Source organism: Vidua macroura, chromosome 10 (assembly GCF_024509145.1).
Source record: "Vidua macroura isolate BioBank_ID:100142 chromosome 10, ASM2450914v1, whole genome shotgun sequence".
NCBI lineage: Eukaryota > Metazoa > Chordata > Aves > Passeriformes > Viduidae > Vidua > Vidua macroura.
The window spans coordinates 8967868-9084425 of record NC_071580.1 but is presented as its reverse complement, the minus strand read 5'-3'; the positions used below and the strand labels follow the sequence as shown (position 1 = coordinate 9084425).

Below are 116558 nucleotides of genomic sequence, written 5' to 3'. Positions count from 1 at the left end.
ACCTTCATAGAAATGCCTCTCAAATGCACCATAAGAGTATATGTCAAAAAAAAAAAGAAATTCCAGGCCAGCCCACTGGTCCTTATCTGTTTCCACCCACTGCATTTCACCAGCAGTGAGGCTTCCCTCTGCAATTTCCAGCAGGCAATAGGAGAGGTTTGCCTTTGTTCTTGGCCTGAGTCACAAGCCTCACAGCCAAATGAAGAGTTGCACTGCTGTCTCTCTTTTACTTCCAGTGTCAAGCACTCATCTGCCCATGGCTCTTGGCTAAATAGACAAAGCTGCTCCCAGCAAGCTGAGATGCCTCTCCACAGCTTTGTGCTCCCAAGCAACCATACCTGGGAGTTCTGGTAATGCCCAGAGCCACCACCTCTGGGAACAGCATTCCCAACACACCATTCTGGATTTGAGAATGTAGGGGAAGACTATTCAGAATCTTCCTCTTATGTTACTCCTCCCTCCAGTAAGATTCTGACAAGTTTCCAGTAAGACTAGACAGAGCAATAATTGTCTAAATTTATTTCATTTGTAACACAGCAGAAAAAAAAAAAGAAATACAGACACTTTCCAGACACAGGAAAACCAGAGTATTTTTCAGGGCTGGCTTCTAAGACATATAACACAACAAGGAGAGATTTGCACTGAATTTGAGCTAAAAATGAGAATGATAAACCTGCACAAATCCTAGCACTCTACCAAACCTGTGTCTGTGCCTCTTAAATCTCCAATGCTGAGCAACCTAGCGCAGAACTGCACAGAGCTTGTATGGATGGGGTTTCATGGTGCTCCCAAAGATAATGTCTGTGTTGATTTCCTTAACTCCTTCTGGTACAGTGAACTTGAATTTCTGCAACAGGCTGCAGAACATGATGAAAAGCTCCATCTTGGCTATTGTCTCTCCCAGACAAACACGGTGACCTGCAAGGAGTGAATGGAAAGAGAAGTCAGTTCCCACCAAGGTCTGTGGCCAGCACCTGTTTCCCAGCTTTTCACAGGAGCATTGCTCATCAAGGAACAAAGAGCTTTGCTGAATTTGAAAATTTCCTCTCCAATTGAATTGGATGTACAATTGGCATGTCTGCAATTCAACTTTGCAGAATCTGCCCAGATTATAGAAAAGATACCAGAGATGCTTCTCAGAAGTTTCATTCTTGCTTCCTAATCTATAGACTCCCTAGTTTTACGATAAGGATTTCAGTCTTTTGATTCCAAATAAAAACAAGAAAGCATCTTTAGGTTCCCTCACAGCTTCTGCTTAGTACAGGCTGACTTTTCTTCCCTAATAACAGCAAAAAATCAGAAGACAGAGGACATTCTACACCTGAAGAAACATTTTCCTACATAATGGTTTCAGTGAAAACAACTTGCTAAAGAAAAATCTCTTCCCAATTTATCAATTAACTCTCTCCAGGATATAATTCCCAGAGACAGACAGTGACAAACTCTGAAATGCAGTGGTCAAGTCATTCAATTTGGATGTGAGAATCCAATTCCTCTTCTGCCCAATTTAGACCAGAAACCTGAGGCTGACATTTTCACAGCTTAGCTTACAGGTCTGACAACCAGGCTATTCCCTCCTGGTATGATCTCCAAGAGCTTTTGTTTGTTTAAGCTTCTATAAACTCACACACTGATGAAAGAGTGATTCCACAAGCTCCACAGGAAAGACACAGACTTCTGGACATATTCAATCCAGCTTCTGGATCTCCCATTCATCTCTCTGCACTGATGAATATTGAATTATTTATACAAAATAAATCAGCTCCAGCACAGCAGCCTGCCATAGAATATCCACTGTAATGGCATAAGCCAGCATATACAGAGGAGGACCAAGGGCAACAGTGTAAGGACTCAAGTTCCTAAGTGATTGGGAATTCTGGGACCTTACTAATTTTATCTTCTCTGCATTTTCACAAAAATCTAAGATCAAGTGTTTATACAATTGCCAAACAACTTATTTTTGCAGTCAAACATTTTTCTGGGCTAGGAAAACCATGTGCTCCTGCAGTTTGGGGTTACACTCCCCTTTGGCATTCACCACAATGAAAATAACACAGCTTCCTCTAACCCACACACCTGAGCTCAGTTCTCAGTGCACTCACCTGCTGAGAAGGCTAAGAAGGCCTCTCGGGTCACAAAATTTCCACCCTTGTCCAAGAAATGGCCAGGGTTGAACTGGTGAGGCGTCTCCCAATAGCCAGGGTCAAAAAGAGCTGAGTCTACATTTGCCATGATTAGAGTGCCCTGAAAGGAAGAGGCAGTTGGCACAGTTCTGTCTCTCACACATCCAGCAGAAAAGGACACAAACAAATCCCAGCTATAATTCTGCACACAGGCAGCAGAAATGAAAGATTACATAATTAGGGGGGAAACAATAATCTCAAGGGTTCTGGGGACTTTTTTTGTCAAAAAATAAATAAGCAAAGAAACTTCAGTATTTTGTGTTCAGGGATTTCCCTGCTGTATTCCTTCATGTCTTTTTTTCCAGTCTGTTAGCAAATGCCATAGAATGTGTGGTCTGCAGTTCTTAAGCACCATATCCTAAATCTAGCAAAATTATCTTCCTGTCCTGAGCTGGAGGGGAAAGGGTTTAATGGTAAATCTTTACTTATGGCCAAAGATCACACTGGAATAGAAAGGATATTTGTACCTTTGGAACATGATACCCCAAAACAGTGGTATCCTTCACAGCTTCTCTGGGAAGTGTGATTAACACAATGCTGCTGAAGCGGAGAATCTCATGAATCACAGCATTTGTGTAGGGCAGCTTCTTCCGATCCTCATAGCAGATGAGATGGGAGGGACTCAGAACAGCATCCAGCTCCTTCTGGACTTTGTCTAAAAAAAATTAAAATATCCATTATAGATGTAAGAACACTGTTTTGGATGAAACAGAGCTTTTATTTCTTTTTTGAAGTATAGTAATGATAGAAAAAATTACAATACAGTAATAATTTATGCTTACCATATCCTAAAGTGTAAATGAATTTGTATAAATGTATATATGTACAAATGCATTTGTATAAATGTATGATTTGTATAAATCATAACCAGCTAGTTATGATTTTACTACATGCTGTTTCCTAGTTAATAGGTTTTTATGTTCAGACCCTCTTTCCACAAACCCAACAGATTTATGGAGCATTATATTTAAAGAAGGAGGAGAAAACTGTAAGTACAATAAGACCTTCTTATTAAAACATCAATTCAGTTAAGCTGTTGATTTTACTTCAGGTAAATACAGACTCACAGCACACTAACGAGGGTGTTGCAAGCAAGCCATCACATCAAGCTGACACGTGTAATGCTGAGAACTGAAACAGGATCATATTACTAAACCATCACCAAGTGTTAATCTCTTTGGGCTGCTGTCTAAGCTTTACTAACTTACACACCTTATACAGTCTCAGATGGTTTGGGGTCAGATTTCATACTGAAAACTTAGGCTAGTAAGCTAAGTGGCATGTTTTTTTCTTTATAATTTATCAGAATTTGAAGTGCATATGTGTGCACAGGGCTCTGTTCTTCAAGCATTCTAGCACCACAAGCTAGCCCTCAGCCTGAGAGTCAAGAACATGTACTTGGCTTAGTAATTCATCACCTCTGAAAACCCTCTACCAAATCACCCAAAAATTTTGAAACTAGTGTGCAACAATGCTCTTGTCCAGAATTTCTGGATCATCTTTTTGTCTTCCCATTATTGTCTTCCTTCTCTGTTTAACATTCCCATACATTCAAATAAATATATGTATTTTACAGAAATTTGACTGATGTCTTAGTTAACTAACTCAAATAATATAACCTTATTACACATTCTAGATACCACAAAAGCATCACTTTGCCCTAACCCAAACTCTTATTTCACCTTCTGTGTTTTCAGCCTGTATCTTCCATTATATACTTACAGTCCTGAAAGAGCCTGACAAAAATCAACAGGACCCAATACAGTACCAGAACCTGAATATCCCTGAAATTATTTTAAAATCTCTGTCTGAAAATTTTTTACTACATTGGCTTATCAAAAGCAAATCTCAAAAATTATCTTTAAAAAAAAAAAGTGAGCTTGATCTTAGCAAACCCTTGATCTTAACCAAAACAAAAAAAAAATAAACAAAAAAAAAAAAAAAAAAGTATAACAGAAAATTGCTCTATTTGAATCAAATCCGTGCTTGTGTGTACTACTCACCTTGGATGTCAGGGTAAACCAACATATAGAGCAGAGCCCAGCGCAGAGTGGTGGCTGTGGTCTCTGAGCCACCCAGGAAAAGGTCAAAAACAGACTGCACCATGTTGTCTTCATCAAACGTAGAATTGGGAACATTTTTAGTCTACAAGTGTCAGTGAGAAAGGTAAAATGGAGTATAGCTGTGTAGCAGCACTGAGACAGACAGTGATCACTGTATCTAAAGGAACAAGATTTCTAGAGGATAAAGAAAATACAGATACTTGAGCAGAACACAGATATAGGCAAAAACTTTGCTCAAATGAGTAAACTGATATTGTTAAATTACAGGTGCTGTTGAATGTGTCAGGTGTATAAATCCTGTTATGCTACCTTCTAAGGTGGCATGTTGATTTCTGTTAACTTCCACTGCAGAAAAACACATTTCTAGGTAGTTTTTTCCCACCTGTGCCACTTTCAGCACATTTGCTGATTTCAGCAATCTATCTAATATATAATGCTATCCTTTTAAAGATTTATGTTTTTTTTCAGAGCACAGACTGACAACATTTTAAGATTCTCATGATACTCATACAGCACTACTAAGCACAAAAATAATACAAGGCAAGAATCAGAATTTAGCAGTCATCTAAATACCTGCACCTTTTCAAGGTCCTCCCTACTGCTCAGCCCTCACTAAGGATTCCAAAATATGGTAACAAACCAATGTAAACAATTTGTACTTCTAGAACAAGTTATTGAACTAACTATTCAAAGTTCATGTTTTGAGTTTGGCAGCAGAGTTTTTAAGTTGTGCTTGCAGAGCTCTGCAGTAATGTTGTTGTGGACAGACAACAGCAGGGAAGGGGCAGGGAGCCTGTTATGGTTGGATCTGTGTCATGTACAGCATTAATCACTCACTTTCTCTATCTGCTTCAGGTAAAAGTCAATGAAATCTTCTGGTTCATCTATTCTGCCTTTTTCCCTGTGGCTTTTGATTTCCTGCCTTACAAAGGAACGAACAAAATCCCGAGAAAATCTTGCTTTACGTACAGGTCCTGGGAGGTGCTCTACAAACCACGGGAACACTTCACATATCTGGGGAGCAAGAATTCAGCACAGAGGCAGTTAGTGACACTGTAGAGAAGCCTTGTGATAGAGATATAACATGGGCATTTTTGGTGCTAAACTGCTGGATTAATTTCTCTGGGAAAAATCCTGTGGCATCGAAAGAAATGTTTTGTGAATGTTGAGTACATAAACACACATTAAAATCACAAATTAGGGACAGCACAGTTTCCACCCTAGATTTTTTTCCCATCCTTACTGTATGACTCCATTTGCATTTGCCCTGTTAATTCACCAATAAAATAATCTACTTTTGCAGATAGATGTATCAATATTAATAAATCTAATGTTAATAAACATTTATGTCTATAACCTTAGCACCAAAAAAAAAAAAAAAAACAAAACCCAAAAAAACCTTCTCTTTCATTCTCACACAGAATATCATCTTTTCACCTTAACAATACTGGTATTTCCATTACAGAAAAGGTCATTATCCCAAGCATATTACCTTTGCTAAGACATCATAATAAAGATTATCAATACAATATTCATAACTGAATCATGTCAAACCCAAAGCATTGCAGGTCCAGTTCATATTCACAGTCAGAATATTTATCAGCATCTAATAATGCAATATTTTAATAATATACATACTGATATAATTATATTGCCATAAATAATGAGCCCAATAATAAAATAAATTGCATATTAGTAATATTCTAATAAGGAATATATAATCTCTTAAGTAATATTCTCACATAATAAAAGTAGCTGTTCCCAAAAGCCACTATATGATTGAAGGCTTCAATCAGCTGTCGGAAAGTTTTATCCTCTAGGGAGAAACGATGTCCAAAAACCACAGCACAAATCACATTGGAGACAGCGTGGACAATGGGGAAGGAAGGGTCCACAGCTTCTCCTGCAGACAGAGAAAAACATTCATCTCCAAAGCACCTCCTTCTCCTCCTTTGTTATTTGGGAGAACAAGATTACAGTGACACTTTGTAATAGATGTCCTCTATAATATTTATACTGTTACTTAGAAACACCCAAACTTCACTAGAAAATGTAATAAAAGATATATCTCACTCAAAAATGAGGACAGGAAAGCCTCAAATCTTTAACTCCTGGCCTTGGTTTTTTTTTTTTTTAATTTGCTTTCCTTTTTGCTACCTTTTTTTTTTTAATCTCAATCTTGGTGTTGATCCCAAAATACAAACTGCTGAGGTCCAACTGTACAATAATCTCAAGAGTTCTAAGGGATTTTTTTGTCAAAAAATAAATAAGCAAAGAAACTTCATTATTTTGTGTTCAAGGATTTCCCTGCTGTATTCCTTCATGTTTCTTTTTCCAGTCTGTTAGCAAACACCACAGAATGTGTGGTCTGCAGTTCTTTAGCAACTTATCCTAAATCTGCAAATCTAAGGCGTGCTCTAAATCCATTCTATTCTGTAACAAAAGTAGTCTTTACCCTTAGAATCAAGCAGTCTGTATTGTGTCTGCCCCCAAGCACTGTGACAATGCCATACCCTTCTTGTCTCTGAAGAACTCCACCAGGTAACGGGCCTCAGTTTGTATCCCACGCTCCATTCCTTTATTCCCCATTCCCAGTTTTCGGAGAGTTCCAATTCCAAAATGTCTCTGTTGTTTCCAGATGAGACCATTTGAGACCAAGATACCTTTAGCCATCAAGAATGAAGTTTATGTCATAATAAAGTTCATACAATTGTAGATGATAAACACAGTAAGAATCATCTTCTCATCATGCTGTCACTCAAAGAGGAGAGACACATCAGGGCAGTGTTCTTTGAATTGAATGTTGTTTGAGGCAGAGAAAACACCTTGGTTAAGACATTACCATCCCTGCAAAAAACCCACTTGGACCTCTGGACTCACACACCTGCCTTCCAAAACTACACCTGCCTTCCAAACCTAGTCCTATTTTTTCTGAAGCATCAGTCTCTGGTCTTTGAGGGATCCTGTTCTACCAGGTTCTTTACACCAAATATCGAGTTCTCATCCTGGAAAGGTCCCTTCTTGTAAGACAATGAAGCCAGGGCAAGAAGCACCCAGCCGAAATGAGAAGGAAAAATAGGCTTTAGCCAATCTGCAAACAGCTTCTTAAGACCAAGAGTTCCCGTGGGACAGAATCCCAGGCTGTTCTGCTGTGGGTCTGTGTTCTAGCAGAGACCACCCAGCATGAACCATTTAATCTGCTTGGTAGGGAAATTCCCTCCACAAGTCTAGCCTGCACTTCTCCCTAGTGAAGCTTGCTCCTGCTTCACTAGAGCCTGCGATAACTCTCCTCTATTCCTTTTGCTGTCCTGGGAACCAGGGACAGCCAGGTGGTATTTGTGCTGCAGTCACAAACTTGCAACTGGGCTAAAGCCATCCCTGCTACACATATTGCTAGCTTTAGGGCACTTGTCACGACCCAGCTACTTTTGTCCACAACACCCCGATAAAAAGTGGCAAACAGATCCTTCCAAATGGACTGCAATGGCCCCAGACTTGATCATCTCTATACCTTAAAGTGGTTTTTCTCTACTTACATTAGCTGGTATTACAAATTAAAGCTTTCTGGACTGTAGTTCACATTAAACAAATCCTGACTGAGGGTAGAGGCATCTGCTGTACATTCTCTGGATAAGAGGCTGATAGAAACAAGTTCAATTATTTCTGTTTTAAACACATCACTCTCTTTATTCTCCCTCCACTGTGATTCAGCAGTGTTTATGATAACACAACACAACACTTTGAACACTCTGGCTAATAAATTTAAAGCTCCACTGACCTTCCTGTGACTTTGTATTTCGGAACAAGACTAGATCAAAGTTCTGTACATGCTTTCCTTACATCAGCCTTTGCTGTAAACAAACAACTGGGAGCATAAAGATTTACTTTTGTCTCAGCATGCAAAGGAGGCTGCAGGCTCAGGATTATTTCAAATCAGGACACGCAGACAGCACTAAGAATGTTGACCATGCTGCTCTGATAAGGTTCTGAAATATGTGACAGTAGGATTTGGAGACCGCTTAGGATGATGCTTCAGAATTCTATGATTCACCTTCAGCAGACAGAAAAAGTCAGTTGAGAACTAAGGGTTTTTCAGTAAGAAAAATATGAGAGGAAACAAAGAAAGTCAAGGGTGAAGTCCTTCCACAGACATGAACATCTTACCCTTTCCATCTGCCATTTTATTGAAAATGAAGGTCTGCAGTCGTCCCGAAACATCCTCCGAGTTGTTGGTGAGACCGTTCTTCACGGCTTGGAAGCCATAGAGCACCACCACAGGTCTGTGACCCATCCACAGGGTGCAGATGTTGCCATAGGTTTTTGCCAGCTGCAGGTAAGATCAGTGCCCAAAAAAACCCCATGGGAGAAACATCAACAAACATGCACACACAGTGGGCTGCTGCCTTCAGCACAACATTGCTCAGGGGTTCAGGAGGTGAAAAGGGACAGTGGCTGTGGTGGGGGCACTTTCCATAGGAAGGGTCTGGGCTCTCTCTGGGAACACACCACCCAAGGAAATGTGAGCTATGAAAGAATAAATGGTCCTTTTCTAGAACTTGGCCTGGGTTACTTTTGCACTATCAACCATAGGATAAATGCCCTTGAGTGTTTATGGATCTGTACAAGGTTTCCTGTGATATTTCACCTGCCCATTCTTGGTTACATTTTTCAACTCCATATTTCATTGACTCAAACAACAACCAGAATTTCTTGAAATTATGAATTCCAGGTGTAACTCCCCTTCTAGTGTTCTAAGTACTGCAGATTTCATGTTTCAATGGCAAGAAGTCTTCCCATCTTATACTGAAATACTATAAACTGAGGTATCTAAGCATAGATCCCATCTCTAGGTACTGATGGGGACCGCTCTCAGGCAATGCCGTGGGTATTCTGCAAGGACAAAGTCCTTGACCAAGAACCAGTACAGGTCTATCCTCTCACAGTGATTAACATGTACCCATCAGAAAATTTTAGTATCATGGTCTTTTAAGATCCCTTCAGCTGCAGTTAGGTACCCTCTGACCTGCAAGTTGCACTTAGCACATAAGGAAAGGCAGCAATTTGAAAAATATATTAACACATTGGGTTCTCTTGTGACATTTTGGCTCAGTGGAGGATGTTGAAAACTAAAAGAATCTGTATTAACAGGCTTAACATGGACCTAATTCTTCCCATCAATTATTTCCTTTCACCCTCATTTACATCTTTAGTTTATCTGCAAAGAGCACATCCTAGACTGGACTTCAGAGAAAAAAAATGGATGAAAGGATTTGGCTACGTATGGGATACAATCTTGTTTCCATCCCATGACAGCAGAAGATATTCTGGTGCCCTTTTCACATCCTCTGAATTCAAAATTCAGAGTTTAAAATTATTTTCAATATATGCCTATGATGGGAAATCTGAGAATCACTTATTTCTTTCAAGGCCAAAGATTCCCTTAAAAATATAAGTATTTTCTGAGACAAAATTACTATGTTCAGTTCTGTTTAAGTTGCACACATATTTGAATGAGACTTTCATATGAAATTATTAGGCTTTCATATGAATTAGACTGTCTGCAGATTTTTTACCTTAACTTGTTTAGGCACTTCACTTCCACAAATCACTTTTTCTCAGGGTTCTCACTGTTATCACATCAGCCTATCAACAACCATCACCATTTTTACAGGTTTTGCCTCAATAGCTCTTTAGTTCACATTCACAAATACATACCTTTTTCAAACTCCCATGATCAGCTCTAAAGTTTATCCACCAGATGCTTCCAATGATGGGAAATGGGGTTGGTCCAGGAGGAAATCCACGACTCTTCCATTGCAAATTCAGGAACTGTGCACTCAGAAGAAACAAAACCAGAGATATGAGAATTATGCTTATCATCATTTCACACTTTCAAACTCGTGTTATAAAATTGCTACAAATCTGTCTGTTGAAATTGTTCTTCTTAACTCTTCCCTGTCACATTGAAGATTTCTGAATTTTCACCTCCCTTTTTTCCTACCACTCTTCCTGATCCAAGAAAATGAGGATTATTTCCATTCTTGAGTGTTATTTAATACATCACTATGTTGCAATATGCTAATTAATACTATTATTTTAAGATCCAGCAGAGGCTGGGTCAGAGAAGGTGGGAACCTCAGCCAGAAACATCCCTTTGAGCAATCAGTTTGACAGAATGTGTCACTCAAAATACTGACTACATGCATGACAAGAACTCAGGTACAAAGCTGCAGCTGTCAGATGAGGGCAGGAATATTCATCAGGCAGCATTCTTGGGGCAGAGGTAAAAGGAAGCAGCCAGCAGCCTTGTAGAACAGTGGGTGGACAGGCAGACTTGGGAACCAAGAGCAATGAAGTGTTGTAATTTGAGTTTTCACAGTAAACAGTACAGATGAACTGCAAATAGCATAGTGAAGAATCAAACATAACTAGTGTATTGGCAAAAAGTGTAACAGACCTCACATTAAACTCCATTTTGGGGCTGAATTCTTGTCCCCTAAGAGGCTTTATGAATTCGTTCCTGCCTTATGTCAGTAGCAGGAGCCCTGCTCAGCAGAATTATTCCAGAGCCTGTAATTCTTTGCTTTATCTTTAATTTACAGCACCTGAAGCAGCACATGCAAAGACCTCCTCAAGACAAAAGCAATCCCTACAAACAGGAGCAGTTCTTAGAAGATTTCTGGAGTACAGCTAGTGGAATAGGCTGTTTGGGATGTTGGTACCAAGCTGCCTTATGAACAGCAGACCTTATAGGGATGGGGCTGTGCAGCGCTCCCCAAAGGAGTGTCTTTAATTCCATCAGGCAGGATGAATATAAACACCTGCAAAAGGCTGCAGAAGACAAAGAACTCCATGTGTGCTGACTGCTTGCCCAAAAATATACATAGCCCTGCAGAAAGAACACAAGAAAGCAATTACTGATCTTAATTGCTGTTTCCACCACACCCCTGCTGTCTTGCCTGTGCTTTCTCTGAGGCTGTTGCTCCTCTCACAGCAGAAATGTCCCTGCAGGCTATCATTCTGTCTCAAGATTTGCTGTCTAAAAAACTTCAACTCATCCTCGCAACTCCACTTGCATAATCCACTGTTGTCACTTACCAGCTGGCAAAAAGAACATCAGGCATGTTTTGAAAGCTCTTTTCATGTTTTATTCAACTCATCCAAGTTCTTCAGTAGCATTCAAGCCACCTATCTGAACCACGTTAACAAGAGCAAGAACACTTCCCTGGAGAAAAAAATCCTTCCTTACACAGTAACTAATCTGGGTTGGATTCCAGAAATTTCTTCCAGTGCTCAGGAATGAGTTGCAGTATTTATAAAATATATTTGCAAAAACCATACTGTCCTCCAGGAAAGAAAGAGTTGGTCCTAGGCTGTCTCTAAACCTCTGCCCCTGGCAAATTCATCTGAACAAATCTTAGCTCAAATTTTCTGTTCTGTCCACAACTTCTGACATTCCAAGTGCAGCGTCTGGGCTAATAGATACTGCTCTGGAAAATAGTCAAAAAGAATGCTGAGGCTGCAAATACTCAAACAGTAGGAAATGCCAGAAGCAAAACTGTCTGTACAATATTAATTACTTCTTTCTGACACTTCAGTGAGAAAATGGTATGTGCTATGGTTAATTTATTAAATTCGTGTCTCTGTTCAGCTCTTCTGCAGCTGACTGCAGAACACTGCCAAGATTACACAGCACTTCACAAACCAGGGAGACTGAAAGGGCACCAGGCCTTGGTAGCTCCCACACCATCAGGACAGAACAGCACCACAGCACTGGTGCAAGGTCTGCACTGTTTTCACCTAAACAGCCTTGCACGACAACACCAAAACAGGCAAAACTGAGCAACCAAACAGCCCAAGCAGAACAAACAACAATGAAAACAATGGGATAACAAAAAGAGGAATGTTTGCAGCAGTCACTTTCCTTCCTAATAGCTAGAGCTCATGCTTTTTCTAGTTTTTTTCTCACTGCATGCCAGTGATGCCAAAAAGTTGGTAAATCTCTATAATATTAGATATACCAACTGGTTTTATTTTGAGATGAGTGGGATGACTGTGTATTACTAGCAGGAAGAGAAAGTGGTGGATGCTACAATACATTGTAATGCAGAAAGAGAGAATTTAAATTAACTCCATCAATGTGTGTGACTTGCAAGACTTAAGTGCACAGATTAAGGACTAAAATACAAATAAATTGTGAGATCACGCAGGTAGAGGCAGGTGTTTACAGAGAAGCTTTCTGCAAGTTGTTTTAGGGAAAATCAGTTTCCCTGGTTCCAATATCTTCATTATATGTGAACAGCACCTCTCCATGCAAGCCTTACTCATTAGTACCTGACAAATACTGTCACACAAGAGCTCCTTGGCAGAGATGGAAGATGTTTAGACAGCTGAGAAAACCCTCTTTTCTAATGAAGGTTTTAGAGCAGAGGAGTAGGAATAAAATACAGGGAAAGAACAGAACAGAAACAGTCACACCTGCCATCTACAACTTGACTTTCATTAGTCAACCTCCAAGCTTTTTCAAAAAGGGTTGATTAGGCCCAGAAAGATAAAGCAAGTTCATGAGAGCCACAGACAAGCTATGAACAAATCTAGGAACAGAATCTGAAGTTCAAGTCCCATTCCAGTACTTTGTCTATGCAACCTAAAAAGTTCATCAATCTTCAAGTCCCAACAAAACAGATGACAGCAGGAGGCAAAAACCTACACACTTTATTTATAATGCATGTCAGCAAAGTTCTTTTTTCCTGAACTGAACAGAAACACAGAATGGGAATTTATTTTGCTCATATTTCCCAATCTTGTGTTCACTCCAGCTGTGCTGTAAGCCACATTCTCCCTCTCTCAGTGCTTGTCTGGACAGAGAGTCTCAGTGTAACTCTCCTCCCTCAGAGAAATTCTGATGCCTCCAACCAGTTAACAGCTCCTGTTATGAAGCTCTTGAAAGATCAGGGAGCGCAGGAGAGGATGGGACAGCTGAGAAATCCAAATTAGTGTCTCCACTGGGAGGCAGGGGCGGGGAAAGAGCAACAACAAGAGCAAACCCACAAAAAAAATCCCAAAACCAGCTTAGTAATACCTGTGCTGTTTAGCTTGAGGCCAGGCCAGGCAGCAAGAACACCAGGCTGTGTTTTCTAATACATCTGTCCCTGCAACAGACAAAAAACGAGCCCTGTTTTTTTGTCAGAGCAGATGACACACTCTGGGCAGAGGTGTGCCAGGAACCCTTTCCACCCCCAGTATGCACATTCATCATTTGCTTCACACCTTCCTAAAGATGTTGTTCTTTGCTTCCCACTCCCGTGGCCTGAAGCCTTCATTACAAAAACAGATTTCCTCATCTGCTCAAAACAATCAAACTTAATACCTGTCATCTTAAGTGGAGATGCAGCTCTTGCAATAGTATTTGTGTCAGAGGAGATCGAGCAAGATTTATGTGAACAGCTACTGCTCACATGTACTGAAAATATAAAAATACATATGCTTTTCTCTCCTTGTGAACTTCAGCCCAAGCTTTTGTGAAATTACTTTGCCTCAGTAGAGTTCAGTTTGCCCACAGCTCTCACCTAGCAGCAGGAAAACACACTGCCCACAGCGTTCAAAGCGTCAGGCTCAGTCTAATGCTCTTGGTGGGTCCAGACTTATTCAGCTGGACCCAGATTTCTCTCATATGAAGCTTTTGTCTTTCTTTTTGTTTTCTTTTCTTAAGTTGCATCATAATCACTGTTATTAATAGGCCACTTCATGGCTTAACTCATCTTAATTCTGGTAATTTTAAGTGTATAAATCATACCCTCACTGATGGGCATGAGAGCATCAAGAGCTTTCAGGGGTCTTTAACTGCTGCAAAACTTGCAAGCTTAACAAGTGATTCTGTGCACAAATAAGAAATAGAACAGCACTCACTTCCTTTTAACCAGACAGGACCAGGTGGATGAATTGGGAAGAAATAAAACAAATGAAGAAATGAAGTTCTGATGCACACAAGCAGCAAGTGAAGTTAGTTAGATAGTTTCATCAAGTAACTCATTTTAAAGTCTCAAATAGCAGCAACATCTGAAAAAATGGGTGGATAAATAACTTCTCAATAGCATAACTCAGTAACACTGCAATTTTTTATATACATATGGAACTGTCAGAATTGGCTGAAAAAACCATAAAAGTTATTAGAAGTTTTGCCTGTTTCTTCCATTTATTTGATCTTTTCCACAGATCTAATAGAACTTGTGCATAGTTTCATCTCCAAAATTTGAACCAGAAGATTTTAAAACTTAGCATAAAATTTAAAAAAATTAAAAAGAAAAGTTGGAAAACATCATATAATCTGATGGATAGAAAAATAATCTCTTTCTAGTGTTCACATAATATCATAACCTAGGATGTGATAAAAGGGGAAAGAAGATAGTCTTCAAATTATTAAATTACCTTTTGTTTTTCTTACTAAAGACAATAATTAAGCTTTATGCTGCATGAACTCATTCTTTTACAACTCAGAGACCTGAGATATTGTGTAGATTTTTCTTCTTGTGTAAAGTAACCACACAATAATGGTAGTATTTCAGAATGACAATAACTAATGCATTTCAATGTTTAACTACGTGAAACTGCCTGAGGTGTTACCATTATGCAAAACTCTTGAAAATCTTGGATAACTATTCAATAATTGGCACTTTGACCCACTACCAAGACTAAGAAGGAAACAAAATTCTAAGTGAAAAAAGAGACAGATCACAATTGCAGATCATAAAAAAAGGAGTGGGTGTGGCTTGGCTAACCACAAAGGATCACATGGTTTGGTTTTCTAGGGACTTCAGCTTGGGAAAACTGTAGATTGCCAGAGAGAGATGGCTACAGAAGGCATATCCTTAGAAAGAGTCTGAATTCAGTAGAAGAAACATCTTCACAAATCCAAATTTTCAGAAGAAGTCATAGACAGAAAAAAAAAAAAAAAAAAAAAAAAAAAAAAAAAAAGACCAAAAAAGCCAAAACCCAGTGAGAAGTTAAAATTTTGATAAAATGTTGGGGATTACTGAGATTTTTATAGCTCTAGTAGTGTCTCTCCTGATTTTGCAGTTCCTCAAGCTGCAATGGATCCGTACCCAGCTTCCTCCAGGACCAGTTCCCCTCCCCATCATCGGAAATTTGTGGCTGCTGGACTTCAAACTACGCCGAGAAACTCTCAGCAAGGTATTTATTTATCTCTGTGGTTGCAAATCAGTCTGAATCTATTTTAACTTAAATTATGCATTGCATAGGAATGGCCTAAAATGCCATTTTTTTAAACCTCAAGCTTGATTACCAGCCAGTTTCAACGACCCTGAGGACCCTTCAGTATTAAAAATATTTCTGAGTAATAAACATCACCATAGTTTTAGTCCTTGCTGTTTTCTCTCTCTTTTGGTTACATTCTCACAAGCAGTGTCATAGAATGGTATTTCATTGGCAGTTTCATTCTGTTTCTGTGTTGATATCCAGCCCTGTAAGTCACCTCTAGCAGAGCTCTCCTTTCCTGACACCAATGCCACTGGAACGTCTCCATCAGAAGACCAAACACGTACCCTAAACAGACATTTTTTCCCTTGTTTTTACAGCAAAAAGATTTCTTATCTGCCGTAAACAGGTTACTGCTAAAACAAAGCAGGAAAATCTGATTGCTCTTATGTTTAAAACACAACCAATCACACCAACCAAAACTATTTTTAAAAAGTAAGGAACTTGCTTCCCACTGTTACAGGGAAAAATATAAGCATGATGTGAGGAACAACAACAGAGGAAAATAAGAAAAATCCTGTGGAAGCTGTAGAAAAGAAAGCAAGAACAGTTCTTTGCTTTCTTTTTAAGTTAGATACAAGAAAATACCATCATTTTAGTTCATTAATAAATATTAAAAACTCTGGGAATTTGCCTGTAATGACTTGTTCTTTGATTCAGAGCTAACAAAGTAACCTGCTGGTTTTCTTTCTGTGAAGTTTACAGAGGTGTTCTTCTGACAGATGTCTTTAGCATCTATTCCATAAAGAGCAATTATCTTCTGTTCCCAAAGCAGATTAATAAAAGAAAGATAATTTTTTTTTTTCTAAAACCTGCAATTCAATTTGATGCCAACAAATGAGTTTAGTGACAACTACAGAAAACTATTAAATAAATTGAGATTTTAGTGCATGCTTTCCCTGGTTTATAGTGACAAATTTCCTGTTATCAACTCTTCAGTTAACCAACATGTACGGGAACATCTACACGCTGTGGATGGGACAGACACCTCTGGTTGTGCTGAATGGATACAAAGCAGTAAAAGATGGCATCATCACCCACTCAGAAGAAGTTTCTGGAAGACCCCTCACCCCTTTTTACAGGGATATGATGGGCGAGAAAGGTACAAAGTGTTAGACAAGAATGAGATAGAACAAGGTGTAAAGGAAGATGTTTTCATGTGCACACACATCAGCTACTGCTTGTACCAGGGGATAACTGGGCTTTCACTGCAAAAATGTTACATGCAGTGCTAAGCATGTTAAGGAAAAATCAAAAATGTATTGTCTTATAAAGCACATCAGTCAGTCTTTTTCCTTCCCAATAGATCCAAAGGAATACGTGCCTGGAGAAGCTGCCCTTCAATTTTATTATTTCTAAACCAGGAGACTGCTCATGTGGAAGGTATCTATAGACAAAGCTGTTCAGTCCTCACCAAAACCCCCTCAGCTTCCAAGGACACATTTAGGAGCAGCTGGGTATCATAAAATCCTAGGGACCAAAACTCAGCTTCTAAAATCTAAAATCATTGTATCTTGTTAGTGAAATACAACCTCATCTAAATCAAAATTTGCCTCCTGCAGTGAAAAGATTTCCCCTCCCAGCAATGAACTAAATGTTTGTGTGTTTTTCAGGTATTTTCCTGACAAATGGCCACACCTGGAAGCAGCAGAGACGCTTTGGCATGACAATTATAAGAAGTCTGGCACTTGGTAAGAACAATTTGGAGCATCAAATTCAAACAGAGGCCTGTCACCTTGTGGATATCTTCGCAAATACAAAAGGTAAATTCACTAGAAGAACAACACTTAGAGCTCTTCCTGAAATATTAGGGCTGGTAAAAGTTTCACAGTACATTTTTACAAGTAATACAGATATTGTCTACATTAGTAGGACTTCCACTGGCTTCTTAACTGCATTCTTTGCAAAAAATGTTTTGTCTGCACAGTGGGCAATATAAAATTGTTTATTTTTAAATAAGGAGAGTTTAAAATATGTTTATTATCAACACAGCTGGTAATGATTCTTACACTCAAGGAGTATAGAAAAACCCTCCTTAAAATACACAATGTATGACCTGCTGGAAGTCATTCTAGGACAGCAGGCTTTTAGGATTTGGCAGAGAAAGAACCCCAAAACAAGGAATGTATCATTCAGTTATCCAAAAAAATCTTCTGTTCAATGTTTGGATGAAATAGAAACCAATAGAATTTTAGCAAGCTGCCAAAATAAAGCAATTAAATATAGATATTCTGAGCAGCCAAATCCCTCACCCACACCGTGTTCTATGTGAAAACACAGAGAGGTTGCCTGAGGTCTCTCTCCAACTCTCCTTGGACCAGGCCATCTCTTTTCCAAGAGCAACATTCACACATCTTTAAAATGTAGGAGATGAAAAAAATAATCTACTGTGAGTCCCCGTACAGCCCAAAGCTTTACCTGTCATGCAATCCCTGCTCAATTTTAAACTCAATAAATGTATTTTCTCTTTCCAAGAATAACCAAGAGCACTGGACTGAAGTCAGAGATGTATTTTCCATAGAAGTATACTTCAAAGGTTGTCCTTGCCATTGAAATGTGTACTTAATTTATTTTTTTCTGGATTTAATCCTTTTCAATGGGAGATGTATTCCACTCTATTATATGAGCTTTGCCTTTTCAGTCTGTGGGAAAAAAATATATCTATGGTTGGATTGTTAAGCTGATACTTGAAAACCAAAAAGATATAAGTCATTTCAACAGAACTAAGAAATGAAAATTCTAATTCTTTTTTTCTGGGTTTTTTTTTTTTTGTGGGTTGTTTGTTGGGTTGGTTTTTTTTTTTGGTTTTTTTTGTTTTTGGTTTTGGTTTTTTGTTTGTTTGTTTGTTTGGGTTCTTGTTTTGCGGGGGGGGGGATGAGGATTGTTTGGTTTGGTTTTTAACTGCAAAACTTAAATATCTACCTCCATATTTGAAGGCATATCCTCTAATTAATTGTTTGTGTTTCCACACAACCCAGACCACAAGTCAAAGAAGGGGAAGAGATTTTATGTTTGTCTACTCAAAACTGATTATCACTGTATTTTACAAGAGTAAAGAGCAGATTGAAAATTAAGATTCCATGCACTTACAATTCATGCAGTTAATATATACTAAACTAGGCTTCACTTACATGAAATTTTTCTAAAAATAGTTTGATCCCTTGTTGTTTTTACCATTAAAAAGTCTTCGGCGTTTTTCTTGTTGCTGTCTATTCAGAAGTTCTCACAGCACCTCCCATATTCACAGGCAAACCTTTTGACCCCCACACTTCCATCGTCCATGCAATCGCAAATATCATTTGTGCTGTTGTTTTTGGTCATTGCTTCTCCAGTGAGGATGAATCTTTCAGCAAACTCATCAAAGCTATTTATTCTGTGATCTACTTTCAAGGTACTATCTGGGGCAGGGTAAGAATCTCTTTTCTTGTTCCTTAAGGTGCATTTGCACTTGACAAGTCAAAAGAAATTAAATGTCAGAGACAATTATTCACAAACATTTCCATTTCCAAACATACCATTCTTCTACAAGCCACAGTGAAGTAATAAAGTAATACTTTGTATATATAATTATTGGCTTCTAATCCTTCTTTATGTCTGTAAATCGCATCCTAAAATTAAAATTCTAGATCATCACTGCTTTTCACAGATTTCCAATGAGCAATCATTTGCAGAATCCTGTGTATTTAAGATTCTTAGTTCTTAAAATGAAAACAGCTTTCATTTTTATTTAGTCTTGCAAATCCAGAAAGGCAGTTAATAAAAACTAAGTCTTCAAATGGATGCTCTTTTAAAAAGATATCTTGCTTCAATTCATAATTCATATTACCATCAAAATCTGAGTTATTCTGAGCTTCCTACAAGATACAGGTTATAACAAAGGTTCATCACACCAAGAAGAATATATTTTAAGTTCTCAAAACCCTAGCTATTGCTTAACTTGTGCAGATTTTGGCACACTGGCATTGTAAAAGACTATCAGGTTCTTCATAAAGGGATGCCTAAAAAAATTACAGTAAAAAATTCAAGAGTGAGAAAAATCTGTTTGTGAGTCAGATTCAATTACTCACCCATTTTCAGAACATTATTAGGTATTGATTCAAAAAGTAAAATATAATCACATTCCCAGTATTTAATCTCTCGTGTCTACTGCCTCTCATTCCAATTTGGTTGCCCACGTGTTGTGGTGACTTCACAATTATCAGGAAATCGTAACTGGGATCTGACACTTTGCTTTCTGTTTAACACCACAGCTGTATGATGCTTTCCCATGGCTCATGCACCATCTCCCAGGGCCTCATCAGGAGGTGTTTGCATACAATGACTTCATGCACAGATTAGTCATGAAAGAGGTGCAGGCCCATGAAAGACAGAACACAGGTGATCCAAAGGATCTCATTGACTTCTACCTGGCTCAAATAACAAAAGTAAGTATCTGTTTCTCACACTCTCCCTTCCTTGGCTTCAATGCCTACTACAAACACTTGCTGTTTCAATAACTGCCAAAGAATTTTTACATGCACACTGTATTTGTGTAGCAGCAAAAGTGTTTGATTTGGCGGGCTGCCCACTGTTATCATTAAACAATGACGGTTTTTATGTGACTGGTGAAATACCTGAAATTATCTATTTCATAGTCTTCTTGTGAATATACTCTACAGACCAAGGATGACCCTACTTCTACATTCAATAAAGAAAATATGGTTCAGACTGTGGTTGATCTTTTGCTGGGAGGGACAGAAACAACAAGCACCACCCTTCTCTGGGCACTGCTCTACATGGTACAATACCCAGAAATACAAGGTGAGCAAAAGCACTATCAGAGTGCATTCAACATCACAATGAACATCATTAGTGTAAGTATTAGCTCAATCACTTGCAAGACACCAAAAAAACCTTAGCTATGTACACAAATGCCGGTACATCAGCAATTGAGATCCAGAAAATGGAAGGTCAATAAATGAAACAAACAGGTGCTTCCCCATCTGGTTCACCAGCAATGCTAGCAGAAATTAGTAGTAGCCCCAGTTTTACCTCACTAGAAGGGACTGGCAAGACAGAATAACAAGTTAAAGACATTTCATATGCAACCTAGTCTCCTCCTAACCTTCAAAGTAGAAAAGTTTTTAACAGACATCTGATCTGATACATATTTATAAACAATATAAATTATACCAGTAATTTCAAATTTTAATCCATTTTTTGAAACACACAATTGTACTATCCTCATCAATATGTCTTAAATGAGACATCATCCTGTGATTCAGGTTGATCAACTGAAATCTACACAGTAGTCAAACCACATGCCAATGCATTTCAAAGCAACATAATTTCTTTTCTTTCCCTCGGACAGGACATTCTCATACAAAAATCTGCTGGAAATAAAGGGGGGGAAGAGGGGGGGTTTGCGGAGTGGGAAATTAAAGTATTTTCTGCAGAAAAGGTTCAAAGAGAGATAGAGGCTGTTCTGGAACCCTCCCATGTCATCAGCTATGAAGACCGTAAGAAGCTGCCCTACACAAACGCTGTGATTCACGAGGCTTTGCGCTACAGCAACGTCACCTCTGTTGGGGTCCCTCGACAGTGCCTGAGGAGCACAACTCTGCTGGGTTTTCACATTAAAAAGGTACAGAGGATATCCCAGTTTCTTACACCTTTGAACTGTTAAATATTTAGCATTTATATGGCATAGAGAGAAGGAAAATCTATAGAAAATAAGATCTCTGCTGCTTCTTGCAGGGCACGCTTGTGTTGCCAAATCTGCACTCTGTGGTCTATGACACTGAGCACTGGGCAACCCCTTGGAAGTTCAACCCAGATCATTTCCTAGATTTGGATGGCAACTTTGTGAACAAAGAGGCATTCTTACCTTTCTCAGCAGGTAACACACTGACCTTGAATATTCCTGCTTGCTCTGTTTCGCAACAAGATTAAAAATAATAGTTCTAAAGTTCTAAATTATTAAAAAGATACATTTATAAAAATGTATTTGACTAGATTGACTATTTGACTGATTTGAAAGATTTAAAGTCAGGTCTTTTGCTGTAAAAGCCACAAATATTGTGCATTTTGTATATTTCATATATTCAAACAGAATAGAAGTATGGCTGGGAGACACAATGCTCTTTCCTTGGCATATGCAGGGTTCCTATCATAAGGATATCTGAGCTTCTTATTTCTTAATGTGTTGAATCAAGGTAATTCCCTATAAATCAAGGTAATTCCCCTAAGTCAGGAAATTTATTTATTTTCACCTTACAAAAAGGAAGGCAAATAACAAAAGAAATGTGATTTTTCAAAACATACAGAGAAAATCTGTGAAGAAGTAGGAAACCAAACCTCAGTCTCCCAAATCCTATGTTAACAGTCTAGCATCATGTTTTCTTGTATCTGTAGAAAACTAGCAAAATCCAGTAGATTTTGTAGGTTTTCAGTAAAATATTATTAGGCAATCAAAAAAAAATTTTACTTTTCAAAAGCATATTATAATGTATAATTTAACTAACTTACAGTGCAAAATGCAGGGATTCAAAAATGTGGAGGGGGAAAAAAGTGGGGGGGAAAGAGTGAAAAGCAGTATAAAACAACTCTAGCAAGTTTCTCTAGTCTACCAGTTTCTCCAACAAACTGATTATGAAAAAAAGCAGCACAAAAGAGGAAAGTGGTATCATTACTAAAAATTCATAATTAAACCACTGGGAAACAGCTGAAGGTTTTTTGTGTTACTGTGACATTATACTACTACACACTTCTTGTAGAGAAATAGCCAAGAGCATACTGAGTAACACGTGAACAGATTAAATGTAGTAAATCTAGATATTTTTTTTAATTCTCTAAATTGTCAGTAAATTCTAAAATCATCTTTGCAAAACAGGTATTTACCATCTTACCTCCTTCACTCACCAAATGGCTATGAATCAAGACAACTAATTTGGGCTCCAATTTCAACTGTGGCATAGGACTATAACTTGTTCTGGTTTTTTTCAGTTTATTTAATCTGAGTATTTAGATATTCTGAATATCTTTGGTTTTATTAGTCTGGAATATATAGATATCCTGAAATATCCTGTGTAAACAATATGCCAAAATGAGTCACTGAGTCTATATATCACTGCACATTTCAGTCCCTTAGCTCACACATCTGCCTCTGACAGGGCTACAAGGGCCCAATATACCCCTCTGAATTTCTGTTAAAGAAATCCTGATTACATCCTTCTCCTTGGCTTCAGAACTGCATCCCACAATGCTCCAGCCCTCCCTTCTCAACAACCAAAATAAGACTCTGAAGTATATGAAGCTTTTTAAAATCTGGCTTAGCTAAGAAGCAATTCATGGCTCTCACAAAAAGAATCAACAATAGAAAGGGAGAATTGCATGCATGCTCCAGGGGTGAAAAAAGACTAAACAAACCCAATCAAAACACCAAATCAAACACTTGACAGAGGTGCACAGTTTCTCAGTTAAATGTTTCCCCACCCTCCTCCTAAAGCATCTTCTGTTCTTACAGAAGGAAATAGGAAATAACTATCTTACATTAACAGAATTTATGGAACTCAGTAGAATTTTGTGCAAAGTTCTTTTACAGAATTTAACTTTACTCAACCAACTCTTCTGATTTTCCTTTGCAGGGCACCGTGTATGTTTGGGGGAACAGATGGCACGAGTCGAACTGTTCATCTTCTTTACCAATCTCCTTCGGGCATTTACATTCCAGCTCCCTGAGGGGGTGGAGAAAATCAATCTGGAATATATTTTGGGTGCAATACTGCAGCCACATCCATATAAACTCTGTGCTATTCCACGCTAGTCTGCAACACACTACAATGCTGAGAGACTTCAACCTGTTAGTAAGTGCAGATCCTTTAAAAACATGCTTCACTATCTCAATTCTATTCAGATGGAGGTAGCTCAACACAGCAAATTAATAGTTTTTATTTAGGAGGTCTGACCTCATCTACTGAACTTTCTGAAATAAAAATAAGTCTACTCGCATCATTGAGTCTTCAACATACACAAGCACACATTATTTCCCAAAAAATATATTTTCACACTCACAGTAGCAGTGAATTAGCTGTAGGATGTTAGAGAAGTGGCCTGTATCAAGTAGTTTCCTGCATGTGTGCTCTGTAGGTATCACACTCTTAAAATGGGACAACTTCTCAGTAAAGATGCTTGAATAAAATTTTCTTCAGTAAGCTGTTACTCTTCCGAGTTCACAGGTCTTTTCTTAGATCTTCTTGCAGGAGGTAACAGACTATACACACATTTAGTGTTGATTCTTTTGCCTTTCACTCTCCTACAAAGTATTATATAGTGTAGCATAAACTTCACACATACAAAAATGATTGTAGTATGGACGCTCTCATAACCACAACACATTTAGAAATCCTTATATCTTTTTCTACTTCCTCAGTATCCAATTTCTATTTCATCACAGCTTGGGTCCATGCACTTTCACAAACTTTTCCTTCTGTTTAGAAACATTGTTTTATTATCCAATAATTTCCTATTTGACAAGAAAGGAACAGCTTTTCAAGAAATTAAGAAAATAAAGATGTCAACAGTTGTTTTTGTAGGTACAGTAGAGATTTATTACTCACAGCGTTTTCTTTTCTTCTTTTTCGACATTAACAGAAGTGGAAGGTTTTGACCATTTAAAATTCAGCCGAAAGCATCCTAAATCCTTTCAATTTTCAAAGTTCAACAGGAGCTAGCAGAAATTATGGCAGGATGTAGTTAAAAGCAAAAGTAGAATACTACATGTTTCTGGGACATAAAACTAATGGAAGACTTGATTGTCTTTGCAAGTATTTCCAATTATTCCCTTCCACTAAGTGAAACCCCAGGTTTCTAACACATGGTAATGTTTGCTACCACAGAACAAATGCATACTTGACATCATTGAAATATTTCACTTTTTAAATAAAAGCCATTTTAAAACTTTCAATGTCACTTTATTTTCATTGAGGAAAATATAACATTTAAAAAATCCTGCTTGAATAAGAAACACTTTCAAACATAAATTAAGAACAAACTTTTAAACTGCACATTTCTTGCAGCAAGGGTATAAGGGCATGTTTCCATAAAACACATTCTTACAGATTTATAAAAGCAGTCTGACAGGATAGTTCAAAAGCTTTCAAGTCTTGACTTTTTTATTTCTGGCATTCATTAAGAAAACTCACCAAAAAAATCTTTCTTTTGAACCCATCATCTGCTTGGTTCCATAAAGGGCCCAAGGTAAAGTGCTCAGCAGCAGGACTGGCAGTGTCAGATACAAACTTGGACTTTTTCTACTCCAGTGTATTTTGATGGTTCTTGAGGTATATCCTACCTGAAAAAAATACTCCAGTTTTTCCTCTATGTCCACCACCCCTTTGGTCACATGAAGTTATTCTGTCGGTTGATTTTTCTTTTTTCCCAATAAAATATTATTTCACAATCACAGAATGGTTATAGTTGGACGGGACCTTAAAGATCATCTTGTTCCAATCCCCCTGCCATGGGCAGAGAAATGTTCCACAAGACCAGGGTGATCAGGGCTCCATCCAAACTCGCCTTACATGTAAGCTTTATGGTTTTCTTCCAAAACCGTAGCTTGGGTTAAAACATGCACATAATTCTTCATATGTATTTTTGAAGAACTGAGGTACATGATAATTTGCTGTACAATGCTCCTTTTAAAAATGTGGGAAGACCAAATATTCAGAGTGTTCATGATTAGAAGAGGTATTTTTCACAAAGAAGTCGTTACAGGCCTGACAGTGGGTACCAGTGAAAAACAGCTGGGCTAAGAGCATCTTCTTGTTATTCCATTTAAAACTGAGAAGAGCAAGAGATGAGGCATTCCTTGGCTTACCACTGTTTCTTGAAATGACAGTGTGAGAATTCCACGCTACCTTTTCATCACAGTTGTAAAGGAAACCTATAAGAAAATGTGCAATAGAGAGAAAAAAAATCTATTTCATCAGGTTTCTTTGTCAAGAACAAATTAAAGTGAATCAGAGAAAAGAAAGATTTAGAAATGAAGGTTAAAATGCAAGCTTTTCATCTGAAACATCCTTTAAAAAAAAAAAACAAACTTTAAAACTCACAAATCTCATCACATTAGTAACTAGAGAACACAGTCAAACTTTTAGAAAAATACACTGATATCCAGCTCTGCTGTTACACATCTTTTAGACATCACTAGCCCAAAGTGAGGCAGACTGCCTGGAACCTTCAGGAGCTAAACCCCTGAAAGTATGAAGTCCAGTCTTTAGAAACGCCCATATTGTTGAAGATTAGATTCAGACATTAATTTCTCCCACTGATAAGAAAAATATAACTGCAATTTCCAGATTCTTGAAGCTGTCCTGAAGAATCTAAATTGTTTATTTCTTTGATTCTGTTTCAATAAATAATATAAAGAAACATAAGTTTGAATAGATTCCTTTTTGTATAATGGCCTTGCAACATTTTGTTCTCAAAACAATGGTAACAAAGGACCTTCATTGCATAGTTCAGCTCCTAAATATTAAAGTAACAGGAACCATATGGAAAGTACACACAGGTCTGTGCCCACTTTGTGAAGCACACAAAATCCATACTGTTTGTGTGGTTTTAAGAAAAAAATGTTATCACTGGTCAACATGACCCACATTCAGAAAATGAGTAAGCCAATTCTACACTTGGGTGAAGAGTTTTTCCTACAACTTTTGCTTTGTTCAAATCTCAGAGGGAAAGACCCAAGTATCTAGATGGTCTTGTTCCACCTAATAAGAAGAGTGTTATCAAGGACGTGTTTTGATCCACCAACAAAATAATGTATCTTCAAAGCACTGTTAAAATAATACTTTATTTTTTTAATTAAAAACATTTTAACCAAAGTTCTCCTCCATACCCAATAAAAACACTATAAGTATTAGTTACTCAGTATTCACATTCAAGCCTTTTATATTACATGCCTATCTAATCAAGCAAAACAACCCCGAAATCTGAAATAGCTGTCATTAACTTGATCAAAACAACTTGCACTCCAGGAGGGATTATAATGGTGGGATGCTGTATGGGCTGACTGTAGGGAAATAAATAAAAACCTAATCTTCTCATTTTGCTGTGATTTCTTAGGCCTTTACAACACTATAACATCATTAGAATTTTAAAATTGCAATACAGAGGATACCAAATATCAAAACCAATCAGATGGAGGAAGGATACAACACATAGTTAAAACAAGCAGATCTGTGGTGACACCACGAATGAATACATAAAATATATCCATCAAAATATATCACTTACCTCTTGTAATACTTGTCCAAGTGTCTCCTGGCTGTGAATGCGCTTCCTGTTGAAAACCCAAACCACACTTATTTCTGCACAATGCATTGGGAATCTTGCAAATATCAAGTATTTATCCCACTTCAAAAAGAGAAGTTATATCGGGCTTTGTTCCACATCCTTTCCCTTAGCAAATCTTTCTGCAAAAGATTTCTGCAGTCTTACTGCAGTCTTATGGAATTCACAATTCTGATTCAGAGCTGTTGTTATTCACATCATAGTTGGAACTACCTGGAATAAGGCCGGCTACTCATCGCATTTTCTCAAAAACAACCCTGAATTTTAAAAAGCATTGGTAACTTTCAGCATAAATCCTAACATTGATGATCCAGCTGGTAATTAATTACTTAAGTGTCATCTCCTCCAGCAACAGACATCTGATATTCACCAAGTAATCCAAGATTTAACAAATACTACCTTTTTTAGTCATTCTTCCAACATAATCAGTGGTAAGCAGTGCATGCAAGCAACAAATACAAAGACTTCACAAAAGGTTTCCATCAAGACAACATGTTACTGCCCATTGAAAATACACAGTCATTTCCATGCATCCTGTAATACATGCACTAAAAAGACTAGAAAAGCAAATAAAAGTACCTGTCTATTTTGGTTGCTATGACCACTGTAAAATTGCCTTCTGTATTGGGCAAGTATGTAGAAGGAATAATGACATAATTTCCTGCAGGAAGCCTGCAAAGTCGGCTGACTTCCTGGGAATAGCAGTGAGGAACACAGCTCACCAGTGGCTCCAAGTGTACAAAAGAAGTAGTTTGTGGTTTCCAGCTGCTGTTAGGCACCTGCAAAAAAGAATGCAAACATGCCTACCATTTAATCTGTTTCAGTCTCACAGTGTTTCACTCCTATGACACTACAGTGTGATATGGTCCATCTCTATTCCAAATACTCTGCTGTACAGAGCTAGAGAGAAGAGGAATGGAAAAGCTTCCAGAAAACCCAGACGGCAGTACTAAGAACAGATGAATCATTCCTACCCTGTTTGTATACAATGTACAGAACCTACTACTCACAGCTGTAGAGCTTTCTGTTTTCTAACCTCACTCTTCTCTGCTGCAGCCTAAAGCACTTGTTTACTGCCTCAGGGATCTGCTGAACAGACTGTGTCCTTCCTATATCTAGTAGTCTTTCCTGTACTAAAGTCATATTAGACTTCATCTCAGTCTCTTATAGGAATAAAAGAAATGCCAATCTTTCTTCACATATTGTATACTTGAAGTTTTATGATTACTTCTGGTGCCCAACTCCAGACTTTTCACTTAAGCAACACCTTTTCTTGAAGCATGTTTTCTAAAAATAAACCTTTTGCTGCAAAATAGTTACTTAAGCAGCAGCTTCTCAGATTTACATTTATGCAGCTTACATTTATTACATTTGAACACTGGCACACACATGTTGAATCTGTATCTATCCATATCAAATCAAATCTTGTTTTGTTTCTGATCACCTGCTCAAGATATCACCGTCCTTTTGATCCAATATCATTTGCCTATGGATATTTTATTATTAGACACAAAGAAAGTAAGTTTTCATGACAAATTACCAAAAGGTCTGGTCCTCAATTACTAGGGCACCAAGATTCTTTGCAAATTCTCAAAGGAGTTCATCATTGCTAAAACTAATTAAGAACCTTGTAAGAATTCAGTGGAACCAATTATCTGGTTACTATGCTATCTAACTACCTAAGTTATTCCATATCTTTCATGGGCATTACAGAGTCAGTCTGTGTTTCTCCCAGAAGCAGCAAGACCCTTGCAAACTGCAAGGAGCCCTGTGCTGTCAGACTAACCTTCACTCTTGGCAAACAAGCAATCAAACTGACCAGAAGGCTTACCTGGAAAATATGGAAACCTATTGGACAACACTTGCTATCCAGGCAGTGCTGACGGAGGGTGACTTTCACACTGCTTTTCCCTGGTCCTGCGGGAATGGAGAGGGGAAAGCAAGGATTGATATGGAAGGAGGGGAAGTTCCTGCTACCTCCAGCATTTAGTCCATTCTTCCAGCATCCATGCAGCTGCACTGTCTCCCATTCACCAGCTGGGAGTTCTTCACAGAGGGTAGCATCCATGGGTGGTGGCTTTAGTTCACTATCAAATATAAGCAAGAAAAGAAACTAAAATGTATAAAACACATACTACCAGAATATAAACAAACTTGGCCAGCTTTTAAACAGCTGCCAATGCTACATTTTGCCTCTGCATATAGCACTAAGCTGCAGTTTAGGGTCAAGATGCTACTTCTTGTTAGTATTTTAAGAAGAGGTAGTAGCAGCTTCATGACAAAAGCAAGGCACTGGGAAACTTGCATGAATTCAAAGACAATATAATGCTGTCACACAGCACTCTGCACAACTCTTCAAAATATTTTGAATGTTCCCACTTACTGCTACACTTGTATTTATATCAACAAATTTAAGAAACATTCTGTTTAGCTTTAAACCTACCTGAGAGAGATCCTTCCCGTTGAAAATACACGAAGCAAGAAATTCCCTACTGCATCTTTCAGAAAAGTGCTGGGAACAACAAGATAAAAGCCAGGTGAAAGGTCACAGCACACATGGACTTCTCTATCGTAGGAATGGCAGATGGTACCTACAACTGGAGGAGCAGAGAGGGTCTTTGGAAGGTTAAATCGTTTCTTCTCCACCTAGAATAGATGCATAATGATGTGTGGTGGTTTAGGAAAAATGACTAGCTTGTAATAAAACTAAAAATTATCAAATATTGTTTAAAACATTTTTAAACATGCGTACATTTACAAATGAAACAAAGACAAGAGTATCAGCAGATGACCTGAACATCAAAGAGAAGGAGGAAGAGTTAATACTCAGGAGTAAATTTAGGAATGGCTTCAAGCAATCAGCCCAAAATGTCATGCACTAATTTGGAACAATCCCAAGTGCTCAGTGATAAGAAGAAAGTACTAGTCCAGGAGTAGTTTGTACAGACAGTAACTGTGAAATAAACAGAACCATTCCATAAATGGAAAACCAGAGATAGAAAATTTGTGACTAGTTGAATTGTATCACTGGCATGGGAAATGAATGATTTTACTCAAATGTTTCAGTTATGCTTTTAAACTTCTATTTGCAAAGAGAAAAATGTCACTTTTGTATTACCTTCCAGACATGCAATCCCACAGCCTGGTAATTCTTTCCCTGTATGCCTTCAGTCAAAGATGGATTTTCCTCTGCTAAGCGAGTTGGATTTTGAATCCTTCCAGCCCAGTCAGTGCTGTATTCCCTGTGTTTCTGCAGCAGAGCAATGCACACCTCACTCGATTCACAGACCCTCAGCCAGAACTTGGGGTTGGTAGGGAAGCTGCTGTTGTTGCGGCAGCCACCTGCAGACTGGCCTCTCACCCAGGATCCAAAGAGATTCTGAGAGTGATACAGCACTTTCTCTAACAAAATAAGAAAACCATGGTGTGGATTTCAGACATGGGAAGCTGCTTAATTTTACACAACAGGTATATGGCAGAGATTCCCCAGCCCAAGAAAACATGCTGTCATAGCCTGACACTACCCCAAAGCAGAAACTCATAACCAAGATTTTGAGAGGCATGAGAATTAATGCCACAGTTAGTAATTACAGACTGATGACATAATTTTTACAAGAAACTGTTACTTGAAATCTCAAGTGTATATACCACTCAAAGCAAAACATCACAGGGCTGTCCAGAATAAAAGCCTTCTGGACAGATGACACTAATCTCTCAACCAACCTAGCAAGTAACTAGATTTCCTAGAAATATCAATGGTTTCTCTGAAGATCTTTAATTCCTCTTGTCCTTCTGTTTTTCAGTAGAGACAGAAAAGGCCTATGGATCTACAGGAGAGGGGAAAACTGAGAAATTATGGTCTAGTTGTACCCATTTGCAATTCAAATCAATTCTTCCCCTGGACATAATGTTATTTGCATGAGAAAGATGTCTTCTCATATCTACCTGTATAGAGGCTCTGAAGTTGTCCTTCCTCATTGACTGGAAAGCCCACAGTAATCTCATCAAACTCCCTGAAAAATTCCTCTTCATCAACCCAGAATTCTCCTTCTTGGATCTGTGAGAGGAGTTCCGAAGCAACTACTGGATCCAGCTGGTTCCATCCTTGACCACTGCACATAAGACAGAAGTTAACATTCAGCTCTTTGCCCAGTAGAGTTCAAGAACAATGTTCTACCAAATACCTTACAGAGCAGGACAGCAAGAAGAGATTTCTTCATTTTATTGTGAAATAATTGCATTGAAAAATTCTCTGCACATTGCTAGTCAGTGAGAGGGATCATAGGAAACACAAGTCATAATTTATCAAAGAAAACTTAAAAACAGCCTAATACCAGACTGGCTGCAGAACAGACTTTTGGGTGAAATAGGTGCTTTGTTTACAACAGTCACTACAGTAAGAAGTCTGAGAGCAAAATAAAGATTTTTAACTGTTGTTAAAGAAAGAGGTAAAAAAGTAAAACAATCTGTGCTGTCATTGTTCTGAAAGAATTTTAATGCTTTACAACAAAAACTGCCATTTGTATTAAGCAACTGACTACCCCCATGAATCCGTTTGCCAAATCTTGCTAAACCAAGAATTTAAACACCTTATTATTTAGAGCTCATGAAAAGCTAGTAGTTTCAACATTTTCCATTGTTTCACTAGCAAAAAAGAACAGTTCTGCACTCGAATAAAACAGGGCTCTAAGGCCATCAAATGAAACCCTATCCTTTTGCAACTACATGGCAACTTACTCTTTGACAAAGAAACAAGAGACCAAGTACATAACCAAAACACTCTCAAAATAAAAAAATCAGCTGAGGTCTCAATAAATGCAATTAAATTATCTTTCTAATTCAGGGAAGAAAAATATTTCTACAAAAATATTCATTAACATCACCATATTGTTAATATATTTTAATGCTGAACGCTTGTTGCTTGGGTCAAGAATTGCATGTTCTTTTGTATAGTCAAAACATGCTAACATTTTCCAAAATAAGCAAGTAGGGTCTGCCCTTTCATTCTTGTTACTTTTCTATTTGAGCTGCTACACATATTTCTGCAAGTCCTTTAAAACAGTTCTCTTCTTTATTTCTACTTTATCTGGACTCAGTTCCAGCTTCTCCTACTTATATCATTCTACAGAAATGAGATAACACAAGCAACAAGCATAAGCATCCTTCCTTCTGCTATAGTTTTATAATTATTCCTTTGCTTGTTTGCTGCAGCTGAGCCATGAACAAATGAGAAGAGGCAAGTAAAGCTGGGTGACTACAAGAAACAAACACAATCAAAGATACTTAGATCAATGGCAGAACAACAAAAAGGCACAAAAATCAGAAACAGAAAGTTAGCCAACGCTTAAGTTTGTCTCTATAAAAAGATATGATGACTTGATAAACAAAAAAGTTATTAAAAATTTAGATTGTGAGAACTAGGAGTTCAAATTTACTAGCCTCACAACCAATGAGGTGTGTGATCTCCCAGCTCTCTAAAGAACTGCACACATACTGAAGCCTCCCTCCTCTGCTAGAGATTATTAGCAGTGTTTGCCTATGCAATACATAGATAAGCTTTGCACTTCAGAACTTACACAAATGGTTTTCCAAATGAATATAGAACTGCTCACCCCTCACACCAAGGCCCTTTCCAGCACCGCCTCCCCCACGGATTTCGTATTCGTAGCAGGAAGATTTCCTTGCCTGACACTTCAGAGAGATTCAATGTGTCTATCACAATAAAGGCATGAAATTCTCCTAGTTCACTTGCACCTGAATAGAAAAAAAAAAAAATTGAAAATAAACAGAAGACTCTGTTCCATATTTTACAATAACATTAGTGAAAGAAGGCAATTTTGCAATAAAACTAAATTGGTTTTATATCTGTATTAGAACAGCACAAAGAAACCCCAAACAGTTCATTTTAGTGACTATAAAGAAAGAAAGTAACATTGCAAAGTATATTAACTTGCTCCTTAATCTCAAATCCCTACAAATTCACTGTGCTAAAATTAATTGAGGTTTTCAAGGTTTTTGTTTTTGAGATGCTTTTTCAAGGGAGTACATTTTGGGGGGGAATGCATTTGTTTTTGAGAATTGACTATATTAGCTTCTAATATAAAAAGCACTCCTCCAAAAGCAGCCCCCATCCTGAACTCAGTAACATCCTTAAATCTTCATTTATCCAAACATTTCAAATTGTACCATGAAACTGGCAAGGTACTAGAATCAGCACTTGTATTTGCTGGCTGCCTTGTGCTTTGAAGCCTGTTAATAGACACATTTACTATCACCTCGTCTGGAGTTGAGGACTGAACAGCTTATTACACACTGCTCCTTCAGATTCATTAATCTTCTAAACACTGCTTTCTCCAAAACCATGCCAGTCTTCTCTTTCTCCACATTTTTTCCAGGGCCTTTCAGGGTCCATCTTTCAGCAATTCCTCCAGTCAGATCAACCAAAGCATCTGCCACCTGTCCTGCCCACAACTGCTCATAAGATCCATGCACTCTAAAAAAATTAAACAAAAAAATTAGAAAACACAAAGAAACACAAAGAAAAAGTTTGTATACACAGCAGAACAAAAGAAACACAGTTGCTACACGCTTGCAACCCCACTCTATATCACAATCATGACTGTGCCCTACCTCATAACCCAAAGTAGGCAAGAGAAAGCACATACTATCTTATACAGAACACAACATCTAAAGAATATGTAAGCCATTGGTTATTCCACTGCTAGATGGGATTCCACTGCTTCTTACATTCTCTCTATTCTATTTAAAAAAATACTGTTGTCTAGTACTAGTCATTTGTACCTTATTAGCCATGCTCTACATTATCTTTTGTGATATACTAACTGCATTCTGTATAAATAAAAATATTTCTTCCTCTTCAATTATTCTTTATTCACTCTGCAGAGCAGCACTTTCCTCAACAACCTAAGCAAACCAAGAGACTGCCCCACGTGATGTAGCAGATGCAAAAATATAGAAAAAGAAGTCAAGAATAGAATAGAATTATAATATTGGACAATAAGAGCTCTGGAGACAACAAATATTACATTTCACACCTACAGAGAAGCTTTAACATGACATTGGTGCTTCACAGCTTCTGCTCAATCTACAGCTGAGTAAGCTGCTTCACAATTGAAGTCTGCCTCTGCCCTCTACTGGCAGCCACAAAAATCTTCTGCTCAGATTCTTTGGGACATTAGACGTCTATCCTACCAGTGCATTTTGTCTCCAAATTGCTTTATCTATCTATTTCTGTTGATGTGCCATAAACCACTAAATAGCTGCATTTTCTTTCTAAAACAGTAAACTAACAAATTATACAAAAGAGCAGCGAAACTCACACAACAAGACCCTCAACTAGCACAAACTCACTCAATGGTGTTGCTTTCCATGAAAATATCCCCCTGCTTTCTGCTTTTCATTGAGCTCTCATTTTCCCTAGTAAAACATCTTCCTTTAAAAAATTAGATAACTAATGGACAGAGACTTAACAAACATCATTTGAATCCTGAAAATTCATTGTAGCTTACTTTTCACCAGAATTGCCTCTCTAAGACTATCATATTTCATATGCAACTGGAAGCACACCTTACAGACCTACAGTTTAAAGAGTAACTTCTGCACAAGCCAGGATAGGACCACCAGCAGTCACAATGCTCAGATCTATGCCCAAAGCAGCTGGGTAAAATAAGCAAGCAGAAGAAACACACAAGTATTGTAGTTCTATTTCCATCAATAGCCTCGTTCACATACTTTGCATAAGCTTTTTCCAGTAGTGGAAGCCAAAACAAATCCTCTGTCTGACACTGGGAAAAGCAGAGTTTGCCCCCAAGGCATGGCAGGCGATCATCAATGGTCACTTCCACCCAGTGGCCAAACTGCCAGACCCGGCAGGTGAAACAGCCTTGGTAGGACTCATCTGTCCAGCTGGGCTGACCTGGAGGGATTACCTGCAGGGCAAAAGCCAAAATCAAGGCAAACAATGAATTAATGAATTTTATTTTTTGCAAACAAAACTAGTTTAAAATATACTGAATATGAACCATTTGTAACAAACACAGAAAAAAATATGATAACAAAACAGTGAAACTGAGCATAACGAAGGCAATACTCATATGGCAGCTTGGGACTGCAGAACAATACACAAATGTCAATTAGGTGAAGAAAACTTCTCCATACCTTGTTCAGTAAGTATTTGCTCTTCTGCAAAGCTACACAGGCACACAGGAACCAACAGTCTCCCAAAATTCCTTGTTTTACTTGCACATCCTGCAGATTGTTTGAAAATAACCGAGGAGAGGAACAAATGTCCTAAAATTAAAGAAGAGGAGTTAAAGCCAAATCTTGCATGACATTCGAAGTAAGTCTGTGTTTCAGGGACTGGGAGGGCTTCAGAGATCTCTCATAAAATAAGGGAATTTTTACTTCTAGAAAATGTCCTTTTCATACACAGCCTAAGTAAGAAGTAACAAATAAATTACTTGTGGGGGGATTTTGCACGCACTTCATGAATGTAAACCTAGTTCCCACACGAATTATAGTACACAACTGTCACCATCAGCTGCAACCTTAGCAAAAGCAGTCAGAAGTGAAAGACAACATAATTCATCAGCTCCTTGCTAGACTGATCAACTGTGACAGGGCTGATGCTATCCACATTAAACCGCACATCCCAAGTTACAAAATTTTCAAAATTAGAACAAGGGAGAAATCTTTCCTAGTGCACAGAAAAAAATAGACTAGTTGGTAGCACAAGAGGAAATTTCAGATGCAAAGTCCTGAACACTTAATCTGATCTGAAAGTGAGTTTGTGAAATGGTTCTCCTTATATATAAATACTGTAAGAGATGGAAATTAACTCATGAGTCCTCAGCAGCAATCAAGGTGTAAAGTACAAAAGCAGGAAGCTGCACACTCAACTCCATGAAATCATGTTTGCCAATAACACCTGATAACCAACAGCTCTGTCACTTTTCTACAGACAACCCCAGTCACAGGGGAAAAAATACAACTCAATACAACATGCTTTTTTTCCTCCATTACATTTTTATAGCCTTTTTTTCCCTCTACACAAAGGTAGTATCATAAATACTTCACCTTAAATGGGTGTAGTGCAGAAATGCATTCTAAAGCTTTCAGCTCTAATACAGCTTGCTCTGCAACCCAGCTATAAGTTTAAAAGCAATACGTGTCATATGACAAGTTATAATCTTTAAAAGTTTTCTTTCTTGGTATCAAAGAAAGCAATCACAAAGAAATAGCAACAGGCTTCTAAAAAATTCTAAAATCCCATTACTTATTTTCAAGACCATTATGCAATATATCAAAAAATTTGGGTATGACATAACACTGCATTCTAACTTGGTAATTTGCATAATGAAACATATTTATAATAAAGTATCTGAATTTCTCCTACTGCCACGAAATTTAAAAGCTCTACAAGAGGATTTAAATCAAGCCTACAAACAAGCACCTAGACTAAAAACTGTAACTCCTGTATTGTTAATGCTGACATACATTGGTTTTATCACTTCGGTATTTCCAAACAAAACAAAAACAAACAAAAACAAAAAACCAACCAAACAAAAAATCCACCCAGAAGCAGTCATTCAATGCTAACTTGCATTTACTACCTAAAAGCCCAATTCTGCTAAAATCGGCCTTTTATACCTTAAAACTCACCTTAGGTCTCAACCAAGAGATCTCGCCTCTGAATTGGGCAAGCGGGGTACAATAATTAAAAAATATAGAGGTATCACTGGCCGGAAACGTGGGGTCTGTGTAAAGGCTTCTTGCCACCATTAACTGCTTTTTCTCTCCCAGCATTTTCAACACAGTCCTAAGCAGCTTTGCCAGCTATTCCTACGACTTTAAATCGCCAGGCACCAACCTGCAACAGAAGCGAGTGTTACCGGGGAATTGTGACAGGGAAACAAACAGGCATGGCGGATTTACTTAGGGATGGACAGCCTCTCGCTGTAACGGAGCACCTGGAAGCACCACAGTGGTTCTTCCAGCACCTGATGCCACCCTACACCGCTCAGCTGGAAGAGAAGGGGTCTCTGAGGAGACCTACACCCTCTCAGGTCCCTTACCCCGCTCTGCGCACACCCTCCACACAAAGCTCCCCCCCACCACTCCTTTCCTCACACCCAGCTCGAACAGGGCCCCTCCGCACACGCCTCCTCCTGCCCACCACCCCCCGTCCCCACAGGAGGTGCCGGCCCGGCCGCCCCCGCTCCCGTTCCCCCCTCACCGCGGGGCGGCCCCGCCGCCATTGCCCGGGGCGGCCGTTACCCGGCAACGCCGGCACGCGCGGCCCCGCCCAGCCCGCGCATGACGGACGGCGCCGCCGACCAATCAGCAGACGCTGCTTGCGCGCGCACCACGCGTTGGCCCCGCCTCCCGGCTGAGGGGCTCAGAGGGGTCCCTGGGGTGCGCGACGTTCCCCGGCCGGGAATACACGGGGGAAATGGGAAACTGTTCGTGTGGGGCACGGTCTCCTACGGGCGGAGGAAAATTAATCCAAAGTGTTTTCATTAAGATTGTGACAGAGAAACCCAGAGAAATTGCTGGCCCTCATCGAGTGCTTTCCTGACATAATGACACAGATCACATTTTCGGATAGTTTGTCACGATATAGTCGTCCACGAGCTGAACCGTCAAAGGCGATATGTTACTTTCCATATTCTGATAGATACCACTGACCAGTGAAATAGGAAAAGTTCCTTAAAAATACTTCCTAGCTTAGGAACAAAGGCCATCCTTCAGCACACCGAGGTTTTGGGTTTCAGAGCACACTGAAGGAGGCTGGTTGTTTTTTTTTTTTCATGTTTGGGCCTTTCACATCAGTGTTTCTCAAGGAGCTCAGGTGTGGTCAACAAAGAAGCTGCTGAGCCACTGTGGAAGGATGAGGTGTTTGCCAAAAATTCTGCCATCACACTGGCCTGTGATGATGTGTTTGAGTCTAAGGTCACCTGGTCCTTGGGTAGAGAGGACATCTGAACGAGAGAGCCACAAGAAAACACAGGCCTGACTGGTTTTTATCAGACATTAATGCAGAAATCCTCCTCTCAAGCCAACCTTAGCAGATGGAAATGCTCTCAGGTAACTGCAGCTGCTGTCTACCCCCCTGACATTCAGAAATAGGTTCTCTGCCCCTTGGTCATGCCCGTTGTACAGACACAAGGCTTGTCCCCTGCATACTGCAAATTTAATCAACAAACAAGACTTTTCACATTGGAGTTTTGACCCTTTCGGGAGCAGAGGAAACATTGCTGGCAGTAAGAATAACCCTCTTGTCCACGGCTCATGCGAGGGAGCTGCAGCTGCGTGGCTGCGAGTGAGCAACACAGGAGAGCTCTGTTGGGGGAGGGAAAGGGGAAAAAAAGGCCTCTGTGTCAGGAACAGTGAGGCTCTGATCTGTGTGATTTCACCCCTGCATTCTTTAGGAAAAGCGATCACACAACTGCATAAATTCCATTAGAGGACCAATTCTAGAAAGCAGGATAGATGTTGAGCTCTAACTGTAAATACAGGAGGTCCAGCCTGCAACAATAATTAGTTAAATACCTAACTATTTATTTATGAAGCTATTACAAAAAGGAAAGCGATAAATATTATCCTGGTCTCTCAGATACCTGACATGCTTTCCTTGCCCCACTGCAAAGCTGGAAATGGGTAAATTAATACAGTATGCAATTGATGATTTTTCTTCTGTTAACCTGAAACTCTTGGGAATGAGAACAGCAGAGAACTTTCCCTGTTGCCTCTTGGCAACCCTGCTGGATTAAACTGTTCCTGAAGATAAAACACAGGTCTATTTAGACAGAATGTCGAAGATAATATTTTAAGACAAAATTATACTTGCCTTGTCAACCTGTTTCTCAGTGCACTTTAATGTAGGTGCTTCATTTCTCATTGAAAAGGAAGAAAGAAGACTAAGAGGGGTTGAATCCGATTGCTATAGAAATTTAAAAGGTATTTGTGTCCAGCTTAATAACCAGCTCATTTCCATGTGAATGAAGATGATCCTTTAGAATAGTGTTTGATATTTTCATGGTTGTTTGCCAGTTTTGGGGTTTCATCAATTCCATGTTTGCTTTTGTCTCCAACTCCCAGTGGTTCAAGGACAGGGAGAAGAGTAAAAGTAATCGAGCAGCACTGGCTGGGCTCAATGTGTGTGTTTGTTTCTGCAAATGCTGACACATGGAAGCTGTTCACAAGGCAGCTCTTCCAATTCTCTGAATCCTGATACTAGGATTAGGAAGGCACAAGCAATACTCAGCTGATACTGATCAGAGCTGTATCAAAGGAACAGCACAGAGTGTCCTTTAGCTTAAGAGAGATTTTGGAGTGGGTATTTGGGGTTATAGACCTGTCTTATTGCTTAAGGCACACAGAGGTAAAGCACAGCTCCAAATTTCCAGCCTGGGTACCACAGCACACAAGATGCACCTCAGTAAATATGATTTTGGAAAAGGGTCTAGTGCTCTGCAAACCCCACTAATGCCATTCCATTTTTAGAGAAAGACTTGTCTCTAGCATATTAGAACACCTTCCTTGTTGGACACAGAGCATATTATGTTCAACACAATCATAATTCTCTGGACAAGAAATCAAAGGTCTAAGACCTGAGTTTTCCAGTGTAGAAGGTACATGCAGGAAGAGGACTAAAGGGAAGTGTTCACACAGACTTAATCATTTATTGCAACTAGCTGGTATCCCTCTGTATAGAGTGAAAAGTCCCCTCCAGAATATGGAATAGCTTTTCTCTACCCTCCTTTATCTTTAAAAAGGTTCTCATGTCCAGTTAAGACATATGCTAACAGGTGCCCAAATTACTACTATTATTAATGGAAAAAAACAGGATTAATGGACAATATTAGTAAAAAAATCTTTTAAAGTTGATGTGGAATATACAGCAGCAATTGAGGTAATTTTTGAGAAACAATGTGCAATTTCCACTTTAAAAGGATATTGAAACATCATGCTCCACCCAAGCAAAATCAATACACGAGGTTGTGGAAGACAACTTGCAGCAACAGACCAATCAATCAGTTTTCTTTAAGAATTAAAAGTACTTACATGAGAAAGAGGTAAGTGGTTTATGTGTAAGTAGTTTAACTTTCACAAACAAAGCAATAGTTCCCAGAGCTGGAAGGTAAAAGTAGACAAATCCAAACTAGACATTAGGTATGCATTCCAGGAATGCATGTAATAAACAGCTAAACCAATTTACTTGGGGCTTCAACAAAACTGTGTCCTCACAACTGACAATAATTCTGTGTCTCAGAGGAGAGTGGCTTGATAAATCTCACACAGTGATTTCTAGTATGGTTTCTCTTATACACCAAATCTGCTATTGTGGTCAAAGTGGCTTTCAGCTTTTATCAATCTATAGTAAAAACTGTGAAAAGAATGTGATGTTGTTTTAGTGTGTTGACTGTACTGTGTTGTTCTATCTTTGGACAAACAGGGAGAGCAGACTGAAGAAGTGTATTTGACCTAAGTGAATTGTGCAGCACATGAGCTTAGATGTACAGAAGGTCCTGTGTTACCTGAAAAAGGTAATGGCCAAGGTCACTGCAGTGCAAGAACATCAAAGAGTTCTGGTTGAAGCAGAATGTTTGGGATACTTGATAGAATTCTTTTTGGTTGATAGACTTTGTGGTTAAAATGTTGCCATGTAACATGATGCAAAAATTACTGATACAAGCTTAACAGAGTATATTGTAGCTAGCAAGAATTATACTGAATGTATCAACCAATGTGGTTATGAAATGCTAAAAAATTAAGTCAGAAATATTCCATTCTATTAAACAGTTTGGCTCTTCAGAGCTTTCCCACAAGTGATATTTCTACATCCTCTGTTGCCCTGCTCAAAGCTGCAATGAAATAAAGTAATAGTTTTCATTTTCAAAATAAAAAGAGATAACCAGATCTCTTGGCATCAGTTTGAATAAAACTGATTTGATGTCTAATCTGACTTAAATAGATCAGAAATGAATGTACCAAAGATAAGGCAAATAGTTGTTATTTAATCACAGTCTATTTTGCCTGTCAATGTGAAGTCTACTACAAATCAAGACAGCAAGTAGCCTGAAGCACCAATTTATTTTCTGTCAACGAAAGGAAGGCTTATCTCCACAAACTTGCTGCCAGTTTTTTTGTCTCTACAAAATAAAAAATGCACTCCTCACTCACAGGAGAAATGGAAGTACCTGGAGGTGGATGCATGGAATATTTTCAAAAAATCTTGCTCTGCTTCAGTGTTTCAGAAAACAAGTCCTAGGTCAAAAGCCATTTGATGGGATCTCAGAGAGATGAGAGCAGAAACTCTAACTTACATCTTGTGTTCTTTAACCAGGAAACAGTCTGTTCAGTTCAGCCAGCATTTCCTTGCTCTGATGAGTGTCTATGCAAACACAGAGCTGATCTGATGTATTTCAGTCAGTTCTAGTAACAATAGATAATATTTACATTTGATTGTTTGCTTTTGCCACCTCTCCAGCTCCTTCCTGTGCGGCTTTGAAAGGGCTTCCAAACTCCCCTCTATGCTGCACCCCAGAAAAGGTCAAAACAAAGACAATGTACCAAGTTAGCTCTTCCACACAGCTAGAGCAGGGTCGCCAAAAAACTGCCCGAAAGGCTGAACTTGTCACAAAGCTTAGTTTAATTTGACAATCATCATAAGGCATCCATGTAAATGAAAAATTCCCACCAGGGTCACAAACATTCTCCCACTAAATAAAATATGTTAGAACAGAGGCCCGTGATTCCAAAAAATGCTAGTGGTTCCTGGTCTCGACCAGGCTGTCGCTGCTGGCAGTGGGGTCCAGGAGACGCAGCACCAACAGCGGCAACTCCGGAAGTGTAAAGTCAGCTTGTACAAATCTCTTTCAATAGAACAACAAATGAAAAGGAAAGAGATTTGTGTAGAAAACATCATTCTCCATCCTTTCTGGGAAAACAAAACAGAATTTAAAAGATAATCCCATTCAAGGAGCAAAGAGCAGAGCTTGGAGTTCTGAAGCCCAAAAATGCTGATGGCCCATTTTTAAAACTAATGAAGCACTACAGAGGCCTGAGTTAATTATTGCTTTATCCCAGTTCAGCCCAGGCTAAGGCTATGGTGAAGTCCAAATTAATTTAAAGCCAGAAAATGCAGATCCAGTAACAGCACCTAAGTCCCCATCCACACATGGGTGTAAACAGATACTTTTGGTGAAGAAAAAAAAGCCCTCCCAAATTTCCTCCTCTTCCTGTCTATGCAGATCCCCATAGCAGGGCTAAAATTTGCCCTGACATATAAAACAATTTCTCTCACACATCTCTGTTAGCTGAGTCTTTTCCAAATGTTTTGTCTTTTGTTGATACTATCCTGGTGATGCATCAGCTCAGAGATGCCTTGTGGGAGCTCACAGACAGCACACAGGTACCCATGTGTTAAAAAGTTTGTGGCACAGTCTATGAACCATCGCGTGTACTCTGCAATACCCCCAGGACACTTTGCCCTCAGCTACCTGAGACCAAACAGCACACTGGCCTGCATGGCTGGCCAGTGATCCAGAGAAACAGCATGCCAGGGAAATGAAATGGCACCTTACTCCCACCGTAAGTCAGAAAACAGACTTGGGTAAAGTGGGACATAAAGTTTCACATCAAGAAAGATGGTGCTTCCCTCAAGACTATCATATGACAGGGCCACTGTTATTCAGGCAAACATTATTCAAGGCAGTAAAATCTTAGCACGAATATTTTCATGGCTGACCTACAGGCCAAGATATGCTGGGGATCTTAAAAAAATTACAGGTCTTGGTAATTCCTCCAAAAGGACAGAATAGGAGACACACAGAATGCATCTGATGCATGTGCCACACATCCTGACACACTAGCAAAGGTTGCAGCTAGACTTGTCAAAACAGTTAAAAAGATTTAGGCATCCAGCTAGTACCAGAATTGATGGCATTTGGGAACCTAATTTTAACTTCTTTGAAAATTCAAGCCTACGCATTTCTTTATTGCTTGTCCCATTGAGTGCAAAGGGAAAACTGAAGGTAGGGTTAACTACAGAAGGATTTCAAATCCATCATAATGTTTCCCTGTTCTTTTTTATATTTTATATATATATATAAAGAGCATTATTATTATTATTATTATTATTATTATTTAGCCACCTATGGGCAGGGGGGAACAGGAGCTATTTAAAATTAGTTTCTTATTTAAGGATTAGTCCCCTTCCTCCCAAATCACAACACCTCTGTCACAGGAAGGAGGATAACATGAAAACATGTTTGCTGCCACTAACAATTCCTGAGTCTCTCCTTTGCAGAACTTTAGTCCAAATATTAGAACAATGACAACTTGACACACACACACTCCCCAACATACACACAGCAAATAGGACATACTCCACAGCCTCAGTGGCCTTAGACAAAAAAAAAAAGAAAAAATAAGAAGAAAAAAAACACCCTCCCACCAAACAACAAATCCGAAGAAACCATCCAGAAGAGCCTCAGGAAAGGGAACAACCCACTTTCCATGGAGAAGCAACAGCCCAGGAGTCCCTGCCCAGTAAAAACCGAATCAAAATATTTGTCACACAGCTGGTGGAGATCTCTGAAATCTGGCAGTATTACACACTGGATACTTGAAGGCACATTTGCTTTGTGTTTTGGAGAGAAATCCAGTTACAACACACCACAGCTGCAAGGCTGAGGGAAAGGAGGCAACACTTGGTTATCTTTCCTCTGTTCCTGTCCCCATTTTCAAGCTTTGTGGCTGGCATGAACTGGTGATCTAAGCAGACACGTTGACATCCCTGAGTGAAATGGCACCATTTGTGGCCTCTGAGACTTTGTCCTCAAGCACCATTGCTGGTGTGTCTGTAGTGACTGCTGTAGTGTCTATGGCAGGAAGTGGATTCAAGCCCTGGGATAAGATCTGTTGGATCGTTTTCCGCAAATTGGGGTGCAGCTGGTTTTGGGTCTGGTAAAAAATTTCTAAGGCAAAAGACTTGAGAGTGCCAGTGCAAAGGTCCTCATAAAGTGGAATTGTGTACATCCGAGACATCTACAAAAAAGGAAAACAAGATAAAAACACTTCAATAAAGTCAAGAAGTTCAGCTTTTCTACAGCTACAACTCCAACAGCCCTGAGTAACTTCAGACTGGAGACAAGCAAGACATTTCTTCAAAAGACAGATGAGTCTATTCTAAGTCTGATGCAAGGTTTTCTTATGAATGGTAATAAAAAAATCTGCTCTCTGAGACTGAGCTACTTCCACAAATAACAGAACTATTTTTAAAGGCCAAATAGAAGAGCCCACACTGAACACATACATTAACCTTTTGCTCCAGCACAATAACAACTACTGAAAAGAACTTGATGAGCCCTAGCCTTGCTTGAACTGTAAATATTCAAATGATCACACAATTTAGTAGTGCAAAAACTTGTGGTCTGGAAAAGCCAGGGCTGCTACAAAGCAATACATAAAATGCATGGGGCAGAGCTGGGACAAAGGTATTGAGTCAGGCTAGAAAAGCAGAGATTATCTGTAGGCATTTGAAATTACATCTGCCCATTCCTCCCCACCACTAGCAGGTGAGCCATGCTCAGCCCCTTCGCAACACACCTGGGCTACACTTGGCCAGGAAGCAGAAGTTCCAAGGTCTTTCACGTCGCATGTCTCATGCACATGTCTCATGCACTGAGAGGTGCAGTGAGTTTAATCCAGCAGTTAGTACCTGGTTTTCCAAGAAGCGACGGACTTTGTAAAGGTCTGGATAATAGTCATTTCGGACTACAATCTGCAACCAGCGGATACGGATTTCTGCATTCATGGAGTCCAGCTGAGAGGAGTAACATTCCGAGAGCTTTTTTATCACCTCTGAAGAGAGCACATACACAGAGAAAGAACTATGACCTATTTTGTCAATTTTGAGGATCATCAGATAATAACAACTCATAAAATCACAGAATCATAGAATCCATTGGGTTGGGAAAGACTTTTGAAGACCACCTATTTCAAGCCCTCTGTGATATGGCCTGGGACATCAACCTGACTTTACATGAATTATAATGTCAACCAGAGGCAGGAATCTTTAGAATTCAACCAATTATTCCAGGGATAATTTTCTACAGTCTTGGAAAGAGTACTCACCATGTGGCAGTGGTGATCCATCCAGCAATCTGTCCAGGAAAAGTACAGTTTGGAACGTTCTCCATTTAGTGAGGTCAACACTGCTGGCAGCAGCAACAGAGTCCAGAGGCTCTGTGGTCCAGAGTTTGAAGAGTGTCTCCACTGGTCTGGTCAGACTGGATCCCTGAGATAAGTCTGGCTCAGCTAACGGAGGTCCTGTAGCATTGAGCCAACGTTCAAACTCCAGTCCTGGAATGAGGAGCACCAAAAATGTGGAGCAGAGATCCCTGCAGGTGGCTTGGCTGCCTCAAAGTTCAGGACCGCTTCTAGCATAGTTAAGGGAGGCTCTAACAACAGCAACCAATAGTTATAGTGACACAACAGTCTTAGCAGCCTCATTGGGATAGCCTATGGAACACCTGGAAGAGTGCCAGCAGCACTGCTCCAATCCTCACTGTGAGTTCTCTAGAGCTCAGCTGTACAGTAAGTATAAGAAATACATGTGCTCTTAAGGCAGCCAGGCTGACAAGTACCTATGTTCAAATTACGCTCTAATATTTGTGTGCCTGCATTTCTCTCTCAGAATTTTGAAGAAGACTTGACAAACATGGAGAAAACCCACTTAATAAAAAAAAGGAGGTGAAAGGGCTGACTAAACTCTTCCTACCTACCAGTAAACCCAAGCAATTTACATTTATTTATGCAACTAATTTAAAAAAAAAAGTTTCTTCACAAGCAGCAGAGCCTGCTTTCCAGCAGAGTTCTTCCTCTTGAGGAAGAACTTTTACCACCTCTGTACTTTCCTAACCCTTGGCAATACTTCCTGATCCACACCATCTACACTAAAACTCCTACCTTCTGCATCCCCTGAATATTAGCCAGGCAAAAATTAGCAACTTCTGTGGTTAACTCATTAGCCTACCAGTGGGCCAAATAAAACACAGAACTGCTGAGCTCATGCTGCAGCTTTTCCCACAGTAAACTGTATCATCTACACGTCTCCACAAGCAGTTTCCTCTCCACAAAGCCTGCAGGCACCCAATATCCTTAAGAGCTGTACTTGGCCAGTTTGGTTTAAACTGTCCAATGTGCTCAATAGCTATTCACAGGGATGGACACATGGCAGGATAACATGAATCTCATTTCTTTAAGAAAGTGAGATAATAAGCACCTGGTAGGCCACAGACCTTCCACAAATCCACCAACAGCCATAAATAGGGGATATAAGGGAAAATGAAACATCCTGGAAGAGATTTTATATGTATGGGTAGGATCTTGGGGAAGTTACAGTTCTCAAAGCATGTCTTCTTCTATTAAAATAGATGAAATTTCAAAGTGTATTCACCTTTTCCCTGCATTTAAGCATGTGTAAATCTCACAAGCACTGATCATTCTGTCTGCAGAGCGAAAGGTGAGTTAATGAGAAACTTAACCAAGGGACATTCAGCTAATTAATGCCAAAATCATCAGCAATTTCCGAGGTCCTCATTCCCCACTGTAGAGGCAGCAACCACAAATTCTGTTGAGAACACCTGGTTGTTGCTGAACTATTTTGTTTGCCTTAGCATTTCCCTGTGCATCCTCCAAGCCAAGCACAAAATTCGTCATCCAGGTTTTCTACAGTGCTTACAGTTAACTTAGTAAATCTCCTACCTGCTTTGCTCTCAACACATTGCTCTTTCAGCTCTGGAAAAAAATTCAGGAAGGAATCCAGAAGATCTTGAGCCACAACGCTGGTAAATTTATACTTCTCAATGTAGGCCTAAAATAGTAAAACATTCAAATTATGATTAGGAGCAAGACAGCTTCCTTTTGATGTAGAATCACTGCATGCCACAACAATAACAACAACAAAAAATACAAGCATAAGAGGAGGAACAATTATTTGAAGCTTTAAAAAAAAAAAAAGAAGAAAAATATTCTCCCTCCTCACCCAGTTAAATAAAGAAGCACCATAACATGAAAAAAATGAGTAGCTGCAAATACATTGACAGCTGAGTATCATTGCATTGTCCTTTTCCAAAATAAGGCAGTAGCTGACAATTTTCTATAGGTTTTGCAAGTGTGCTTCCAGGCACCAACATGCCCCAATATAGTAACCTATACCCTTTGTCACCCTAGATAAAAACACCCAAGTTAACACTTCTTAGTAGTGAATCAAGTCACGTCTTTCCAGTCACAGGCAATCTGTGCTGAAACAGCTTTCTAATTACTTGGAGCACAGAACAAGATAACAAATATATACTACTGCTGTGTATCTAGCACCTCATGACCTCAGAATCTCAGAAATCTTGTAGAAAGATTCATGTAGGTTGACAGACAGGCCCACAACTTTCCTCCATCTCTGACACACTTGTATTCAACTTTACCCTTAACAATTAGCCACAGTGAAAGAATCTGGGGAATAAAACCCAAACAACAACAACAAAAAATCAGCTCTAAATCTCAACAAAACACATATTTATACTCACTCTTAGGAAGGAGTCAAAGTGTCTGGGGTCACCACAGAGCTGGGACAGGTAGTAAACAAAGCAGTAGCCTTTCTCATAGGTGAAAAGGTTCATTAAATTACTGGGATTTACACCTGAAAGAAGACAACATGATAATAAATTAATGAGGAGACTGATTTCCAGCCCTTCTGAGTTATACAGACTCCTTAGAGATCAGCAAGGTGAGATATAGTGACTTAAAAAAACCCTAAGCTTGTTGTCAGTACATTTAAGTTGATGCAGTCCAAAGGCACAGCCTGAAAAAATAATATTTTTTAAACAATTAAGCATTGCAAGGTAAATAGTAACTCCCAATGGAATAAGTCACTTCAAACTAGAGGTCACTGAAAACAGATCTGGAACTTGAAAAAAACATCCTTTTTTCTTTTTTCAGTGCCAGGTTCTGGGATTCACCATACCACATATTTTCAAAGATATCAATAAAAGGTAATCATCACTTGCTCCTTTTTTGAGGCTTTCACACATGCTTTTCCATTCCATTTGACTCCAATATCAACTCCACTTGCATTTTAGGTTGTTTTAAATATCATCTAGATAGAAGACTGTTTCACCCACCCAACTGTGATCACAGAACTAGAGAACTATCAGTGAAGGAGACAGGTAAATCTGGAGTGCAGTCATGCATCTGGTTCAGGGAATAACCAAACAGCCTCTGCACAGCTCCACTTAAAGCAAATACCTGATTATCTGCATGCTAAATACATACATACTTCTTACATGAACACATAAAGAGAGGAACATTGAATAGCAGAGGATTTTATATTATGTTTCCAAATAGTTCAATTTTGAAATACTTTATTTCACATATCCAGAATTTCAAACCCACATAGCTTTCAAGGCAGCTTTTCACAATCTTTCTACTCAGTAAGTCTGTTCTTACACAGAACAATATCTATAAAGATGAGTTATCCAACCTTGAAAAAAGCTTGAAAGCAAAGCTTTCTTACTTGATTTTAGACTGGTTTACAAACCAATATTTCTTTCTTTTTAATTTTTTTTCATAAAGGATATGTAAATATTAGTCATCTTTTGTCAATATTCCACCATGGATATACAGAGGTGTATAATTTTGTGTAGAGCAGCCTCAACCAAAAGCAATACCTGGCTCCAGTTTAACCTGAAGCTTGCTGACCGGGTTGTCTTCTCCAAGGAGCTTCATCTGTCTGTGGAGAGCATCGAGGCGGAATGCAGTCTCCAAACATGTGAAGGCAGCTCCTACCCCAGAAAGTAACTTGTTAGTTGTGGGCAAATGATCAGCAAAAGCTGATCTGTGCAGGACTGGCACAGGGACAAACTAAAAGCTGCTGCAGGTGCAGAAGACAGAACAGTGAGAGAGAATCACAGCAATCTAATGGCAGAGAAACTTGAGTGCAGAACATCCTTGTAATTAGTAATGGAAGTCAGAGCCTAACCCAGTGTATTTCCTCACTCTGATCATGCATCAGGCTGTACTGGAAACCAACACAGCACGAAAATTATGCTAAAGTTTACATCCTTGACATCATATCATCAGTTCTTGCAAGATAAGGTGAGCAGCGCTGAAAAAAGTATTGTACAGGTAACTTTCAGGGAGTAATCAAGTGCTACAAAAACATACTGTCACTGGTAGAATAGTAGACACAATTCCATACTCAGTGCCAAGGATATTACTAAATGTCACCTCTTGAGTGGAAAGAGAAAAGAATTGGATTTGGTTATTGTATTACAGATCCTGTGTTTATTTTTTAAGCTTTATCTATCATCCTACCTGGTTTTTGCCCTAAGTATTTCACCTTCCTCTCATTAGGACTTTATACAGTTGTGACTGGGTAAGCTACTCCTTCTCCCTAACTGCAACGTAGACCATTCCATGCTTTCAAACCAAACTAGCTGTATTACACTGCCAAGTCAAGAGATCTTTCCTATGCCCTTGCAGACATTAGAAGCTGCAGAAAATGGATTTTCAGATTCAGAAGATACTTAACATCCATATCTATTAAAATTTTAGCCTTCTTTGCTGAGTTTTTAACCTGAAGACAGGGTTTGTTACATAGATACAACCTCAGAGTCTCAATGTAACACTCAAATCCTACATAGCCAAATGTGAATTAAGAACCAGGATATATTTGGAAAATAGGAGAACCTGTATGAGCAGAGAAAGAAGTGGACGTGCTTCCCAGGGGAGAGCAAGAACTAGGGTAACTAGTGTTAAGGGCAATTACTTCAAGCTACAGAGAGGAGAATTAAGCAAGATCCAAGAGGAGTGGTAGTGAGTGGACTCAAATTTCCCTAAACAGTATCATTGCAAAGATGCCTATTTACTATCAACAGAAGATACTCCAGAAATTATGTCAGAAATGGTAAGATTTAGATCAAAGGTTTGTCTTGGAAACAAAATAGAATGGAGAAAGAGCTTACTAAAAAATTGCACAGGGAAAGACGTTTTTTTAATTTCCCAGCAAATGCTTCTTGAAACAACCAGTTCTAGAGAACAGCCCAAAATCAGCAAGGATTTTGTTCTGTGTTGGATGGAACAGACTAAGATGATGAACAGGTTGATATCTGCTGATATCAACATTACCCACATTACTGCCATGCATAATGTGACTTAGGACAGTACTACTCACTGAGAATTACTCAACACAAAACAGTTTTCAAAGATATATAATATGCATTGTAACATCTCCATAGATGCTCAGAGCACTTGTTTGCCTAAACTTGTCACCAGTTCACGTCCAAAAATAAGATACATGAATAAAAACAAATGCTTTCTTCTACACATTTTTGCTGTCAAGATTTCTAGGAACTTTTCTAAGGTTGTTTACAATGAATGTTTGAGAAAACACATGGAACTGGCTTTTAAGAACATAACAGGACAAACTATAAAAGCATACGTTCCCATTATTCACTTCAATAACAAGCCAATTAAACTTAAAATAAGGAGGAATAATTTACTACTATGTATTCTAAAGACAGCACCATAAAACTGACCTGTGAAATTCACTGACACAAGCAAAGGCAGGGTTTACAATCATGCAGGAAGCCTCCAGCACATAAACAGCTACATAAACCTGCACTTTTTTTTTAATGCTACTTTCATCATTCTTTTTAACAGTAGGTAGCTACTGACTGATCAGAATTAAAAAGAGACTTGTTCAGAGAACAGTTATTTCACAATGTAACGGTAATAAGATTTCTTACATCTTTCTCTGAAGCATCCTCTGCTCACCTTGCTCTGACATATCAGCACCTGCCTCGTACCTAACAGTAGGTCCAAGTCCCCACAGCATTTTGCTAACACACCTCACTCAAAGCCCCTGGTACCATATCAGGTATTGAGCACACTAAAGCCAAGACAATGTCAAACTCTAAGTATGCAAGATGTTCAATAAAAAGTTTGGGGCTGTGTGTGAGTGTGTGTTCCAGAAATAAAACAAAACCTAACTGAAAACCAGCTCCCTACAGACTTCTGAGTTTCCAAGGCAAATCCTCCAAGCAGGCAGCTCTGAGTTATGGTAAGAAGGAGCACAGGGAGAAGTTTCTGCAGCTGTACCGTAGGTCTCGGTGGTGATCCGGCGCTGCGCGTAGGTGGCCAGGCCCTCGCTCAGCCACATCTCCTCCCACGTGGCGTTGGTGACCGCGTTCCCAAACCAGCTGTGGGCAACTTCATGAATGACGTCAATTATCAAAAACTCATCGCTCTCCAGAATGGAAGAGATGATGAAGGTCAGGCATGGGTTTTCCATGGCAACGATAGGGAAGGAAGGAGGAAGAAAAACAATGTCATATCTAAAATTAGGGAAAGAAAGAAAAAAGGAGATGAGTAAATTGCATCTAGAAGACACACAGTAACATTTCTTTTTTCAGAAGACACAGTAACTTTTTTCTTTCTTTAGGGAAAGCTCTTCTGAGACTGTCTTGTAACTTCAGGAACAAACTTTCTACACCAGTGGCGCCTAATTCTTCTGATCAGAGGATCACAACTTATTTTGTTGGCCAAGGACGTGCTTATGTTTGGATGTAAAGACTTGACAGTCTTTTGATGTGCAGCAGATGCAATGCATCCCAGAAGCATTGTGCTCCCTTCACACACACAAACTCATCACAAGTTATGTATCTGGGAGCCACAAAAACTGTTTATGCTATATACAGTAGTGTAACATGGTGTTGAGTCCCAGGAGGCTCCCAGGAAAGAGAGAGGCTAGGAAGCTGTCAGTGAATGAATTGATTTCCTACATATGCAGTGTCAGCAAAATAATCTGTCTGCTTCGGATCACAACAGTAGTATTTGTTTTGTTTTCTATATTTCTTTACCAGTGATTAGCACTGGCACACTGGGCCATGTTCTCAGATTATTTCAAGCAATACTTGTTAAGTCGACAACAAGGCAATCTTCCTGCTTACCTTAGCAAAGAAATATAGGAAACCTTTGTAAACATTTTCTCCCATCCAAAGAGTGCAAGTATTCTCTCAAAACCACTCTTTTTTAATACTCAAGCTATTCAAGAGCTATTAATGTTGGTTTGGGGGACTTGGACTCTCAATGAGTCTGTACTAAGATTTTCAGTATTCTCAGGCATGCCACAATAAATGCAGAAGTAAATGAGATAAATAAAACAACCATACATTTTAAATGGTGTCTGGCCCAGTGCTGGACTTACATCACAAAACACTGCAGTATGAAAAGCCCTCATTCCTCAGGAAAAATCCACTGTTTAGAGACCTCCAGTTCAAACTGGAGATTCCTAAACAGTGGATCTTTCCACTGCAAGCCAGCTAAAACACCTCCATGGTCCTTCCTGACACTTGTGGAGACAAAACTCCAGAGTCTGTTTTCAACTACTACAATGCTACCAGTTGAAATGCTAGTTTGCCCTGCTATAGGGAGAAAGCATGATCATTTCTCAATACTGTTTTATTTTGTTCCCATTGCACATGCCCAGAAGACTGATAAAACTCACCTTCCCCATATATAGGGGCCATACAGACTCTCTGCAGCAGTCAACCAGCGTTCAACAATGCCAGAAAGCTTGCTGATGGCTGTTGGCAGCAGGCAAGGCTCTGCCCACACTCTGCTCCTGTCAGAAAACAGAAAACATCAGGTGATACTTCAGCAAACTGAATTATCTCTTAGAAAAAAAAAAATAGCCTGACTGCTTACCACACTTCCATGTATGGTAATAGAGCAAGGAGACCTCCTATCAGACCTGGGCCCTCCTAGACTAATGCTCCATGGAACATGGCAAGAGGTAACCAAAAATCCCTTCAACAAGGTAATGAGAAAGCACTGTAATGACTTCAGGGAACAGTAGGCAACATTTACGAAAGAGGAATGTATCTTTGCCAGTGCAGTGCCATGAACTTCTTTCCCAACTACACTTCAAACTCTATCTGTGCTCACAGCACATGAATCCAACTGTTCCCTTATCAATGACTCAACATCCTTGCTACTTTACTGTATGAAGCACTGTACAGAGAAATAAAATGCAGAATGAACTCACTGCAAATCTTACCTTGGACCTATGTCTGCATGTATGAGGTCTCCAGCCACCAGGGCCACTAGGTAAGCAGGAACTGGATATTCCATGTAAAATTGATATACACCTTCCTCTTCTAGGTAGGAACTTTGGGTGGCACTCATCAACACCTGTATGCCTGCTGGAGCCTGGAAGACCATCATCATACACATAACTCACCAGATAATCACAGCTGAATGACTGAACCACAGATCTCTGGTTCATTTTCATCTATGCCCAATGATGTATATTAAAAATAATCATTTACATAACATAAAATGTAAGATTTCTGTGAGGTTTTATACCACAATCTGCCCAGTACATGAAAACATACCAATGTAAGACATTACTCCCCCTATATGCCAGCTGCCCCAAAAGCACCCACACATTAAATTATTTCATCTATACAAAATGCAACATTATTTGATGGTGGTTTCAAAAGACATCAGTTTTTTTCTTTCAAAAATTGGTACAATACAGTTGAGTATTATCATCAATAACCACTATTGGAAGGGGCCAGCCAAATTCTCTCTCATATTTTTATTTCACAATTACTCTTTCAGCATTGAGTACAAGGAAGGTAAAACTCAAGTATGGTAGGCATCAGAGTTACCTTTGTGGCACTACCCTGATTCTGGCCCAAGAACCAGAATTGGACCTAAAAAATTCAGTATTCTTTATAACACTGAATCACAATATTTTTAGCAGATGCAAACTGCTAAAAATACACAATGTAACTACACTTTCACAGGTTAGCAGCAACTAAAAGTTCCATAAACCATTCACAGACATCCCTTACCTTGACAGTAGCTGAGTAGGTGCATTTCACTGCAGGGGTGTCAAAGCAGGGGAAGAAGGAGCGGTTACACACTGAGTGTCCCTGTGTGAAGACAAAGGGCTTGGCATTGCCATATGTCAGCTCTGGATCCAGCCACCAGATCTGTTGAAACACAACAGGAAGAAGAAGTGAGGGAAACAGACAATGTGACAAGGATGAACTACCAAAAACAAAACGTGAAATCAAGAGGATTGTGGGGGAGAAGCACCACTTCAGCTGTTTCGCTCCCCAGATGAACACCTGGCACAGGGCACATTTCCATCTCTAACAATACACCTTTCTATTCCAGTTTATTTGCTGGGAATGCTCAGAAAAATTTCTTACTGTCTGAACACTGAGTGTGACATGCAACATAGTGACTTCCAGCCACTCATTATTTCTGTTATATCAATTTGCTTGGTTAATAACAAGTCCCTAACAAACATCCACACAACCTTCTTCTCAAAGGGAGTACTCTCTCTATCTCCACGTTTATAACTCAATATGAACAGGAATAGAAGGGGTCAGGTAACATAAGCTGAAAAGAAAAAAAGAAAAAAAAAAAACCCAAAACAAACCCATGTCCACAAACCAAAAATCCCCGAAGCTGAACAGTGTACACAATATTATCTGTGACCCTGACACTGCCCTCCTGGCTGAAGCATCAAACATTTTGACACTATGCAAAAAAGTCAGTATATGTAAGAAACATCTGGTCAAGGACACTGGAGGCCCCTTTTTACAGAATGGATGAGGAGTTTCTGGGTGGTCACAAAGGAAAAGCCAACAAAACACACCACTGAGCACGTCAATTTCAGTACCAAACAGCAAATAAATCACAAGTCAGACCTTCGGCAAATAATTAGAACAGATTAAGAATAGTAAGAAAAAGTCCAATTATTTGCCTTTTGGTCTTTCTGTTTCAAATGTTTGTGCTTTCACATGCTCCCTGCCTCCAACTTTGAAGTGTAGAAGTAATTTTAAATAAGGATTTCCTTGTAATCCTAGAACTTTGGAGCTGAACTCTGATGGAAAATATAAAATATTGTGAAATTTGCAATAAAATTTGAACCACTGGAAGTCTTGGAAACAGTCAAGCACGAGGAATAAAACTTCTGAATCTGCTGAATTCTTAGATCAAAGCAACCAATAAATCTGAGATCAGGGAACAGCAGTTAGTGCAAATACTAGTTCAGTTCTAGTCCTCAAGGGAAAGCAACGAAACACAGAAGAGAAGCCTGGGTACTAAGTCTGCTCATGTTTTAACAACATATTTCAACTCTGTCTCCTAGTTATCTTTTGGAAGTTAAAGTTTTCTCTGTCTCCTTCTGTCCTATAAGATTATTTTTTGATCTCTTCTTCCCTTGCCTTTAGACCTTTTTCCTCAGATGCCAGTGTGCTCCTCTCCCAAATCATCCACTGCAGCAGCACCCCAGGGATCAGTGAAAGGAGAGGACAGGAAACACAGTCAGCAGCTTTTAGTTATTCCCATGGAGTCTCACACTTCTGCTGGCAAATGTTTGGGGTTTTTTAGGAGGGAGGCATTACAAAATTAAAAACCTTTGTCTAAAAGTAAAATTAAACTCTTGAAATTTGTTTTAAGATTACCCTCTTCTATTTCAAGCCTGTAGGGCCAGAAACAAGCCTAAAGCAGGACTTCTGAGGAGCCCTGTCTGTTTACATACATGTGCTGCATTTCAGCATAGCACTGCCCACAACCCTGGGTCACAGCCCAGGGGCACCTACATAGCTACAGATTTCCACTACATTTCTCATGGATACCTGCTTTTCACAGCAATGACTATAATTTCTGCAATGCCACATTATGGAACTAGAGACAGCTGTTCCAGAAGGCATTTGGGGACATATGTCTCATTACACAGCAATAACTAGGAACTTCCACCCCAAATACACATTTACAAAAAAATGAAGGTGCTGTTTTTAATACAGGGTAGTAGTTTCCTAACAATTCAGGGAAGAGGCTCAGAAATTAAATTTCAAAGATCTGCCCCAATGCCTTTTAAAAACACTCATCTGATCAGTGGCTTTGTGCTCGTATCACAAATCTGTATCGCTGGCCCTGCTGAAGAGACTCATCCTCAAAACATTGTTTCCTTTGCTTTTTGAGAGACAGAAAAGGCTAACAGAGAAAACAGAGATAAGGCACCACCACACCTAAGTTGCAAAACTTGAGTAGGAAGGAAAAAGGGCTGACAGACAACGTCTTTACAGCAGAGAGACAAGGGGAAGTTCTCCCTGAGCAGTGCAGGAGGAAAACATTAGCAGGAAGGGAAGGGGAACTAAGAGTTGATTCTTGTTTACAAGAAACTCCATAAATTAAGGACAACTTCTTTTCAACCACTCCCGCTTTATTTGACATTTGGTTGAAGTTAAGTGAAGCACCAGCCCCACAAGCCAAGAGGGAAAACATTTGCAGAGGATGAAGTATTTTTTTCCCCTGTTTTCTAATGTCTGCAGCTCTAATGTCATGGCAAGCCTCTGTCTCTCTTTCCAGACACACTTGGAACAATGATGAAAGTTATCCTGAAACAATATAAATAGATCTGTAATATAAATAGACCAGGCTATGCTGCTGGACAGAGGCAGGGCTATGGGCTGGGGAAATGAGTATAAGCAGCATCCCAGAAAGGAGTGAGAGGCACAGGGTGCTGCTGGGGCAGGTGGTGGAGCATAGGGACAGAGCAGTATTTGGGGCTGTATCATCTACTCCACATGCAAATCCCTCCTGCACTTCCCCTTGGGAAATACACATGACATCATCATCATCATGCTCTTCATTTTTATCTAGCTTTTAATGTATACGGGAAAGCTGTTTCACACATTAAAGCTGTTCTGTGGTGCATTTCAATTAAAAAGACCTGCTGCATGATTCCTCTGCTGAACAAAGGCTTTTGGCAACCCAGGCTTTCCCCTGCCCACATACTGCAAAGAAGTCCACACTTCATAAGACACCTGCCAAGAGTATAATTTTTATTGACTTAGATCATAATCTTTTGCCCAAATCTGGCAAATGACAAAGGCAATTAGCTAAGCCTCTTTTAATTTTAAACCTCTCCGTGTTTCTACATGCATTATTGATGAAGGTGGCAGGAAGAGCTGCAAAGCCACAGCTTCTGTTCTAGGCAAACAAGCTGCTCTATCTGATGACAAAGTAAACAAAACACCTGAGATGCAGAGCACGTGACAGAAGCAAGGCACACCCGAGCAGTAAGTCATTTTATGGGGACTGAGGAATCAAGACAAATCTAAGGAATTACAGGGAAGTTCCTAGCACTGCAAAGAGAGCTGTCCTTTCTGCTAAATCCTGAAGATGAGGAAATGTTACAATTTTTTGTACCAGAACCCAGAGGAGGATTTGCATTTAAGGAAAGAAAATAGCACTGCTGTTAAGATGTGCACTGCCAAATCAGAGAAATGACACAGTGGGCAAGAGGTAGGTGCAGATTTTTCTCTCTAGGGAAGGAAAAAAGAAAATATCACACAAGAGTATTACCAAGAAGTAAGGGATGAGGGAGAAGAAGGAGAGGAAGAACAGGACTACTGTCCCTGACATATCTGATCACTGTGTGCCTTCAGCCCACACCAGGAGAGATCCACAATGATTGTGACAGTCTTGCCTCTGATGGAAACTGGTGATGTACTGAGCATATGGTTTCCTAACAGCACAGGGAGCTGGAATGCTCTGTGAAAGGCAGATTTAATCTCTCAGCTGTCTCTCAATGTCCATCAAACAACTAAAGATCTTGGCTTCTTCCTCCACATGAGAAATAATGGGACAGTCAAATAACATGTCCAGATGGCTCAAAGCAAGTATATCAAGACAACAGGTTTCCAATTTTAAACACTATCTCTGCTGCTGATCTTACTGCCAACACATTCACACTACACTGTAATATGTATTTACTGTTTTATAGGTCCTACAAGTATGATAAAGGTCCCACAGAAAATAAACCCTGTCCTAAGGAGAATACATTCCTAGAATGGCCAAAGAAAATAGAACTTTTAGAAGAGAGAGGTCTGACATTGTAAATCTGGGTCTCATTGACAGAGAAAAGGGACTGTCAGAATATTTACAAGACACAAGTATAAACCAGTTGACCCTTATACACATATGGGTTACTCATCCCTGTTAAAGTGCAGGGCTGGGCCAAAAAACAGCAATGACAGAGAGCACTACAATAGCACCAAATCGCTTTGGATCCAAACAAAATAGTTCAGCATGCTGAACATGAAGGGCTACAACAGGTGCTACTCGAGGACAAATATTTTGCCAGCCAAAACCTACAATAGAGAGTGAGCAAACATGGTAGGATTTATGTCAGTGAGCATGCCTGCTCCTGCTTTCCAGTATCACTTGGGAAGGGCAGTGCATGTCCCCAGTGCTGTGACCATCAATAATCTTGACATGAGCCCTTGCAGCTTCATTTCAGCTGAAGCAGGACACACTGTTAAAGGTACAATAAAAACTTCAAAGAACATTGTAAAGAATAGGTAGTTCACCTCTGATCTATGGGGAGCAAGACAACAATAGAGGGAATGGAAGAAATGTCCTCCTCCAGCATCCACACAGGACTGTGTGTGGGGCCAAGGAGACAACACGTTAATACAAGGTGAGACTAAATGCACATCACATCAATCGCTGCCCCTGAACCTTCCAGTAGTTTTCACATTCCCAAAGCCAGATAAGTATTCCAATCATACCGAGATCACTTCTCCACAGACTCAGCAGGACAGGCTGCCCCTTTGGCAACAGGGCTGGCAAAACGCAGGGGAAAGCACAGGCCGGCCTAAAATAAAACAATTTGTTCAAGAGGAGGAAAGCACGTTATCGTGTACTTGCGGAGGCGTGGCTCAGCCAGACTGAGAACGATTACAGAGCACACAGCAATGCCAAGTTAGCTTTAAAGCCTTCTCACCATAAACAAAGCACAGAGTGGACAAAAGAAACAGGTTTCTTCATAGACCTGGGAAAAAATAATTAACAGAATCTTCTGAACACACTGTGAGCTACATGGCAGAGTATTGTACAAGGAAAGACTAAAGCCATGAATTCCAGAGGTGAAAAGGAACAATACCCAAGTGGATCTGAACTTTAAAAGTGACAGAATCTTCCTTCATTTTTGCACTCTTAGGGAAGGATGAGAACATTAAGAAGTCACCATATGACCACAGGAAACTTCTGTCAATAAAAGTCTTCATGTGAAACTCACTATTCCGAGCGAGCCAATGTATTAAGACTACCCAAATCATTCCAAGGATGAAATTACTTTTGTGATCTTCCATGTAGTATTAAAATCAGACAGAGAAACACCCAGAAAACACATTCTAATCAGCAAGACATTCCTATCAAGAGGAAAGGCCTCCTATTTACTTCCTGTGGATTGTTTTGCAAGAAGCTTTTATTATTCAATTCCTGCTCTTGTTAAATACATTGTAAAAGTCAAATAGATCCACACATTTAGTGGTTTTGACCAGTGCAACAGCAACACCAAATCAGAGGACTGAGAGACAATTCCTCTAGGCAACATAGATGCAACAAAGTTGCAAGACTCATAAAAATACATCTCTTTTGTAAATAGACTCATGAACCACATGATGAAAATCACCTCAGTTTAATTTCCAACCTGAACAGACTGTACAGTAATAAAAAGAACTGATGCTCCAGTGGGAACTTCATATTTTCACTGTCATAACTTCTTAAAAACACAAGTGCTAAGCAGCACCTAAAAGGCTAGGAATAAAGTGCTTCTAAATACCAGGGGTTTAAAAGAAACTATAGAATTTACAAAGCATTTCACTGCTGAAGAAAGCTAATCCACAGACATGGAAGCACCTCCATGGCTACATCCAAAGGGGTGTTTTGAGCCATTTCTCATCCCTTTTTTCAGCAGATAACTTTAGGAACCTGTGGAATCACCCCTAGTCTTCTCAAAGCTCCTGACCATGGCTCATTGGAACACCAGCCTAGCTGTGCAAGGCGTGATTTTGTTAGCAGTTGGCAAAACCCCCAGAGAAACTCCTACATTGTGCATGACATAATTTATCCCGAAGGACTGAGTCAAGGCAGGAGTTTGCAGATTTTCACTCTCCCCGCCAACAACTGCAACGTCCTTAAAGAACGAAAAACTTTCAAATTACTATAGTGAGGGGGATGAATAGCCTTGGGGGTTCACGCGATGGAGGAAGACAGGAGGGAGAGGCTGGATCGGTACAAGCACCGCTGTTGAGTGCGGCGGAGGACCGCGGGGCTGGCAGTGCCGAGAGCCCCTGCGGGCAGGGGACAGATGCTGCTGCCCAGCGGGCTGGCACTGCCAGGCGATGGGGACAGGGACAGGACCGGAGAGGCTGGCAGTAAGACACCTCCCGCAGCCTCTGCTGAGGAGCCGGGGCGCTTCCCTGATGATCACTTAGAAAAGGAGCAAAGATGCGCGACAGGCGCGGGCGGCACGGGAGGGCTTTGCCAGCCGGCCCGGGACCCGGTTTCCTACGTTACCAACCCCCGCCCGGGACTCACAGCGGGGCCGTCGGCCGTGGTGTAGCGGACGATGATCTGGAAGGGCTGGTGCGGCTGGAGGGCGGCGGGCAGGGAGATGGTGAGGGACGAGCCGTAGTCGGTGAAGGGGTCCACCCTGAAGCCGAGCGGGCAGGCGGAGCAGGGCGGCTGGGCGAAGAGGGGCAGCGGCGGCGGCGGCTCGGCGGCGGCGGGCGGGGGGCCGGCGGGCGGGTCCCCCGGGGGGGCGGCGGGGGGCAGCGGTCCGGCGGCGATGCAGGGCGCCGAGAGGAAGGTGGCGGTGGCGGGCGGGCTGGCGGCACAGGGCGGCGCGCAGGGCGGCGGCGGTGGCGGGCAGGGCGGCGGGGGCGGCGGGGCCGGAGCGGCGGCAGCCTCGGCCGGCGAGAAGGCGAAGGCGCAGGGCGCTTCCCCGGCGGCGGCACGGCGGAAAGCGGCCGAGAGGACGCGTAGCGCCGGGTGCACGTCCAGCACCAGGGCGCGGGGCTGCGGGCGCAGCGCGCAGAGCTCCAGCACCAGGCAGCCCGCCAGCGCCCGCGCCTCGGGCCGCAGCTCCAGCCCCAGGTGCAGGTGCCTCAGGCTGAAGAGCTGCGAGCTGGACGCCGACGCCACGTCCGGCGGCGGCTCGGGAGGCGGCGGCGGGGCCGGCGGCGCCTCCGGCCCGGCCGCGGAGCCCTTGCGGCAGCAGCACAGGCCGGGCGGCCGCGGAGCCGGAGCCGCCATGGAGCGGCGGCGGAGGAGAAGGAGGAGGAGGAGGAGGCGGCGGCGGAGGCGGCGGCTGCTATGTGAAATCCATGGGCGGGCGGGGAGGAGGGAGGCCCCGGCGGCCGGAGCGGCCGGGGCGGGGAGGGGGAGGCGGAAAGGACCGACCGAGGGAGCGCAGGGCCCGGGCCCGGACAGCAGCGGCGGGCGCGGCCGCCGGGGGGCGCCGCGGGGGCGCCGGGGGGCGCTCGAGGGCGGCCCCGCCCCGCCCGCTGCGCGCGCACCCGCCCCGCCCCGCCCCGCGGCGCCTCAGCCCGGCCCGGGCGCAGCCGGACACAAGGCGGGCGCCGGGACAGCCCCGGGCACCGGCACCGCTCCCGGGAGAGCAGCGTTCACTCGTGCATTCACTCGCTCACTCGTTCATTCTCTCACTCATAGGCGTTGGTATCCGCGCGTGCCGCCCGCCCTGCGCCCGGCCGTGCCCCTTTCACAGGGCAGCTTTAACCGGCCCACACAGGGCTTCCCTCCTCTCCCCATAGCCCAGCCCCGGCGCCTGGTCCGGACACACCGATCCCAGCACTCTTCCTCTGGGGACGGCCACAATAGCCCGCTCGGATCACTCCTGTCCCCTCACGGCCAGCTGTATCCGCCCGAATGCCTCACTTTCACCGTCCCCCGCCCCAGCTCCACGACAAACACCCCCAAACCCTCCACCCCACGGCTCCCAGCAGGGCCGATTCTTGCACCCTCATCCCACCGGTAACTAGTTTGGCTTCCTCACTCCTCCTAGTCACACCCCCACATCGAGCTCACAGCTAACCCTAAATAGCCTCCCTTCTCCCTGCATCCCCCTACACCCGTTTTTTTAATCCCTTCTCTCCCAGCTGGGCTGCCCGTAGTTTCCTGCCTCCAACTCTCACTGCAAACTGGCCCCAAAGCCCAGGTCAGACATAATGTACTTTACTCTTCCCAGAACTCAAGGTAATCAATCACACACCCTCTACTGCTGCCTTCCTAAATGGGAAAGGGGAGAAATCACAAAGTTATCATCTTTGTACAAGCATTTGTTTTTCTGCGTGGCAACAGCAGGAGTCAGCAAGCTGGAAGGAAGGAGGTGTGTGCAAGTAACTGTGATTTGCACTCCCACCAGCCCAAAAGAAGTGCAGTCTCTACCCCATGTAATGACACTTCTGTAATTTATTTTCACTGTTATGCTTTGCCTACCCCACTGTCTGATGAGGCTCCAAGGCACATATTTTGGACAAGACAGGAACATTTCTCACATGGTTGTGGGTTTAATGAATCCATAGTGGTACATTCTGAAAGCCACCCAAGCCTTACACTAACAACTGCAGCATCTGCACCAAATTCCAGCTCAATTTCCACTGTATCATCACACCAGAGGCACAGACTGTGGCCTCAGCACATTGTGGCTGCAGTTACTGGCTCAACCAAGGGTTAAACAAATCACAATATCACTCTCCACCGACCTGAAGCTAAAGAAAACCTTTGTGTAATCACTTATATATAGTAAAACACATGCTACAGTTGCAGTAAAAAATAACAAGATAGCACTGGGGCTCTTTGGCTGCTGTGTACAGCACCCTGCACTTTCTCAGTGTGCTTTTCAAGCACCTTCAAAAAGAAATTTTGCCTTTACAATAAATCCCCTTGTAACTAAGAAAAACATTTCATCCTGCCATTTTTGCTGTCCATGTCCTCCTTTAATAAATCCTTTAATAATATCCTGCTTTTATCCTTCTGACACCTTCTCTCACTCATACCAGTTGCCTTTTGAAAAAATTAGGCTCCCTCCAATTGTGTTTCCAGTGATGCACTAAGCCTGTTGGACACGGCTTTCATCTACAGGTGATGGGCAAAGCACAGCCCCATCAGCCTCCAGATCTGACCCTGCACAACCTTCACCATAGATAAGGGTGAAATGTCCTCAGGTTTTCAAGCCAGGACAACTTTAGGGCCTGATTACACCAATCTAACTGCATGTTAACTCCACAGTAATTTTAGAAGAATTCTACCTGTACTTTGGTTGAAGTCCCAAGCAAGTGCAGTATGTCCACTCATCAGACAGATAAGATGAGGAACAACATATTCTCTAAGCTTTTGATAATGAATCAGGATCAGCTGCACTCACAGTGTTTGGACAGAATAAGCAAAACTGATGCAATGAAAATTCCAGAGAACAATACAGTAACCAGTTATCCCAGGGAAATCTCTCTCCTTTTGCACACCTGCTGGTCTTGGGCCACAGCCTTTGCTGTAAGATGTAATGATTTTGGGCTAGAGTAAATTTTCTTCACAGTAGCTGGTATCAGGCTGTGTTTGGGGTTGGTGCTGAAAACAGTGTTGATAATTCAGGGATGTCATATAGCTGTTGCTGTGCAGGGCTTGCACAGAGCCAAGGACATTTCTGTTCCCCATCTGACCATCAAGGAGGCTGAGGGTGCTCAAGGAGATGGGAGTGGACACAGCAGGGACAGCTGACCCAATTGACCACAGGGATATTCCAGACCACATGGCATTAAAAAAGCTGGAGAGAAAGGAGGGGAAATTCAAAATGATGGTGTTTGTTTTTCCAAGTCACCATTACACACAATGGAGCCCTGCTTTTGTGGAGATAGCTGTCCATGGGAAGTGGGGAATGAATACCTTGTTTTGCTTTGCTTTTGTGGCTTCTGCTTTCCCTATTAAACTGCCTTGATCTCAACTCTCAAGTTTCCTAGCTTTCACCCTTTCAATTCCTTCCCCCATCCCACAGGACTGTGTGGGGCCTAGTTGCCAGCTGGTATTAAACTAGAACAGAAGCATGTGCTATCTCCATGCTATTTTGGGTAGGATCTCTTTAAAGAAAGTTTCTGTCCCAATCCCAGTGTTTTATTCTATTCCTCATAAGATGAAGTCTTCTCTGGATATCATACTATAAATTCCAAAGCAGAATCCAACTCCTGAACATTCCAATCATCATCATCAACCTCTTGCAGAATGCTCCAATGATACAGATATTTCAGTCCCATTTGTAAATATTAATGTTTCTTCTTTCCACTTCAGTGACAGGGCCCTTGGCCAGGCCTCAGCTTGCTCCTGTGGTTCAGGATGAAAGTCAGTTCAAAAATTACAGCTCCCCCTGTGAGCAGCAATACTTCAGTACACCTGTGAGACAAGTGCCAAATGAAGCGCAGAACTGATCACAACAGAACGCTTCCTTCTGTCAGTCTCTGTCTTTAATTCCAAAGTAACAGTGCTGCAGCCAAGGTTTAACAAAATGGTTGAGCTAACCCCTGCTGTTCACAAGTGACTGTTCCCCTGCTCCATCACAGACCCTTGTTTGACACCTTGCTGAGCTGTTTCAGCTGACCAAAGCTGCAGCAAAGATTCAGCTCTTTAGGAGAGTCTAACTGGCAAGCAGCAATTTGGGGCAGTGAATGCTGAGCAGTTCTCTCACACCTATGCTACTGTTACAGCCAGCACCTACTGAAAAGAGCAGCCCCCACTTCACCTCCCTTCCTGTGGGTGGTGCCTTCCTGTCTCCTTCTTTGTACAGCATTCCTGCTTTCTGCAAGTTAGCTTTCTGAACTGGACCACACAAGAGCCACTGCTGGCATCGGGAAGGGAAGAGGAAGTCCCAGCCTGGAAGAAGAAGGAGGAGGATAAGATCAGGATGGCTCCCCTTTTGCCTAGACTGCCATTAGCTCAGCCTTAGCTGCAAAGTGAAGCCACACACTGCAGCACGCAGAACCAGGTACATTAGCCCATTTCCTTCAAGGGAAATATTGAAGTCCATGGGGTAAACTCTGGGCCTGTGAGCAGGGTAATATCTGTGCTAGTTAATTCTTGCTTTGGACAAGAGTTAAGAACAATCACAACAACGCTTTTTGTGCTACTTCAAGCTACAGTGCAAGCTCTGTTAATGCCACAATTTGCCTGTGGTACTGTTAGGTAGAAATGCTTCTGTGACTCTGCAGTCATGTCACTCTATAAACAGTAGTGCTTTCAGGTAAAGAAAATGGAAAATCTGAGCCTAAGGTGGTCTTCCACCTGACCTCAGCCCTTCTACTTTGCTTGAATACTTGCACTATAAATTATTACTCCCTGTACTACTCAACATACATGTATTGAAAGCTACCCCCATGCTGGAGGGCACAAAAGTCACCCACTACACTTTTAAAGAAATACCTTTACTCTGAAGGAAGAAAGATCAGACCATGATGCATGACAAGATGAAAAAAAACCCAAAAGCCTGCAAACCTGCTCCCCAGGGCTGCAAAGGTGCAAAGTTCTTTATGTGCCTGAAACAAACCACTTACACCAATAAAATTTACAAAACCCAAAATAGTTTTATTTATTTTTCAGATTTCTGCCTCAATGAGACATTTTGCAAACATGCTAAGGCTACAAAATGTCCAAGTTGACAAAGACATGCAACGCTGACCATTCAATAAGTCACGGCTATCACAGGAACGACTGTGTCCCCCGGGCCACAGGTCCCAAAAAACAGGGATGGTGTACAGTGATCATGGCAATGCACTACGCAGGACCCAGTAACCTGAGGTAGGTCATTTACAGTAAGAAAACCATGTCCTACACCAGTGTTACATCCTGATCAACAGGAACCCCTTTAAGGTTCCAGAAGATGTGGGGTCAAGGACTGCTTCCTTAACAAGTGTGCAAGAAAGAAACAGGAAATATCAATGTTGATTAATCTTAGTTTAAGTGAGCAGAACAAAGAGTTAGTGTTACCCATGCCAGTGAAAGCCAACCTAAACCTCTGAGGAGTGTTAGCAGCTTCAAGATAAAGAGTCAGTCAGCTGAAGCAACTCTGAAAAGGCTTTCCTGCCAGCATACAGGGTACAATTGGAACCTTATGATTAATTTGTTACAGATCATTCCACAAACAGTAAGATTTTGGTTGTGTTAGATCAGCGAAGCAGGAAGAGCTTGGGCTTGCTTGCATTAAAATAAACTCTGCTGATACAGTAAGAAATACTGTGTCAGGACACTGAGAAAACACAAGGCCTTAATGTGACCCAGGAGTGGTTCTCCATTCGGATCACTAAAAACCCTGCTTTGGAAAAGCATCATGGGAAGCAGCAGCCGCTGCCGTGGTGAACATTAGCAATGCCCCAAACAGCTTTGATAAATTACAATGCAATAGTTACACCACAGAGCTCTTCTCTGCTGCGCTAGACAAAGATGTGACAATAAAGGACACTATTGCAAAGCTTCACTTCCACTCAGACACGCAGAAAATCTGGCACTAGGAAAAGACGAACTGTAAAAGACAAAACATTGTCTGATACAGTCCGATAACAAAGCCAGATCTCTGGTACCATAAACTGTACAAAAATGATAGAAAAGAATATGCACTGTTATTAATACAGTGCTTATTTTAATATAAAATAAACAGCTTACATTTCCACTGTAAATATAGGCTATATACATAATTATGTATAGATATAGCTACATGTATAAAGCTTCATTATAGGCCTCTGATACATTTATAACTATGGCTCCCTGAGCCATTTGTAGAGTGCATTTAATAACAAAAAATTAGTAGTATGGAATAAATACAATAATAAAAACATGAGTTCTTCTGACATGGTTTTAAAAACTCTCTGGCTTGACACATTGTGCTAAAAATTAAAAGATGAAAAGACAATAATCTGCGAGGAGGAGGAAGAGCTGGCCTGCCACAGGCAGGGAGTGTAGCTCTCCAAAATTAAAGTGACTTTGCCCTGAATTTCAGCCCTTGACAGCAACCTTGTTCTCTGCAGCAGCAAACATAGCATAGAAACGCGAGTTCTCGTTGGCCAGAAGGGCAGTCGGGGTGTCGAATTCCACTACCTGAAACCAAACAAGGCAGGTAAAGTATGTCAGTGAAATTCAGCAGAGAATTGACTTCCACCCCTTAGACTTGTGATGTGATAGTAAAGAACAGAAAACACAGCATTCATCTTTAGGTGAGACACCAGGTGGTGAAAGTACCTGCATTTAAGGATACTGTAACCTGGAATGCTTCAAACTGGCTCAAAAACTGGAACTAGCCCAACAGGAAGCAACCTCTGGTGGTTCTGGCAGAGGCTATGGGCTTTTGGCTTCTCTACCTTTAAGAGCCTTGCCCAATGTTCTTGCATTTAACTGTTTATGGCTCCCAAACGGAAGCCTGAAAAATAGATAAAAGTATCTGCCATAGGTGTGCTTGATAGCACAGGGCTTTATGAAAGTAATGGGAAACCGCCACTGAGCCCCAGCAGAGATGTTTATGTTATTATTCATCTCAGAATTAACCTGCAAAGGAAGCCTCAAAAAGACTTTTAAAGACACACTGTTATTCTATGGTACTTTCTTGGTGTGAAAAAAAATTTTGTCATCTTTGATCTTGTCAGAGGCAGCAACTGATCCTACTGGACTATTATTAGCAAGGATATGAATGAACAGAGGATCTTCTACCCTGCAGTGCAGCTGTTTCCTCAGTTCAGCCTGCACACATGGCACCACCAGACTGGAGGCAGAGACACCTCCCTGCTCACCTGTCCCTGTGTTAGCACCATGATCCGATCACAGCCCAGGACCGTGTGCAGGCGATGAGCAATTGTTAACATAGTGCAGTCTGCAAATGCCTCTCTGATGGTCTCCTGGATCAGTAAGTCTGTCTCTGTGTCCATAGCAGCTGTTGCTTCATCCAGGATCAGTATCTGAAAGCAGCACAGAATCCTGGCTGTTACCCATGGTCACACCTTCCCTCCCTGAATATAAAAATACATATAGAGTGGACAGAATGGCCACAGCCAAGTGTTGTCACAACTGGCAATCCTTACAGAGTTGTGGGCACAAACACAGGTTTTACAAGCACCCTTTCAGTTTCCTCTATGCATTTGCCTTCAACAAAGCCTAAGGATGACACATTTTATTGTCACATCCTAGAGCTACATGTGGGTTATGACCTGGGCCTCAAGTTTCCACTATTTTCAATTTTATATTCCATAGATGAATATCAAACAAATTTTTTACCAGTAAATTGATTTGACGCATCCCTGGTGGTGACATTCCTCCTGGAATGAGTCAGTACTGACTAGGCTTAATAGGTTTCTTACACTGGGTAAAGAGTCTCTTCCCCTCAGACATAAACTGATTTGGACTGATTTCTTGTCAAAGTTGAACTGGACATGCTTTGTGCAGGTACCGCAGAGACAGCAGTAACTTCTGCTGAGTAGTCTGACTTTAAAAACAGATGTAGAGTGAACTTTGAAATGTGACATATCATAATATTTTAGAGAAAAAGGTTGTAAAAAACAGAATCCTGATCAATCTCAATCCAAAAGTCCTTTCTCACTGTAATTACTGTTTGTTTTCCATTCCTGCAAAATCTTTCACTTCAAGTTCCACTTGAAGACCACGTTTTAGTGGAGAACCATATAGAAGAAAAATACTTGGCTTATATTCACAAAAAGGTGAAAAGGGAAGAATCTGATGCTCCCCAGTAACAGGACACTGAAGAAATTATTGTCTGACACACTATTGTTAGCACTTACAAGCAATGCCTTTCCAATGGCAGGACATTACAGGAGCTGGCTACAGATAACCTTCCTGTTTGTTTTAGTCTTGCACCTATCTGGGTTGCAATAATCATTAGTGTGATTCCTCTGACACACAGAAAGAATCCAGCAAAAAAAAAAAAAGGCTTGTTCAATCCCCTAATTCTGGTATCTTTAGCTATTTCTCTCCCTGCTGAGCTCACCTTGCAACGACGCAGCAGAGCTCTAGCTATACACAGTAACTGCCTCTCTCCAACAGAAAAGTTCTCCCCATTTTCCATCACTTCTGAATCAAGTTTCATAGGCAGCTGTGCAACCTGTGTGGGAAAGAGGAGGCAAAAATCTTAGAGCACTGCACAAAATCATATAAACACAAACAGATCTCCTGACAATCTTTGTCACCAGGAGAAGAGAATGAACCTAGTCCCTGCAGGAATTCCTGCAGCCATACCTGCCACCTGACTTACATGAAAAAGCACTGGAAATGTAATGGCAGCAAGACTTACTGCAGAGGGTCTTGCAAAGGGCAGGTTTTAAGTTCAGTATAAATTTACACATGTGACATGTACAGTCACAAATGGAAATGCAGAATGCACAACTCAGGCACATACAGAAAAATATCACTTGAAATGTTTTAACACCTTAAGAATCCCTGTGACGAAGCAGCGCTCTGCTATTCTATATACTAAAAAACCCACAGAATATGGCATGTCCCTAAAAAACCAAAAATAGCAGTCTGATAAAATCAGGGGAAAAAAGAAAAAAAAAAGGTCAAATAAAGCATAGAGAACAAGGGGGAAAATGTAGAGAGAAAGCTTAGATAAAGACCTCTAAAGTAGCTCCTAACAGATTATGTTGCTTTGGAAGTCAAGTGCAAACATCCATCTCCCAGGGCATGTAATACTTACACACTCCTTCATGTGAGTCCTTTCTAAAGCAGCCCAGATTTGTTCCTCACTGTACTGATTGAAAGGATCCAAGTTTGATCTGGAAGGGGAAGCAGAAAACAAGCAGAATTTTAACTCAGCAATGAGTGGCAAACCAGCAGTGTGCTAATTCATCCAGACAGGTGATTCCCATTTGGCCTTCCACTAACAGTTTCCTTGCCAGGGAAATCAGATGTTCACAGCACACTGAGGTTAGAAGAGCCAAAACACAAGAGTAAAGATGGAAGACAAAGACACTAAAACTTGAACCACATATAAAGGAAAGCAAGACTTCCATACAGGATGATCACACCCAGTGCTGCACTGGGCCAGCTAAAATCATTCATCTGTGGGTTTCTTTGTTTCAAAACCAGAACAGAAGCTAGGATGCTGGAGAGCTACCACCTCACCAGGCAGCTATTGCATTTCAGCTATAAGCAGGAAGACTGCTCAGTCCCTTCTTGCCTTCTTATGGCCTCACTAACCTCACAGTGCCACTGAACAGCACAGGTTCCTGAGGGATTATGGAGAGTTTGCTCCGAAGATCTGCCAAGCCAATGTCATTTATTTTCACTCCATCAATTTTAATGCAGCCTCCAGACAGTTCAACGAGACGAAAGAGTGCCATTCCAAGGGAAGACTTCCCTAAAAATGAGACAGGAAAAACATGATTGGTGTTTCTACAGAATCATAACAGTTTTCAGATGAGAAAGCATTCTAAAAGCTGTCCACATCTAAGAAAAATTTTAAAATACCAAGAAGTCCTGGCAAGCAATTCTCTGGTAAGTTCTGAGGTTCAGCATTTAAACTTCTGAGCAATTATAGGAGCAGCTCCTAATCTCTCCTCAAAGAAGCCATGCCTGGAGTGCTGCCCCAACCCTGCCATGAAAACCCAATACAGAAATATAAATTACTTATTTAGAAACTCATTTTGAGATTGATTTAAGTCATCTCACAAACAGGGGTTTGGATTCTTCACATTAGAGTTCTGAGATGGCTCAGAGCCAAATCTGCCTGCAGCATCAGTACAGAATCTTTCAAGAGAGGCAGACAAGCTACAATGAGCACATTGTAGGCACCAATCTGTGCTGGTCAGTGGTTTGGGGAGTTAAATATGATAAACATACTGGCTTCAAGCATAGTAGGATATCCCTGTGCTTTAAATGGAAACTTGTTTTCACTACTGTTTACAGGGATCTTGCTTATGTACAAGACATGAATGGAAACCTCCACTGACAGAGTGTTCAACCCCTCCTGTGGAACCAACTTACTCAAACACAGGAGAACCAATATGACTGCCCCAATCAATTCTGTAAAAGTAATAATTTAACTCTGCTTAGTGTTTTTCCTTACCTGAGCCTGTCCTCCCCACAATGCCAATCTTTTCTTTTGGTTTGATGGTAAAGGACACTTTTTTAAGGACTAGAGGGAGATTCTCCCGGTACCGCATCTCTGCATTTTCAAAAACAACTTCCCCTTCCTGTGGCCAGTCCAGAGGAGGAGTTTTGTTCTTAATTCGAGCAGGAGCTTCCAGGGAAAGTGTCTTTTAACAAAAAAACAGAAGTTCAGTTTCCAGTAAACAAAGAGCCAAAGGAAAATTATCAGCTGCAGCTTTCAGCAGTTCTTCCCTGCAGACTCAGCCCAGATCATTTATGGCAGTTTCATGATGAGCTGTTTGGCTGGATGTGGGCCCAGTGGTCCAGAAGTTTGCTGTATTACACTGACCACACTGTTAATTCCCCTCCTGTTGCCTCAGTAATGACATAAGTCCTTCTATACAACAGTGGTTTTCATCAATGGAATTCAAAATGCATTTTAGGCCTATTATTTATCAGCACAATCCTATTGAGTTTCATGGCACTCCAAAAACTGGATGCAAAATCTGGTGCATTTCTATGCCTCATTTGCTATGTCATGCCAGGGTCACCACTGTTGATTTTGACACAGAAGAGAATGTCCAAATAACACATTAAATGTCACCCTCTTCCTTCCCCTCATGTTTCCTTGTCCTACTGCATCAGTCCCTTCCAGCCGGCTCACTTCTGCTATTGCACTATGCCTCTTATTGAGCAGTTCACAGATTAAACAGAAAAGCAGAACCTCTGAAAGCCAAACACAAGGCTATATAGCATGTTTATAGTGAAGTCAAGGTCACTTTCCCATACTTGGCACAAGCACCCTCAAAAATGGCAGCAATCCTGTCATGGGATTCACCTCATGTAACTGAACCAGGCCATGACAGCTCCTTTATAGTCTCTACAAAGAGAGATCTCTACAAATGCTATAAAACAGCATTTCTGGAGTGTGATTTTTCTCATTCTAATATAAATACTTGGAACAGGTAATAAATTGCCCTCTAGAGACACCCATTTCCTACACTGACCATGAAAGATCCCACAGGGATTTCAGTTGTGGACATCTGCAACATCTAGTTAGAGGCAGATTAACTGCACACCAGGGGTTTGAAAAAAAACCAGCCATCTGCTGTGATAGTGCTCCCATTCTTTGAGCGTGGTGCTCAAAACAGCAATCTTGAGCCCCCACTGAAAAAAAGCCAAGCCTGGGCCTTGGTAAGACCCAGGGCCTGAATGGTGTTTCACTAGCCACCCACCCTTCACTTCAGCTTCAAACTAGTTTTACAGTTTCATAAATGGCTGTCTCAAGATCAATTTCTTTTAAAATCACAGGTAGTGTTGCTTGATATAGAATGAGAGACATAACTTTTAAAAAACCCCAAACAAAAACCTACAACTGCAGGTTTTGCCACTAAGGGCCTGACTGATAAATCCATCTCAGCCCAGTGAGAGATACAATATTTGGCACAGTCGTCAAGTAGTGTGGTCACCAAGTCTTCCATATACAGAAATTTTCTACTTAGATGCCTCCAGAGGATTTATTTAACTGGGGGGAATAGACAGGTCTGGGGCTTTTTTTCTTCTGTTTTTTAACCTGTGGATTAAATCCACACACTTTTAAAAAGCTACAAATATCAACTACTAAATAGCCCTACTAAATGTGTTAAATAGATTTACCAAATAAATAAATCTCCCTCTGAGGTTCACAGGAAACATTAAATGGAAAAGTCTTTCACCTCACACACCAGACCCAGTAGGAGGCTTTCTCCTGGCTACACTTTCCCCACTGACCTATGGCCAGTTCTGTACACACAAATCCCAGTTACAAAGAAAGGGTTACAGATAATCAGAGCAGCTTGCTAAGCATTTAGCCTGGCACATTTATCATGTTCAGCTGAGCACATTTCTCATATTTGTAGTAAAAGCATTCCCTTGACTTTTCAAGCATGCAGAAATATGTTACATAAGACAGCTGTGGAAAAGTAGGCTTGTTAGGCTGAAGTGGAATTACTTGTAGATAAAGTAACTGTTATTTCTGTTTAAATTAAGGAATTCCATTAGGTTTGGAATGAAGGATGGCAGAAGACCATCTTTTTGCTGTAAAATAATGTTTTGAATCCCCAAGTTACCCCTTTCACACACTCCACTCTTTACTGTGTCAGCCAACTGCCAATAGCTTATGTAAACCCAGCAATGCCTCTACCAGTTCTGGGGCCATTCAGCCCCCCAGTGCTGATACGTGTGCTTCACAAAACAAACTCACTCTGCAGTGTTACAGCACAGGGTTTAGTGCCTTTCCAAGATCAGGAACGTACATTCTGTACTAGGGCAGACTATGGCTGAGGCCAGCAACGTAACAAACCACACAAAATTTCAAAACAGGCAGCTGAATGCAGTCCTACCTTGATATAGTGGTCAATCCTCTCCACTGAGGTGAAACGAGCTTCTGTCTCTGAAGCCAGTCTGACTGTAAACTGGAATAACCCTGTTAACTGAAGAGGTGAAAGAAAACACATTTTTAGAGCTGTGACTTGTTATTAAGAGATGAATGTGGCCAGCAGGATCAGGGCAGTGACTGTACTTGGGACTGGTGAGGTCACACCTTGAACCCTGTGTTCAGTTTTGGGCCCCTCACTGCAACAGATACTATGGTGCTGGTACATGTCCAGAGAAGGGCAACAGAGCTGGGGAAGGGTCTGGAGTCCTGTGAGGAGCAGCTGAGGGAGATTGGGGGGCTTAGCCTGGAGAAGAGGAGACTCAGGGGGATCTTATCACTCTCTACAACTCCCTGAAAGGAGGGTGTAGCCAGGTGGGGTTTGCTCTCTTCTCCCACTTAACAAGCAATAGGACAAGAGGAAACAACTTCAAGTCGTGCCAGAGGAGATTTAGATTGGATGTTAGGAACATTTCTTCATTAAAAGAGTTGCCAAGCACTCAGACTACCCAGGGAAGTGGTGGAGTCACCATCCCTGGAGGTATTTAAAAGTTGTGTAGATGGTTTAGTGGTGGATTTGGCATTGCTGACGTAATAGTTGGACTCAATGACCTTTTGGTGTTTTCCAAACTAAAAAATTCTATGATATTTGATATTCTTGACATCAGGCACCATATAACTAAAGTGTTCAAGACAAGTTAATTAAATAGTTCATTTTAAAATCACCATAATTTATGAATCCCTTGAGAAACCAGCAGCTTAGAAACTTCTCCCAAGAGCAACAGCTTTAAATATGCGGTGTCTAAGCTCTTTAATTTCCCCTCAGCACCACAAGGAGGCAGAAGAAGCCAAACAGCAGCTCCAACACAAGTGTTCAGAGCCCTGCAGCTCCTCTGAGCCGGCACTGGACACTGTTTGCTCATTAGCAATATCTACATTAAAAGAGAAATTAAGTATTACAGTATGTGGTCACACTCACCTGCACAGCATAGGAGATGGCCAGCCCAGCGTAGGCAGGAGGGATCTGGCCATGCATCAGGACAATCATAAGGCCAGTGGTTGTGATCAGAGCAATGCTGATGATGTCCAGGCGCACGGCCAGCCAGCGCATCGCGCAGCTGAACAGGTAAAACGGAGCCTGGTTGTCATCCAGCAGCTCCTGGTACCTGAAACAAACACAATAAAGGTTCGTAGACTCCATGAGCCTGATGTTCTACAAGTATCAGACATACTTAAACTCCTGTTTCAGGATTCAGGGTGGGAAGACTCATCACTGACCAAGTTTCAAACCAAAACATGATGTCAGGGTTTGCAAATTTTCCCCCACCACTGCTCTTCCCAGTTTTCCCTCACCCATCCCTCTGTTCTCTCAATTTTTTTCCCCAGAAAAGTAACTTTCAGTCATAGAGTCAATGATCCATCGGACCCCAGTGATAAATCCTTCTGAATGCCAGAAGCTGTTGTATTCAGCTTTGTGCTCCACCATTACCAGATGGATATCTAGACTGACCTGTGCAGAAATTCCTGTCCTTTGTGGTAGGCATGGATTGTGGAGAGACCCTGGATGCTAGATGTAATGTGAGACAAGAATGGAGACTGTGTGATGTTGTCCAGACGCTTGAGCTCTCGAATAAAGACTCTGGAAGGAAAGAAGCATTTTGAGTTTCATGCAGAACCACCATGTGCCAACCACTATGTTGTACTTGAAGGTGAAAGTACCTTTTCAGCCAAAGCAGCTGATGCACTTACCTAGACACAACATGCAGAACTGTGAACAGGACAATGAGGGGCCCCACTGCCACCAGGAACCAGGGGAAAACCCCAGAAATCACTCCCACACAGAAGAACACAAGGATGACATTCTGGATGAACATTTCTGCTTGAAATGGCAAACGAACGTCAACTGGGGAAATGGAAGGAAAAGAGGAAGATCTTGAGTACAGAAAACTAAAACAACCCATAGAAATCAACTCAGTCCATCTGTACCTCAGTAACAAACACATGGATTTCTCTTAGTTTATTCAAATTAAAAATGTAAATTTTCATTGGGATGTGTTTGCTTTCTGAGTTACTGGCAGTCTAATTATTTCCATTTGCAGAACTATCAATGATGTAACTCTGACCTAATTACCACCTCTGCTGCACATCAGCTTCACTCTAATGTTTTAAGTTGCTCCTGCATTAACTGCTGAGAGCCCATGTGCAGCCTGGAGGTACAACAGTAGCACATTTCCTTCTTCATAAGTGGATGCTCAGACCTGAGCTATCAGCTGCCTTCTAGAATCATAACCCAGGCATATCCCAATTCCTGCTTTGTTTATTGCAAGTGCACATTTGGCAACAGACATAGGGTACAATCACCCCAACAGCAACAGACTGGAGAGTATTCAGGACTTAACTGGGAGGTCTGAATGTGGGATTTACAGGGCACACAGTTAGAGATACCTTCATCCATGTCTTTGGAAAACCTGTTGAGGATCCTCCCAGTGGGTGTAGTGTCAAAAAACTTCATGGGGCTACGCAGAATCCGTCGGAAGAGCTCATCATGGAGCCTTGAGGATGCTCTAAGAGTTCCCTGACAATCCAGAAAACATTTCAGGGTTATAAAGCAGTGTTTGCCTTCCTGCCATCCAAATATTCTACTCCATTTCTCTCTCCAACCATAAGAGGTTTTTTACTGCATTCCATGCTTCCAACCAATGAAGGAAGCTATTAATTTGACCAGAAGTTCAGCAGAAACATGGTGCAGCCTCAAGAGCTGGCTGCAGAAACATAGCCATATGGAAACAATCCATGACTGACTCTGGTTCAAAAGTCTCTCGGGAGATGACCAAAAGAACCAGTGACAGCAATTTGCAGAAGTAGGAGGAGGGGGAAGCAAACACCAGCACTGGTACATACCTTTACAAAGACCACACCACGAACAGCTTTCAGGATCAACATAACTGCCATAGACAGTGCATAGATGCCAGCATAGTAATGCATGTGAGGGTTATCTTTCATACTGTTGCTTATGACAGTCTCATTTCCCAAAGTCACAGTGGTGTTCTGCAGAAAATTCAAGGTTTCAGAGGTTAGTTAAGACAAGGATGAAGCATGCATACATTACATATGGTAGAATTTAACTGCCTTGTTTCTTCTCCCACTATATTTGATATGTCTTCTTTCAAGTACTTCAGTGACCACTGAAACTTCAGAAACTTTTCCCTGGGAGAGATGCTTGACTTGTAGATTTGTAACCCTTGATCTTTTTCCTACAAAATCTTTCAAAATACTACCACAATGCTTATTTAATTTGATTCCTAATCTCTCATTTCATGCTTATTTCTTGTGTTCTTCTGAACAATGTCAGATACTTTGATACCACCACACAGCCATATTCACCTTGGATAGATCTTTATCAAACACTTATTTCTGTAACTATGCAATAAATTCTTTATGGTCACACTGTTATATATTCTCATTCTCTCTTCTATTCTTAAGTGTGTTTAAGGACCTCATTGCTGATTCTAATATTGTTGGCCATCAGCACTTCATTATTTATCTCTGAGATTCATACCTTGCTCTCTGTGCCCCCACAAAAAACTTTTGCAGTTATATTTGGAGTTTTAAATGCATCAAGACTTGCAATCAAAGTCCTGAGAGTGGGAAAAAACCCAAACCATCCCAGAATCTACAAAGCAATTCCCAAGTCGTTTGACTCAAAGCCATATTTTAACAAAAATTTTCCTGTTAGATATAACATCACATTTAAACAAAACATAACACTAAAATTAGCTTATTGGCTCCTTTCATATTTTCACTTCCTTTTCTTAGGCTAACCAAGGAAAGGAACAAGAGGGCAGTATTAAACCACATAAGTTATTATACCTTTCTTATTACTGGAGCTCTCTTATTCTTGGAGGTGAACTCCCTAGTGAGACCACCTCCTGGGGAGCCTTACAATTTATTTAAATTAGGAAGCAGCATTTGGTCTTGCAGGACTGCTTGGGATTAGTCTAGCAGAACACCTGCAGCCCATTAGACACAAGAGTAGAAAAGCTATTGAACTTACTCCACTGCCTTGCTTGATCCAGAAACTCAGCCACCAGTTGCTAAAAGCTGTGCTCCCCACATTTAGCACAAACAGTGCCATGATGATGAGGAATGCAAAGGGGCCTCCAGCTGCCTGAATGTAAACACCATAAACAGACCAGGGGACAGAGCCTTTGCCTTTTTCTTCCAACTGGACCAACTGGCCTGTGAAATAGAAGATGAAGAGGGAAAGAGGAAAGCTCTTCCATGAAATTCCCAAAAATTTGTGAACACTCACAAAATTAGTCTTTCAAATTGTGCAGAGTACTTTCAGAAACATACACTTTACTTCATACTTAGTGGTTCAAACAGTTTTTCAAGAAGTCACATTTCTTCTGCAGTATCATTTAAGTCATGGTACAGCTGAAAAAGCCTCATCAGAGACTTAAATGTTAGGCTGGGATCGGCATCACTATTGCTTTTTAAACCCTGAAGTTCAAAGCTAACATTAAACAGACTGCAGAGGTCAGACCTTCCCTTAAGGGACCCTGCAGAGGTCAGACCCATAAATGCCATGTCCTGCCCAGGACTGAGTGCCAAGCTGTACACATGGCCCTCTTAGGACAGGAGGAAGAGGTGGTGTGGGAGACAAGGCAGTACCAGCTCCTTTGTGCTAATGGCATCTGACCAACAGGAGCCTGACTGAACTTAAAAACATTGTACAGGCACCCATATTTAATGAATTAATGAATGTTCTTTGCCCACTGCCTGTCTCCTATCAACCACACTAAGTGATTAGGATTGAGACAGCTTCCAAACCCTGAAAGGTACATTGACAGTATACTTTGAAGCACATGTTTTGAGCTTATTGGAGTACAAAATAATTACAGCCAGAAATTTGATTACATAGTTACCCTCTTCTTCCTTCTTTACAACTTTCTCCTTCTTCACAGACCCTGTTTTGGTACTTTTATCCTGGGGCCTTTTTAATGAATTGTTTGTGTTCTTCTTTATATTAATCTGCAGGAAAACAGTGACACTAAACAGAGTAGTTTGCTTTGACATTTTCATATCTAAACACCAACTTTTATTTATCTGCCACCTAAGGACAAAGGCTTTCAATAGCTCATCACGGAGGATATTAACTTCACAGTTATTACAGATGATTGCCAACTCTGGTGGACTAAATTCTCCTCCTCTGTTAATCTGAACTACTACCAACCTGTACAGGTAGAGTGCAAGGGTAATTTCCAGGATCAGTGAAATTATGAGTGTACATAGTAGAGGAATGATATCTCTACTAGTGCAAGAAAGATATAATCTCCTTATCCCTTGTAAAAATAACTCACATTTTTTTAAAGAGGCTTTTTTTCCCCAAGCACCCTAGCACTTACAGACATTTCATGACAGCTTTCTTAAGAAAAGTCAGGTTAACTTGATCTTCCAGAAATCCAATATCCAAACACTAAAGTGACACACAAGCACTGCTCTAAACCCAGCCATCTTTCCATAACTGGGAGTTACTGCCTGTTCAGAGTCAGCCCACATGGACTGAAACCCCTTACACACCACGTTCAGGGCTGCCTTCCCACACCTTGCACAAGATCAAACCACAGAGAATCCAACTGATGATCCATTTATTCTTATCCCACAGGGAATGCAATTTAATGGTCTTTCCATGAGCTAATGTTTACAGCAACATTGAAGGTCAGCCAAGCATGAAGACTGGAGAATCTCTTGTTCACTATCATTATATTAGTCTTAAAATGGCAGAACTATTATCTTCATGCCTCAAAGGACATGCAGAGCAATGCATTATATCCTTTTGCTTCTTTCACAAATATCTCTCAGGAGAATGTGTCACCAAGCTCCTTCTATATCTAATTCTTATAATGCTTCCTTCTCAGAAATGTTTTAAATGTCTCATGAGTAAGGAGTCTCTCATCTCTTAAAAAATAAACTGTTGTTGTGCTTTTAATCTTTTCTAAGAGAAAATGCAAACAAAATTTAGACAAGTTATTACAAATGAAAATGCAAAGATCCTTACTCTAGAGATTAACTTCAGGAAACAAAGAGCAGAAGGGTGGGAAAAATGAAACTGCTGAAAATTTAGATGTTGTTGTACTGAATGGTTCTTATTTTCTAGATTTACAATTTTTGCACCAACTGAAATACTAGAGCACATATTCAAGTTTGCATTTATAGACTTTTTCATAACAGAATTAGTGTCAAAGCAAAACATTTTTCTCAAACTCCCAAAACACAGTACTTTCAGTTATGCCTCCAAAATACTGTCACATCTAACTTTTGACAAGTTGTGTCACACCTGCTGTGCCTCAGTCACACTCCACTGAAAGCATAGCAACAAGCCAGTAAGAAGTTTTTCAGATAAAACTTGTTAATGATCTGAGCTAATTCAGAGGTAAATTAAGGAGTGATATGTACAATAAGAGAAGAACTTCCTGCTCTGAGCATCACCAGGGGAGACACTACAATATTTTCATGATTAAGTCATGAGCTCATTGACAGAGTCCTCTCTAGCACACATTCCCTAAAAACAAACTGTGACAAAGTGCTAATGAAGCAGAGATTATTCTATAGGAAATCTATTGGTCAGATCAACACATGAAAGTGTATGAAGCCATTTTCCAGGTTTCCAACATCATCACTTGGTTCACCTCAGAATAGTCAAGATTCAGAGCACTTTAAAATAAACAAGTACCTCAATATGTGGTGTTTCTCCCAGCTGTAGGCTATTAAAAATAGTTGCATAATCCCCATTTAAATTCATCAGTTCCTCATGACTGCCTTGCTCGGTAATGCAGCCTTCTTTCATGAAGATCACTTCATCACAGTCAACAAGGTACTGGAGAAAGTGGCAGCAAGAACAAGTCTCTATCACGATGCTCAATAACCAAACACTCCCACACAACCCTTCTCAGTAGCTTGTAGACACTGGCACACAGCACACCTATTCCCACACAGACAGCTGATTTTCAGAGGTCCTCTGGCTATAGCACCATGATTACTCACACTACACAAATAAAAAGTTTGTGTCCTATCAAAACCAATCTCTTCTGGAAGACATGACTCAGGATACTTAAACACTGCAAATACTGATAGACTAAGCACTAATATTTCTATGCACAGAAGACAGCAAAAAATCTCAGGTACATCAATTCTGATTTACTGACACCAAATATAACTGTTTCTGCTGTGATGAAAAAAACTTTATAGCAAGTTAGCAAAAATATTTTTTAACAGGTATTTATTTCTCTGGTACATTTTCTTTAGCCAAGGGTTACCAGTCCCAATCAGACACCAAGCAGCACTGATATGAAATAATAAAATTGTGCTCCGTGCACATCTGCAAACCTAGTTTATAAATGTAAACCACACATTCTATAGACAGACAGGGTTGTTCTGTCACAGGTCAGGGCACAGAAGTTTCCAGTATGAAGGCAACTGATTAACAAACCATTTCAAGAAGGTCCAAGAAAGAAAGTAGGAGAGATTCAGTACCTGAAGCTGATGTGTGATGAAAAGGACAGTCTTTGACTTCAGGTGCTTCCTTATTGCACTGTTAAAAATGTGATTTCCAACGTGAGCATCTAAGGCACTAAGGGGGTCATCGAGGATGTAAATGTCCCTGTCACTGTACAGGGCTCGAGCCAGACTGATTCTCTGACGCTGTCCCCCACTCAGGTTAGCCCCTCGTTCACCAATCTGCACACAGACACACAGCCATCATTGTATTTCTTCAGCACCATGCAACATAGATAACCAGAATAAAGCAGACCATAATAATCATTTTTATATATTTATATAGATACTGTCCCATAATATTTTATATTCATACATATATGTATTCAAGTTTAAGTGTCCACTTTGTGACATGTGTTATACATTCAAACTCAAGGTTAATATGCTTGAAATGTGGCAGTATTTTCTTTGCTTATTTTACCTTTTATGAATTAACATAGCCATTTTTTCCTTAGGTATTTTAAATCAAGTTCAATTAGGTCCTGTTAAGGCAGCTAAATTTACAACACAATAAAAGAAATTCCCAAACAGTCAACATCTCAGTAAAAAACAGGGTATAACTTTTAACAGTCCACAGCCCACTAAGGTCAGCTCAAGAGAATGCATTCAACAGCTTGGCTCATATGCACCCTAGACTGATGCACCCTTGTTCCAGTTTCTCCTGCCAAACCAGAACTCTTTTCTCCATCTATTAATTAGTTTAGTATAAGCAAAATATACCTCTGTCAGGTCCCCATTTGGAAGGATGGCCAGGTCAGGCCTTAGACAGCAACCATTCAGCACAGTATTGTATCTGAAGAACAAGTAGATAAATAGTTAAGAACACTGATTTTCCCCACAATTATTTAACTAGTACAGCATTATATCATTTTCTACACTAATAGCAGATACTCCAGCAGCCTAAAACAAATCATCTGCCTTGGAGTCTCAGGAGAAAACTGAGGGTAATAATTAATCACCTACTTCAAAAGCATTGTGAGGATAGAGAATTTGTTTTCAGGGATAGTTGGCTAAGGGCCACAGGAAAGTCCCCCAGTGGAGGTGGGCCACGGAAGATGTCAGTACATTGCACACAGCAGTTGTTGTGTCTGAAGAGGGCAAGGCCAGGACAGCAAGAGCAAACACCACTTTAGTGCTGCTCACAGCTGCTGGCTTCAACCAGAGGTCCAGGATGAGGCCCAGCCTCACCACAAGGAGCAGGGCCAGGCACACTGACAGCCACCAGCCACAGGGCCACATGCAAGAGAGGCAGGATCCTAAATGGGTCTCAGAGGAGACTTAGACTCCAGAGGGGCACAGAGGCTTTATCTGCAGTGTACTCTGCATTAAATTCTTCCCACACTTGGGCCAAGAATGACTAAGCTTTCATGAAGATCAGCAAGCAGTCTGACAAACCTCTCTTCATCATACTCCTTGCCAAACAGGATGTTGTCCCGGAGAGTGGCGTTGAGGATCCAGGCCTGCTGGGCCACGTACGCGAAGGTCCCGCTTACTGCGATGCTCCCCTCCAACAGGGTCATCTGCAATTACACACCAGCTGTGAGATCATGCTACCACGTGTTTACAACAGACTGCATTCTACAGAGTACAAACAAGTGAAATAGGAGATGGGAAAGAAGAGCAGAAATACTCAAAACAGGATCTCTCACCTGTCCTAAAATTGCTGAGATAAGTGAAGTTTTTCCGCTCCCCACACTGCCACAAATTCCAACAAGTTTTCCCTACAAAGGAAAGGAAAAAAAATTACGGCACTCATTTCTTACATTCATCATCCCTGTCAGAATCCTGACTACCTCTAGTACCTCTGAGAGGACAGTTGGATAGAAGTGACAGCTCTAAAGTGACATAATAGACAAAAAAAGCAAGAGTCAGTCAGTATCAGTCACATACTCAAATTGTATAGAGTGAACACAACCCCACAGTGAAATAAAACTGAAATCAACTCTAAAAGTAAAAATAAAGGTGTTTGAAGATCAGTTTCCTTTTTACTAGGGTTACAGGCCCAGAGGATCAATAAACCAAAAGCACCAAGATGCTTTTGAGAGTAATAAGGAAAGAAGTCTGAAAGAAAAGAGAATTGGTATATATAAGTCCAGTCAAACTTCTTGCCAGTTAGATCCAATTTGCTAGAGAACATGTACCAAGAAAATACTAGAATTCAGTCACTTTGAAGAATTTCTCTGCAATAGAATGAGTGGGTTAATACCCACATCAAACAATTAATTTATCAAAACTATTTTTATTCCTTTTGTAAAAAATGTAAAGTGAACAAGAAAGGTATATAGACGCTTGTGGAACACATTGCTGGCCTTCTCTTGATAGCAGAGAAAGACAAAACCAGCTTTTTTTTGACTTCTGAGACAAAACCAGCCTTTATATTTTCAAGTAACTGTACTCCTATTTGAGGCAATTTTTTAAACTATAGGCATTCTCTCCCAGAGTTTAAAATATAGGTATTTTGACTGTTTAAAATAGCTTAAACTATCCCTCTATTTGTATAACTATATAAGACAATTTAACCATGGATTTCTTCATAAATATATGCATCCCACTATTACAACATCCAAATGCCAGACTGCAAAGCTTTTGTATGTGTAGATAATGTCATGTATTAAGTTCAATGCTTTTTCTTTGACATCTTACATGCTTTTACCCACCTTGGAGCAAATAGCTCCAAATGCTTCTACAACTCTTGAAAATCTGCATCTACCTGTACAAAAATTCTCAAGGAAGAAAATTGCACATTCTTCAATGAAAAGCACTGTTATGCTCCATTGGAACACCTAATCACCTAAAATGTTCACCCAGAAGAATACAGATGAAACTGCAGAATTATCAAGCCACTGCAGGAACACACTGTTCACCAGCACCCCATTGGTACCTGGTGCCCTGCAGGTTCTCTGAGCTCAGTGGCTCACACACTGTCCTAGGAGCTGCAAGCCCCTCAGTTGGATGTGGAAGCTATACAGCCTGCCCTTGTTTCACAGGCTGTTTGCTAAGATGTAGTTGCTAAAACAGCACAGCTGTTTACAGCAAGATCAGACACTGCATCCTGGATACTGCAGTTACCATGGATATTACAGGAGCGCACAAAAGCAATATGCTCCATTTCATGCAAAATGAAACAGCACACAGCTCTCTGTTCCAGGGGACAGCTATAATGAGGCCTTCTAAAAGCTCAGAAATTCCTCCTTTCATTTCTTCTTACCTTTTCTATCTCCAAGTCAATGTTGTACAGGGTCCTCTGAAGCCGAAGGTTAACCAGGTGGATGATTTTCTGCTCCTCTTCGGGGCTGTGATGGTCATCACTGTCCACTAGAAGATGGCCCTTCTGCTCTGCCAGCACAGCTTGCTGTCCTTCATTCTGTAGCTTCATTTTCTCTTTCTTGCTCTTGGTGACTTTCTTGTCTTTTTTCACTTTGGGGGTCAACTTTGGTGAGCTCTGGACGCTGGCGTGGGAGAAGTCCCAAGCCAAGGTAGCATTTTTCACCTCTATCGCGGTGTGAGGATTGGCTGGTTTTTTCTTTATCATATGAACCTCTTCCATTAGAAATAAACTCTGATAGGAGTTGTGAGAGAGGTGTAAAGATGAGACACCTGATCAAGACTGGGAGACAAGCCTACGGCACACTCACGCAGCAAAACACATCAGGCTATATAGTAGGAGGAAGCTGAAGAGCAAAAGGTAGCTCATTAGTGTAAACTAACTCCAGGTCTGCTAAGTGGCTGGGGCATTCCTGGATGTGGTGGAAGCACTTGGATACACTCGACTTTCACAGAACTGCAATACTCTGGATGTGATGTGACAGACACTTCTTCCTTTGACACTGTTTGCAACTGCAGCTCTGTATGTTCCAGATTAAAAACACATGAGCAGAACACACAGGTTGGAGAGGAGAGGTCACTTGAGATAAAGTGACTGAGTTGTCCTGCACACCAACTCATTATGGAAGGAGACAGAATGGCTTTTAACTTGAGCCTTTACCCATCAACTTCTCTGCTGGGAAGAAGTCATCTTGCACAAGTGTAGCTGATCTCTCTCAGGCTGCTTGGCAAGAAGTCAGTCAACTGCATCACGTTTTCCACCACATCCATCAGTATTTACAATCAACAGATTAGGAAGACATTTTTCACACACTTTAATTACAAGATAAAATGTTTGCCACTTACACAATTTGTTTTGAACCAAGTAGTTTTTTGTCACTAAAAATTCTCAATTCCCAGCCTTACTTATTCTTGCAATTGCTATGTCTGAATCACACATTCATAAGAAAGCTCACACTCATTTACAGAGCCAAAAAGTCAATTACATTTTTACTGTGATGTCAGAGTTTCCTCACCTTATGTTACATTTCCTACACAATTTATAGGCAAACAGAGATAATTCAATTTCCTTTTCCTTCTCTTCCCTCCCAGAAAATTCCCTTAAGTGCACTTGGATTTAAGCAAGGCTGATTTTAGGCTGACTCAGAAGATGAAGCAAAATTGCTCAAAAGCTCAAAATCACTCTACAGATTCTGGCTTTCTCACATGGAAGTTTGTTCCATGAATGCATTACACAGAATCCATGTATCTGTCAGTGCTTGTGAAAGTGTTTACTTTGAAAGGGCTATTTTCCATTCTGGAAATTTCCACAATGTGTAATACACTGTTATCTTCAAGAGACAAGACAAAGTAAAGGTCTCCCGTTTGAGTTCATAAAGCACACAAAGTGTATTCATCCTCCAATCCCCATGATAGGAGATAAGATTGTTCATTATCAGGGCTTTACATTTTCTGCCATAGATCTGTTTTGCCAGATCACAACTCCATCTACTGATATAGAGGAATTTCAGTCACTTAATCTGGTCTGGAAATATAAAACCTCAGGCTTCGATGACCACAGATAAAATCTCACTGTTTTTTGTCAACCTGCTTACCTAACACCTGATATTTTCAAAAAGTTTTATTAGCAAAGCATAAAATTTCTTTGTACACATATTGCAGTCTTCATATAGATGTTCTTAAAATGGAGTTAAAAATTATTATACACTGAGCCACTGAGTCCTTCACTCTTTTCTCTTCCTGTGGCCAACTTCAAAATCATAAAATCTTTGAATCAGACTATTTTGCTTCTCACACTGGTATTTTATTCTTAAACTGCTAATATTCCTTCACTACATTTGTATCTCTTGCAGAATCCAATAATCTAGAATGCTAAGAAAAGAAATATAACTTCTCTGCCATTAAAATCACATTACCTTCCAAGTGTTCCCTTTACATCTACTGAACACATACAACACTCCACACTTACAGAGAAAACTGAGGCCAAATGACTGCTTACCTTAAATCTGTCAACAGAAACAGATGCCTCAGACAGAGACTTCACTGAGAACGGAGTTACTTTGAGAGCAAAAGTCATTGAGTTAAAGACAGTGACCACTGTGAATGCCTAAAAACAAGACAAGAAAAATAATCACACTTGCAATATTCTAACAGCTCCAGCCTTCCAAAAGCTGAAATGGCACAGCAGCAAGTCAAACCCATAGAAAAGGCCTGGTCCAAGAACAACCATTTAAATATTAAACATATTCTCAAACAGCAAATCTACCCAACCCCTTCTCTAGTGCTTTTAACAGACCGTGACAGACCTGTTCTGTTTGTAGGTCTAACAAATGCAGCAGCCAGCAAAGTCTGCATTAATCTACTAGTGAAGTCACAAATTCATATCCTAGTTTTAGACATTTATGCTGTTTGCATCCAAGCACACTGCAAAACAAACATCCAGTAATCCCCAATGCCCCATCCAAACAGGGGGACTTACTTACATTCAGCCCAAAACCTGTTCTGAAGCAGGTCAGGACAAAAGAGCACCAAGAGCCTTTTGTGCAAAATATAAGACTTCCACCTGCTGCTGTCACAGCCATCAGATATTCACTTCTGTGAGCAAAGATACAGCCTGGCCACATGGGCACAGCCATGCGAGAAATGGCTCAACACAAAAGCTACAGAAGCAAAAGCATAAGGAATATTTCCATCAGTTTACCTGAGCTGCTGTAAGGTCATAGCCAAGGATCATATGGACAGAAAAGGTCACCACACTGGCAATGACAACAACGATGGGAGCCACTCCCACAGTGATGCTCTGGAAGTAGCCTGCACGCTCCAAGATTTTGCGTTCCTCCTCACGGATTTCTAGAAATATAAATAGGGGCACCACATATGAACTGTGATTAGGGGGTACATACATCAAACAGACAGTACCATAGCACTATATATAATCAGTGAGTAAGAGGCCTAACTCTACACTTTAGTGTTTATCACACTATAAGTATTCTCATAAAGAAAGCAATTATAGAGGAGGAAACAATAATGGTCTGTAATCTCCACCCAAATATAGGGATTTAATTTTTTTTTTTAAATAGAGCTGCCAGCACATTTATTAAATTATAAAAGGAAAACTGAAAAATTTAAGATTAATGTCATGCCACAAACATCATTACACTAAAAGGTGAAATTTTAGAAGCAGGTCTGTTTGTCCAACCCATTATGCATAACACAGAGGAGCCTGAAGGATGACAGTGTTCTTACACTGCCCATGCAGCAGCACCTACAGCACAAAGTCAGGATGCACCAGGCTATAAAGCAGTGGGGTATCTACAGCAAAGGAGACATTTACAGACTGTGGGAACTCACTTTGAACATTCTGAGAAAATGGTTTGACCCAGGCATACATTTTAATGAATTTAATGTAATTAAGAACTTCATTCATCTTTTGCACACGTTCATCTGTTGTTGCTACACATTTTCTTCTGAAATAAGCTGTGAGGCGTGACACAAACATCTGAAACAAAAGACAACACCATGAAACATTAATGGCAAATCAGAAAAAGCAAGTACATTCAATTCGTAATTACCAGAGAAAATTAATTTTTAATCTGAAAAGGAGATTCAGGGATAGGGCCAGCCAACTGCTGCTCTACCATAAAACTCAGGCTGGAAACATCATTCATTTCCTCCTGCCCCATCTGCACCAAGCATCAGACTTGTGACAGCAAATCTCAACAAAAATTTTAAGAGGTGTGCACTTTTACCAGTATTGAATAGTACCAGTTCAGGTAAAGTTTCTGAAGCACAAAGTTAACCTAAAAACACACAAAGTTGATCCCCATTTTAGCCAGCCTTTTAACCTGATTCTGTAAGGCAAATCAGGACTTTGCCCAGCCAGATCAATTTCTAGTCTATGCTGGTAGTAAAACAGTTTTTAACATTTTTACTAAAATAATCTAAAAGCAGCAAGTTGTTTGATATGTTTTAAAGTATCTGGTACTCCTACATTCATCCCATTCCTGGTCTGAAATTCAAACCCAACGCACTGCTTCAGGAAGTTTTATCTCCTTGCCTTTCTTCACACACCTGCAGACTCTTTTTTCAAGTCCCACATCAATAAAGGAGGACTGCTGGAAAGAACTGGAAAACATGTTCAAATTCCACTCCTCATTCCCCTCTAAAACACAACTCCCACTACATAATCCTTACTTTTGGCCAGATAAATTGGACCACAGTGAACCTCACAGTATTCAGCCTCCATGGTTTATAAAACATGTATTATGAATACAGTAACAAATCTTCAGCAGTCTTACAGACATTTTATAGGCAAGAAGATTTTGGCTTGAACTAGCCTATTTCTCAGCTCAGCAGAAGCAGAAGTACCTCATCAAGAACAAGCTGTGCCAGATGTGGTGTTTAGCAACATCTTGCACTGAGTCAAGAAATCAAGAACACTGCTTATGCAACACTGAGCTCCCATACACAAGCTGGAGGACTCATATCTTTCCAACATCAACCATAAGCACCTGAATATTCTACAGTTTCATTTAGATATGAATATTAGTCTCAGACAAATCAGCTTTCCTATCCCCATTTTCTAATTTTATCACTTTGAGCTTCTACAAGCCAGGACACTGATTCCATATTTCTGCTTCATACACAATCTTGTACATGCCTTCAAGAAAGTGCAATGCCGAACTGGCTAAATCTAGCACATTTCAACACTTTTAATTCAGAACTATACATCTGTTTGACCTAAGAAAAATAAAGCAAGTCTTAACTCTCTCCAACTCACCATTGCTGGGTAGAAGAGGATGAAGACAGCAGATCCCAAGAAGCCTGTTGGACCCAGAATAATCACATTATAAACCATGCCCAAGATGGCCACAATAGGGCCCCCAGCCAACAAACTGCCAACTGCTGCAGCTTCAAACATCCTCTGACCATCATTGGAACAAACATTTATGAGCTGAAAACAGATGGAACAGATAATTTAGATTTAAGGCACAGCTCATTCTCAAAGGAATATATTACACATCCCTTTTCACATTGCCATTTCCAAAACAAGGCTGCAGCTTACCTCTCCAAGAGACTTCTCCTTGATGTTCTTCAGCTTAAGAATTTTCTTAAACGCCATTGTCAGGACAGCCCCACGCAGTCTGACCCCCGTGCGATAATTCAACGCCCAGGTTAGTGCCAGGGACCACGATCGCACCACTTCCGTCATAAAGATGCCAAAAACTAAAAACAAGCTGTACTGCAGGTTGGACTCGCTCTGCTGGGTATACTCCAAGAGGTGTTTCACAACGAATGCCTACAGGAAGAAATGCAAGCTTGCATGAACATCCCATCATCCCAGAAGACCATACAACAACTTTATGTTAAGTTAGAAATAAGTAGGCTACTTTGCTTTTAAAAGAGCCATTTGAAATAGAAAGCATCTTCTTTCCAGAAGTAATAAGTGTCAATACAAGAAGTACTGTAACACAAGCCCTGCTGAGAGCCAAGCACTGAGTCAAATTTAGTAAGTAAAGAGAGTTTAATTTGGAACCATATTCCTCGCAGCACGCTCCTAATCCTCCGTGTCTTCTAACTTAACATAAATGTGTCAGTTAGCTGAAAGCAATGCATTATCATATAGAAGAGTTTTAAAATATAGTCACTACTTATACATCTGCACACATTAAGAAACATTCCTTTAAGTGACATTAAGACCTTTTTTATTTTATCTCTGGTTTGCTTCAAACGTGCTTATTTGATAAAAAGGAACAATGTACCTACAGTTGTAGAGGGGAAGAGTGAGAAGGACATTTGCAAAACATTCCTGGAAATAAACATCAGCAGTTTAATAGTAAAGAAAAAAACAAGCAGAAAGCACAAGGTACGCAATACCACAAATCATTTGGGATAGGGGAGGAAAAAAAAAAAAAAGACAAAAAAATTAACCATTCAATCCCTCCCCATACCCTCTTCCCCCAAGAACATAAACACTTTACCTCAGGAATCACATTTCAAACATCACCTGCAGAAAGAGGACAGCCCCCAGAACCACCAATTCCCATCTCCAGCTCTTTGTGGTCCAGTGGCATAATATAACATTATACAATTCACAACCACCAGCATAAAATATTATTAACTGTGAAACAATAGGCTTTTATTTGAAATGAAGTGTCATCTTAAATGGTAACATCCCAAAAACACTATACAACAGGTGGACCATTGTATAAATATACAATCTGCACATACAGCATAATTATAAAGGGCTAATATCTAACAGTCAGTCTTAACTTCTAACAAATTAGATTTAAATCTATACACAAAATTATAAAGATACAAAAACAGAATGGTATTTGTTCACGGAGTCCAAAAGAAGTCAAACTTGAAGGTACCAACAGAGGAGGCTTCCGAGGCTGCACAAATTCTGAAATGTGGTTTCAAAAGTATCCTACAGTAAGGCTTCACAGACAGCAAGAGACTTCCTAGAGAGCTTTTCAACAAATGATGTTTTAAGATACTGGTGCTGTCGATATACTAGTACAGAGTAGAGAGTTACCTTTGCCCACAAGAAAAATCAACAAAAAAAATCTGAGACCAAAGAAAATATTTGAGAAGCCTTTCACATCATAGTCCATTGAAGTCCTCTTGGCTAAACCATGTTTTGCAAGTAGGAGTTCTGTATAGTTTGAAGAGAGGGAAAAATAAAACCCCACAACTCCAGCAAAGGTTTTGATAGCTACAGCCCAGCACCAAATAACAAAAAAAAAAAAAAAAAAAAAATCAAATGTTCAGAGGAAAATAATTCTGCACATCAGAACCAAGGAAACATGCTGTAAATAATTTTGTTCTTTTTCACAGATGTGAATTAAAGCCAGATGTCCATCAGATTCTGGAATGGTCACTGAGAAAATTTACATACCGATCACTGAACAAATGTGAGGAGCTCACATTCACAGATCTATTGCATTCCAACTTTCTCCTGATTTGATTTAATTTTACATCAACTGTTTGGATCACAACTGCATACAGTTGGTCTGCAGTTATTGTGGAGATTACTGACTTCTTTTCCCAGTATTCAATCCAACATTTGCAACTGAGTCACTGAGCAATTGGGGTGAAAATCCCCCTTTTTCCTCACGAGCTGTAACTCAGCATGGTCGCAGACTGCAAGCATTTTCTCACACACCACAGCATTGCTGAAAGCCTCCAAGACAGGATGTATAAAGATAGCAGATGTTTCCTGGGGTCTCATTCCTCCCAAAACGTTAGTGCAATTTTGCAGCACTATTTTATAGATTCAGCATCTCCCATGATGAAATAGAGACCAGCTTACATTATACCCCAATTTATTTTTGTTCCGGAAGAAAGAAAAGAGGAAACAGCAGATTAAAGAATTTTGAAAAAGGAGGGGAAAAAAGTCACAGAAAATTAACATTTACATCTGAACAAGTATTATTCAAATTCATATTAGCTTAATGAAAATAATCCAGCATAAAGTTATTTACAAAACAAAAACATTACAGTATATAAACTAAGCTAAGGGGGAGAAAGAGCTCCTGTGGCTATTACCGTAGTGGTTGGTACAAGCTGCTTGGCTGTCTTAAGCATTCCCATGGAATAAACATTACCTTACCTTTGCTCTTGGCGGTGGCTCTGGCCAGCAGGAATGCCTCATCCTGACGCAGAAAACAGCCATCCTGAAAATGCTGAAGAACAGCTTCTGTCACTGGTCCCACTGCAGTGCCGGCGTCCCTGCTGCAGCCAGCGCGCCACAGCACGGGGCAGGCTGCAGCTGGAGCCAACGGGGAAACTGGAAAACTTACCTCCCACAGCTTACCACTCCCCCCTCCAGTAACTGACCAAACTGTCAAGCTGTGCTCCAATAAAATAGCAAGTTTCCCCATCTCCCAAATGGGAAGAATAGCTCTGAACAGTAGCAAACAGGTACATTGTTCAGACCTGGAGTTAAACTGATTACGTTCAGCAATCAAGAAACCTCTTTGCTCCTCCACCAGAACTTGGAAGTTTTGGTAGCTGATCAAATAGTAGCAAGTATTTATTGGAGATAAATAATATATCACCTATAGTAGTACATTCTGATGGTTATTACAAGGCAGTCTGACACATGCAGCTGACTCACCAGGTTATAGGTTCAGATTCTGTGCCAGATGCAAAATGTATCAAAATAAAAAAGAGGAAGACCCTTGAAGGATCTGATACAAAAAAAAAAAAAAAAAAAAAAAAGTCCAACCAAAGCAAAAGAGTCCACACGGGAAGTCTGGAACAGCTCCTTTCCAGTTATAACCATCACAATGCTCAATAGCAAAACCACAGCCATTTGCTGGCCTTTCAAGATCATAGTCATTCAATTAATATTTTTGAAGTATAATATAGTGTTTAACTCCACTTTTATAATTTTCCTCCAATACATGAGGTCAAGTTGAGTGCTTTTCCTGATCTCCCTTCTCACCTTCAGGTGACTGAAAGGGTGAAACAATACAAGAAAGCACTGATACTTCTGTGGAGACAGCATAGGCATATCCCTGAGGCATGCCACTTTTAAAAACAGGGAGGAGGGATGGTAAAGACTTATTTTCATGCCAAATGGTGGAACCAAAAATGAATTGGGCCTTATTCAGAAACATGAATAAGGTTGTCTGGGCAACTGTCTATAGATAATTTTAAGTTATCCATATCAAGCATCAATTGCAGCAGTAGCCCCCAACATAATCAAGGTGGTTTGTTTTCTTTCCCCTCTGACACTCTCTCATTCAGCAGTTTGGCTGAGACAAATTGAGACCATTATGCTACAGAAATTAGGGGTAACCCTGCTGCAAGTTCTTTGCTAAAGATAAAAGCAGCTCCTCAAGCCCTGTAGTGAAACAATGACAGAAGCTCTTCTTGGGAAAAGCTAGTGCTGTTAAAACCTTAATCATAATTCATTGTTAATTACCAAAGTATGTTCATGTATTTTATAATAAAGACAACTATAAAATATTACAAAGAAAACAATACCACAGAAACATTCATTGTTATTCATATTACATGAAACAAGGCAAACTTTAAGAAGACTTAAAAAACAGAACATCATTTTTGATAAGACATTTAAAAGCAGGAAAACATTTTAAAAAGACATTTCACCTAACAGTGCACCCAAGTGTACTTACCCAAGAAATGAACCTCCAGCTTACCAGCACACTGAAACGTGTACTACTAGCAGTAATACTGCTCCTACTCCTCAAGGGAAATGTGTAGAGAATAAATTTAGTCAAAATTTCAACTTTAAATCTGCACAGCATGTGCAACAAACATGTGACAAAAAATGGTGTGAATGTCAAGTCCCATGTTGTTATCTTCAATACGACCCTTAGCAACAAACAGCAGCCGTTCCTAGAGGCAACAACATTTTCTAACACTTCTACCTGAAACCTGTCTGGCCATTCTCTGTAGGATCAGTAAAGACTATGCCCACAGACTTCTTGAGACCTGCTCACTTTAGTTTTTAAGCAGTGCTCTCAGAATTGTTTCTTGGTCCGCTTCTTGAAGACTGTTATTAATGCCAATAATTTAAGATTAGGGTTTTATCAGACTGAATTTTATTCCAAGATAAATTTACAGAATTTCAAAGAGAAAAGCAATTAGAAAGCCTGCACATAAGAGTCTTATGAAAAAAGCAAGTTATGCAGTTAGGGAAGAACTTTAAACTATACTCAAAACCAAAGAGAAAAACCAAAAAGTCCATTTCCTCCAGGATACCTAAACTCCCCCTCCCTTCTCCAAGAACTTGCCTGGGTATTCAGCAACTGATCCATCAGCTGTAGGAATCCTATCTTGGATTATTGATTTGCTCTTGAATTTTACCCCAAAATTTCTAGCTAGTCAAAACGTTTAAGTGATTCTTCAATGAAACCTTAAGATTTTACAGTTGGCCATGAGATGGAGCCCTCTGGGGTTGTTACAAAAAGGATGGATATTACTTACTGGTCCACTGAAACCCGCAAGCTGCGTGATCATCAGACACACTATGGAAAGGATGAGCCTGGTGCGGCAGAAAATCCACACAACCCTCCGGAGAGAAGCATCATCAGGCCCATTTTCTTTCAGTTCTTCCTGCCACAATCTTTCCAGCCTAATAAAAACAGAAGATTTATGACATTTATTAATGTCATAAATTTTTCACCATAAGAGAAGGTACAGACTCATAGGTACTTCTTTCTTAAAACTCTAAGAGCTTCCTAGCTCAGAACAACAAAAAAAATATTAAGAGAAATAAATACATTCTGTAAGGTAAAGAGAAATATCTATGTAGCGTCCTATTCCATAGGACAGAGGGATGAAAAACACAATGCTTTTTCTTTGCCTGGAGCCTCTTTGGCAATCTTAATATACTGACAGTCTTTCTCTGCTGAACTGACTGAAGAGCTGCAGAGTCAAAACCTGAAGAAATGCTCATTAACCATAGAAGGTAAGCTCGATCAGAAGATCTGATCCACATTCAAATCACCTTGCTACTGACAGTACTATTTCTCATTTTAGCTCAAGACTTTTTTCACTGTAGCCTTGAGAAAAAAAAATTGTTTTAATAAAAAAACAGATTAAAGACATGCAAAATCAGAACAATTGCAAGACACTCCTAAAGATCTAATCCCCTAATTTCACAGAAATCAGCAAGGCTACAGAAACTGCACTGCATGAGAAAGTTGCCCCTGAGGATGAAAGTGAATTCCACCATTCTGAGAAAGGCAAAACAAAGTGTCAGTGCTGCTCTTCTAGGGCAACACTATACCATTGCCTACACACTAACATGCAATAAATGGAAACAAGAAAATAATAACAAACTAGATGTCTTTACCTTCTGCAGTTGACATCTGAAGACTCATGCCTTGATAAAGACCACACATCATCCATAAACAATTCCCCTTTCTTGTATGCTCTGTGGGCCAAAGGAGTGAGCCAGGAGAAGGTCATGGAGGAAAAAAGCCCAGCATTATCAACCGGGTGCTGGTGTCTAAAAGAATTAAAAAGAAAAAAATCACAAACAAATGAAAAAGGAAACAGGAAATGTAAATCTTCAAGAAAAACAAAGCCTCCTCTCATTGAAAGCACTCAGAGTACCAAATGGTCCATGCCAGCCACACTTGCTAAACAAATTCTGATGTTTCCAGTACCAGTCAACAGGCCTACATGTGCAATTGTGCTTTGTCACTGGTTTGAAAAGCAAATGCTGTATCAGTTCTGTGGTAGCCTAAAGACGTACTTGGAAGTGGTCCGTATGGGTTTCAGTGCATTCAGACCATGGTGGTATTTGCCCTTGTGATGCTCTTCATCCAGCATTCTCAGCTGGGAATGCACAGAGATGTCCAGTGGCAGGCCCTCTGCCCGAGCTGCTGCTTCCAAGGCATCCTGGCATTCAATCTGCTTTTACAAGAAAGACAACAGATTCAGACTTCAAAACTACATTTGAAGTCCATGACTCCCATCTCCAGCAATTTTGCACCTCTTTCTTCTGCAAATTATTGTGCAACAATCACAGTCACTTCAATGTCTCAGAGCACAGGCTTCATCCTGGCAGCAAAGCCATGGAAGAAGGCACAGGTTCTAGATCTGTGTTAGATTGCTGCATTTGTAAAACAAGTTAGTACAAATATTGCACCTGTGCATTCAAAGGATAAATGGATAGACCAGACTAATCCTGACACAGGAAACACAATAGAGAAAAATTACAACATTACGTACCTATGACATCAGTTCAGGAAATCAATGACTGGCTTATGCATTTTCTTGATGAATTTACACCTTCTTAGTATAATTTAGATATTCTTATCCACAGAAAATACAAAGTATTTTCAGAATTCTACTAAAGTCCCTTCTTCAAAAACACTTTAGATTAAATAAAAAAAAAAAACCAAATATGCACTAAGCAGAATTGTACTTACTTTTCTCATGTTTCCTGTTTTTCCTCTTTTTCCCTAATCTAAATGGAACAAAGTTGACAATTTTCTCTGCCCCCAGGCACAGTTTCTCAATGGTTCAGCAACTTCGGTAACAGACACCTACTTTAAAGGCAAACCTTATCTCAGGGAGGGTTTCCACTGCCCCAGTGAAAGGCAGACAAAGCTAGTCCAAGAGGAGAAACAGCAGTGATACAGGATAGTCAAATTGTTGCAGAGTTTAAACAAATCTTTTGATGAGTAGCCAGATGTGGCAAAACTACATGAGGAGGTGAGCCTGTTATCTGTACTGGCAGAGGGCCCTTGACTGCTTCTGCTAATTTGATGTGCTATTTATTGCAGGACCATGTTACCTGCTTGTATTCTAGTTTATTGCAACTGAGCTACTTTGTAGAAGAAAAAAAAAAATCTGAGGTTAAAATCATCTTGAAGGTCTTACAAAGATACTATGATTCTACTTTTATTAGTTGACATATCAGAGCCAAACTAGCTTATTTCCTTGAAAAGAAACAACTGTAATGCATTGTAGCCTCCAACAAACACTAAATGCCAGCACTTGGTTCCCGATTTCCAAGTCCTGTAATTGTTTTTTGAAATGTCACCATTTGTCATGGACTATGTCTGTACTATGTTAAAATGTAATAGTACAGCACACTAAGACGCTCTTTCCACCCAGGAGAAGGATGAGAACAGGAAACTGAAAAAGTCATAAATCTCTCCCTTATTTACTTAACCAAAGTACTTAAATAGTGCCTAAGCATGTTGTCAACAATCCATGGCTCTATCTCAAAAAACTTACTTGCTAAGCTATCACCTAAAGCTATAGTAACAAAAGATAGACAAATAACATGAAAACAAAAGAACATTAAAACCTTATGACACAGACTGACTCAAAAACACACAGTACTTGAAATCTGAATTAAAAGGCTTCTCACTCAATTTATATTAAATTACTGACTCACAAAGGCAACACTGCCTTACTAAACCTATGCAAATCAGCATTAATAAGGGACCTGCCATAAACATCCCAAAGGAGTCAGTAGCAGGGAAGAGTTCTGCACCACCTCTTCTCTGGATAGAGCAGAGGAATTCTTAACTGGTTTGTGGCGTTACCCTCACAAGAGGCCCAGGGCAGATCTGCCCAAACATCTTGTTGCTGATAACACACTTGTTTCTAAGTGATGCCATAAGCTAGTTGTATAAACATTGCTTTTCAGAGCACACAAAAAAGTGCCTACAAGTAAAAAAAAACCTCCCAAAATAGAAAACACTATGTTGATGAGCATAAAGATAGCTTTTCACCCACTTAGAAACAAGAATAACTTTTTAATAAGTAAGCACAATTGCAAGGTGTTTAAGCAGTCCAAATATTCATAAACAATCACTGTGAAAAATAATTAAACTCCCCAGAGCTGCTCAAGAGTTCTCTCAGCAAATGTGGAAAAGCTGTATTGATAAAGACGAGGCCTTTGAAAGACCTTTATAATGTTTTGCCATAGAGACAAATACAACCACAAACCCCTCACTGAGAGCACCACTGCTCATTTCCATCTTGATGAGATTGTCAAAATCCCACATGTAAGACTACCAAGAAACAAATGCATCATACCACTGTACAATTAAGATTTAAGAACAACTCTACAGTTCTGCATAGTTCTCTGAAGATCAGAAAATCTTCAAAGCAGAGTTTATCAAGAAGAAGCGAGGCTTCTAAGTTGTTCTACAATGCACTTCAGGAACAAAAGACTGAAGTAAAAAACCCAAAACAACCCCAACACAATTTAAGTTTCTGATTAGGTTTTCTGGTTGCCTGAATGTGTGCACAGTTTTCTTGGAAACCAATGCCTTGAGTAGTTACTAATGTGCTACAACAGGCTCCAGCTCTGCTATTGAAATAAATGTCTAATAAACATAAATAAATTAAAATACACTTTTTCTAATTCATCAACTTATTAATATGCCAAAACAAGCAATTGAATGAGTGATACAACATGGTACTGATAACTCCAAAGAAATGCTCACAGAAACAAAACAAGTCTAAATCAGATATTGCTAACTGGAAGAGAAAGATTCACTCAGACATTTATTGAGAAACAGCAGATGACAAATCAGCACCAACAAAAGATCAAAAAAACAATGAAGATTTGTTACAAAAGACACAAAGAATAAAGCAGAAAGCATTACCATAACACTTAAAAAACCCTAGGGTTTGCATCCTGTTTGAACACCAGACTATGCCCCTTGTCACTTCCGTTCAAAAAGGGGATTATACTTAAACTTACTTTCCTTGAGCAGTAATAACAATGGGGCTTGGAATAGCATAAATTTAAGGTTTTTCAGCTGGATTGATAAAAGGAATAAAGGTACAGATATTTGAGAAGTCCATAAAGCCTCAAGAAAGAGAACTAGAGAGCGACTACCAACTGTTCTTACAACAAAAGAACAAGGCACACTTAAATTTAGAAGTCTCTATCATAAGATACTGTAAGGTTCAAATGCATTAATGGACTAAACACTGGAGAAAAACTCACAGAGGATAAGCACATCATGGCTTGCTGAACGCATGACAGAGGGCAAGAACAATCATTGATTCAGCATCTTATTAATATCTGGTGAACACCAAATAAATTTTCTGCAGCCATAGGCATCCCCTAATAGAGCATAAGAGTGCACTCCACATGCCATGAAGCTCTGACACACCTGAGTACAGGCTGATACAATTCAATAGATGACTATAAGAATTAACAGATTAAGAAAACAGTTAAACTTTTAATCTTGGGCCCAATGCCCAAGAGTGGGGCAAGTATCAAGGAAGCATCACTGCACACATGATCTTCCTTCATGGGTGGGTCACAGAGGGGCAGAGAAAGAGAAGCACAGTTGGTGCTGCCACCACAGGGCACACCTGCCCCATCTGACTTTCTACAGCTTAGGAAAACAAAAAAACCATACAACCTGCTGGCATGAATTCCTTGTCAAAAAATTGGTCATAGCAATGGTAAGCACATAAGGTAATGAGAGAGTCAGAAAGATTACATGGTTGGCTAAAGACATATGACAGAAAGCCCAAGTGAGGTGAGGAAAATGAGTGGTTTAGGGGCAAGGGGAAACTATTTGCTCATTAAATTAGAGACAGACATACTAAATCCACAATCCAAGGTAATGAAAATGCAGGAAATGTAGGAGCCAAGCTGTCATATACACATGATGTCAGAAGTTCCATAGGAAGCAAGAATGGCATGAGGAAACTTACTCAGAAAGGCAAGCAAACTCAAATATGTGAACTTGCACTCTTCTGAAAATGTGCTAAGCAGACAATATGGGCATCTGAGGATGGGGAACAGGTAAAGAAAAAGGAAGTAGCTGTCATGTAGGTGGGAAGGAAAAAGCCATCCAGGGAGACTCTAGCCTTTCACACCGTCCTATAACAATCTCCTATTTAAGAGAAGGTAGCAATTATTGGTTTGACAACTGTAACATCACACAACTGCAAAACCAGACAAGACCGGAGGCAAAGCAAAACATTTTTCCATCCCTTACTCATATTGCAGAGAAAGAATCTGATGTGCGCATATAACCCAAACCCCACCAAACAGCTTCATCCCTTCTTCCATAAGGCAGAACACCTTCTAAGGCTCAGATCACAGCAGGGAAGAAGCTCCATCTCTTCTGGTCCTACCAGCAGCTGGCAGGAAATTAGAACAGACCTATAACTACTTTTTACTAATCCTTGCAGCTGACATAGAACACTAAAGCTACTGTGGTTGACTTATTATTACAAAGTTTAAATTGTTTAAGTTAAGTTGTAAAGGTCTCTGCACTGGCAACACTGCAGAACAGAACTCCTACCTCTTGCATTTAGCAGCCAGAACTCAGCAAGCTTCCTCATGCCTTTAAAGTTCTCAGCAAGGAGAGGTAAATGGGGAACCTAGAGACCAGAACAGCAGAGCTCAGAACTAGGTGGGTATGTGATGAGAAAGAATTATATCATCACCAGTTCTGCTCAGTGCTTAAAGCATTTGCCATATTACAATTCCAGGATGAAGAGCAATGTAAAAATATTTAAGATTTCCTTAAAAGATCGGTGTTGCAAAACAAGATTAGTTATTAGCTTGTATGGGCTGGGGAAGGGAAGAAAAGAACCAACTGTCCCATTTAGCTTAAGCACAAGCAAAATAAAACAAGAGTCTAGGAAAATATTCTCTGGAATTGTAATTACATTCTTCTTCCCAGAAATTCCTCTGGGTCCAAGAATACTAAAAAGGAGTAAAGGGTATATACACTGCTTCTGCAGGTAGCACAGGCAACTCCTAAAGCATTGTTGTCCAGGCTGCAAGTCATCAAACCCCAGAGCATCTGGAAATTAAACAGGTTTGCAGGTCCAAACATTGTCAAGTCTGTAGCTGCTTGGTGAAGCAGCAAGTGCACTATAAACTTTATAGTCTACTAAGACAATTCTTTTCTCCTTTCACTGGATTTGATTGAGTACACAATCTATAAAAATATTAACGAGGGGGATTTGCAGCATTAGGCTCCCAGCCTTCTCTGTAGCTAGGATACTTTATAATACCCTGCCTGATTAAAACATGAGCCTATTTAAGACTAGTTTGGTGTATCATCCACCCATACCAGCTGTCTCCCTGATGCTGAGGCAACAAGGAGCAGGCACTGGGCTAGAGCAGAGACAGTGGGTGTCAGGAAGGAGACACTGATCCTTTAGGCACCTGCACACATTGATTGCAAAGTGCAGACAGCACAGCTGAATTCACAGAGCACCAAAGTGAGACCATCAGACAGTGTCAGATGCCTAGAAATTATGGTTACAATTTCCATAAAAGAACAGATCAAGAAGTCAGAGACTCCATTTTCTTCAACCTCCTGAAAAAAAGGGGTCTCTGCTCATGTCTCTGCTGCCTTCCCAGCTTCTGCTACCTGGAAGAACAGCTCTTCAGAGCACCAAACACATAATCAAATTCAGGAATAAGTACAGCTGTGCCATATTTCTCTTAAAAGATACCAATTAACTGTTCAGAAACATGCTCTGATTTATCACAACAGTTCAGAGATGGAAAAGCTTGAAATCTACTTTAACAGAGTTACATGTGACTTGATTACACCAGATCCGCTGTTACTTTTCTGGCCAGGATTAGCAGAAGTTGTATTAACACTGGAATCATGGTTTCAAAGCTAGCCTGAGTTTATGCATCCTCAGATTAAAGCAGAAGTTTCCCAATGCTTGGTACTGATATCAAGGCTCTGTAGCCAAACAAGGTCAGGGTATGTACATCTGGTAAGCCTGAGTATTTTAGTATTTTATATTGAGCACTTTCACTTGAGGCACAGGAGGTCCTTAGTGAAGACAGGTATATCAGCTTCTTACAGGAATATTTCTTATTTTATCTTGCCCTTGAACTCTGGCCAGCATCAGCTTTGAGGTGAGATGTTCTCAACTCTTTCCTAGCAAATCCATTTATTCCTGCAATCCAAGAAGTACAGAGTTTGGCATAAAGTGTTTATTTTGGGATTTTGCAACTGTAGCTGCTATGAATGCACCTGATAAGCAGCTGTGCATGTGCTTAGGCTTGTGGTATCCATGAATCCCTGTCTTTTGTTTTGCATTAAAACCAGTATTCATGATCTTTTAAGCAAAGGTTCTAGGATTCATTCAAAACTAAGGCTGTACATTGATCATCCAGCACTGGAGCTACATAGCTCATGCACAGTAACAGCAGACTCCTATAAAATTGGAAATACCTAGATTTAGAATTGACACCCTCGACATCTCTGCCTACAAAGATGGGAAACACAACTCCTCAATAAGCAGATCAACCTAGCACAGCACAGGCTGAGAATTTGGCTCCTGCCCTGCTCAGGTAAGCTCTGCTCTCCTGAACCACCCCAACACCGTGCCATATGCTGGTGTTCTTCAATAACAATCTTTATTCAGACCATGCCTAATCCAGGTCACAAGAGAAGCTACACAGGTGAATTTTGTACAACACTTGGAGTATCCAGGGAGGCTTTGACCTTAAACTCCTATTGAGTGGAATCACCAACGAGTGACAGCAGAAGCCTTGACACCACAGCATTTATCAAGCCTAATACAACAATCTTGTATTGAACTCACCTTCCTGCACCAACACATGTTTCCAAAAGCAAACAGTAAACTAGGAAACTGAAACTACACATCTCAGGGCTCTAAACATGTTGGCTTTGAAATTCATTAACCTTCATCCTCAAAAACAACTGAAATACAGATTTTGTTTGTGGAACAGCTTGTTTGCCATCTGCACAACTGACTGACTATTTCTTATCACTAGGATACAAATTTTCAAAAACTAATAACCATCTCAGTGTCCCAAGATATCAGAACCCCCTGCATATATGTGAGGTTTAAGTTGCTTGAAGCTAAGTTCACCAATAGTTTGGGATAGATGCATTAAATATTTCTGGAAATGCTTATAGCTGTACACTGAGTTTCTGAAAGAGCCATAGAGCAGAGTGTCTGCAGCACTAATATAGAACACCAAAATGGAAAAGATACTGCACGATTTCCTTCACTGATAGCTAATCTACTCCTTATACGCTTCTGGTCATGAGCAGGCTGATTTAGAAATCTGCTCTGAACAAAGGAACAGCAACCCACAGTAGCCAAAAACAATACCAGCATGTGGTCAGAGCTGAGGTTTTATAATGTGGCTAAGACTTAGAAAGAAGATGGCTGTGCACTAAGGAAGGCAGTCAGGTTCCAATGGAAACTGTGATTTATCCAGAATATTGATGCTCCTCTAGAAAATGTCTCTGCCCAGTCACAGACCTCACCTTTTTGTTCCTCTTGTTAAGGGGAAAGCTTCCCTGATATCATAAATCCCCCTCCAAGTGTCCGATAATATTTCAGATTTGATACACGACTGTCTGTGGATATGCTCCTCTCTCAGATAGTGATATGTACATGTAGGCATGAAGGACAAGGTAGAGATACCCCTTCTTTGGTGTAGTTAGAGGGTCATCCTAAAGCATACACCAACAAAGAATTCTAGGATCTCCTATCAAGTGATCCTTGATTCTGTGTTTACTGTGCGACTGCTTTACTAGCAGAGGTTCAATGGTAAAACAACTTAACAAAACATGATTATAACCAATATATTCAGTTCTTTGGGGATATCATGGAATTAATGCATCTTTAGAAAGCACCATAAATGTTTGCTTCTGCACCTAGTCTAATTGTGTTCAAAGTTCTCAAAGATAATAGAACTGCTGCAAAAAAACAGATTTTAAAATGTTGTTTTCATTTGACTTGAAAAAGTAAAAAACTGTTTGGAAAAGTGCAGACACATCCAGCAGCTTCAGCTACAAGTAACAGTTTACAGTTAAGATGTCTAGGACTGCTCTAAGCATGGAGTGCACTGGCAGAAGTACCCAGCTACACTCACACCCCTATTTTTAACCTGTTGTTCAGTTGACTCAGACACTCAGATGTTTCAGAGAGGTTGAGGCAGAATTGATCTATTTAAATACTCAGTGATAAATCACTTCAAAGCTATCAGTGCCTGAAGGATTTATATCCATTCCAGCAAGTTCTGACCACATTCCCTGCTGTCTTGGGCAAAAGATGTCAGAAACAAACCTGAAAAACAAGAGATCAAGGTAAGGACAGGAATATTAGTAGGACTTCTGATAGCTAAAGTTAGCAACACATTTCCTGCATGTTTGAAGTGATCTCTACAGTTCCCCTGGCTGGTGCCTTGAAATGCAGCAATTTGCACTTGAGATTCACCACAGATGCAGTCATTATCCTTCAGCAGCAAGAACTTAATCCTGAACAGTACATTCCAGCCAGAACCAGCTACAGCTTGGAGTACAATTTGTAAATAAGTGCTGCAGCATCATTAACATGGGAAGTTAAATTCCAAGAATTGAGTTCTCATAAGCTTTGTATATTGTAGAAGCAGCTTGTTCTCATATCCTCCTCTATTGTAAATGTAATGTGGTAGGAAAGCAAAATTCATTGCCTGCTATTCCATCAAATAAACACAAAATCTACATTTGAGACAAACCAATTCCAAAAGCATTTCAAAAATAAATTATTTCTCTTCCTCATCTGTCATTTTATAGCATATTTCATAGACAGTGGGGTCTGTTCTCCCCAGGATACACGGCTTTTGTTTGTAAACCACAAACAATTACTCCAGCTGCAAGTTGAAGGGCACAGGCACATTCTGACAACAGAAAGTCCTAAAGGTGTAAGTACAAATCAACATTTCAAAACATCCCTTAATTATTACTCACTGGTCATGTAAGAGCTTTTACAGATGAAGACCACTCACTGTAGTGCTAGGCAGCAAGTGCACCTACAAGTTCTCCAGCAGAGGCATGTACCCACACACAATAAGCCCAGTGAGTACAGTACTACGCAGTGAGAACATGTAGTTAAGACTCTGTTTCATAAGCTACATTAAGGTTTCCAAAGACTTAAAAATCAATTATTATCAGAACACACTGCAGACACTTATTCATGAGGTGAATATATGTATTCACAAGCTGAATAAATTTTTTCTTGAATTTTAGTTGCAAAGTGCCTATTTCCAAGGTCCATATTTCTATAGCAACATTCCCATTAAGTACCAGGAAATGTTGGATTAGACCTACTTATATTGCAGAATTATTTCAATTATGATTCCAGGAAGCCTATTTGAAAAGCTCCTGTCTTTCAGAGATGTGATCTTTCAAGCTGTGACCAAGCAGCATTTAAGCTTCCAAGGAAAGAATTGCAAGTTCTTTTTCACTATTGTCATGAACACACTTGTGGTAGTTTGAAACAGCATCCTTTCAGCAGGAAACAAACACAAGAATGGAGGTTTCAGGACAGAAAATGGAAAGCTGAATATAACCTTTATGCAATGCAAAGAAGAGACATACAAAAAAGCTCTGGGACCATGGCTCAGTAGTAAAACAGGTCTTTCACCTATAAAGATCATGATCAGAAAATCAACTAGACTTGTCTGCTTCAAGTTCAGAAGGATGCAGAAAACACAGCAATATAGGCAACAAAACCCCCAATGAGTCATATTATTGATCAGCCAAATGTTCTTGTAGCCCTGCCAGCAGTAGTCCTCACCAGTTGCCATGAACCAGTGGCCCTTGACTACTGTCCCCAGAGTATAGAGGATTCTACCTCACCCTATAAGGGTGCACCATGTTAGCAGAAGTCTACCTCGTGCAGTGAAAGTCTGCTGCAAAACAGCCTTAAATTTGCATTCCACAAAGATCTGAAGTTAGTGGTAAAGTAACAGCCTACATCTGCTTGCAGCTTGTTCCTGGCAATACAGATCATGCTTACAGCTAAGTCATTTTCTGGTCCATCTAATTCAAATCCTGAGCCAGATTTTCTACAAGAAATTGGAGAGTCACAACAACTCTGCTGATGGTACACTGGACTCGGTTGTCCAAGTGACAGAGTTCCACTACAGCTTATCCCTCTATCTGAACTGCTGTGGTCCTACCCTTTCTCATCACATCAGCCCTCCCTTGCATTCTGTCACCAGCTGTGCCAAGTCAATTTAGGCATCTAACCCAATCCAGGTTCCATAAAAGATACAGTAGCAAAGGACAGAATTCCTTCTTTTCCCTTGAAACACCATTTTCTTCAATTTCTTCACAGCTTCTACCATTTTCTTATGTGCAGAGGGGAAGTGCTTAACCAAACAAAGTTCAGCCTTATGAAAGGGAAGTCTTTGCTCCTCCCTAAGCCAAGTACACTGCTGAAACCAGAGCTTGTTTCAACTAGAAAGGGAAAAACTTGGTACACAAACATGAATGCCTAACTTAGATAAGGTGTTATGAATACTGCTCCTTTTACTTAACCTTAGTATTCTGCAAGCAAGCAGGATTTAATCTCACTGACATGTAGCAACAAATTCAGAGCAGTTTGTGTCTGTGGACTATATACACCCGAGCTGCAAGGCTAGCCAAACAAAAATGGTACCAATGTCTGAGTTAGAAATTAACACAACCTTGGCATTCTGAACAAGATAACTACCAAGTAAAGTGGGCATCCTATCAGAACCAGAAGACTCCATTAGCAAAACAAGTTCATTCTTCTACTCAAAGAGAACAAACAAGATAAAGTTCAATGTATGAACTTGGGTAAAGCCTTCTCTTACATCAGTAATCACAAGTTTACAGAACTCCTGTTTTGCAATCAATTCTCTGTGTGTACTACCCTGTAGTCATAGGCAGCATATCAAATGGTAGGGGTAGAAGGGTAAAAAAGGCCAGCAACAGAGTTAAGCTGACCTGAAGCGGCCTCAGAGTTAGAGATTTTTATGCCAGGCTGTACAGACATGCAGGATTTGGCTTATTTTTTCTTTTGTGGAGATTGAAAGTAAGTAAAAAAAAAAAAGAAAAGTACCCACAAATATGCAGGTTTCATGATTTCATTTAATTAAAAGTTTACAGGTAAGATAAGGATTGTTTCCTTTAAAAGTTAAACCCTGATTAGATGATGCAGACCAAAAGGGAGAGATAACATGCAACGATTACTACTGAACTCCACTGCCACTGGTCAGGAAACAGAGCTGCCCACCAATGGCATCACTGTTGTCACCAGTAATTTGACAGAGCAGATTTGCTACTGGACAGGGTAGGGTCGGTGGCAAGCCCATGACATCAACATCATAAAAGCCGTTAAAAATCCGCACCGTGACTCCGAGCGCTCTCGGTTCTGCATCAGTGCCTGCTCTAATGCAATCAGACACCACCTTGCTGGAACACCGTCAGCAGCACTGTGCTGAGTCATAGAGCCTGTGGGGACACTGGAGCTGCAGGGCCTGCACTCAGCTGCTGCAGAGCTGAGCTCTCCAATCCCAAAACTCAGCAGTGCAGCACTGGGAAACCCTCAAATCCACTGAAACAAGGGAAGCTGAAATACACAGTATCTCAGCATCTACTATAACACAGCAAAGATTAAGCCTTTTTAGAGGTCTTCACAATTCCTTCATACAAATACATCAAGTTCCCTTATTTCCAACCCTCTCACATGCAATCTATGTGGAATGACCAGCAGCACATCTGCAAGGAACTCATCATTGCAAAAATCAGACAGAAGCACTATTAACTTTGTCTTCAGAAAAAATCTATAGTGTGTATACATATATACACATATATATACATATATATATATCATTCCTTGAAGTATTTCAGAAAAGGTCAAGAACAGGCTATGCAAGAAAATATTAGCTGCTCTGAATGCTAGCACTGGAATATCTTTAACCTTCTTCAGCTGGCAGGGGTTATTAGTTTCTGACCATATCTTTCACCAGCGTGGGTGTTTCCATTTCTCTGAGCCTTTTTTTTCCTTATAGCACTTGGTAGTATATGCACTCTTCCCAGTGAAAACAACCTCTAAAAATTAGAAGTGCTGAACAACAACAGGCTAGCTCTAAGCCAGTGGTCTTATTTCAAGACCCAGCTCTCAAAATAAACTAGAATTATGATGGTACCTCACCATGTTAAATACACAGATACTCAAGAAAGTGTTCAATAATAATTACTTTCATCTGAGGGAAAAAGTAAAGTCATGCTACTAGAGCAAGCTAGACATCTGTTTTAGAAAATTAATCCTTGAAACAACCATGGCATGATTAAGATTTTTGTCAGCTGCCAGCACTGAATGGTGTATGATTTGTGCCGAGTGCTCCACTGCTCTTGCTTGGTTGTAATGATTCTCTAATACACAAAGGTTTAAAAAATTTCCTTGATTCACATCAATAGCTGAATACTAGAAAAAAGTTTTGTTCAAGTTTTGTTACTGAAAGCCACATTTAAAAGTGAAAAATGCTTAATAGGTGCTGAGACCTGTTATCAAAATAGCTACAGCACCCCTTGGAATGACCTCTTCCACATGATAGGCTATACTCTTATTGCCCTTCAATGCAGCAAATCTATATAGAGCTGGCACAGCAAAAAAGCTGCTGCATGCAATTTAATAAGCAAAAAGACTGCAAAATAAACTATGAAAAAGAAACTGACCTTAAGTTTAGAATGCTGAAAATTAGACTCTTCCTGCTCTTCATGCTGCACCGAGTCAGCTCTCTCCCTCACACTTCTATACCCAGGACTGGGTATAATGTACTCTTTTCCTATGTCGATGTCTTTCATCTTCTGTAAACGCCAGGGTTTACACGTGTATTTTCACCTCAAGTATCTGAAAAATAATTAAATTCCCCTTCATTATGTACCATGCCCAATACATCACTTTCTTTTAGCCACCTATTTTTAAAGTTAATTTTCAAAATCAATAAGCAATTGCAAATGAGTTCTATTACAACAAGGGCTGTAATAACATGGCTTTCAAAGTCCACACAAGACTAACTTCTCATGAACTAGTTTAAACATACCCTGAGGTAATCAAATAGTACAATGATCCTCAATGCACTAGAGTGCTGTCATAGTTCCTCCCTTAGATCTCTGAAATACAATTATGCAATCTGACAGATTGAAGTAATAGCTACAGCATTTAGTCAAAACCCTGAGAAACTTGACTAGGAAGACCAAATCCCCAAAATCTCTTGTAAAGAGTCTGAAATTGCATATATCCAATAATTTATCAGCACAAAGTTTTGCAAAACCAACCTCTCTGGAGAGATCGCTTGATAAAATTAGTCAGTAGAAACACTCTGGAGAAAACTACGTCCCTTCTCTATAGCATTGCTCACTTACTCCATAGGCTTGAGCAATATTTAAGTGCAGACATGCACAGGAATGAGTCACACCTTCAGTGCTGCAGGTTTCCACTCAGTCTATCAAACTGCACTGAAAGGTCAGAAGGAGAACCAGAGTCTGGAAGACAAAAATCACTCCCCTCTGTAAGACTCTGTTTTTTATAACCCAGTTTTATCGCGTTCTGCCACCCGCCTGCAACTAAGGCGATGGGAGACGCCTGGTTGCGCTACGCTGGTCAGACTGCACCAGCGGCTCTGCCGGGGTGCGCGGGGCTGCCACGGCTCCGCTGCTGCAGCATCGCCGCCGAGGGCACCGCGGGGCTGGGGATGCGGCACCCGCGGGCTCCGCGCCCCTCCCGCGGCGGGGATGCGGGACAGCCCCCCCGGCCGGACACCCTCAGCAGCCCGGCGGGAGCATCCCCTCCGCTCTTCCCCGGCCTCCCCGTGTCTCTGCCGCACTGCCGTAATCGCGGGAGCCGCCCCGCCCAGGGACAGGTGCCCCGGCTGCAGCCGAGGCGGGACAGAGCGCGGCGGGAGAGGGCACCGCGCAGCCCCTTCACCGGGGGCGAGGTGAGGGGGCTGCTCGGCCGGGCTCCTGACAGGAGAGGGGACAGCAAAGCCGCCGCCTCACCACACCAAGGCCCGCCCGTGCCCGGCACCAGCCGCACTCACCTCCGCCCGCCGACGGCCCCGCCGCAGCTTCTCCGCTCCGCGGCCGCGAACCCAAACAACGCCGCTTATAGCGGTTCCGGCGTCCCCACTGCGCCTGCGGGCGGGCGCTGCGGCGGCCGCTCCTTCCTGGTGCCCCACGGGAGATGTAGTCCGCTCCTAGACCTGGGCGCTCATTGACTGCTGACAATGAACTACATTTCCCTCAAGGCCCCGCGCGGGCCAGCTCCGTTTGGCCGCGCCCCCCGTTCCGCCGCGCCCCGCCCAGCCCCGTCCCGCCGCCGCTGCCGCAGCGTGGGGGGTCTGGAACGTTCCCCGCCCGCCGGGGCACCGCACCTCTCCGCTCCTCACCGCTCGGGAGGGCGGCAGCGCAATGCAATGCAATGCAGTGCAGTGCAACGCAGAACCGTGCTGAGCCGTGCCGTACCGGGCGGTACAGTGCAGTGCGGGAAGGACGGGTCCTTCCACCGAGCCAGTGCCGGTGGGAAGAATTGGGGTCCGCTCTGTTCGGACACCGCAGGCAGAGCCGAAGGGCTGTCTCGGTGCTGGGCTCGGTGCTGGAGAGGGCGAGGGGTGTCTCGGCTCTCTCCCGGCAGCGGGGGCTGCCGCAGGGCGCTGCCCGGTTTGCAGAGGCGGAGCGGCGGCCGGTGTGGCGGACAGAGCGGACAGCCGCGGCCTCGGTGTCCGCCCCTCCCGGCCGGCCCGCGGCTCGCAGCAGCCTGTCACTCGCTGCCGGTTATCTACAGCCCCTCGGCCGGGGAAAGTGCGACGTGCCCTTATCTGGGGCTTAACCTTGGCTGGGGCCGCGGTCAGTACCGGCTCCTGTTGCCCCGGCAGCCTCTGCCGCAGGCCTGCGACGCGCTTCCCAAGGAACCGGGCATGATTCCCCTGCCAAGCCCCAGCTGTGCCCTTCCAGCTCCCTCAGACCACCTAAAGGGACGGGGAACTTGTCCCAGGGCTTTCACAGCCAAGCTTTGCCGGCTGAAAAGGATGGAAGCTGCGGCTGTGTGTCCCTGTGTGGTGGTGGCTGAGGGCCAGCGATCCTGCTTCCCCAAAAGAGTGTGACACAGGGTGTCCAGCCCCCGCCTCAGGGGAGTCAGTGAAGGAGATGGACACAGCTGCGTTTCCTCTCACAAAGGGCTGTAAATATCCTTAACAAACCCTGAGCTGTAGCTTCTCCCCTGCTGCGTTTAAATACCCTGTCCTCAGCTGACATCCTCCTTCCACCAGCCAGATTTGGCTGATGTCTCATTTAAGTGGTTTATGTAACGAGTGCCTGTTTGCACCGCAGTCCTTGCTCTCCTGTCAGGAATCTTTGTGAGAGTCAGTTTGATAGAAATGCTGAAATGAACTCAGGTAAACAAGGGAGACGGGAATCTGGAAATAAAAGTGGACCAGAATATTCCCCCCAAGCCAGAGGTAAAGGTAAAAGGTGTCACCATGCAAGTAACAAGGACACCCTTAAGGTACCAGAGAATCCCTGTAGAGCTCCCTGACACACATGGTCACACATCCTGCAGATCTCTGACTCTATTTCTGGAAAAAATGAGAATCAGCTCTACTGCAGGTGCTCTTAACATTTTGGGACAGGGGAACTGACAGACAGACATACCTTGCCCAGATACAGGAGCCAAGAACAAATGTAACTGCTGCATTTTTCTGCAATCTCTTCCCCAGACAGGGGAATAATGCACAATCACAATCATGCAGTTTCAGACTGGACTGGCATTTTGTTGGGGAAGACACTCAAGGTGCACTTCATACTTTATAAATGCTATGTCCCAGCAAAATGTGGATTTTAGGACAGAAGCCAGGAGGCAATTTACAGCAAATCCTTGAACAGTCATTAAACTGACCTTTGTTTGCACCAAACACTCTACGTAGAGTGGGGTTTTTTTTGTTTTGTTTTGTTTTTTTACCCATTTCTCTAAGGGGTAAGTAGATGTCCAGATACTGAGCTGTGTAGTTAAACAGCATAAACGGAAAGGACAAAGAATGAATAATGGGGAAAATTAGACTGTGTTAAAGCTTCAAGGTGATTCACTGGTATTTTCGGGTGTTGACCTGAAATTGTTCTGAGTGTGAGCATGTCTTTGGGCCCTAGGCTGTGGAGGCAAACAGAGCTGATTTTTGGAGGTGGCTGGCTGTTTTTTGAGCTGCTGACATGTTGAAGCCCAAAGGCTCTGCATCACATGCCTGGAAAGGAAGAAGAATATAAACCTCCATCATGCCAAAGTCATTACAAAATGAGTTCAGAAAGATGAGCAGAGGCTGTTGTTTAAGCCAAGGGAGCCAGAGCCCTGCCTACACTTGTCCTGTCCCCTATTTCTCCAGTGCTGGAGAGTAAAAGGGAGGACATGAGTGCTAGTAGAAGGCTGCTGGTAAGTAATGATGTGTACACTCTACTCAGATTAGCTCTGGGCAATGGGCTGGCAGCAGCATCAGGAGTATATTCACACCTGTGGTCCTACGAGTACATTCTCCCTGAGTGCAGCAGTGGGATGAAATGCTTAAGTAGGCATAACCCACTTCTTAGTGTGTCACAAGTCTCCTCCAGTGTTTGTTCTGAAGGCTATAAATGTACTGGTGCTACCAGCCAGAGGAGTTACATCTTTAGCTCCAGTGGCAGCAGCTAGTGCTTTTAGCGCTGCGAGTCCTGGATTCATCCCTGAGGATGTTACATAAACAAGGCCTGTACAGTATTAAAACTTACCCTGATTCAAGATCTGGGATTTGCTGTAATCAGACCTGACTGCAAAAGAAAAACAGAGCCAGGCCAAAGAGCCAGCAACATCTTCAAAGCCAAGGCCTGCAGACCAGGGCAAGTAGGCAACACCTGACAATTAGTTTTCTTAGAGGTGTCCAGGAGATGCTCCCCTCCACTCCAAAACAACCACCAGCAACAAACCTAAAGCAATGCTTGAAACAAACTGATTTGAGCCATTGGAGCAGAAAATGGAGCATCTCCAGATTGATCAGGAAAACCAAGGTTCAGTTTATGGGAGTGTTGGTCTTTGTTCATCTGTCTCTCCTATTACATCTTCCCTGTAAGACCTGAGGACCTGCATCTGCCTTTTGGGGAACTGGAGCAGGTACTGTCCAGGTGAATAAACTGAGCTGAACCCTGGATGAAAACAGTCTTCTCAGGACATCTGAGCTTGAGAAGCATGGCTGCACTCAGTGCTCAGTGTTTGGGTTAATATCATTGCAATTGAGACCAGCCATGCAAAACCCTGTTACACACAGGACTAGGAGGCAGAGAGTTTCTTATGTGCTGAAGGGATGCAAATGCCTGGTGAGCCCAGAAGACTCTGGCTGCAAAGGCTGGATGAGTGACTAATGGGATGGTGCAGTCAGTGTTTTACTACTGGTAAAATATTGCAATGAGGCACTGAGATAAGCAGCTTTTCTCTGCGCTGAAAGAAAAGCTGTTCCCCAAAGAAGCAGCACGATGTGATTGGACTGATGTCCGTGGAATTATGGAGAGTACCAGGAGGGTTGACAGGAGTGGAGAACTGTCATGCCAGACCTGCCACCCACACACTGCTTCCTTTCAGGTCTGTGGGCTCTGTGAGCTGTCTGGGGAACACAATATGCTTTGGTCAGTGTGGATGGTCCTTGAGGAGGTGTCTTTGACACAAATCTGGAGACTGGGAAGACCAATTCTTCCTCCTCTCCCAAAACCCCTTTCCTATGTACCTCATACACAGAGGACATCATCTTCTTATCCTTCCCCACTGGGCTGCTTGGTCCAGAGTGCTGACACTTGCATTTTCAGCATGAGTTTCCTGAGTGTGTCCCTCCTGATGAGCGTGCTGACAGTTGGTATGCTTGCTAGTGTTTTTCTACTCACTTGCTGATCAGAGCTCTTACCCATGAAGTGCAGAACTCACAGATTAATTGGACTGCTCAAGTAGAAGTCCCATGACCAAATTTAGCCTGTAGCACTGCAAACTGTAACAAGCCCAGAAATAGGGAAGTCTGAAGAGACTGCATTATAAGCTTGTTCATGATTCTCTATCCCTGTGCAGTGGCCAATCTTTTATTGTCCATTATGTCCAAGTCTCTCTCCCACACACAGCCTGTTCAGGGCTTTGAGCTCCCAGAGCAGTCTGAAAAATTGCCCATTGCACTGCAACTACTTCATGTCACTCTTCTGGAAAGTAATAACTTAGCCTCAGCTGGTCCACATGAGCCACCAATCCATGTGGGCAGCTTGGCAGATTGAAACAAGCTGCTCACATAGGTAGGTATATGTTGCCAACAACTGGAGGGCAAAGAGACATTGCTATTCATTTTCCTTTGTATCTTGTATCCACTTTCACAGTTCCAGAGGAAAGAAAATTTTTGTAGCAAAAGCATCAGCAAGATCACTGAGGGTAGTCATTCTTAATCCATCATACTTAGGCTACAGAGTTAACATCCTGTTGTGGAGACAGGGAGGGGGGCAGAAGTCAACGTGGTACTTGTAGCAGGGCTGTCACAGACTGCTGTGGCTTGCTCAATCATTCCCCTCTTCAATCTCACTAGAAAATAAACAGTTTGGGGACATCAGTGGGCTGGGTTTGTCACATGAAAACCACAGTCCAGTTTCCTGCAAACAATGACGTTAATAATCATCAATAACATTGCACAATAGGTCATTACTGTTACATCAAGAATTGGGTACGATTGCTTTTAATTCAAGTAAAGTTATGGTATCTAATGAATCTGCTCATGGCTTGCAATTGAAGAACTAGAGGCACAAATACTCCCTGCACATATTTAGTGCTGCTAGCATCAGAGTCTTCCTAAATATCCTCTGCACTGGTCTGGAGAGGGTCATGAGTGTTGCCCTCCAAGCTGTCTGTAGCAACACCTGGATAGACACAACTGTCCATGCTGTGCCAGGCATGTCCTTGTCTGCTGGACATGGGTACTTGTCCACAAGAGTATGCACACACCAACCATACACAATTCATGCCTACCTGGTTCCATCCAAACACACAGCATGGGGCTGAAAACCTCCCTACGTGGATGTGGTACCAAAACCTTTCCCCCATCCCAGTCACAGCTGCACAGAGAGAGGTTAGCACGCTTGCAGCACTAAAGACCCAGTGCCATGATACAAACATTTCCTGGAACTCAGCGTTTTTCATGTGACTGCTCTGATTGTCAGGGCATGTGAGGCACAGGACCTTGTGGGATGCTCAAGAACTAATCAACACCATAGGCATCCCTCACTTCACAGAATGGGCACTCTCTGTGCTCTCACTTTTTCATTACTGCAGTTTCATTGTGCTTACAGCACTGCAAATGACTCATCCAGGCATTCAAATTCATGTGCTTTCTGTTGGTTCAGTGCTGAACAATCTGTGTTGCTGATCAGAAACTGTTGAGAGTGAGGGCCAGCTCACACAGCACAGTGGAGAGACGTTGTCTCCCCACCCTTTCCCCAGAAAAATACTCAAGAGGGATATGATGTATTTGGAACTAGAGAAAACAGGAATCTTTCTCTTTCCTCCTGACCTGTTATAGCAGAAAGAGTTAATTAATATCTTAATATACCTGTGCATTTGGCTTTCCTGGAAACAAACTGTACTTGCTTGATGTTTGTGCAAAGCTGTTGGTAGTGTGGGCGTTTGCATTGTGATTATGTTTCAGAGGATGAGGCTCCTAAGCTGATCCAGGCAGAGATACCACTCCAGGCTACAGCAGTACCACCCATCGCCTTCCCGTCAGTTCCTGTGGGAGGATGAACCTTCCAAGCCAAGCTAATGGTGTTTTACTCTTGTTCTCAGTAGCTTCTACAAATAGCCATGCTTTTGCAACAAATACCTCTTGGTGTTATTTTTCTTTTTTCAGTTTTTGATTATCCTGCCCTCTTTCTGCAGCATTTATGCTTGTGAAAGTGCAGAAGTAAAAGGTGCAATGCTGTGCTGTATCACACGGATTAAATTTGTTTCTAATTCATCATTCGGGTCGGGAGGAGAAAGCACTGAAAAAGTATCTTATTTCATATGCTACTTTCTTTGAGTTTTCGGAGAGTGGGATACAAATAAAACCTTTCCAATACAATTAGCAGCAACTTACTCAGAACTGGTTTTTCTTACAGGGAAAAGCAAGAAGGTTTCAAAGCTGTTGCAATGTTTGAAGTGTAATCCAGTGCAGAAAACCAGTTCAAGGCAGTTCATACCTGGATTGATTGTTTGATTTTTCTTCTATAAACCTGATAATTCAAAGGACAAGATCAATTCAAGGGCAAAGCACTGCCCAGGGACCAGAAGCCGGTGTAGACCTCCACGGGTAGCAAGTTTCGTGATTCCAACGCCTCACACCACACCCACGGCTAATGAGTAATCGATAGAAGCCAGCAGCACAGGTCAGGCTGGAGCCTGCCTGCTCTCACTGGCACAGCAGGCTGTGTTGTATGGCTGGTTATTTGATGAAATTAGTGGAAAGGACAAACAGTGCTGTGATGAAAAAGCTGGAGATGTGTCTGGATGAGCCAACAGGCTGGGGTGCATTCTAACTATACCACTCTGGCCTTGGGAGTTGGGTCCTTTCAGGTGGACCTCTGGTTCATTTCCCATACTCTGCAGATGTGCAGCAGTGGCTTTGGTTAGCCTGAGGCACGCAAGGAAAAACTCCTCTAACCCCTCTCCAAAAGCAGTCCAGGACTGTCCCCAAGCCAGGGCATGGACAAAGGAAATGGCCACATCAGAGTGTTATGTTCAGTTCAGTTTGCTTTTCTGAAACAGTTTTCGGGTTGGCCAAGCAGCCATGGCTAGGGCCATACGTAGGCTGTGGCAGGGGGAACTGGTTTAAACAGCACAAAACCCGGAGCTGGTGGCCAGAGCATGCTACAGCACGACCTTCCTTCTGGCTCCCAGGGGCATGGTCACACCCTGCTGCCAGGGCAAAGCACCCTCTGTCCACTCCTCGCCTGCCTCCGTGAAAACAAAGCTGTGGGTCCACTGAGGTGAAAGTGTCACTGCTTCCAGCTGCATGGAAACAGCAGAGCCAGGCACAGCAGCAAGGTCACTTGGCTGGCCGGTATT

The 116558-nt window shown here is 41.1% G+C and overlaps 4 protein-coding genes and 1 long non-coding RNA gene across 20 annotated transcripts; 2 read left to right on the top strand and 3 right to left on the bottom strand.

Moving 5' to 3' along the window:
• Positions 1 to 504: 504 nt before the first annotated feature.
• On the bottom strand, positions 505 to 14228 carry LOC128812414 (cytochrome P450 2J6-like). 4 transcript variants are annotated; one of them, XM_053986800.1, is made up of 12 exons: positions 14156 to 14228; positions 13329 to 13398; positions 11068 to 11135; positions 9962 to 10075; positions 8411 to 8573; positions 6760 to 6909; positions 5989 to 6149; positions 5084 to 5260; positions 4187 to 4328; positions 2651 to 2838; positions 2103 to 2244; positions 505 to 918 (listed from the first exon to the last, which is right to left on the bottom strand). In XM_053986800.1, exons 3-12 carry the CDS (start codon positions 11098 to 11100, stop codon positions 740 to 742), a joined length of 1449 nt encoding a protein of 482 aa, XP_053842775.1. In that variant the 5' UTR covers positions 11101 to 11135; positions 13329 to 13398; positions 14156 to 14228; the 3' UTR covers positions 505 to 739. The 4 variants fall into 4 exon arrangements, with proteins under 4 accessions (XP_053842775.1, XP_053842776.1, XP_053842773.1 ...); XM_053986801.1 differs by having other exon boundaries at positions 5216 to 5260; XM_053986802.1 differs by lacking the exon at positions 505 to 918 and adding an exon at positions 1651 to 1725.
• A 1037-nt stretch (positions 14229 to 15265) lies between these two features.
• Positions 15266 to 23324, top strand: LOC128812410 (cytochrome P450 2J2-like). The gene is made up of 9 exons (XM_053986791.1): positions 15266 to 15436; positions 16460 to 16622; positions 17134 to 17283; positions 18768 to 18928; positions 19771 to 19944; positions 20179 to 20320; positions 20956 to 21143; positions 21257 to 21398; positions 23146 to 23324. The coding sequence occupies exons 1-9, from the start codon at positions 15266 to 15268 to the stop codon at positions 23322 to 23324; spliced, it is 1470 nt and encodes a 489-aa protein (XP_053842766.1).
• A 757-nt stretch (positions 23325 to 24081) lies between these two features.
• On the bottom strand, positions 24082 to 37187 carry CAPN10 (calpain 10). The gene is made up of 14 exons (XM_053986789.1): positions 37110 to 37187; positions 36536 to 36743; positions 35033 to 35164; positions 34607 to 34803; positions 33130 to 33347; positions 32467 to 32608; positions 30800 to 30966; positions 29973 to 30256; positions 29298 to 29500; positions 28686 to 28941; positions 27434 to 27633; positions 26798 to 26843; positions 25417 to 25442; positions 24082 to 24851 (listed from the first exon to the last, which is right to left on the bottom strand). Exons 2-14 carry the CDS (start codon positions 36677 to 36679, stop codon positions 24848 to 24850), a joined length of 2019 nt encoding a protein of 672 aa, XP_053842764.1. The 5' UTR covers positions 36680 to 36743; positions 37110 to 37187; the 3' UTR covers positions 24082 to 24847.
• Positions 37188 to 39737: 2550 nt separating this feature from the next.
• ABCC5 (ATP binding cassette subfamily C member 5) lies at positions 39738 to 110452 on the bottom strand. Of its 12 annotated transcripts, none has more exons than XM_053985909.1 (41): positions 109522 to 109595; positions 108901 to 108967; positions 108158 to 108332; positions 95434 to 95594; positions 95029 to 95184; positions 94158 to 94305; positions 89260 to 89493; positions 88975 to 89148; positions 87546 to 87693; positions 86896 to 87044; positions 86194 to 86301; positions 84079 to 84429; positions 82520 to 82591; positions 82266 to 82390; positions 81591 to 81663; positions 80850 to 81053; positions 80050 to 80193; positions 78242 to 78347; positions 77368 to 77552; positions 76215 to 76361; positions 75759 to 75888; positions 75063 to 75216; positions 74824 to 74952; positions 74293 to 74479; positions 73282 to 73371; positions 70878 to 71067; positions 70010 to 70169; positions 69507 to 69585; positions 68802 to 68915; positions 67594 to 67758; positions 66824 to 66907; positions 53800 to 53940; positions 52998 to 53149; positions 52446 to 52562; positions 51038 to 51273; positions 48607 to 48720; positions 47467 to 47579; positions 46649 to 46757; positions 45017 to 45244; positions 44601 to 44743; positions 39738 to 43927 (listed from the first exon to the last, which is right to left on the bottom strand). In XM_053985909.1, exons 3-41 carry the CDS (start codon positions 108284 to 108286, stop codon positions 43655 to 43657), a joined length of 5922 nt encoding a protein of 1973 aa, XP_053841884.1. In that variant the 5' UTR covers positions 108287 to 108332; positions 108901 to 108967; positions 109522 to 109595; the 3' UTR covers positions 39738 to 43654. The 12 variants fall into 12 exon arrangements, 11 of the variants coding, with proteins under 11 accessions (XP_053841884.1, XP_053841889.1, XP_053841887.1 ...); XM_053985914.1 differs by having other exon boundaries at positions 95434 to 95591; XR_008438542.1 differs by having other exon boundaries at positions 43842 to 43927; positions 44489 to 44743.
• Positions 45266 to 53183, top strand: LOC128811933 (uncharacterized). 2 transcript variants are annotated; one of them, XR_008438545.1, is made up of 5 exons: positions 45266 to 45478; positions 45579 to 45634; positions 47879 to 47931; positions 48019 to 48105; positions 53102 to 53183. It is a non-coding gene; the product is annotated as an uncharacterized LOC128811933 (long non-coding RNA). The 2 variants fall into 2 exon arrangements; XR_008438544.1 differs by having other exon boundaries at positions 45266 to 45634.
• Positions 110453 to 116558: the final 6106 nt, after the last annotated feature.

Excerpts from the sequence above, each read along its gene's own strand:
- LOC128812414 (XM_053986798.1), bottom strand. The coding sequence starts at position 10,129 with ATGATGATAAGCATAATTCTCATATCTCTGGTTTTGTTTCTTCTGAGT. Across the intron at positions 4,329-5,083 it reads ACCTGAAGCAGATAGAGAAA|ACTAAAAATGTTCCCAATTC; the intron begins GTGAGTGATTAA and ends TGACACTTGTAG. Across the intron at positions 2,245-2,650 it reads TGGGGTATCATGTTCCAAAG|GGCACTCTAATCATGGCAAA; the intron begins GTACAAATATCC and ends TCTTCCTTTCAG.
- LOC128812410 (XM_053986791.1), top strand. The coding sequence starts at position 15,266 with ATGTTGGGGATTACTGAGATTTTTATAGCTCTAGTAGTGTCTCTCCTG. Across the intron at positions 16,623-17,133 it reads GGATATGATGGGCGAGAAAG|GTATTTTCCTGACAAATGGC; the intron begins GTACAAAGTGTT and ends TGTGTTTTTCAG. Across the intron at positions 21,399-23,145 it reads ATTCTTACCTTTCTCAGCAG|GGCACCGTGTATGTTTGGGG; the intron begins GTAACACACTGA and ends TTTCCTTTGCAG.
- CAPN10 (XM_053986789.1), bottom strand. The coding sequence starts at position 36,679 with ATGCTGGGAGAGAAAAAGCAGTTAATGGTGGCAAGAAGCCTTTACACA. Across the intron at positions 30,257-30,799 it reads ACTTCAGAGCCTCTATACAG|AGAAAGTGCTGTATCACTCT; the intron begins GTAGATATGAGA and ends TTATTTTGTTAG. Across the intron at positions 26,844-27,433 it reads ATAGCAACCAAAATAGACAG|GAAGCGCATTCACAGCCAGG; the intron begins GTACTTTTATTT and ends GGTTTTCAACAG.
- ABCC5 (XM_053985912.1), bottom strand. The coding sequence starts at position 108,286 with ATGAAAGACATCGACATAGGAAAAGAGTACATTATACCCAGTCCTGGG. Across the intron at positions 75,217-75,758 it reads TTCCAAAGACATGGATGAAG|TTGACGTTCGTTTGCCATTT; the intron begins GTATCTCTAACT and ends CCATTTCCCCAG. Across the intron at positions 69,586-70,009 it reads CTGTTCAGTGGCACTGTGAG|ATCAAACTTGGATCCTTTCA; the intron begins GTTAGTGAGGCC and ends TTCCCCTTCCAG.